The sequence below is a fragment of the Cynocephalus volans genome, chromosome 3 (genome assembly GCF_027409185.1).
Source record: "Cynocephalus volans isolate mCynVol1 chromosome 3, mCynVol1.pri, whole genome shotgun sequence".
Taxonomy (NCBI): domain Eukaryota; kingdom Metazoa; phylum Chordata; class Mammalia; order Dermoptera; family Cynocephalidae; genus Cynocephalus; species Cynocephalus volans.
This window is the reverse complement of record NC_084462.1, coordinates 29,430,802-29,574,980: the sequence shown is the minus strand read 5'-3', so window position 1 is coordinate 29,574,980 and position 144,179 is coordinate 29,430,802. Positions and strand designations below refer to the sequence as shown.

The 144,179-nt window shown below is 41.8% G+C and overlaps 1 protein-coding gene across 1 annotated transcript; it reads left to right on the top strand.

The window, feature by feature from the left end:
* The first annotated feature begins 99,090 nt into the window (after nucleotides 1-99,090).
* On the top strand, nucleotides 99,091-100,823 carry LOC134372035 (DPEP2 neighbor protein-like). Its single transcript, XM_063089096.1, has 4 exons — nucleotides 99,091-99,157; nucleotides 99,470-99,472; nucleotides 100,432-100,459; nucleotides 100,550-100,823. The coding sequence occupies exons 1-4, from the start codon at nucleotides 99,091-99,093 to the stop codon at nucleotides 100,821-100,823; spliced, it is 372 nt and encodes a 123-aa protein (XP_062945166.1).
* Nucleotides 100,824-144,179: the final 43,356 nt, after the last annotated feature.

Genomic DNA, 144,179 nt, shown 5'->3' with positions numbered 1-144,179 from the left:
TGACTTGGTACACGGCATGAGAAGAAGCAGCCCTGCTTGTTTCAACATTATAGCAAATGTCCCCAAATGTCCAGTATAAAAATCACAGGGAATAGTCACAAAAGTCATAACTTAGCTCTTTGAGGCAGGAACAACCAGCCTGGAGTTTATTCCTCTCAAGGTGCTACCTTAAAATAAACAACAGCTAAGGGATCTTCTCTCTCAGGATGCCTTCACTTTAAAAAGTTCTGTTTCAAAGGATATTCGAGTGTGTGCATGCATGTGTGCATGTTTGTCTGTGTGCTGGGGGAGCTTCTAATATCCTTTCCCTCCAAGTCACATAGGCTGCACTCTGGTCTTCTCAGAGAACAGAGCTTTTCAGGTCTTTGCCTGATTTCTAACAGGGCTCTGGTTGTCTCTTCAGAAGCCATCTGACAAAGAAGATCCAAGAAGTATCTACGGCTGTCCCCAGGGACCTCAGCTCCATTTCGCCTTCCCCAGTAAACTGCTAGGAGCCACGTGGTAGTCACTGGTCTTGGCGTTCACCCCAGTGTCCCTGGTGTCTATGCTAGCACCCTGCATGTTGGGTTCTAAGCCACTGGAACAGATTAGATACAAATTGTCCCCCTGAATAAGAGAGTTCTATGCTCAGATGAAAACTATTGATTTCCAATCTACTACCCAAACGACTCTATCATTAGGCCACGTAAGGTAATTTGCTTCAATGTTGACTTTTGCTTTGGGGTCGGAGATTTCATTATCAGGCCATACCATTAAGGGTTGTTTAATTAGTTTTTTTAAAAATGCTGTAAACCAGGGCATTCAGGATTCTATATTACCTTGACTCTGCCGTTGCTACCATGCTTCAGCTCTTATCAAGCATGTGCTAAGGGAGTTAACATCCGACTGTTACTGGTAAATCAGGAAAATCATTACCACTCCATCGTGACTGCTGCTTCCTTCACTCCTACTGAGAATTAACACTTTATCACACTCTGAGAAGACGTCCTGTAACAATCTCTGCCTTCAATATGCCGCTCCACTCCACCACAAAAAAAAATTGTAGCACATTGTAGACAAAGGAAAAATTTCCTAAAAATACAGTTAGCTTTTACAATTCAATAAGAAAAAAAAGTAATCAACTTCAGTTCAGCAAAGGCAGAAATGTTGTCTGTTTCATTGACAGTTATCCTTCCAGTGCCCAGAAATCATACCGAGCATATAACAGGGGCTCAAAAAGTTTAAAGAAAAAATAGGTAAACAATACGAATAAGCCAAAGGACATATAAATATGCTTCACCTAACAAATAAACAAATGCAAACTAAAATAAAATAAAATACACCTTTTTGATTTTTATACTGACGAAAGTGAGGTCAATAACACCCTGAACTGGTAGAGATGTGAAGGAAACAACGTTTGTAAGAGGTTTACAGTAGTGCAGCTCTTAAGGGGAATTGTGTGATGTCTATTGTGGACCCCAAAAGAAACCAAGACCAAATACATGCAGCAAGGATTGATTGAGCCAGTACAACAATTGCCAACCACAGAGACACATAAGTCAGGTCACTCTGAAAATGTATTCCAAAGAGGGCAGCAGAGCTTAGCATTTTATATTCACAAGAAAGGGGAGGGTCAAAGGGGAGAGAGAGAAAGACAGCACCTAATCACTTCATCAGGCTTTCTATTGGTGGTATATGACATATAGATGTGGGATTGTTCCTAGGTTACATCTTACATGCCAGGATCTAGGGTAAGGGTAATAAGAAGTATTCTAGGTTATTTTATGGCTTTCTGGCGCCATGACAGCTGCTTCTAAGTAAAATGGTCTAATGATAATGTTTTCTGGGACATGCAACATGGCTACTGACTTATCCCAGATCTCCCAAGGCACTATAACTTAGCAGAACTGGTCAGAGCAGATTCTTTTGGTCATCAATATTGAAATATTAAACATCCATACTCTTGACCCAGCAACTCTACTTCTCAAATTTCAGTCTAAAGAAAAATCATTGTCATGCAAAAATATGTGTGTAAGGATGGTCACTTCAGAAATGTTTGTAATAGTGAAATATAAAAGAACACCCAACTAACTAGAAATGTTAATAGCTATAGACAATATTTGTTCAGTACTTACCTGGTATTTGTCTCTTAGGTCTGTATCACAGGAATACTTCATTTAATTCATTCAATAAACTTAGAAAACTCATTCTATTAAACTCCTTTAGTCTCAGAAAAAGACACGTTTAAGGGCAGATGCTGAAACAGGAAAAGCTTAGGGATTTTTTTTTCTTCTTTTTTTAACATCTAGTGTGAGATATTGTTCCATGTACTTTACAATTTTTAATGCATTTGATTTAATTTAAGTTAGGCCTGTTATCCTCATCCTAATTTTACAGTTGAGGCAACTGACCCTTAAAACAGCTTAAGCAACTTGCCCAGAATCTCACAGATAGCAATTGGCAAAGACAGGTGCTAAACTCCTATGCTATGCTATTCTAGTTAAAGATAGACTACATAGCTTGTATATTTTTTTTTTACTCATTTAAATGTCCTAAGGCCTAAATTCTTTATCTGTAAACTGAGAATAATACCATTATCTTACAGAATTTTGTAAGTTAACATATCTATATCAAGTTGCACCAGCCACATTTTACTGGAAGTTCTAGCTAGTGCAGTAAGACAAGAAAAGGAAATAAAATACATATAGATTGAAAAGGAAGAAATGACACTGCCTTTATTCACAGATGATGTGACTATCTATGTAGAAAATATGGAAGAATTCACAAAAATCTCCTGGAACTAGTAAGTGAGTATAACAAGGTTGCAGCACACAAGGTTAATATACAAAAACCAATTGCTTTTCTATCTTCCTGAATGAACAACTAGAATTTGAAATTTAAAAAATACTATTTACAACAGCTCCCCCCAAAGTGAAATACTTAGATGTGCATATATAATATTTGGTGTAAATCTAGCAAAATATTTACAAGATATGTGGACATGTCTTTCAACACATGAATCCATGTACACACTGTGGTGCACCAATACAATGCAATATTTCTCAGTGATAAAGAGAAATGAGCTATCAAACCATGAAGAGACATGAATAAATATTAAATGCATATTGCTAAGTGAAAGAAACTAGTCTATCAAAGCTACATAATGTGATTCCAATTGTCTGACATTGCAGAAAAGACAAAACTATAGAGATGATAAACACATCAGTGGTTGCCAGGGGCAAAATTCTGGGGGAGAGAGAAAAGTTGTATCAGGGAAGCACAGAGGATTTTTGAGGGTGGTAAAACCATTCAGCTTAATAGAGTAATGGTGGGGACAAGACACTAATAATTTGTCCAAAACCCATAGAACTTCATAGCACAAAGAATGAACATTAACATATACACAATTTCAAAAAATCATTTAAGAGTTCAAGAAATACCAGGATGAAATGCAGAGTATGAAAAAAAAAACCTAAATGTATTACAAATGTATGAAACAACGTTACTGAAGAGGGTAAGGGTTAAATATGCTGACCTAAATAACCCTGGAATTGAGTGGAGTCTGTAAGACCAAAGGCAATAAAGCTGTACATAAGCACTGTACTCTAGTTGATAAAGTTGTATACTTCAGGGGTTCAGGTTAACAATTCTGATACTGCTATACATTTATACTTGAAATGTACAAAGAATTAAATGAAAGACGGAGGGTGGGAGTCAGATTTCTCATTGTTGGAGCAGAGATGTACAGACCAACAGGGGAGAAGCTACAATGATTGATAATGAATTAGAGTTGTAGATAGCAGTAAGAACTCATGTTTACCTTAATATAGATAAAGATGGTTACATAGAGAAATATGTAACAATATGTGTATATACCTTTGTTATATACATGCATATGAGCATAGTCATATTTCCTTGTCTCGTCCGCTAAGGGGGTCAAGAAGCAACAACCGCCCCATATCAGTGAGCACACCAAGCATCCAAATGTTGGTTTTTAACACCATTCTCCAATAAAAAGAATCAGACTACCTGGAGAAATGGCTGACTTCAGAGCACTTTGGCAGGAAACATAGAAGATGAGCCTGGAGCATTTTGTAGTTCCAGAAAGTAAGGAAGTGCCCCCCTCTGCAAAAAAAGAAAGAAAGAAAGAAAAAAAGACAACACACACACAACGTTGGAGATATGTCAAAAGAACACAGGAGCCAACTGATATATTCCCCACTGGCTGTTGCTGGAAAAATTTGAACAACAAAATAAATAACAGTATTCAATTATAACTCAAAGTATAAAATAAATATCCGTGAGCCCATGTTAATATAAATAATTTTATACGCAGATAAGTGGAGAATAGACAACTCTTCAATGCAGAAGAATTCCAAATAATTCATGTAGATATTCCACCCTCAAGGATGTGGAACAAAACCCTCCCCCGTCCTTAAGCATGGGCTGCACATAGCGACTTCCTTCCAAAGCCTACAATAAATATGTAAAGGAAGGAAAAAAGTAACTTTATAAACGAGAAACTTGAGAAACTCTACCTCAGCAAGGTGGTCAAGGTCAACATCATAAACCGTGTTTATAGTAGGTACGCTTGATATGATGTGATAAAAACAGCACTTTATCTCTGTGAAAAAAACCCATAACATCGGTCTAATCATGAGAAGAACATCATTCAAGTCCCAGTTGGGGGGGGGGGGGGCGCCCTATTACGTATCTGAGCAGAACTCCTCAAAACTGTCAAGGTCATCAAAGACAGAAAAAAGTCTAAGAAACTGCCATAGCTATGAGGACGCTAGGGAGACTTGACAACTAATAAAATGTGGCATCTTGGAATGGGATCCTGGACTGGAAGAAAGACATTAGATAAAAATTATGGAAATCCAAACAAAATATAGACTTTAGTTAATAATAATGTACCTATATTGGTTCATTAATTATAACAAATTTATCACACTAACCTAAAGTATTAATAATAGAGGAAAATGGGGGTAAGGTATATGGGAAGTCTCTGTACTATCTTCTCAACTTTTCTGTAAATATAAAATTCTTTTAAAATAAATAGTTTCAAAAAAAAAATTCATACAAATGTGTTGTTCTGGCTCTTCTCTGACATGATCTGTGAGAAATCCAGCCACCTCAAACTGCCCACAAAATGTCTTGGGAATTCTCAAGAGCCACCCATAACATCCCTCTGTCCACTGTAAGGGGCGTTCCCTTCCCACAGCCTCTTCCTACAGTCACTACTGCAGTGTCTCCTGCTGAGATATTTTCCTCCAATAGCAGCACTGTCAATGTTTGCTGAAGACACGGCAGTGGCTGGAGGAGGCAGCTCTACAGTGATACCCACCGATCTTCCCACCAGAGCTTCAAAGGCAGGCATCGGTATTGTTCTGAGCTACAACCCGTTTGCCCTGTGACTTGAGCAGGAGCCATCAGGACTGGGCTGGACTGCAGGAGCAGAGACCTTTCTACGCTCAGAATCTCCAGCCTTCCCCTTGAGCACAGGCTCACGGGCTTCAGACCAGAACTGCAGTTTCTTATTCTCCAACTGCATAAAATTTTTCTCCAGAAACATTTTGAGAGAACGAGTCAGCATGATGGATTCGTGGCGTAAACTTGGTTTAGGACATGGACCTCCAGTTTAGGAGCTTTGAGGTCACTGTGATAATTGACTGATATGGAAACTCCTAGCACAATTCCCAGTGCATTGTAAGTGCTCAGAAGTCTCTGTGAATGGCCCCAGTTTCCAATATGCATTTGTGTTTACTGTTTCAAGTAGTTCTTCACCATAAAGTGGGGAGGAAAACAGTTAGTGTCTACAGACCAGAGTCAGAAGCCTTTTTAGAGAGGAGGGTATTTCTGCTTAGAAAATGACCTTGATGAGCCACTCAGTGTAGAAGACAAGACTGTAGAGCTGGAAGGAGATGGTGCTACAAAAGAAATAGATAAACTATTCTACAACAGAATGAATAGAAATTAGGGAGAGGACAGAGAGGATCTGGCTTAGTGAAGGTCCAGTGCACTAAGAGAACAAAGATACTGAATTTAAAATTATTTGTATTTGAATAGCTAGTAAAGTTGCCTACCAGTGCAAAGGCCTTGTGTAGGTGGGAAGGTTTTGAAACAAATTAAGGAGAGAATAATTCCCCTGTCCAGATGATGGAAAGCAACACCACAAAGTATCACTGCAAGAGTAAATGCCAAAGCTCGGAGCCAGTGAGAAAATGGAAGACCACCCAGAACCTTCAGAAGTCTTTGGGAAAGATACTGGGCTATCCACAATTTATGGAATAGGATTGCAAACCTATTTTAAAATCTAGAGTTTACGGGGAAGGATACTTCCAGCTGACATCTGAGTTATAACAACATCCCTTCAAGACTGAGTGAACCGAAGTTCAGAGAATGCAAGTGAATTGCTCAGGCTCATCTGGCAGGATCATGTTGGGATTGGGACTAGAATTTGTTCCTCCAAGGCCCCTCTAAGCTGGGAAGTAGGGGACTCCTCTGGGCCCTGCAGTGAAGTGATCTATTGCTTTTCCTGCTCTAAAATCAACTAAGGTCAGCTCTGGTCAAACACATTATCAGAAAGGACCATTTGCAAACTTCAGCTTGAAGTGTTCACAGGTATATCTCAAGAGAGAAGAACAGTCATTAGGACCATTAATAGCTGACGATCAGTGCTGTTTTATGTGCGGTTGAGGTGATATTTTCAGAGCTCTGAAGTGAACAGATGAGGCTTTTATGTAGAAGAAACTTTCTCTTCATTTTTCAATAAGTGAATTATCTGGAAAAGTGTCCACTTGGAAACCACTAAGATGAGCTTTTGTCTTGATAAACCTGCTCCATCTTTTTCCCTTTTAACAAATCCTTTCAGCCTGTCAGGTACCGAATGTTCTTTTAGGACATCAAGAAATAAGAGCTGACGTGCACAGCCTCTTGAGAGCAGTGTGGACCAGGGCAGAAGCCTTTATTTGGTATCTGCATGTCACTTCCACTTTCCTTCTTCCACTACCTTGCCCGGGGTTCTTTGTTCTTGACCTGTGGTTCACATTCAGGGTGATTTCTTCCAGAACCTGCTCCTGCCTGGGCAACCACATCTTGGTTTCCAATGCCCTCGCTGTGTCTGCAGATTCCTGGTACATGGGATTAGGCTGCTTTTCCGGACCGTGGTTCTGGGGTCATGAGCTCCACCTCTCTCCCACTTACTGATTTTTGGAGCTAATTTTTAAATATCAGTTTCCATCTGGTTTCCAGCCCCCTATCATACCAGTACTCAAACCAGAATTATTATAATATGAAACATTTATTGACCGTCTGCCACCATCTCTTGCTGGACCTCCACAAGCACCTACTAAGCAGCCTTCAGAAACCTCTGCTCTTTCTCTCCCCGCTGCCATTCAGCCTATTCTCAATCACCAGTCAGAATCAACTTCAATTGATTTAATTATTTCATATGCTGTTGTTTTCACTTATTTTGAAGTCCCAAATTTTATTTTGTTTTATTTTTTACTTTCTGTTCAATTTAGTAGTAAGCAAACTGGCATATTTAAATTTGGTTTTCTATATTCAATAATCAGTTCCTCTCAAACCCATAATTTTAAAAAGTGGAAATTTTGCAATTAAGTAGTGAGATCATTGTTTACACATTTTTTAAAATTTATATTTTGCCATGACCTTTGATATATAATTTCCTTTGATTAAAGTTTAATAAATGTTCCATTTGAAGAATCTTTAAATAGTATACACTTACTTATTGATTTTATATTTTTGAGTGTCTACTATTAAAAAGCCTATGTTTATTCAAAAGATTAGTTTTTTCCACTAATCAAAAAATAGTTTGCAAAGTTTTAATGTAACCCATGCTACCCTGGTCGTGTAGAAATGCCCCAATATGCTATTGCAATGGATACTTAACAAAGAAGAACAGAAAGGTCAAGACATTTATATTTTTGCCCAAGATTGACTCATTTATAGCTTGGACTACTAGGAGGACATTATTCTTTCTGCCAAAGGAATTTAAAATATCTATTCCTTATTGTTACAGAAAAGGGAAGAAATGATGACTAAGTTCAATATATAGATCCAGTGATGAGAGTTAAAAAGACACCTGCAAAATCACATAGCTGTTTTTGCTAAGATGTAAAATTCTGCCAGCATTTTGCAGAGCACATTGAAGAAGAGAAAGCTTGCACAAGACCTAAGAGTAATGAGTTCATAGGAACTGATTGCATCATTAAGATACTTTAATGCACAAATAAATACATAAACAATAAGAGGCCATGCGTACACCAAAAATGAGTGATCCAGGAACCAAGGCTTATGATTAATCCATTCTGTGCATCTGAGCTCTTTTTTTATTTTTTAATTGGTTAAGAATATTCATAGAGTACAAAGCTGATTGTCACCACTTGTGCCCAAGATGTGATGGCCAGATCCATACTGGCAGCATACCCATTACCACAAATTACGATTATACCCTGTGTCCCCCACCCAATTATCCCTGACCTTCCTCCCCATCCCCCTTTCCACACTCCACTTTGCTTCCCTAGGTTTGCTCTCTCCCTCTGCAATGTCTGTACTGCCCAAAGTGATCTATAAATTCAATGCAATCCCCATCAAAATAGCAATGGCATTCTTCACAGAAATGGAAAAAACAATCTCAACATTCATAGAAAACAACAAAAGACCCTGAATAGGGAAAGAAATCCTGAGCAAAAAAAAATAAAGCTGGAGGCATAACACTGCCTGACTTCAAATTATACTACAAAACTATAGTAACCAAAACAGCATGGTACTGGCATAAAAATAGATAATCAGACCAATGGAGCAGAATAAAACCCAGAAATCACCCCTCAGGATTACAGCCATGATTTTTGACAAAGGCCACAAAAACATACATTGGGGAAAAGACTGCATCTTCAATAAGTGGTACTGGGAAAATTGGATATCTGTATGCAGAAGAATGAAACTAGACATGCACCTCTCACCATATACTAAAATCAACTCAAAATGGATTTAAGACTTACGTATAAGACCTGAAATTGTAAAATTACTAAGGGAAAATATAAGTGAAACACTTCAGGAATTATGAACATGAGCCCAAAAGCACAGGCAATAAAAGAAAAAAATAAACAAATGGGACTATATCAAACTAAAAAGCCTCTGCACAGCACAGGAAACAATCAACACAGTGAAACAACAACCTACAGAGAGTGGGAGAAAATTTTTGCTAACTATGCATCCAATAAGGGATTAATATCCATAATATATAAGGAATTCAAGCAATTACACAGTAAAAAAGAAACCAATAACCCAATTAAAATATGGGCAAAGGAACTGAATAGACATTTTTCAAAGGAAGATTTACAAATGGCCAACAGGTACATGAAAAAATGCTCAACATCACTAATCATCAGGGAAATGCAAATTAAACCACATTGAGATACCACCTTACTTCAGTTAGACTGGCTATAATCAAAAAGATGGAGAATAACAAATGCTGGTGAGGGGGTGGAGAAAAGGGAACACTCCTGCACTGTTACTGGGACTGTAAGTTAGTACAACCACTATGAAAAACAGTATGGAGGTTTCTCAAACAACTACAGATAGATCTTCCATATGATCCAACAATCCCACTTCTGGGTATATACCCAGAGGAATGGAAATCATCATGTCAAAGGGATACCTGCACTCCTGTGTTCATTGCAGTTCTGTTTACAATAGCCAAGATATGGAACCAACCTAAATGTCCATCGATGGATGGTTGGATAAGGAAATTGTGGTATATATACACCATGGAATACTACTGTGCCATAAAAAAGAATGAAATTCTCCCACTTGCAGCAACATGGATGAGCTTGGAGAAACTTATGTTGAGTGTAATAAGCAAAGCACAGAGGGATAAATACCACATGTACTCACTCATATGTGGGAGATAAAAGAGAAAGAAGGAAAGAAAGAAAGACCACAGTGGTGCGTTGGACTTGAAGAGGGAGAGAACACCTGAGCTCTCTTAACACAAAACAAAACAAGGCAAAAACCTCAGTGGTGACAGCCTGTAAGCTGAGCTTAAACAAATGCCAAGACCTTTCTGAGATGCACAAAACAGGTTTTAAAGCTGATGCACAGTCTGGAGGAGTAGACTGTTGAACACATGAGATGTCCCAGAACCAGAAAGAGCAAAAATACACTCTCAACAAGAATTAGACCTTTAGCCATACTGGTTTCATTTTATCATTACCCTTCACTCCGGATGAACTGGAGCTCTGTAACATTCTTTATGGTTCATTGCATATACTTATTTAGAGAAAAGTATTCATAGTTCATCCTATGAAGTATGTGTTTAGTAGTTCTCAAAACATTGTTTTGTTATCAATTTCTTATAGACCTAAATTAAGATCCTTTCACTTTTGGTTCTTTGTTTAAAAATGCAATGGGTAAAAACCCCACCTGGTGATTATAGTCTTGCTATCAGGATTCCATCCACAAACAGAAGCCAGTTTAGGTATTCCAAGTAGGAAGTGCTTTAACGAAGAGTTAAATAATCATCAGAAGGGCTGGAAGAATGATTGTTAGGGAACAAATGAGAGCTAGGACCCAGGTCAAAATCAGTCCTCTAAATGCCAAGCTCTTGTTATAAGTATTGACTAGAATTATTTACAAGATGCCTAGGAAATTACAGTATCCCATAGATAGAGTACCCATCACTTCCTTCCCTTGTTTCCACAGCATCCCCCTGTACCTGGGCTCATCAGCCCTATCATTCCATGTTCTGTCTGGACTTCCCTTCACCTCACCAGCTTTCTAAACTGCTGTATCAACAGTGTTAGGTCATTAAAAGTAAATCATTTTAGATATTAAATAAATAAATAGACTCCATACAGGGAACCAGGGTTTATGAAGCTGTAGGAAGGCTGGAGGAAAAACAGTCAGGGAAATCCACTATCTGATCCCAAGTTTACCACAAGCTTTTAGGAAATCTGATCACCCAGGTCCGAATGATACAGACACCAAAACCGATGTTCACAGTTGTCTGTGGCATGGGAGCTTGTAAATCATGGAAACCTGCCCAGATGTTGCTGCAAAACCTTCACTTCTACATTTAAATCTCACTTTGATGCTATGACTGAATGTTTGGGCTCCCCCACACCTGCCAACTTCATATATTGAAGCACTAATCCCCAGTGGGATGGTATTTGGAGATGGGGTCTTTGGGATGTGATTAGGGCATGAGGATGGAACCCTCGTGAAAGGAATGAGTCTCGCTATAAAAAGGGACATGAGAAAGGTGGTCTATCTCTCTCTGCCATGTGAGGATTCAGCAAGAAGGCAAGAGCCCTTACCAGGAGCAGACTCAGCCAGCACCTTAATCTCATACTTCTCAGCCTCTAGAGCTGTGAGAAATAAATTTGTGTTTTTGAAGCCACTAAGTTTATGGTATTTGTTATAGAAGCCTAAGCAGACCAAGGCAGAGTATGAACTGGCTGCTGACAGGATTGCAGGAAATTCACTTCCCAGGCATACTCACCTGCACTGTAGACAGACTGAATGGCACTGAACCCCGATAGGCAAATACCTAGTACAGTCCACCCCTTTTGACCTCTCCTTTCAGTGCATACATTTCTATTATGTGACTTTCAAATATGAAGAAAGCAACAATGTCATGCTTTTACAACATGATACAGCTCTATGTTGTATAAACAATAATGTACCTACTGTCTACCCACAAAGAAGGCACATCATACACCGTATCCATCTCTGGCTGATGTTGATTCTTCTTCTATTCAGTTCCAATCACTCTTTAACATCCTTTAACCTAAAAAATAAATATTTAGTTTGACCACCATCAATATTCCCCATATAAGAGAGTAAGGAAGATGAGAGAAAATTTAAAAAGTAGTTAATTAAGCAAATATTTAGATAACAAAGCAAGGACGAAATTGTGCTTATATTTTATAATCCTCCTTTTTGTTTGTCTGTAGTTGCTTATGAGGCCACAAGCGGTGTTCAGAACTTCCTCCTTCCATGATCCACTCTACATTTTCTTTGTACTCAGCCTGCATCTCAGCTGCAGTTTGTCTTTAGTGGGTGGCAAACTTACCCTCATGCAATGTCTGAACCTTCATGAAACATGGCCATGCCTGTATTGACTGTAGTTTTGGATTAACTTAAACCATGTAGAATACAATTACTGGATGCCTTCCCCCAAAGAAAAATATAGCCAGGTTTTGGGTAGACTCTTCCCTGATCTCTTGGAATTCATTCCCACCCATATTCCCTGAGTTTCTACCAATTACGCAAATTACAAACTATTGCTATTATTTTTGGTGTGTAAACTGTCTCCTTCCGCTAGATCAGACCTTGCACACTTCTGTCTAGGATAAACTGGAGTCTCATTGAGTTATGGGTCTGGGAAGAATGAGGAGCATCAGGGGTGGCTCTAGAGGGTCTTCCTGAGGAGGGTTCTTTGCAATGTAACTCCGTCAAGTGACATCACTGCAGGGACGTCTTTAGTTAAGGGGAGACGAGCATCCTCAGAGGAGAATGGGCTGCTTCTGCTTTTGGGGAGTCTCAGTAAAATTGAGTGAGTGGTCAAGGGGAAGGCAAGCTATTCACATTTATGAGAATCCCTAATACTCAGAGTCTCAGTCTTCTCCAAGTGATGCTATCAAGGATGCAGCATCAAAAGTCAGGAGAGACCATCCTACCTCGAAGGAAACAAGAAACCGCTGTCACATGACAGTCACAGCCACCCATGACACAGCCAACAGGTGTTGCTGTGCCAAGTCACACATCTTCCCAAACCTTTCATTCTACCTGTCACTGTCAGGGGACTGGAAATGGCTTCTGCTTCTCTTCCTTCTTCCAAATTTTGCATGTGTTCTCCTCAAAACAGAATGTGAACCAGAATCCTATTGGCAAGGTATTGGGGTAAACAGGTCCCCATGCCTTTGGCATCTGAATGCAAGAAGAGCATTTAAGGAGTTGGAAATGGTGCTGAGTGCTGTCAGGGTCCTGTATTCCTTCTACTCATTCACACTTCTCAGCACTTCCCACACGATGGTGTAACTTTCTCCAAGTTCCCCAGTCATTGCTGTAACCTCAGCACCTAGCCCATGGTCTAGCACATAGTAGGATCTTGGTAACACTGAACATGAGAGGATTCTTATCTGGGTTCATGACTGTGAAAGCCAAGCTCCCTGACTCCGCCCCACTCTGCTAAAGAGAAGTAATATTTCCATTTATGTTACTCATCAGATCAGGGAAGACAGAAACTGATTTAGTATTCTTTTGCTACCTGAAGAATTAACTCAATCATGTGCCCCAGACAAATCACACAAAATTAAACACCTAGGTCTATTAAATGGTATTCACTCCACTTGGGGGAGGAGAAAGCTTTATGAAGTAGGTATACAGTAAAGCCAACCTTATCTGCTGCTATAATTTCCCTCCAGTTTTCAAAGCCCTCATTAAAGAGATCTAGGCCATGATTCCATGGGGATTTATGAACTCATCAGGGAAATGCCATTGAATGAGATCATGAAGACAACAGATAATATGCTGAGTTATCGCCAAAGCCACAATGTATTCAGCCATGAGTACTGCACGTCGTGGCTTAATTAGAAACACTGGTTAACCCAGAGTCAGATTGACATTTTATCTTGTGGTCACACTTCTAAATTATTCCTAAAATGAAATATATGGTAGTAGCCAAGAAATCCAACCCTGACATTACATGCATAGACCCAAGAGAAGCCAGGCAAGAGGCCTAAAAGATAACTAGACAGTAGCATCGCTAGGCATTCACTTTTTTATTTATTTAACATGTGTGCTCATTCATTTAATAAGCAGGCATTGTGCTAGGCATTCTGGAGAATCTATTTATAAAAGATGTGGTCTGGGAGTTCTAATAGGCTGACCTCGAAGAAGGAAGAAAGGGGCAATTTGCTTAATCTCTCTGAATCTCAGTTTTCTCTTCTGAAAAACAAGAGTATTAATAGTTCATACCTCAGAGGGTTGTTAGGAGCAGTAACAGGTAAATGACACAAAGGCTTGCTGTGAAGAATAAGTGAGAGAGATGATAGATAGATATATGGATGGATAGACAAATAGACAATGAATGGATGGAAAGATGGATGATGAGTGGATAGACAGATAGATGATGGGTGGATAGATAGATGATGGGTACGTGTGTGTGTGAGCTCTCTATGTATCCCTGGTTGTTGAGACTCAGGAGAGTCCAGCAGAAAGTACAAGCTGAAGCAGACATGAAAACTGCCAGGATTTTTAATGTTTCCCAAAGCACACAGACCCACAGTACATCATGCAACATTTGTCACTCTGAAGCATTTTGAAGCACGTAGAATATGAGAAGTAGGTGCATGGGAAAGGTGTTCCAGGCAAAGGAAACAGCCTGGACTAAGGTGTGGCAGGGTGGAAGTGCCCACTGAGGAGGAGGATAATGACCAGCAAGCCTCACCAGGCTCAAGCAGAAAGTACTGCAGGAACAAGAACTGGATTCAGCTGGCGCGTGGGTCACAAAAAATTGCGAATTCCTAAAGGCAAGCAAGGAATCTTGGTTTCCATCTTATCCGGGAGGTGAGTCGAGCCTGGACAATTTAGGACAGCAGTTTGAAGACACCAGCTGGTAAGTAGAGGCAGTGAACTTGAGTGTCCTGGCCAATGCCACAGGGCCTCTGTACAGTGTGTTGAACCCATATTTAAAAATAAAGCTTTATGACTATTACTCTTTATTAAGTATCGAGGAGCATCATAATGAAGATATCTGAGCATGATATTTCCAAGTTTCATGAGTACTTCTTCTAGGGACTGTATGGGTGCTGCTGGGAGTTGATCTTCAAACCCACAGGTGAACTGAACAAGGCATAGGCCTGGCCAACAAGATGAACTCATGAAAAAAAGTGGCACTTCCTGGAATCTTCCAGCAGAGGCAGCAGAGAGATGTGGGGTAGAAAACTCCCTGAGCAATGCATCTTGGGGTTGTGCAGAGGAAACCCTCTCCTGCAAGAAAGGAGCCCAGGCAGAAATCAGGCTGTGAGCAGCAAGGGCAGAGTCCACAGGGAAGAAGTTTACAGGCACCTTCCCACAGGAGATCCAACATTAGCAACCAGAACAAAAAGGGTTCCTGACAACGGTCAAGGCCAGCCCCAGCTGGATGGAATTTCTGGAGTTGTATGTGTTTTCAGAGCAACATTCGGTAAGAACACAAGCAGGGCCGCCCCAGGTGGCAGGGAGAGCCCCTACCTCAAGGTTACTCAGAGTCCTTCCAGGTGAAAGGTGAGACTCTGGTCCCCCTTATGGCTAAGGAGCATGAAAGGGCTTCTCATAACTTTCAAAACAGAATTAAACACAAAGGCAGATGAGGCATTTCCCCCAGGTATTGTGTTTGAAAAGGAATGCCTATAGGGCTTCTTTCTCCTTGGAACGTAATGTCAATTATCAGTTTATACACTTGATAACATTAAGGAAGTATTCTCCCATTCTGATATTTAAACTTTTTAAATAATAATGGATTGAGTGAATAGACTGCCCATTTATATCCACTCATCTATTGATTTATAGTCTTAACTTTTTGAGATGATAAGATAAGCCACAGTCATATACTGACATTTCTTAATATGGGTCACTTTTATACTTAGGATAAACCATTTGTGGTTTTGTATTATTATTGCAATATGTCATTAAATTTTACTTAATGAGGTTGTTTTTAATAACTTAGTGAGATTATTCTATAATACTTTTTGTTATCTTCATCAGGGTTTGGGATCAGAAACATTTACCTTGTAGGAGAAATTTTATAGCTTTCTGTCTTTCTGTAAAGGGGAGTGCATTTTGTAAAACTTGAATACTATCTGTTCCTTAAAATTTTGGGAAAATGACCACTGAATTGTTCCATTAGTAGCTCCAGGAAGTTGTTGCTGTTGTTTTCTCTTTTAATTGGGTATTGATCACCATCCAAATTAGTGAAAGACAGCACATTAAACTGGGTGGGTGAAGAGTGTTGAATAAAGGGTCTATTTCCAAAGCTGTGGGCAGACCACAGTGGGGAGGCATGGCTACCCTGAGGCATGAAGAGGCAAGAGGAGGAAGTGGCAGCTGGAACCTCCCCAGATCAGCACCAGAGAGGAGAGGACATGGGGACACCAGCATCCCTGGGAGGCCTTGCTAGGAGAGAGCTGGTCCATGCACAATTACCCGCCCACTCTCACCTCCTGACTTTGACCTATCCTTGGTGCCTCCTGCTCAGCACACCCACCTGGAAATAGGTCAAAGGCATCCACTGCCATTGTCCATTGTCCTTACTTACGGGTGAGCCTCCCAGGCACAGAGCAGGGTGGATGGGTGGAAAAGCAAGCAGAAAACACCCACAAAGTGTTTCTCAACTGTTCATCACCTAGCATCATTTCAAATTCTTTCTTGATCTTATATCAACTTACTATTGTAAATTTACGTAGAAACCATCTATTTCTATAAGATTTTCCATTACTAGTAGAATATAATTATGTACAGCTCATAACTGCATTTATAATCATACATTTATAAGTACATACTCTTTTATTTTTTACTCTTTTTTCTAATCTTGAGTGTTTGTTTTATCTCATTTTTTGACATTTGCCAGTGTTTTCATTATTCTATTCATCTTTTCTTTTAAAAAAACCCAAATCTTAGATTTCTTGCTCAGTTTTATGGTTTTCAATTTTATTGTTGCTTTGATAGATACTATAATGATTATTTCCTTTTTTCTTTTAAATTTTAGTTAGAAATTAAATTTTGTTTATTTTCACCTTTTTATCTTATTATATATAACATTCAAAGCTAAGGATGTATTTTGGAGTCCTGCTTTGACCACATCATATATGTTTCTATAGTATTTAAATTAAAAAGAAGTGTTATCATTTTCTGAATAGTATGTGATTTTTATCTTGAGTTTTTGAAACAATTGTTACTTAATAAAATGTTGAAATTCTAATTTCTTATTTATTTAATTGCTTTTTGGAATTTTTGTACTCTTTAGTGTATATCATACAGTCGATTTGTATAAATAATTCATGAACATATGGAAAAAAGATACTTTTCAGTTAAGTAAAAAAAATTTACCCCATTTATTCCACCTAATTGACTTGCAATGTTTGTGCCATGTATATCTGTATTTAATTTCTGTATTCTTAATTTGTCAGTGATCTGTAACAATTAAAATACTTCACTGCAGTTACAATTTTTATATATTCTTAATGGGTTATATTTTATCTGCTATACTGATTCAAAGAATAAAACTCTGATAATTTAAAAATTGTATTATTGTCTATACACTGTGACCTTATGTAATGTTACTGCTTTATCATGGTCAACCTGTTTTGCCTTAGATGCTATGTTACTACTCCTATACTAGCAATCACCTGTTCTCTGTTTTACCTGTCTCAATTTTGCTTTTTAGACCTTTGAGGTCATTTTGCTTCAACTTATGTCTCACAAGCAGAAAATCTTTAAACAAACAGGGTCCTGTAGTCTGAGAGTCTGCTTTTTAGCAGTGGGATTTACTCCATTAGTTACAGCGATTGCAGTAATAACCTCCCTTGATTCCGCCCGTCATCATATTTTATGTTTTCTCTTTATGTTTCTCTTACTGAGACTCTTCTATTTTGCCTTCTGATGTATGGGCAGGGCTCAATGTGTTTTCTTTGTCTCTGATTTGGAAGAACAACATGCAGTGTTTCATTCAAATTACCTTGCAACATTCAAACATGCTCAATACCGAAGTTCTCTACTACAAAATTCTGTGATTCAATTTCCTTTTATGGAAGACAAGGAAATGTGTACTTTCTATGCTTTTTTCTTCTACTCTCCACCCTAAGACATTAAATCTGATAGCCTGCCACTCCTCCAAGCCCTCGCTTTCCCACCCCCAACCCTCCCTCTCCACCCCCAACCCTCACTTACCCCACCCACAGTTAATCTGAGAGTCTGCAAACTACTTCCTTCAACCCCATTAATTTTCTCATTCTTTTTCGAAGGTCTTCTTGACCTTTTGCAAATGACTCTATTCTAAGTGCACCTCAAGTGCTGGCAGACTTCATCAACACTTGAATTAATCAGGAGGTTACATGATCACCAATATCATCAGTAAATCCCCTTCTTCTTCCACTGTGCCCACAAAAAACTTGCTCTCCCTTGTTTAGTGTCACTCCACTCCAAGGAGTTTCTGTTAATCCCTTTGGTAGACAGAATAATGGCCCCCTAAAATGTCCACATCTTAATTCCTGGAACTTGTGACTATGTTATCTTACATGGAAAAAAAGGGACATTGAAGATGTGATTAGAGTTGAGCACCTTGAGTAGGGAGATTGTCCCAGATTATCCAGGTGGGCTCAACCTAATCACATGAATCCTAAAAATTAACTTTCCCAGCTGAGGTCAGAGTCAGAGACTCCATGATTAAGAAAGAATGTGATGGTTTTGAAAATGGAGCAAAGGGCCATGAACTCAGAAAAGTGGACAGCCTCCAGAAGCTGGAAAAGCCAAGGAAGCAGATTCTGCCCTAGAGCCATTCTGTCAATTTGATTTTAGGCCAGTGAGACTCATGTCAGATTTCTGACCTCAGAACTGTAAAATAATAAAATACTATGTTTGCACTGTTTTAAGTCACTAAACTTGTGATACTTGCAGCAATAAAAAACTAACATAGTCCCCACAGGGACTTGTAAGGGTTTGTAAATCCTTACAGGGCTTACAAACCATCCCACAGGACAACACTCCCACCTCCTGCTGCTCTGGCTGCCTGAGTCTGGTCAATTCTGGCTGCTCTGGAAGCCACAGGCATGACTTCAACTTGGCTAGGGTACAGTGGAGAAAGGCAAATGGCCAGGACTAGCTCCAAAGGCAAAGAGGTCCTGGACAGGCTTGGGGTTGTCAGGATCCAAGGAGTTAATATATGCAACATGCAAATGGTAGTATTTCATTCTTTGTTATAGCAGAGTAGAATTCCATTGTGTAGATATACCACATTTTCCATATCCAGTCATCTGGTGATGGACATTTGGGCTGGTTTCAACTCTTGGCTATTGTACATTGGAGTACAGGTGATCCCTTCAACATGATGATTTCCATTCCTCTGGGTATATTCCCAGCAGTGGAATAGCTGGGTCATATGGTAGATCTATCTGTAATTGTTTGGGGATCCTCCAAACCATTTTCTGTAAAGATTGTACCATTTTGCAGTCCCACCAACAGTTTATGAGGGTTCCTTTTTCTCCTCAGCCTTGCCAGCATTTCTCATTCTCAGTCTTTGGATATTAGCCATCCTAACGGGAGTGAGATGGTATCTCAATGTGGTTTTGATTTGCATTTCCCAAATACTGAGTGATGTTTAGCATTTTTCATGTGTCTGTTGTTTATTCATATATCTTTCTTTGAGAAATGGCTATTCAGCTCCTTTGCCAATTTTTTAATTGGATTACTTGGTTTTTTGCTGTAAAGTTGTTTGAGTTCCTTGTATATCCTGCTATTAAAAAGAATGAAATACTACCATTTGCAGCAACATGGATGGACTTAGAAAAAGATATATTAAGTGAAATAAGTCAGGCATAGAAAGAGAAATGCCACATGTTCTCACTTATTTGTGGGATCTAAAAATAAATAAATAAATACACAAACAAACAAGGAGAAGAAGACATAACAATCACAATTCCTTGAACTTGTTAAGACAAGTGAACAGATATGATGTTGATGGGTGGGAGAGGGGAGAGGAAGAGGGAAGGGAGGAATCAGTAAAGGGACATGAAAATCAGCTACATTGTACATTGATAAAATAAAATAAAATAAAATAAATAAATACACACACACACACACACACACACACACACACACACACACACGCAATGCTCTTCAACAGCTCCTGGCACATAGCACTACGTTGTAGCTAATACTTTTTTTATTTTTTACTCCAGCAGATGATGACTGAGTTGTTCATACTCCTCACTTCATGACATATCCTCACCACTGACCTATGAATTACCATCTCCTCCTGTTTTCATTCATTCATTCATTCATTTACTCCCTTTAACCACCGTAACTCACTCCCATTCTCTTCCCTTCCCTAAACCATCACTTAATGTATCGTGTGTGCATCTTACCTATTAAATGTGTCCTTACAAAATGTGTATTTTAGTTTTGTGCATGCGCTACTTTTAATTTACATATATGGCATTGATATAGAACAATTTATTTTTGTAAGAACTAGTCTGTTTTATTTAAGATACAAGCTTGTATCTGCATCCATTGCTTCTAACTACCACCTGGTATTCCATGATGTAAATCCATCTTGTTGGATTTACATGACCTCCCCACAGGGTTAATGTCCAAAACATTTAACCTTGGAACAACACAGGCATAGCCAAATCAGGAAGCTGCCTTAGTGCTGGAGCTGGATCCTAGAGGCCGCTGAAAGGTCAGGTTTTAAGTGTCAGCCACTGCATCATACAAGGGTTAGGTAGGTCTTGGGTGGAAAATGGAGCAGCCTTTAGTGGGCTACTGGAAGCAGCTAGTTGTCAACTGGCACGGGGGTGCTATTGTACTATTTCAACAGCGAGTATGGCGTCCTGTGCCTATCAGCCACATGTCACCCCTGCCTCACACCTCTTCTGGTGTTAAGTGCCCGGTTGCCTCCAGTTTCCTCACCGTAAACTACAGTGCAACAGACTGCCTTGTGCATGTCCCGTGATGGACCCTGAGAGACTTCCTCTGGGGTAGACACCAGGCAAAGGATTGCTGGGTCACATATATGTTGCATTCATGAAATTTGTATGAGTGGCACCACATGGCGCGCCATCACGGCGGAGCAAGTCCACCCTCCCACCAGCAGAGCCTGTGGCCTCCCACAGCCCCCTCTCCCCACCAGCTGGCTGATTTTCACTTTGTCTGGTAGGCATGAATGGGTAGCTCACTGTTGTTTGAATGCACCTTTGTCTGACTTCTGATGACCTGTCGCCTTGGGCTCTCATCTTATGCTCCAAACGTCGGTACCTTCCCTTCCTGCAGATGTCCTTCTCACAGCCTCTGTCCTTTATTCTACAGGTGCTGCTCTTTTTTCTCACTGATGTGCAGGAGTTGCCTATATGAAAAAGTCAATGCGCTTGTCAGGGTGTTATCTCCTAACGCTTCCAAAACCAGACACCCTCCATGTGCCAGCCCTATGCTGGATTCTGTGTCAAGGTGCAGAGATTGACCCTCTTACCGACTCTGCTCCACACTGTCACCTGGACCCTAAAGTAGCAGTGCTTATGCCCAGAGTCTCTAACATCTCTTCACGGAACATTCACGGGGCTTCTGTCCTTCTCCCCCCAGGTGAACAATAGGATTGAAGCAAATACTGCTGAGAAGGGCACACTCGGGGGAGAAGGGGCGTATCGTGGTCTAAAGTGAACCATAGCTCAGCCAACCAAGATGTCCTTGAATCAGTCACATAGATTTATCAACCAAAACAATTCCTCGTTAATGGTTACAGCATTTGCATACCTCTGTAATGTCAGTGATTTTCACTTTTTTTTAATCTCAAATTCCCCATCCGTGACAACTTTCTTGGACTCAGCTCTCTGTGGTCTCCTAATAGGACAACCGGTGAAGAAAGAACTCCATGCTTAAATAAGATGGAGAAATCTAAACTAAGTAAAGTCAACATTTTTTTAATGAAGAATTTCTGATTATGAGCATTATGGATTTTAGGAATATAACTGAAGAAGTATTCATAAGGTAAAACGAGCCACGCTCGAAGACAAGAGTCCTCTCACTTCTTCTCTAGCACGTACGATGCTGCAGTTCATCATTCTGGAGCCTCAGTTTCGGAATCTGTAGAATGGGGACAACAGCACAGTTGTGCATAAAGGCAGAGAGCTTAAAGTGATGTTTGACTGGGCTTCTGCATAAGCCTAGGATTTATTTATCTCTAAACCTTTCTTGCCCTGATCCTTTGACAACCCATCCAGCCCTTGTGGGAAATATTTGATAGGAACAGCCAAGATACCGCAGCAGCTGCGGCCAGTGATGCTTGAAACAGAACCTTCATCGATTTAGTTGTGCTTCTGTAAACCTCGACAGGATGCTGTTGGAAGCCCAGTAGTAATTGTGCATCTGGATTTCCCACCTCCTGCTCCAACAGGCTGTCACTGGCAGAGAAACGTGCTCCATTGGCACAGACCCTGTTTCCAATCACAGCTTATCTGAGCAGTGTTTAACGTCCAAAGCTATTATTTACAGCTCAGTGAGGAAACAGCAGAGAACCAGGAGCTGCAGATGAGATCCACACTGCAAAGCCGCTCACAGAGAGCGACAGGGTTGGAGATATCTAAGGAGAGGAGAGCGGGGTTCTTAGCATCTCCTAAAACCTCAAAGACCTGCCTAAGCCATGCCTCTCACCTTCAGAAGCGCTTTCTGATGAATGCAGCCCACAAGGATCCCCTCCTCCCTAACCAGCCTCATCTCCTTCTATTATGGTGACCAACTCATCCTAGTTTGCCTGAAACTTTCCCAGTTTTTGTACTAAAAGTTCAACATCCCAGGAAACTCCTCAGTGCCTGGCAAATTGAGACAGTGGGTCAACCTACCCATACCATCTGGATTAAACATTTTGTCATGGATTATATTTGCTTTAAGAATTCAACCACATTAGCAACTAACACTTATTGAGTATTAGTGAGTACACTGTGCTAACCTTGGTAGATACATTGCCCTAATCTGATTCCTTTTCTCTCTATTTTTCCATGACATCTTACAAAGTGCTTTTTCCATACCTAGCACCCAGATCTTCTCTTCCATAAACCACTATCCAAGAAAAGAAACTAGCACTCCTTGGAGAAATGATTGATTCCAGGACTTTAGCAAGAAAAATAACAATATCAGCCCAGAACATTTTATGATGCCAGAAAGTAAGGAGGCATTCAGAAAAACGTAGTTTTACAGCATGTCAAAAGCACACAGAAGACAACTTGAAGGAGCCCCTAATGAGCAAGTCTGAGATGACTTGTGCAATAAAATATAATAATAAGGATAATAGTCCATTCTAACCCATAGAATAAAATAAAGGTCCATGAAGCCATACTGACATTAGATAGATAGATACATAGATATGTAGATAGATAGACAGATAAAAAGTAAATCATTACAATAAAATTATAATTAATGAATAATTCAAGCTGAGTCAAGCTGTTCTGGGGTAGTCTCTATTTGGTGGCTGAACAGGCTGGTGCTCCAGCCTGGCCACTGCTGCTCCGAGGGCAGTGTTTGATGGAGCTCCCTATTGAGTCCGTCAGGGCTGCACCCCAGGTGCTCTGAGGCTCTCCTTGCCCTTTGCCTTGCACAGGTGCTCTGAGACTTTCCCCATTCAATACTGCTTCTTCTCATTTGTGTCTCCTGGGCACCATCCACCCATGTACCTCTTGCACCCCTAAGTCTGTCTCAGCACCTGTTTGCCAGAAAACCCAAATGACACATGCTCGCTAAGATAATAACATGAGTGTTGTCTTTTTTTTCCCTAGATACTAGTCCCCTTCTTTTCTGCCTGCAGCACCACCTTAGAATGCTCCTGCAAGACACTTAACTCTTGAGCTTCAATTTCCCTATCTCTAAGAGATCATGTCCATCTTATCTTACTGCCATTAAGATTAAACATATTAATGAACATCGAAGCATTTTATAAAATGCTATGGAAGCACTCAGAGAAAGATCAAGAGTAGGTCCAAGATCATGTGACCCCTTCATGAAATTAGTTTACATTATTTCAACGAGAACCTGCAAAGTACCTGGCACATAGTAAGTGGGACGGGAGAGCAAACAGAAGTGAAAAGCTTCGAGGGCTGACATGTTAGAGAAACACGTATCCACGCCAGATGCAGGCCTCCTACGAGCTTGCAGTGGATGTATGTGTTGGTGCCACCATTTCGGAAAACAGGTTGGCATTATCTCAACTGGAATAATTTGACTAATGATTCGATTTCTTTACAAATTATGTGACTATTCAGACTTTTTAATTTCTCTTCCATTGGTTTGGGTGTTATATTTTTCTAGAAGTTTAAGTTCACTTAATTTCCCCACTAGTATAAAGCAGATGCTATGTATTATCTTATTTTTAATCTCTGATTACATCTGTTATTATGCTCCTTTTTATTCCTGTCATTGCTTGCTTATGTCTTCTCTCTTCTATTCTCGCTTAACCTTGAAAGAGTTTTGTCAGTTTTGCTTGTTTCAATGATCCCTGCTGTGGATTTGTCGATCTCCATTTTAGCTTTGTTTTCTACTTATTGATTTTCATCCTTATTTTATCCTTTCTTTCCACCTTCTTTGAATTTGTCATTTTGTTTTTTCTACCTGCTTGGTTTGAATACTTGCTACATTGATTTTTTACCTTTTCTTCTTTTTGCAATGTTGATATTTAGACTATGAATTTCCCTCAGAGCACTCTTTTTGCTGCATCATATATTATCAAGACTGCAGAAGCTCACAGTCAACAACTCCACTCTCCTCCCCAAAGGTAACTTTTATCCTGATTTCAAACACCATAAGTTACTTTGGTCTCTTTGCAATGCTACATAAATAGAATCATATAGTATACATTCTTCTGTGTCTAGTTTTCATTGCCTATATTTTCTATAATCCTTAATTTTTTATATATTCTGCCTTTATCTTTGCCTTTTTCTGTAAAGAACAATTGCTGAATTTGCTAATCAGTTTCTCAGCTACATTTGCTCTATTCTACCCCAACTATTGCAATCTTTATTTCAATGACTGTACTTTCATACCTAGTATTTTCACTTCATTCTGTGCATGTGTGGTTCATGTTTTTGTTCTGTGTTACTGTTATCTTCACTCACCTCTCGTAGTGCTCTTGTTATTCTTAGTCTGAATTCTCAGTCTATCTGTTCTAATACCTCTGATGCTGATGTAATCTGTACTCTGGTTTGGGATTTTATTTTTTTTAGATAATCGTGCTCCTCAGATGTCTCATTATTCTATTCCATGAGCTCTTCTTTCCCTGGGGTATGGCTACTTCATCATGTCATGCAAATGAGGAAGAGGCAGAGGCCAGACTGTCAGCAGAGGAACTTGAGGGGGACGAAGGGTGGGGGAGCCATGGGGTGAAGAGGCCCATCCCCCGGAAGACCACAATTACCTTTGCACACCCCAAACACCACCGCAGGCTATGGCATCCCTCTCAGTCTACATGGAGAGGACACATATGGCAAAGGCTGTCCTCAGAATGCAGCCCTCCAGCTGTCGGGTCTGGAAGAGGGAGGGATGGGAAGGTTACTACCTGAGGCCCTTCTATCCCACCTGCCCCCACAGCTCCTCACCCACTCAGGCTACGGTGCTGCCCAATGCCACCCCGAGGTTGCCTGCCCATGCAGGTGCAGAGAAGCAAGAACAGAGCTCCAGCCCTGATGCTCTTGCAGCCACTCTGCACCTGGTCTAGAGTGGGCCCCAATCTTCAACCCTCTTCACACATACACGCACAGCCTCTGCCTTCCAGCAGTTTCTGATGGGCTGTCTCCCATCTTGACATTTCCCTGCCATCGACTGTCTAGATTGTTCTTGGGAGAGGAGCTAGCAAGGCTGTTCTGAGTTGGCCGGAGGACCACATTTAAACTCTAATTTGAATAATCAGCTAAGGACTTTGGACAGAATAAACCATAAGGAATGGAGGGCAAACGAAAGGGTTTGAGCAGGGGAAAGCCCTACTACTCCTATGCCTGGGCAGTGGGAACAAGAGCAGGTACCCCACGTCTTAATTCAAATCCTGGTTCTGCTTCTTGGTAGCTTAAGACCCTGGGCAAGTCACTTGGTCATTCTAATGTCAGCTTTCTCATCTCTAAAATGGGAGTAATAAGAAGCCACTAATAGGACTAAACAGATGAATGCACTCAGAATAGTGCCAGGCTCATAGGACGTGCTCAAGGATATTAATTATCTTTATAGTCCAATTAGAGTTTTCTAAAAAGGAATCTCAAGAACCTGCTCTAAATGAGCGAGAAGGGTTGTCTAGAAGCTGGAATCTACCCTGAAAGACACCGGAGCCACGAACTGATCATGGATCTCAGTTCCTTCCTTCCTTCCTTCCTTCCTTCCTTCCTTCCTTCCTTCCTTCCTTCCTTCCTTCCTTCCTTCCTTCCTCCCTTCCTTCCTTCCTTCACTCCCTCCTTCCTTCCTTCCCTTGTATATTCCTCTAAGGTTGCTGGACTTCAATAGTTGCTTAATTCATGTTCTTGACTTGTTGATACCAAAAATGCAGAGTAACATCTTTTAGTTTCAGAGAAAAAAATTGCTTTGTTTCTTTCTGGGAACTATAGAAAAATATTCCAGAAATGGGCTAAAACTCAGCCCTGCATTGGGGTAAATGTGTTATTGGTAGATAATTTTGAAAAATAATAAACATGAACATGAAAAGGCCTGCTGTGTGTAGGAAGGAGTACCTCCTGCTGCTTGGCTGGGCGCAGACAACTCCTCAGCTCGGTACCAGGGTCCTCCGTGGTCTGTGTCAGGTTAGGGAAGGAATGACTTTTCCCCCAGAGCATGTTGTAGTGTGAAACCTGGTACCCAAAGCCCTATTGCCTTCGCCTCTGAGGCAAGGCTAAGAACTAGCACACATAGGGCCTCCAATTCCTTGCTTCCAGCAGTATCCCCCCAGGAAGCCATGCACAGAACACGTCCTGCCTTTAGCCAAGCAAAATTAGCAAATGACTAACACTTCACCCTGCATTGCAACTATAATAAATAAAGAAATGCAGATCAGAGGCACATACCCAGTCTTCACTTTAGGTTCATCCTTTACAAATTGAATTCTTGGAATATTCTTAGCTTCGCTAAAAAGAAAAAAAAGGTAGTTTTTTTATCTTGTTGTTCATTGATCATCTTTTCTTTTTTTGTATGTCTCTTATCTAAATCTACTATTTTTGTTTTTTGTTCGTTTTTTCATCAAACACATTACTACCAGCATTCTGTCAAAACTACAGTTCCTGCCCAATAAGCAGAGCCCCTCCCTGCAGCCACAGCTTCAAAGGCTGTGGCAGGTGGCTGGGTCCTGTCTATGTCATGCCACAAAATGAGATCAATGCAAAGTGCCTGGCATAGGATTTTGGGTGAGAGACCAAATGGATAAATAAATTAACAAGGAGAATCCTTTCAAATGTGTGGGTTGCTTTCCTACAATGTGATTGAACTCATGCCATTCCATGCCACAGACAGATAATATCAGTGGACATTCACGTGCCAAGCACTGTTCTAAAGAATAAATCAATCTCATTTTATAGTCCCCCTGTGGTAGGAACTCTTAGAATAACCACTTCATGGAAGGATGAAAATATGAAGTACCTGGTCCAAAGTGTCCTGAGTGAGTGGCAAAGTTACGATTCAAAATCACTGAGTCCGATTGCCGAGCCCAGGACTGTAACTGCTGTACAGCATAGCGAAGCAAGTGGCAGGTGCCTTAAGCCTTGCTCTTCCTCTGTGCACAACATCCTCCTTAATTAAACCTGTGGTAGGCCTCCCTCATATTTCAAGGGAGACGAAATCATCCTCTTCCACCCCGCAGAGGGAAAAGGGTAATGCCCTGTGTCCAATTTTCTTTTCATTGCTATTTTTATTATGGAAACACAAATGTTCAGTGATTCTAAAATGAAAACAGGGGAAGTTAATTTTGTCATCCTTATCTAATAAAATTCTTAATAGGTTTCTCTCCCATTATCATAAATACTTTTATTGTTCCTAAATTTTTTTCACAATTGCACAGTCGTTTATCTTGATTTCAAAAAAAACCTAAAAATTTAAAAAGAGACATGTTCCTTTGGTGTTTGGCACTCTTAAGTATCATTTTCTGTCTGGGATTTAAATCTATTTCCTCAGTTTAGATCAGAAATGAGTGTTCTAAAGGTAGACTTGGCATTTTTAGTGCCAATTTCAGATAGTGAAAAGTTGATGAACTATCTATTGGCCATGAACTGTGTGACAAGTCTCCTGACTTACCTGGGCAACGTGTCCCCATTTCCACAATTATATCATGGTTTCTTTCTTCTTCCTTAATCTCCCCCTCACCTAATAAGAATAACATGTGGTTGATTTAATTGAAATGATAGTATCCATCTTTATTTTCAAATCTCAAAGAGTAGTTAGTTTTAGATAAACTAATTCTGTATGTGGCTGAGATTGTGGCAATGAGGATAGAGACTTATTTATACAAAAGGGTTCTCAACGTGCAGCCCCTGGACCAGTAGTATCAGTATCACTTGGGAACCTGTTAGAATGTAAATTTGGGGGCCCCACCCATTCCCTGCTGGATTAGAAATGCTGAGGGTGGAAGCCTGCAGCCTGTGTTATAACAAGTTTAAAGGTGATTCTGATGCACATTAAAATTTGAGAGTTACTGTCATAAAATACTTTAAACTCTCTGGTCGGGGTCTCCTTCCTAGCCATACGTATGTTGAGTCTGCTTCCTCTCATTCTTAGACAATGGAGTAATTCTTTTCTTCCACAATTATTAAGGGCTGGGTGTGTGCAAGGCATAGTTCTTGGCATTGATACAATGTTGACCACAAAGGGCAAAGATCCCTGCCATAGAGAGCTGAGTCTAACAGAGGAAGATAGGTAATAAACAAGTGAATATATATGGTATATCAAACAGTGAGAAATGCAACAAAGAAAAACAATGCAGAGAAGTGGAGAGTGAATTCTTACAAAAAACTGATTTGACTCCTTACCCTAATTTGGATGCACTGGGAAGGCCAGACTGTAGAAAACATAAGTACGGCATGAATTCTAGGCTAAATGTAATAACTTTGAGTTTATTCTCTCAATGTTTTAGGTTTTGTTGTTGTTGTTTGTTTGTTTTTTATTTTTGCACCAGCATCCACTATTAGTATTATGTATCATTGGAAATTATGTACAAATTTATAAAACAGGTTCTTATACTTCCACTACCATGGAAACCAAAGATGTTACCTGACATTAAGATCAACTTTCTTTTATCCAGAAGCATCTTGGGTTAGAATCAAAGACGTTGAGAGTACAAGGTATTTAGAGATTATATAGCTCAACTCCATTTTTTTATTTATTTCTGTCCATATCACATGGCCTCTAAGAAATTCTGAGCTCCATAAGGGAGCTGTGTTTTTACATCCCCCAAACAAGTTATTTGAAACTCAAGGGTAAATACTTATATAGTCTTTGCCTCTCTCCACACAATGCCCAACATACACAAAGTGCTTGACAAATGCTATTGACAATGATGCATGTGCCCAGTTTACTGGAATATAGGAAAGTGGACTCAAATACTGAAATATTTCCTGCACCTGAACTTGAAGCAAACATATCTATTCTTTGACTCTGATATAGTCACCAACCTAATAACCACAGGCTTTTTCATTCCAATACTACAACAAAGCTATAATCTTATTGATATAACATTATGCAAATAAAAATTTCAAAAATGTCTCATCTGAGCTGGTATTTTTAAAATATTATCTGACTTCATAGTCACAAAAATCCCATGAAGTTAGATTTAGAAAAGATTATTTTCATGCAAGTAAGAGAAGTACACTTTAAATTATCTTTAGCAAAAAATTCAATATACAATTTGTTGAAATATGTTTATTGGAAAGTTATTTTTTCACTTAACAGAATTCAAGTAAGAATTTTACAATAAGGTCATCAATTTTTCTCTTTAATTTTTGAAAATATAAATGAATATAAAGAAAAAAATACCTGGTGAGTACTTAAAAATTAAACCACTGCTAATATTTGGTGTGTTTATTAACATTATTTTATGGTGATATTGAAAAAAAATAATGTGACAACTATTGTGTAAAGCCATACATCATACCAAACACACACATATACCTTCTAGTACAGGACACCTAAAAATGCTGAAGAATATATTTAAAACATATTGTAAGTATGCTGAGCTTAAATGCAAGTTGGAGGCAAGAAACAATAACAAAGCATGATTTGAGAAAGGTAATCAGCTTTTGAAGCTGGCTTTTTCTCTGAAGATAAATGTCAGTCTATCAAGGGTGTTAGTGAAATACACACTTAAAGAAAGTAATCCAAGTCTGGAGGCCCAACATGATGGAAGGATAGGTCAGAAACCCCTCATAGGAATCAGAACCTGAAGCGGTGAAACTCTCAGTGAATAAATTAAATAAAAATCCTGTTCTATAGAAACAGATGTTGGAAAAATTCCTGTTCTTTTCATCAGCTCTGGGTTGAGTGAATGAAAAAAAGAAAAAAGTCTCTTGAAAATCTCTAACAAAAAATATAAAATGAGGACTTAGGCCAGAATTTATACCACATATGTGACTTGGAAACTTTAATTCAGAATTTTAGGTTAAAGCAAGTTCACATGGGTAAACTTCCCTGGAACCTAGAATAAGCAAACATATCTCTGAAGGAAACAAGTCACTATAAGCAAGAGTCAACAGAAAAAACACACTATAGAATCAGACCTATGAAAACTATAGATACTGGAATCACTAGCAACACTACAAAAACTGAAGCATGTTCAATACATTTAAATGAATAAAAATGTATCAAAAATAACAAAAGAACAAAAAAATGCAAAAATAATGAGGAAGATTTGAAAAATATCTCAATGAACCACTAGAATTTGAGAATATTAAAACTGTAAGGAGAAAAACAACTACACATATGTGGATCTGATGTTAGAACACATACCAAAGGCTTTGAGAACTGAACTAGGTTCTAGAACAATACCCAGATCCTAGACTGGCTCCTGGGTAATATACAGGTAAGACATAACAGAATAACTCTGTAAGGACTTTGAAAGTGGAAATGATACTAGAAAGAACCAATGCATACAGAAGGTGGGTAAGAAATTGTGGCCTGAATCTAACCAGGTTGTGACCTGCTCAAAATAAATAAATAAATAAATAAATAACATTCTTTATAGGATTTAAACAAGACTCAGTGCCACATAACATAATGTTTAAAATTTCCAGAACACAATCCAAAATTACTTAATTAAGAACTAGGAAAATCTGAACATACCACAAAGAAAACGGCAACTAACAGAAACCAATACTGAGATAATAAAGATTTGGGGATTACCAGAGACTTTAAAGCAGCTATTATAACAATGCTTCAAGAAGTAAGATCAAACACTCTTGAAATAGAATGAAATATAGAAAGTCTCAGCAAAGAAACAGAAGATATTTTTAAATAATCAAATGGAAATTTTATATGACAACCAGAATTCCTTAAAAATTACTGGATGGGCTCAGGAGCAGAATGGAGAACAGAGAGGAAAAAGTCGATGACCATGAGAAAAGGTAATGAGAAGGTATCCAATCTAAACAGAATAAAAACAAAAATGATTGAAAAAAATTAACAGAGACTCAGGGACCTGTGGAATAGTAACAAAAGATCTAACATTTTGGAGTTTCAGAAGAAGAGAACAAACAAAGTGTTTCAGGGGAAAAAAAAATGATGAAAATAATGCATAAAAATTTGAGTAAAATGAGCAAATACCTAAAAAAGCTTAACTTAAAAAATCTTTCTCAAGAAGAAATATAAAATCAAAATGATCCAATAACATTTAAAGAAACTGGAATTATAGTTTAAAAGCTTTTACAAAGAGAGCACTAGGCTCAGAAAGTTTTGTTAATGAATTTTACAAAATATTCAAAAGAGAAATAATTCTAATCTTATACAAACTATTTTAGGAAATGAGGGGAAAAGCAGCATTCTACATCACACTTTATGAAGCTAACATAACCTTGATGCAATACCATTCAAGAGGCAAATGAGAAAAGAGTTTATTAACATAGATGCAAAAATTTTAATCAAAATAATAGCAAATTGATACCAGCAATGTATAAGAAAGCTTACATATCTCAATGAAATTAGGTGTATTTTATAAATCCAAGTTAATATTAGAAATTCTAGTAATGATGCTTACCATAATAATAGATTAAAGAAGAAAGAACGGAGAAGCAGAAAAGACATTAAAACTGAAAAATAATTTATTTTAAAAATAACTATGTCTTTTGGCAAGTTAGGAATAGAAGATAACTGCCCTAAATGGAAAATGCATGCACACACACACACACACACACACACACACACACACCTGCGAATATCCTATGCACTCTATGCAAAGTATTCCCTTTAAAATCAGGAACAAAACAAAGATGTCTGCTAGCACCACTTTTAGTTGACATCACATTAAGGATCTAAGGCAATGCAATGAGACAAAAATATATATATAAAGATTATACAGTAGGATAACAAAAACTCTCAGTGGTCACAATTTATAAGATTCTGTAGGTAGAAATCCCAAAGTATCCACTAACAAGTTATTAGTTTTGCAGGCAATTTAGCAGTGCTTCCAGATATAAACACTGCAGAGGTCCGCTAAATTTCTAAATACCAGCAAGGAACAGAAAATAAGATTGAAAAAAAAAATTGTTTACAACAGTGACATAAATTACGAGGGATCTAAGAATAAAACTAGCAAAAATCGCAAGATTTAAAAGCACTTAAAAAGACGTAAAGGAATAGAGACATTGACTATGTTCAGAGATTGGATGACTTAATGTTGTAAAAATTTTAATTCTGCCCCAAACTGATCCACAGATTTAATGCAATGTCAATATTGTGACGTGACAAGCTGTTACCAGTGAGAAAAAGTAAACTGTTCAGTAAATGTTGCTGAACAATTGTTTATCCATGTGGGGGGAATAAAACTGGATTCCCTACCTCATGCCATTTAAAAATATATATCAAATTTATTTAAAAAGTATATGCAAAAAGTTAAAATTTTAGGACTTTTAGGAGAAAGTATGGGAGATTACATAGATAATTTCATAGTGCAGAATAATTTTTCAAGACATAAATGTACAAATCATAAAGTAAAACATTACTGAACTTGACAGCGTTACATTTAATACCTTCTTCATCTGAACACATAAGCAGAATACAAAGAAAAGCCACTAACTAGGAGATGTTATTTTCTACACATATAATCAAAAAAGAATCAGTATTCAGAGTGAATATAGAACTTTTAAGAATTCAAAGAAGAAAAAACAACTCACTGGGAAAAAGGCCAAAAATAAAAACAGGCATTTCACAGGGAAAAAAGCACAAATACCCCATGAAGCCATGACAAGATCCTAAATAATAATCAGAGAAACGTCATATTGTCAAAACACTTGAAGTCAGGGATTGACAATTGGTGAGAATATATGGCATTGGGAATTTCAAAGCTTTGTTTGTGAGCATTTAAATGGCCACAGTGACTTTGGGACACATTTGGCTTGACCCTATTTGGCAGAGACTGCTACCTGTCCTCTAAAATTTACTGTCTCTTTTCCAAGTATTGAATTGCTTCTGAGAAGTGGCTGATAAACCCCAGGGTCATACTTCCCTGTCCCCTTGCAAGTAGGTATGGCCTGATCGTAGATACCAAAGTTTGAATTGAAGCTGGTGAGTGCCTTCCAGACTTTTAAGAAGTGACTGGGCTTCTTCCACATGCTCTTTCCTTCTCCATTGCCAGGATCAGATGAGGAGAACAGCAGCGCCGTAAGGTGGAAGAGGCTTGGGTCCCTAGATCAGCACATGGAGGATAACCTTCCATGAACCAGGCATGCACTGAAGCTATTACATGAATGAGAAAATAAACTTCTCTAGGGGTTAAGCAAATATATCCTAGCCTTCACTAATATGACTAGTACATCCAGAAAAGAATAAGCATGAACATACCCAGAGACTCAGTACTTCCACTTGTGTGGCTCTAGAGAAATGCTTGAATGCGTGACCAGTAGTCATGTATGGGAATATTCATAACAGAAAAAGTAAACTGCAAGTGATTGAAGTGTTCATCAACTGTCGAATGGATGCATAAATTGCAGACTAATCATACAAGTAAATATTTTAGAGCAGGAATAATATAAAAACTGCAGCTACACACACCAATAAATAAATAAATATATATATATATGTATATCAGAAACATAACAACAAGCAAGAAAGAGCAAATCACAGAAGGATATGTACACAATATGATGCCATTTATAAAAAAGTTCAAAACAGACAAAATAAGAAATGTATTATTTAGGGATACATACTTGTATGTATGAGGAATAAAGATAAGATTAAAGACTTCAATGTAAGAATTAAAACTGTGAAACTCCTGGAGGAAAACATACAGGGAGAGCTTCATTATACTGGTCTTGGCAGTTAATTATTTTCTGGATATGACACCAAAAGCACAGGCAACAAAAACAAAAATAGACAGATGGGACCACATGAGACTATAAAGCTTCTACGCAGCAAAGAAAACAATCAACAGATTGAAAAGGTAACCTATGGAATGGGAAAAAATATTTGCAAACCACATATCTGCTAAGAATTAATATGTAAAATATATGAGGAACTCATAAAACTCAATAGCAGGCAATCAAATAACCCAATTAAAAAATAGACAAAAAACTTGGCTGTTTCTCCAGAGAAGACATATGAATGGCCATCAGATATATGAAAACATTCTCACCATCTAACCATGAAGGAAATGCAAATCAAAACCACAATAAGATGCCATCACACACACCTGTTAGGATAGCCATTATTAAAAAAATAGCAACAATGAAAAACAGAAAATCATAAGTGTTGGTGAGGATGTGGAGAAATTGGAACCCATGTGCACTGCTTGTGGAAATGTGAAATGGTGCAGCTGTATGGAAAATATTTGAAAGTTCCTCACGAAATTAAAAATAGAACTAGAAATCCAGAATCTAACTCCAGGTATTATCCAAAAGAATTGAAATCAGGATCTTGAAGAGAGATTTGTACTCCTGTGTTAATTACAACATTATTCACAATAGCCAAGATGTGAAAGCAGCATAAATGTCCACGAAGAGATGAAAGGATAATGAAAATATGGTCTATACATGCAATGGAATATTATTCAGCCTTAAAAATGAAGAAAATCCTGCCATTTGTGGCAGCATGGATGAATGCTGAGGACATTGTGCTAAGTGAAATAAGCCAATCACAAAAAGACAAACGTGGCACGATTCCACTTACATGAGGTATCTAAAGTAGTCAAACTCATAGATGCAGAGAGTAGAATGGTGGTTGACAGGGGCCGAGGGGTGGGGGAAATGGAGAGTTGCTGTTCAATGGGTATAAAGTTTCAGTTATGCAAGATGAAAAAGCTCTAGAGATCTGCTGTATAGATAGCATTGTGCCCACAATTGGCATTACTGTACCATACACTTACACATTTAAGAGGATAGATGCCATGTCATGTGTTTTTTTAACCACAATCAAAACAAACAAACAAACAAAAGAACAATGATAAGCAAGAGAATTATTAATGCAAATTTCAGGATAGCAGTGACTTCCAAAAAATAGGGCAGAACCTGTAATCAGGGAGGGTATAAAGGTCTGGTCTGTGCCGTAGCCTAAGCTGGGAGGTGGGTGCATGGAAGTTCCATTTATTTTCATTGTTAACATTGTACACATGTAACAGCCACTCATACACACACACACACACACACACACACACACACACACACACACACACACACACACACACACACACACACACACACATATATATCTCATATGCATACATCATCTATTTCACATAAAGGAAATTTAAGACTTAAATGACATGTGACATAGAAAGAATTTAGCACAGTACCCAAAATGTATTACTATGCAGCAAGAGTTCAATAACCACTTGCTGTTAATCTTTATTCTTTTATGTAGTTATATTTATACACATATATAAACACATACACATACACATATGTAAACAAAGTAGGAGTACAAGTTATACGTGTATATGTACATATATATATGTATATATAATGCATATTGTACATAGTAGAATATATATGTATTAGTCCATTTTGTGTTGCTATAACAAAATTACCTGAGACTGGGTAATTTTTAAAGAAGAGAGGTTTATTTGGCTTACAATTCTGGGACAGCTGCATCTGGCACGGGCCTCAGGCTGCTTCTACTCATGGCGGAAAAGTGGCAGCACCCGGAGGGTACAAGCAAATCACATGGCGAGAGGAAGCAAGAGAGAGAGAGAGAGGAGGTGCCAGGGTCCTTTAAACAATCAGGTCTCATGGGAACAAATAGAGCGAGAAGTCACTCACTACCCCTCCCCACCATTAAACTATTCATGACAGATCGGCCCCCATGACTCAGTCAGTTTCCAACACTGCCACATCGGAGACCAAATTTCGACATGCGTTTTGGAGAGGACAACACATCCAAACTCCATCAATATATAAAGTGGTGTTCGTACTGTGTAGAATTTTGCATCGTACCTGTCTCACGTAACACTCAATAGTGAGTGAGAGAATAAGCCATATTAAATATTCTTCCAAAACATAGTGTGTAATTGATGCATGATATTCAGTTCTATAGATGAACTATAATATACTCAGTCATTCCCCTGTTGTTGGATGTGTACTTGACAGAACCCATTACACTGCATTGAAATTATTTGATTACCTGTGTGCCCCTACATTAGACTGTGAGGGGCTTAAGGGGACGCCTGTGGATCCCAGGCCCCGTGGCACGGTGGGACTTGGTCATCGTGGGTGGGCTGCATGCACAGCAGCCTCCTGGTGCTGGGTTGTTCCTCCTGACAGTCGGACCACAATGGAAAGAATTCTAAGGTATTTGGAGACCAAAAATAGAAAGAGAACAGTAATTGCCGACTCCAGCAGCTTACACACAGAATCCAAAGACCCAGTCAAGAGGCTTTCTTGGAACAAATAACATTTGCCTTTAGCAACTGTCTAATGTTCAATACCTTTCTGCAAAGGTTATTATTATTCCTGTGTATTTATCTAAGACTCAGAACTGGTAGGAATCTTTTTTCATATCTCCAAATTAATAGAGGGATAATATCATGGGTTTTGCCTATCTTTTAAAAATAACTTAAGCTTAAAGTAAATCTCACGTTTGGGAGGAAATTCTGGTCTGCTTCCCAGAGAGTGAGATAATGAACCCTCACTTATAGGTATCTGATTTACCCACTTAGTGGATTTTCTGACGTGCATTTTTGAGGCTGTCTGTTGCAGGGACTATTTGGGCTTAATTGATCAATTATGATAAAATCACAGAATTTTATAGGTGGAAAGAGCCTCGTTTGACAGATGAAGGGATCGAAGCCCAGAGTCACACGACTAACTCATGGCAGCGGGTAGACTGGAACAGAAATCTAACTGCCTGCTCAGAACTTCTGTTACCAGACTTGATGCCGGGACAAGGTGTCTGGTCACTATTAAGGAGCCACCCCAGGTCTTAGAGGCAGGCCACTGTTGTACCTGGATTCCTTAATTGTGAGGGATGCATAATCATTAGTCATGTTAAGAAAGAGAGGGGTGTAATTGTCAGATCATAGCAGCAGCTCTCTGTGGGGGGTCCCCTCTCCCTCTTATGCCTTAGTATCCCCCCACTGATGGCCCTGTTGAGGCCTTTCCCACAGCCTCTCCCAGCTGCCTTGGGGGGCCTGGGTGGGGACAGCTGGTCAAAAGTTGGGTCCAATGCTGAGACCAGGGCAGGAGTCTGGGCCCTCCAGTAACTAAACTTGCACCCTCTCAGCCTTGCTTTGTGAATTGGCTGTAAGGGGGCTGTTATGAGTTGCTTTGTGTTCCCCCAAAAAATATATATTGAAGTACTAACCCCCAGTACCTCAGAACATGACCTTATTTGCAAATAGGATCTTTACAGACATAATCAAGTTAAAATGAGGTCATTAGTGTAGATAGACCAACATGACTGGTGTGCTGTCCTTATAAAAAGGGACACGTGTAGAGAGAAAATGATGTGAAGACACAGGGAGAAGGCCATCCGTGAGCCAAGGAAAGCCCAAGGCCACCAGAAGCCAGGAGAGAGGCATGGGACAGAGTCAGCCCCCAAAGGAACCATCCCTGCTGACACCTTGAGCTCAGACTTCCATCCTCCCGAACCGAGAGACAACACATTTCTGCTGTTTAAGCCCTTCAGTGTGTGATGCTTCACTACGGCAGCCTGAGGACACTGACACATGGCACATCCTTTCACCTACGGATCTCTCATTGTCAAGCTCCCCTACCAACAATCCTTTTTACCTCGACTTCTCGTATCCTGTTCTTTAGAGAAAGAATCTATTTGTTCTCTTTTTCTCGTACCAGAGGAGTCCAAAGATTGGTGATTCTCAAGTCAGGGAACCATGCCTGGTTCATCAGCTATGATTTAAAACATATTGTGTCCTTCATCTGGGAGGAGTGGGGGTCAGGCAGTGTGTATGCCTCCAGAAGGGGCCGATGCCTTGCGGGGACCAGATTGATACCTCTTGTACCATTATAAGGAAAACCATATGTGATGTATATTGTTAAAAATTTGCAAAGCCATACTGCAAGACAGAGAGTCTCAAGCCAAAACAGTAAGAACAGGCACTAAACTTAAATATGGTTGAACGTCAAAGCAGGTTGTTGCCTAACCAATTGTAGTAAAACATTTGAAGGAAAAAAATATTTCCGCAGAGGGAAGGTATCAGGAAAAGTCTCATAAAACAAGGGCAACACATGACAATACTTTCCCAGCTGTGTTTAAAGAAAAGAAATACTGAAACACTTCCACCACATAAGAGAAGAAGCCAAGTGAGTTGTATGAGTTGTGAGTTCTGTAAGTTGCATGTAAGATTCTTCAAAGCTGTCTCTCAATTACTGTGGTTCTGATATTGTACTTACCAAGCAGGCTTCTTAGTAATTCAACCTATTGGGCTTCTGGCAAGAAGATGGACATAAAAATTCTGGTCATTCCCTTGCAAGGAATGGACTGTTAATCAGACTTATACATCAGTCTCTTGTGAGTTTAGTCAATATGAATCCATTTCTCTGAGACTCACATACCTCCTTGTGACCTAAGACAGTCAGGCAGCAGAACCAAAGCTGAGAACTAAACTCTGAACAGCAGTAACCTGAACAAACACCATCATCAGTGAGACCCTCTGAACACCTGGGTGGCTTTCCTTTCTGTCCTTGCTTGCCCAAGACTATGAGGATATTAGAACTGGAAACAGTCCCATACAGGAGGAAGAGAACTAAACCTGGACTCAGGCAGTTGTGAGGTAAGTCCTGTCCTGCCACATGCATCACATGTGATTCTGAGCAAGTTGTTTAAACTCTGTGGCCTCTATTTTCTCAACTTTAAAATGGGAGCATTAAAACCCACCTCATAGGGTTGGGAGAAAGTAGGCACCCTGCTCACAGCATGGCACAGAATGCGTGAACAGATGACAGGTTCTCACCCCTGCTTGTTGGTGGCCGCCATATGGGATGAATATACCACTCACTCTTCTGAGTTATCTCCTTTTACTGGTGGCTGATGGCTGTTTGGGGAATGGAAATTAATTTTTACATTAGCTTAAGCAAAACATAATTAGGAAGTCAAATCTGTTGCCGTAGCAGCCACAACAATAGGAATGTGCCTCATGGATAACGGTGTAGTTAGCAGCCTGTAGTGTCTTTGCAAGCAAGCCCCTAACACAGATGGCTGAATTCATGGGGGCTGCATGGCACAAAGCAAAGAGCACTGGACTTGGAATTTAAAAACCTTCAGTGTAGTCCTGCTCCTCTCATCTTGTGGGAGACCTTGGGCATACCACCTCTCTGTGTGCTTTAGTCTCCTTTTCTTCACATGGCAGTACTCCCAGCTCGACAGGAAGATGTGCTTATCTTAGGATTCAAGGAAGCTTGGATGTTGAGGGGCTGGCAAAATGGATATCCTCAGGGCTTATGTATGTAAAGGAAAGGAGATGTGGAAGCCATGGAGATGAACAGCTCAGATCTCTCTTCAGTAGAACCTACTGGGAGGAGTGTAGCTGGTGTTACCCCCCCAGCAGCTGCACCTCCAGGTCCTCCACAAATCCTTCATGGCATTCATGGGAGGTCACATTTCCCTCTCAACTGTTCCCATCCAGTGGCTATGCAAAGCAAGTGTTCCAGAGCCAGGCTGTTTCTGTCCAGTGTAGGCTCCTCTAACAGCAATCTTTGCTTGTGGAGCATAGAAGCCAGCCAAGATTGCCCCACTGTGATCCTCACCTCCTGGTATTCACACCCTGTGTAGACTCCTCCTGCAATGGGCCGAGCTATGTAACCAGTAGGATTGCACAAAACTGATGGTTTGTGACTTCTGAAGCTGGATTATAAAAGACATCATGGTTTCCATCTAGCACACTCTTGAATCACTCACTCTGGGGGAAGCCAGCTGCCATGTCATGAGGATACTAGGGCAAGGAACTGAGGCCTCCTGCAAACAGCCAGCATCAATTTGCCAGCCATGTGAGCAAGTCACCTTGGAAGTACGTCTGTCCTCCTTCATAAATCAAGTCTTCAAATGACTGCGGCCAACATCTTGACTACTAGAACCATGAGCTAGAACCACCCAGTTAAGCTGCTCCTAAATTCCTGCACCACAGAAACCATGACATAATGAAAAGCTGTTGTTTTAAGCCATTATGTTTTGGGGTCATTTGTAACACAGTAGGAGATCATTAATTCAGGCACTCCCCATTGACCTAGCTAAGACTCTCACAGAGCTGTGCTCTGATCCAAGGCCCTTCATCCGGTCCCCTTTCCCTCCCTGTCCCACTCTCAGCTGTCAGACTGTGCAGTGATCTGCAGTCTCCGCAATGATGCCTGCTCCTTCTTCCCTTTATCCTTAAGAGGCATTTCCCCTGATGAATCTTGATCCCGTCCAACTCCTTTTCAACTTCTGCTTATCTGGAGATTTGAACTGACACAGGATGTCCCAGTTCTCTAGGGCTGGTATAACAAGAACAGCATATACTGGGTGGCTTAAATTATAAACATTTGTTTCTCACAGTTCTGGAGGCTGGAAAGTCCACGATCAGGATGTCAGCATGGCCAGATTCTGGTGAGATCCCTCCTCCTGATTTCCTCACATGGCTGGAGAGAGAAGGGAAGCAAGCTCTCTCATGTCTCTTCTTATAGGGGCACTAATCCCTTCAGGAGGACTGCACCCTGTGACGTGATCACTTCCCAAAGACCTCAACTCCAAATACCACCCCTCTGGGGATTAGAGTTTCAATATATGAATGAACAGGGATTGCAAGGCTGCCATCCATAACTTGGGGTGGGGGGGAACAGGAAGGGATTGCAGGTGCCTGAGTTTGGCTCAAGAACTACTGCTGTCTAGGGATAGAGTCATTCCAGGGACAGCACAGTGTTTGTTCCTCACCTTGCCCCTTGGTCTAAAATTGGGTAGCGGGATGAAGATACAATGAAATGAAACTAGCACCAGGACCAGTTTTCTATACTCTCTGCAGACATGGAGAGCTTTGGTGGAAACACACTGGCTGCCACCCTGGAGGCAGCACAGGCAGCAGCAGCATCCAGCGGGGTGGCCTTGGAGCTGGGGGCACTGGTGCCATCAACATTGGCCATTGGTGGCATGGTATGAGCAGCCTTCCTGTGCACTGAAGGAGCAGGAATGCCTTGGCAGGGTGCAAGCGTTGAGCTGAGCAAGCACAGAGGGAAACGCAGACAGGAGGGATTCTCAAGAGTAAGGAAATAGACTAAGTGATTCATTTTCAGGAATAGCTTAACAAAGGGTGTTTAACTGACTCAGCCCACTCCCAGAGTGTCCCTGAATGGGCAAAGATCAGAAGCAGCACATCACTCTTGAGGAATGACTGCTCAAGAGAGCAGTTAGTCGCTGTCCCTTTTGGTCCTCTTCATCTCCTGGTTCTTCTCCCTTCGCAGGGCTTTGGTGGGCCTTTTCCACAGGCTTGTCCTGAGCCATCAGAAAAAAGAATTCCTTACAAGGGGATAATAAATCTTAGGTGATGTCCTGGAAGATTGTGTATCCCGCAGTACTCAGCCAGTGAGGAATTGAGGGAGGGGCTTGCACACTAGGGAATAAATTGCTTGCCGTAATGGTTTTGTGTGTGCCTGTCCATCAGATACCCAGTCTTGCAAGACCGTTATTAAAGTCTCGCTTCACTGTACGTCGTGTCTCTGTGTCCATTCTTTAGCATTGGACGGGTGAGGTTATTTCTCACATCCATCCTGGTTCTGCAGACACACATGAAGCAACTTCAGGAGGCCTGAGGAGGAGCCTGGAAGGGACAGAAGGAGGTGTCCAGTCCCAGCAAGAAGGGAACATAGAAACTACAGTCGGGGGTCATTACCTTTGTCTGCAAATGCCAGTTCAGATGAGAAATAACATGTTAAATGCGAAATTAGGGAGCCTGATTGGATGTTTTCCCAGGTTCCTTCTTTTGACAATCTGGAGGGAAAAATAAAGACGAAATATGATAAGCCCCAAAATAAGCGAACAAAATCTAGTTTCTCCCTTCTCTTTTTTTCCTTTCCTGTTCTCATAGCCCAAAGGGTTTCCTTCTAATGACAGAAAGAGCTTCCTCGGTGCTCCAGAGGGAGGAATGCAAAAGGCTTGTTTTGTGTTGTTTTCTTTTCTTTCTCTTTCTTATCAACCTAGAAAGCAGGCATTAATCAGATGCAAAGCCTTGCAGCAGCAGCAGCAGCAGCTGGTTCTCTAAGTGTTCAGAGAACACCAGTTCTGCTTCATTCCACGTGCCGGGGGCGGGGTGGGGGGCACCTGAGACTCCTTGCCCTTGTCCTGGTTTTGCCAGGTCAGTCCCCTATTCAGAGAGTCTCCATTCATACAAGGTGAAGCCTCTGCTCCTTGGTGGGACGTGCTACTCTTCCACGTGGTGCATTGTGTCTACTGGGGTTTGGAGCTGCCTCCCTCTCCCTCTGCTAAACGTGCATCGTCATGTGTAGTGGAGGCACACACAGTCAGGGGCTGAGGTGGCAGAGGGGCTGCCAGCTCTGATACCAGGTGACTGGCACCCCCGGGGCCCAGCCACTGACAGACAGTTCTTGCCTGGGCTGCTTATTCATGGGGTCACTTCCCGTCCACCACTCCTGCCCTCCTCTGCCACCTTCTCCCACGGCAGCGGCCAAAGTGGTCATTTAAAAATGCAAAACCGTTCAGCGCTCTCCACTCCTTCAGAATCATCCTGGTGCTCTCAGGATAAACTCCCATGGCACTCTGTGATGCCACCAGCGGCCACCCTTGCTCAAGAGGCTCTCATCTCTGTGAAGTCCTCATCCATGCTTCCAACTCTGCCTGGAAAATTCCCACATCCTGAACCTCTTCTTACTAGTCCCTTTCACTCTCCAGGTCTCACTGAGTGTCCCCGCCCCAGGGAAGCCTCCCGTGACACTCTGATTGTGGACTTTGTATGGCACGATCCTCACAGCAGCATAAGCGTCTGTGTAATTACTTGCTAAAAGTGTATCTCCCCCTAAGACGGAAAACATTTGCTAGTGAACAAAACAATGAATGAGTGGATGGACGGATGGGTATGTCACCATGTGGGTGGTGTCCACCCTAACCCTGTTCCTTCAAGACAAGCTTTCACTCTGACATATCATAACCCTGACATCAAACAAACAGGAGACACAGAACCCGCACTGACCAAGGGACTGCCCTGGGACCCCTGTCAACCCTTCTCTGTGTCCCTCCTTCTCAATTCCTCATCGCTGGCTTCTCCCCCCCCCCCCCACGCCGCCACCCCCAGTGGCAGATGGGCTTCTAACCACTGGGCTTACTGTCCCTATTGTGTTGCACCCCTTTTTATCTTCAGTGCTTTGGAGGAGCTGGACCTGGATTTCCTCCCTTAGTCAAGACTCTTATCTGACCATGTAGGACCCGAGTCCCAACTCCCAGCCACTCGGCCAACACCCAGCTCCAGCACCTTCTTTGCACACACAGTACAGTCTCACATCCTATGTGACTGCCCAGGGGCCTGTCTTCTGCCAGCCTGAAGTGTGCGAACCTGACGTTTCCACGGTGGTGTCCTTGGTAGGAGAACTGTGCCTGGCATAGAGTAGTCACTTCAATAAACAAATGAAGGGATGTCTCCAGGTAAAGGTGGTGTGGGAGAGGGGCAGCAGTTATTCTCACTGGGGAGACTGGGGCCAGCAGAGCCTGCTCTCCTGAAGTGCTTCCAATATCCAGAGGGCTGCAGATAATTAAATGGAAACCATCTATTCAACTGCTCACCATGACAACTGCCCTTGATTGATGAGCCCTGAGGAACAGCCTGGAAAGATTTCAATCTATCTGAAAGGATCACTACCAACCAGGGATTCTTCTGAGCTGATTTTTCTAAGATCTGCAGATAATGTTGTCACTAAGTTTGACAGAATGACAATTTTCAATTCATCCCACTAGTACCTCATAGTTTTATCTGGCAGCCTGCATGCTGGCTAAATGACATTTTAGTGTTAACACAATGGCGTCACAATCCTGTATATCTCCTTCCTCTTATCGGGTTTAAGGACATCTCTTTAATGGAATGAAACAAAATAAGAAAGTGTTGGATCCTCACATGATAATGTTTGTGCTTGAGAATTGCATAATGGCGATCACGTTATAAAAAGTCCAGTAAAGCATTTGAAGAATGTGGTCTTATTACACATTTGTTGAATAACAACTGTAATAGCGTACTTTACTGCTTGGCTTACTGGCAGTGCTTGGTCTCAAGAGGAACAGAGATATTTGGACCTCTTGCTATAACGCTGAGTACAGTCTCACCCCCCCCCCACCCCTGCCACGGTGGCCTGTGGCCCACCGGCTGGGAATTATTACTCTAGATCATCTTTCTCAAGTTCAAGGTTCAAATTTGAAAGTCCCTCTTGGGTGCAATCAACTCCAAGGACTCCTCTGCAAAGAACTCTGGCATGGTGGGTGAATTAGTCAGGGTTCTCCAGAGAAACAGAACCAATGGGACACACACACACACACACACACACACACACACACACACACACACACACACACACACACACACACACACACACACACACTCACACAATTATGGAAGCTGAGAAGTCCCACAATGTGCTATCTTCAAGTTGGGGACCCAGAAAAGCCAGGATGTAATTTATCATGAGTTCATGGTATAAATCCCAGTCTGAGGGCAAGAGGACATGAGGTGAGATGTTCTACCTCCGGTGAGGCAGAGAAAAGGGACGAATTCCTCCTTCCTCAGCCTTTTGTCCTATTCAGGCCCTCAGCAGATTGGATGATGCAAACCCACAGAGGGGAGGGCCATCTGCTTTACTTACTCCACTGATTCAAATGCTAATCTCTTCTGGAAACACCCTCATGGACACACCAGAAATAATATTTAATCAGATATCTGGGCATCCCACAGCCCAGTGAAATTGACACATAAAATTAGCCATTGCCATGGGCCTGCTGAGTATGTCTGCCTGCCAGGGAGTCAGTGCCTGGGCACTTGTAACTGAACCTCCCGGGTCATTGGTCCTTTCTTTCCTGCAGCCCTCGAATGCTCAGACTGCTAACTGAGGGGCCCAGGGTACCAAGAACCCCTCCAGTGAAGGCATCCGTGCTCTGGATGGTGTTGGCGGATGCCTCCCTCCTAAGTGGACAGTCAGGACCACAGGGTGAAACAGCATCTACACTTAGGCCCGAGGGTGAGACCTGTCTGCACCCCTCATGACTACATAACCATTTTCCCATCCCAAGGCACCCAGCGTTACCCTGCATCGTGGCACTTCTGCCTCGACCTACCCATCTCTGACCCATCTCCAGCCCCGAGAGCAGCCCCAGTGTGGTGGTCTGTTTCCCAGCTGCCTCAATCTTACAGAGCTAGGGTTTTCCAAATTGCTCAGTCACTCTCATAAACTAAAATTCCAATGGCTGCTTTTCGTCCCAAGAGTAATCCCATTTCAATAGTTATATGCCACAGAGATGTCAAGTCCAAACTCCAAACCGCATGTAAAGTTAAACTCTTCCATGGCTAGCTGCACTTGCTGGAAAGGTGGGAGGGGCTGGGACACGGTGGCAGCCGATGAATTCTTCCCCATTTCCCTGCCATGGGCTGCTGTCCTCCCTGTCCCATTTTCAGGCTGCCTTTGGCCCCTCCTGCTTGGGTGAAGGAGTCAGACACCAGGAGAGAGCAGGGGCAGGACTGGCCAGGACTCTTGGGTTACCTGTTGGTCTCCTCTAGCTATGGCAGAAATTTACAGCCACTCCTTCCTCATGGATCATTTTATGGATCCCTCTGAGCTCTCTGGTGACCCACCAGACTGCTGCTCCTTAACTGGCAAGGCCCCCTTCCTCAGGATATTCACAGCCCCACCTGCTCCGGCTACTTTCTACTGAAATCGTCCCCGTATCTTAGCTCTCAGAGCAGGTGCACCAGCTCTCAGCATGGCCGCCTCTGTCTGCTCTCAGTTGTTTTAGTAGCTGTGCTCCAGGAGACCATAAGGAGCTGTCTGAGTGGCCTCCTTAAAGCCACTGTTCCTAAACACCCCACCAGTTCCCCATGGCACTGGGGGATGAACCCACCATCAACAACCCTACTCTGGACTCTCCCACTTCTACCCTGTGAGACCCCCACATGTGGTATGTCAGGCTAAGAGACCCAGGACCTGTGGTCTGCAACCTTTGAAATTCTAGACCATCCCCAAATGGTGCAGAGCCTCTCTTGCAAATGTAAAGCGCTGGCATCTTTGGTTTTGTTCTCTATCTTTTGGGGCTTCCCGGAAACTCAGGCACAAACAGGCCCATTTTAACATCATGTGGCACACAAAAACACAGACTAATTTCTCAGCTCTGCCATGGTCTGGGCCAACCAATTAATCTCTCTAGACTCAGTCTCCCCACCTGTAAAATGGGGATAGCAATAAATAGTAATAAATCACACCTATCTTGCTGGATTAAATGAAATGATGAATGCCAAAATAATAATAATAATTTACAAAAATAATTACAAGTTTGTACTAATTTTTTTAAAAGTTATTTATTTTTTAATTGAAATGTATTGATTGCACATATTTATGGGGTACAGAGTTATACTTCAATATACGTATATAATGTGTGATGATCAAATCAGGGAAGTAAGCATATTCATCATCACAAAAAATTGTCATCTCTTTATGATAATGTATTAGTCTATTTCTGTTACTTATAAAAAAATGCCTGGAACTGGGCAATTTGTAAAAACATGAAATATATTACTTACGGTTTTGGAGGTTGGGGAGTCCAAAGTTCAGGGAACACATCTGGTGAGGGTCTTCTTTGGTGGTGGCTTTACAGCAATGCGGGGTCTCACATGACAGAAAATGGTGGAGCAGAGAGAGAGACTCTCATGTGCTCTCCTTTTAAAGACCTCAGAACCATGCCCACCACCACCATTAAACCATCAACTTCATCACCTCTTCAAGGCCCCACCTTTCAATTACCGTAATAGGATTTCCCACCCTCAACAGTTACAGTGGGGAATGAGATTTGGGGATACAATTCAATCCACTGCATTTCACCCCTGGCACCCGCAAAACTTATGTCCTTCTCACATACAAATGTATGCATTTCATCCCTCAAATCTTAACTTGTTTCAACTCAAAAGTTCAAAGTCCCAACTGTGAAATCAATACAAGTTATCTACTTCCAGGATATAATGGTGGGACAAGCATAGGGTACATATTCCTGTTCAAAAAGGAAGGAATAGGCCAAAAGAAAGGGTAACAGGTCCTAAATAAGTCCAAAACCCAGCAGAGTATGCACTGAATCTTAAAGCTGTTGGATCATGCACCTTGACTCATGTTCGGCATTCTCCACACACTGGTGTGGGGGTTGGGTCCCCAAGTCCTCAGGCAGTTCCACTTCTATGGTTTTACTGATCTTTCATCATGCTTCAGCTCTTGCAGTCTGGTGTTGCATGCTGGTAGCTCCACAATTCTGTGGTCTATGGTGGTCCCACTCCCCACAGCTCCACTAGGCATGGCCTTTGTAGAGTTTTTTTGCTGCAACTCCGACCCCACATTTCTACTCATTGTTGCTCTAATGAAAACTCTATGTGGTGAATCCGCCTCTGCAACAGATCTCTTCCTAGGTCCCCAGGCTTTTCCATACATTCTTTGAAATCAGGGTGGAGGCTCCCAAGCTTCCACAGCTATGGCATTCTATGAATCTGCAGACTTAATACCACACAGAGGCCCTCAAGTCTTCCAGCTTGTATTTCCCAAATCTGCAGGTCCAGCCACACCTGGGGCCAATTTAGCCACTGCTGGAGCAGCCAAAGCAGCTGTGGTGCTGGTGGGGGGAGCAGCATCCCAGAGTGTCCCTGAACAGCAAGCCCAGGGAGGGTGCTTCAGGCCTGTTCCCCAAGACCATTCTGTCTCCCTATACCTCTGGGCCTGTAATGAAGGATGCAGCCTCCAAGATCTCTGAAATGCCTTCATGATCTTTCTTCCCTATTCTTGATAATCCCTTTCTTCTATACTAATCTCCCAAGCAAATAGTTGCTGGGCTCCACCATTGAATTATTCTCCTGAAAATGCTCTCTGCTTCTCTACCACATGGCCAGTCTGCAAATGTTCCAAATCCTTATGCTCTGCTTTCCTTTTAATTATAAATCCTGGCTGTTGTCATGCCTTTGTCATCATAACTCAGTATAGGCTGTTGCAAGCAGCCATGCGGCTTCCTGAATGCTTTGCTATTTAGAAATTTCTTCTGCCAAATACTCTGGTTCAGCATCTTTAAGTTCCACATTCCTTAAAACTTTGGGGAATGAACAGAATGCAGCCAAACTCCTTGCTAGTCATAGCAAGGGTGATCTTTGCTTGTTTCCAATAAGCTCCTTCTCATTTCTATCTGAGACCTCCTTAGAACCATATTTATAGTTCATAGTTCCATAAGCATTGTGGTCACCACCATTTAACCAGTCTCTAAAACATTCCAAACGGTCCCTGGTTTTCTTCTAAACTCCCACCACTGTCAGCTAGGCTTTTTCTAGCTTGCTCTTTCAAATTCTTTCATCCTCTCCCCAACACCCAGTTCCAAAGCTGCTTCTACATTTTTAAGTACTTGTTGTAAGCAAAACACTTCTCTGGTACCAATTTTCTGTATTAGTTCATTTCTGTTGCTTATAACAAAATACCTGGAACTGAGTGATTTGCTAAAAAATGTAATTTATTATTTACAGTTTTAGGGGCTGGGAAATCCCAAGTCCAGCGAACACATCTAGGAGGGTCTTCTTTGGCGGTGGCTTTACAGCAATGCAGGGGTCTCACATAGCAGGAAATAGTGGAGCAGAGAGAGAGAGAGAGAGAGAGAGAGATTCTCATGTGTTCTCCTTTTAAAGTCCTCAGAACCACAACCATGACCACCATTATTAATCCATTCGCTAGTTATGGTCCCCAGAATTTAATCATCCCTTCAAGGCCCCAACTTTCAATTACCATAATTGGACTTCCCACCCTCAACAGTTACAGTGGGGAATTTAACCCACTGCATTCCACCCCAATCCTGGTACCAAAATCTGTATTAGTCAGGGTTCTCCAGAGAGACAAAATCAATAGGATATGTTATAAATATACGAGAGGGGATTTATTAGGGTAATTAGCTTACACGATTTTGAAGAGAAGTCCCACAGTTGGCTGTTGGCAAACTGGATTCTGGAAGCACGGCTCAGTCCAAGTCCGAAGGCCTCAAAACCAGGGAAGCCAATGGTGTCCTTGGTGTAAGTCCTGGAACCCAAAAGCTGACCAGTCTCAAGCTCTGATGTCCACGGACAGGAGAGAAGAGCGTATCCCAGCTCCAAGGGATAGAGGGAGAGTTTTGTATTTTTTCTCCACTTTTTGTTCTCTTTGGGTCCCCAACAGATTGGGCAGTTCCTACCCATATTGAGGGCACATCTTTCCCACCCAGTCTACTTAGCTGCTCATGCTAATCTCTTCTGGAAATGCCCTAAGGAAATGGCTTTACCAGGTTTCTTGGCATTCCTTAATCTAATCAAGTTGACATCTCGAATTAACCTTCATAGATTTGAGCTCCTCTCTTCTAGCCATTTGAGAACATACTATAAATTATTGTTAATTATAGATGCCTGGCACTACTGTAATGTGCACTAATTTACACAAATACAGAGCACAACCCAAAGCATTCAGCATTTTGTCTCTCTGCAGAATCCTGACTAATACAGATTTTGGTACTAGAGCCGAGCAAGAGCATTTCCACGATCCAGCAATTCCACTCCTAGGTTTATATCCCAAAGAAATACGGACAGAAAAATACATAGAAGAATGTTTGTGCTACTGGCATAATTTATAAATAGTCTCAAACAAGAAACTACCCAAATGGACACCAACAATAGAAGAAAAAATGCATTGTGGTTTTTGTATCAATGGCAGTACTATCCAGCGGAGAGAAGGAACAGTCTGCAGTTACACAGAAGATGGGTGAGTCTGACCAACATGTTGCTGAGCAAAAGGAAGACTGAGAAGGGTACATATTTGAGCTTTTTTAAAAATTTATATAAAATTCAAAACCAAGCCAAACTGATATATGATATATGAAAAATCAGGCCAGGGGAAGTGACTGAGGAAAGATACAGCAGGAACCTCTAGTATAAGATTCTATTTTGACCTGGGAGAACGGTGTGCTCACTTCGTAAGACCATATCACGCTGTGCATGCAGGACATGTGCAGTTCTCTATACATATGTTACACATTGATAAAAAAAAAAAAAAATCACTTAGAACAATGAGTCTGCTGCCAGGAAGTGCACACCATTATGTGCTGCAAGACTGGAGGAATGAAGGACCACAGCCAAGCTGAGCCGGGGGTGGCAGCCTAGTCAGAGCCTCGGATGGGGAGGCTCCATGGCCCTGCAAAGCCCATCAACTTCTGATACTTTTATTTCTTCTGCTCCATTTTACCATTTCTGTGTCTGACCAATGTGCATCTTCTTCCATCTTCATAAATGCAATAGCCTTGGTCCTCCCTCAGGGTGGTAACAAGGAGAGAGCGTGGGACGTATTTTTAAAGATTTTATGTTTTTTAGAGCAGTTTTAGTTCACAGCAAAATTGAACAGAAGATACAAAGATTTTCCTTATACGCCCTGGCCCAACATATGCACAGCCTCCCCACTTATCAATATCTTGCACCAGAGGGTACATTTGTTACCACTGATGAACTTACATTGACACATCATTGTCACCCAAAATCCACAGTTTACGTTAGGGTTCACTCTTGGTGTTGTACATTCTATGAGTTTGGACAAATGTATACTCACAGGTATCCGTGACCAGTACCACACAGAGTAGTTTCACTGCCCTAAGAATCCTCTGTTTTCTACCCATTCATTCTTTTCTCCCACTAACCCCTGGAAACCACTGATCTTTCTGCTGTTTCTACAGTTTTGCATTTTTCCAGATGCCATAGAGTTGGAATCATACAGTATGTAGCCTTTTCAGATTGTCTTCTTTCACTTAGTAATATGCATTTAAGCTTTTTCCATGTCTTTTTATGGCTCGATGGCTCATTCGTTTTAGTGCTAAATTACATTCCATTATCTGGATTTACCACTATTTATTTATCCATTCCTCTACGGAGGAATGTCTTGGATGCTTGCACGTTTAGGCAATTATGAATAAAGCTGTTATAAACATCCATGTGTAGGTTCTTATGTGGTTAACATGGATTTTAAAACAGAATATCACACTTTGAGATCCTGTTTTTCCACTTGCGAAGTTGGCTTCTTGACCAAGTTACAGAATTTCTCTAAGCCTCAGTTTCTTTCTCTGTAAAATGGGGATAATATGTACTTCATAGTAGATTAAAAGAGTTAATGGCTCTGAAAGCATAACTCTTTCATAGTAGAGTAAAGAGCATAACAGCTCTTACAGTCTAAGGTGACATACATATTCTAGTTTGTTATTACAGCAGCGCCCCCTTATCCTCGGGAGATATGTTTCAAGACCGCCAGTGGAAGCCTGAAACTCCGAATAGTACAAACCCTGTATATGCTATGTCATTTCCTACACATACATGCCTATGATAAAGTTTAATTTCTAAATCAATCACAGTAAAAGATTGACAACAATAACTAATCATAAGATAAGACGATTATATAAATATGCCAGCATCACTATTCTTGTGCTTTGGGGCCATAATTGCATAAAATAAAGGCCACGTGCATACAAGCACTGCAACAGTCCATCTGATGACCGCCACAGCTTGAGTGGCTGACGGGCAGGAAGCATAGACCGCGTGGATCTGCTGAACAAAGCGGGGACTCTCGTCCTGGGTGGACAGCATGAGAGTTCATCGTGCTGCTCAGAACAGCACACAATTTAAAACTTATAAATTGTTTATTTCTGGGATTTTCCATGTAATATTTTTGGACTGTGGCTGACCACAGGCAACTGAAACCATGGAAAGTGAAATCTCAGATAAAGAGGGACTCCTTTACTAACCTTCACTTTTAGAGGAGGAGTTGGGGTCCAGGGAGGGCCCAGTCACCTGGCAAGAGGAAGGAGGCCTCTGGCCAGCAATCTGTGTCCTCTGTGTCTGCGGTGGCAGAGAGGGTTTGCGTGCTGCAGACAGCTGGTCTGGCTCATCTCTGCACATCCTCTCGGACCCCTCCAGACTGTCTTCACTCTTGGCCTCCCACCCTTCTCCTTCTCTACCCTCCAAGAGAGATGGGGCAAATTGGGGAAATGAATTGCCTTTGCTTGCTTCTCCCAACAGGAAGAAAGGCACGCAGCTCTCTCTCCAGCAGTCCTTGTACTTTCTCCAACTGGTGATTAATAGAGTTCACTTGAGGCACAGTCAAGCCCATGGAACAGTAGATAAATAACAGGCAGAGTTTGAGAAGATGCATGTTCTTTGAGTTAATAATTTTAACAGCCAGAGAAATGCTGTGGTTCTCATGGTAACAGGGACCTGTGATTTGGTCTCTAATTTGAAAGCCTCAGACTAATATGCACAGATAGCTATCCTGCAGTAACTCCTTTCTTTCCCTTAATTGGAGCATTTTTAATGAAAGGACGACATGATGCAATTTGGAGACATGATGCAGAACAGATTAATTTGTTCTAAATATGTCAATGAAATGCACACTTGCAGACATTTTCTAAGATGGCGCGATGGGTTTATCTCATTTGTTGTGTTCCTTAGAAAATTTCCTAAAGCTGCTGTTTGCTCCTGGATTCCCAGACACTTCAAGTGAACGTGATCCACTTTTACGATAAGGATTTAGGAAGCTCTTTTGCAGCAGTTGAGTTAATATCTGGGATGGGATTGGCCCGCCAACATATTTGGTGAAACAGGTAGAATAGAAAAATATTACACTTACTCTAGAAACAGGTGTGCTGGAATCTACTTATGAGAGATTCTTGCTGATCTCCTTCATATAAACCTAGCCAAATAAACAAAGCCTTAAAAGTTGGAAATGTATGGAAAGCCACCCTTTGGGCACAGCCACCAGGAACCCTCATTCCCGATGCCTGTAAGCTGCCTCCTGCTTCGTTGGCTTCTCAGCTATGACTACAAGGAAATCTGTCCTAACTGGGTAGTTTCCTGCGTTTGCACTTGTCACTTCCCTGCAAACGTTCGCAGTGTGCCAAACACTTCTCTCGCTGAACTGATGCCACCGCCGCCCTTTGGCCATGCTGAGAACATCTCCCCTGTTGTCTTACTACTCCCTTCTCAGGTGTTTGGAAGACTGACAACACCTTTGCTAAGTCTGTTCCTTGGTTCACAGCTTTGAAAAGCGGCTGTCAATTCCATGCTCACGCACTTTGCACATCCATGTGCTATGTTTCCTTCATTCCACTGATTGCAACGTCCTGTTGTAGCTGTGGGGGCTGCTGTGGTCAGTTGTATTAGTTTGTTTCTGTTGCTTAGAACAGAATACCTGAAACTGGGTAATTCATAAAGAAACAGAAGTTTTTTCTTACAGCTTCAGAGGCTGGGAAATTCCAAGTCCAGGGAACTCATCTGGTGAGGGCCTTCTACAGTGATGCAGGGGGTCACCTGGAGAGAATAGGCTGATAATCTCCTTTTAAACTCTTCGCTTGCTCTCCTTTTAAAGCTATCAAAACCACACCCATGACCACCCATTAAACCTTCAATGGATCAATCCGTTCACTAGGGTACAGGTGCCACAATCTAATCACCTCTTAAAGGCCCCACCTTTCAATGACTATAATAGGATTCCCCACCATCTTAACACTGTTGCAATGGAGATTAGGTTTCCAGCACATGAACTTTTAGGGGACACATTTCACCCACAACATCGGCCATGGCTGGGTTCTAGACATGAGTTCTGTATAATAGGAGTTTGTTAAGGAGGAAGATTGCAAGTCAAGCCACGTGCACGTGGCAATTCTTTCTATGTTGACATTCTCATTTTTCTTGTGAATCTCTCAATTGTTACCACTGATTGCACCATGCTTGGAAAGTAGGGCGCAGGGACCTCCTTGAATACAAAGTCTCACACCCCACATACAAGCTCTCTGTTGATAACTCATAGTGCAGCTGAGTAAAACCTGAAACCTGAGAACAAGCCTTTACTAATGGTGTTTAATCACAACGAAGAAATAGGTACAGGATCTCATGATGCTAAAGCTTATGAAGTAGTTTGTTCTCTGAGCCTCTCAGATCCTACCCCATTCTTGGAAAATCCCAGGAAAGAAGGGATAAAGCCCAGAACACTCCTGCTTTCATACTTTTTTCTTCACTCTCCTCTTTGGCTCTCTCTACCTTGTCTGGAGAGAAAGCCCCACAATACATCGATCAATCACTGGGTCAAAAGAAACATTTCCACACAGTCAAAGCATAAGTTTAATCTCACACTGGGAGGGCTGCTGTCTCCAACCTTCTCCAGCTGCTGTCCAGCCTAGAGTCTTTCTGGGGAGAACAAGCAATGTTTAAACAGAGCCATGGAAAATCATTTTTCAAAAAATAAAAACAAATTTAAAATTTTTAAAAAATCATAATCAACATGGTTTGGGATCTTTTGCTATATTGCTTTGTCCATAGTCTGTTCTTCTCAGACAATACTGCAGTGTCAATATTCAAGAATTAACTAGGTTTATATGGATAAGAAATTGCTTTTTTCTGGTTTAGACTTATGCCATATATACCCATGTCAGAGTACCATCCATATCTTTTGGACTAGCAAAATAATGACTTTAAATATGATCATTGGAAATGCTAATATGCAAATTTCTAATTCAGATTGATTTTTTAAAAATTAATAATATGGCCAATTGTCACAGATCCTACAAGCATCCTATAGCCAGGAGTACAGACCTGAAATCTTGCTCCATGCAGAGATTTTTCCCTCTCAAGGTTTGCTCCTCCCCTCTCTGTTTTCTGAGTTGAACAGCTGGCTCCATGAGATTCTCTTGAATATTTGACATATCCGGCTGTTGGCCATGTCAGGCTCTTGCTCTTTGATGGTCTTGTCAAATCTTTTTGTAGATGTAATTGGTTATAGTTTCCATGTCCTTAGAGCTGCTAAGCTAGCAGTTTAATTTATCCTAATTCAGAACCTAATTGTCTTGCACTGCTGGCTAATTAAATGTTCAAAGAAGTGATAAATTAGGCAGGTTGATCATTACAGCAGAAATAATTAGCCAGTTGATCTGAAGCCAGCCAGGTTTTTAGGACAGGGCTTGGAAGGGGGCTGTGCACAGTGACAAGGCCTTTGCATCACACTGGTCTGAGATAAGGAGGGTCAGTGGTAATGTCCTGGGCCTGCCACCCTAACCATGTGCAGAAGTCTCTAAAACCAAGGATTTGCCCAAGTCTTAGATAGGCCTAGGTTCTAGTTAAGATATATTATCCACCCAGGGGCCACCCTATGGACATGGCAGCATCCATTGAGTGTGGCCTGGAACAGGGCACAGACCCCTCCACCAGGGTGTCTGTATAGCTGAGGCAGGTGGAGTTGAGTCTAAGATCAGAAGCAGATTCCTGGACAAGAGTTGGGTCATATGCTTGAAGGAAAACCTGACAGGCCTGGCCTAGAGCTTCAGGACCTCAGAAAGTGTCTACTAAAGGAAGCATGACTCAGGTTGAAAGGGAGTTACCACCGACCTCACTGGCTGAGACATCCCGGGATGGACTGGGCTACAGTCAAGGCGAGACAGATCTGACAAGACAGAGATGACCTCCAGGATAGTCCCATTGGGACACACTGTGACAAAATATTTGTTTTGCCATGGGCCATTTGGTAAAGGGGTGACCTACTGTTCTCCACAGTGGCCTGTTTGCAGGATGGACTCCCCTGGCCTTAAAGAAGCAGAGCATTCGTAGGTGCCTGATGAGCAAGAAGGGAAGGCTTTAGTTTTCCTGAAGTCAACCTTGGAGTCTCCTGTAAGATTAGAGTAAAACTGAAAAACAGTTCTATCACACACACACACACACACACACACACGCACGCACGCACGCACGCATGCATGCACACGTGCGGCACTTGGAGTTAGAAAGCCAACGCACTGCTCATCCTGGCTAATCTGGTCCTCACGGCGCCCCCTGCTGTAAGCTGCAGATCCCTTCACTCCCTTCAATACCATCTACTCAATGTTTGGGTACCACAGATTCACCAGCGGTTTGGAACAGAGCTGGCTGTCCAATGGAAATAAAAGATGAGCCACATATGCAACTAAACATTTTCTAGTAGCTACATTAATGAAAAGTAAAAAGAAAAGGAAAGCGAAATCAGTTTTAATAATATATTTTATTTAACCCAATATATCTAAAATACTATTATTTCAGCATGGAATCAATATAAAAATTATTAGTAAGATATTGACTGTACTCATTTCATCCTAAATATTCAAAATCTGGCGTGTTCTGCACTGACATCATATCTCAATTTGGACGATTACCACATCTAGTACTCAATGGCCACATGCAGCCCCCCAAAAGATGTCCATGTCCTAATCCCAGTACCTGTGAATATGTTACATTACATGGCAAAGGGGAATTAAAGTAGCAGATGGAAGTAAGCATTCTAATCAGCTGATCCTGAGAGACGGATGTTATCTTGAATTATCCTGGTGGACCTAATGAAATCACAAGAGTCCTTGAATGTGGAAGAGAGAGGCAGAGGAGTCAGCATCAGCATGATATGATGTGAGATGGACTCAACCAGCCACTGCTGACTTGGGACACGGGCGGGGACCACAAGCCGAGGAATGTGGGCAGCCTCCTTCAGGCCTTAACCTGGAGAAGGCATGGAAACACTCTCCCCTACAGCCTCCAGAAAGAACGCAGCCCTGCAGACACCTTGATTTTAGCCCAGTGAAACTCATGTAGGACTTCTGACTTCCAGAACTATAAGATAATGAATTTGTGTTGTTTTAATTTTCTAAGTTTGTAGTAATTTGTTACAGAAGTAATAGGAAACTAAAACAGGGCAGGACCCTAACCTTGGATATGGGACATGTCCTCCTAAAAACTCTAGGCTTTCGGACCTGCTCTCAGTATTCAGTTCTCTAAGTTAGAATCAGGCTAGGCTTTAAACAGAGAGGCGTTAAAAATAATAGTAAGAGGAATAAATGACAGTCCCTGGCAGGTATTGCTCCAAACTCTCTTCCTGTCTCTACCCTTGACCATCCTCCAGGAATACACCATGCCTTTCTAGAATCCATCGTGCCATAGTCTGGAAGTCTTGTCTCAGAACACATGTACTGCCAACCATCTTTCCACTTATAGGAATATGAAGAAATCTTTAGTCACCAGAATGCTTCTTATGAAGAGTCCTATTTTTTAAATAGGAGTGTTTTAGTAAGCCCACTTTGGGTAAGAGTTAGGGTCCGCCCCAAAAAGGGCAGGGATGCAAGCCAGTCCCCAAATTTCAGGAAAAGAGGTAAAACTGTTTCATGTGCAAACAGGAGCAATTTCTCTTTGCTTTTGTTGCATTGAGCCAGGAAGCTGTTAAGAGCCTGTAATAAATAGTATAGGATAAGAACCCTCTTTATAAGCACAAATATTCAGCAAACCTACTAAACTCAAATACAGCTTGGTGGGAGTGGGTTTGTGACTAAAAGAAGAGAAATAGGTAATGGGGATGAATTAAACTTAGATGGCTGCAGTTTGAAGCAGAGACCATCCAGTAGGACACTCAGCTGTTAACATTAGAACAATTCACTAGGGGAATTCATTAAATATAAAGATACCAGAACCTCACCCCATGACATTCTGACTTGAGCCCAGGAATTTCTATTTTTCGACTCCCAGGTGGCTCTCAAACCCTGCCAGCACCGGGAGCCCCTTCTCTCTCTCATGGGGTCAAACACACGGAGAGCTTCTCAGTAGAATGTCGCCCAGCACTGGGTTTGCTATGTGGATGAACTGTACCACGGAGCTCCAGCCCAACTCCTTTTAAATAAATGAAGTTCCTTTCAAACTCCCAAGGTACTCCATGGCTGGAGTCTTCGGTCATATGCCACCAGCAGGCGGTGACATCGTCCTCCACCTCCACGCTGGATGTGCCTCCCTTTGATTGGCAAAGGAGCCAGTAGGTTCAAAGATCACACTCAGAGGATCAGAAGACCTCAAAACCAATCAGCAATCTCTTTCATTGCCACCTCTTTGGAGATCATTTTATCAGCTGATCTGCTCTGTGCCACAGTGTAAGTCCCCCATGGAAACGTATTTATTGATTTCTGGCTTCTATAGCTGGGAGGGTGTGGACCATGGAGCAGCCTTCCAAGAGGATGGATGGATTTCCAAGCCCTGTAATGAGTTGCATGGCAGAGCAGTTCTCATAGCCCTGGCCTCACAGACCTCACAGCACCTGCAAAGTACCACACTTCTCCCAGCAGGTCTCACTGGCTACAAAAGGAAACAAGGTGTGATCCCCCATGATTACACCCCAACACTGGATCTAGCAAGGCCGAAAAATCACACACCCTTGAAGCCACTCCCCCCTTCGAGGCTGTCCTGGAGCCCACAAGGTACAGAGCCATGCCCTGGAAGCTTCCGCCATGCCTCTGCAGGCCTGATCAGGACTCCCTGGGAGTTCACTGCACCCTCCAGGCTGAGATGGCCACATGGCACAGTGGCATGCAGATTCCTGCCCCTGGGTCTTGGCCAGGAAATGCATTGCAGTGGGATGCTGATGAATTTCAGAGCACCCATACAATGATGATGGGATTGAGGAGGTGATCTAGAAATTAAGCCTAGTAAAAAACATTTGAGGTCCTGTATGTTATCCTTCAATGTTTTAAAATGTTAAAAATGGCTAAAGGTGCTTGGAGTGAGAAGTCTGAGGAATGGGCAGGCTGACTGGGTGTATGAGTTGTCCAGGGCTGCCACAAACTGGGTGGCTTAAATCAACAGAAATGTGTTCTCTAATAGTCCGGAGTCCAGAGATCCCATATCAAACTGTCAACAGGGTCATGTCCCTCCAAAGCCTTTACGGGAGTGTTATGGTTTGAATGTTTGTCCCCTCTAAAGCTCATGTTGAAGCTTAATCCCTTACACGGTATTTGAAAGGTAGGGCCTTTAAGAGATGATTGGATCATGGGGACTGTGCCTTTGTGAATGAATGAATCCATTCACCAATTACCAGGTTAGTGGTTTAATGGGTTATCAAGGAGTAGACTGGGAGCTTTATAAAGAGAGAAAGCAAGCACGTGGAAATGCTCTTTGCCTCCTCACCATGTGAAACTCTGTGTTGCCATGGAACTCTGCAGAGAATCCCTGCCAAGAAGACCCTCACCAGATGCACCACTCAACCTTGGTGAGGGTCTTCTTGGCAGAGATTCTCTGGAAGACTCAGAGAGCTGGGAAAAGACAGGGTTCCTCCTCTCTCTCTCTCTCTCTCTGTCTTTCTCATCACTTCGCATAGTCTCTCCAGTCCAACCTCTTTCATGGCAGCTCAGGACTTCAAAGCAAATATCCCAAGAGAGCAGCACAGAAGATTCTTGCCCTTCTCCAATTCAGCCTTTCAAATGAAGCTGCATCACTCTGCCAGCATTCTGTTCACAGACATGATCACAAAGTCCTGCCCAAGTTCAAGGGGAAGGGACATAAGCCATCCCCTTAATAGGAAGTGCGTCATAGAATTTGTGCACTTGGTTTTCCAACCACCACACCAGGTCTTTTGACTCCAGATATTGAGGTGTTCTACTGGGTTATTTCATCCAAGAGTTAACACCTGCAAGAGGTTAATGCTAATACCTTGGCCTACTTTGTTTACTCCATTAGCCAGACCATTCCTGGGGCCCATGTCTCCCTCGTTGGGGGCCGCAGAGAGACTGCTTTAGGACAGAGTTAAATCTGGAGAAAATGCAGTTGGGAGGCACTGAGATTTGGAGTAGAGGTAAAAACAAGAGAGAGAGAAATGATAGAAGGAGGATCGGCTGGGGCACAGGAGGAAATGTCCGCTCCCCTCCCTCCTTTATTTTCCTTTCTCTCTGCTCCAGTATCCCCCGACACCCCAAGTGTAGGGAGGACCCAGTTTTGCAGGTGTGCCAGACTCTGCTGCACTTTCCTGCTCCTGGCCAGCCACAGCTGAGCTTGGCTTTGCTTTTATAGATTGAAGCAGGGAAAGAATAAAGGTTTAAATTGATGTCACCTTTACAAATCATCGGTGAAATCGATGCTTCCACGTTCATGTATGTCTGTGAGCCTGGGCTCTAAACATTTTATTTGTAGTAGTAAAGTTTTCATCAAACCATCTTTTCTTTTTAATTGAGCTAATAATTTCACTCTTGTCCACTGGGTTGATTCACACCAGCTGTAAACTGACCACGTCTGCCTGGCAAATACCTGAGTAAAGAGTGGTGCTGTCGTGGGAACAGCCCCCAAATTAGCACAGGAGGGTCAGGTTCCTGCTCCGCTGCCTACCTGCTGGGTGTCTCTGAGCAAGCAGCTCAACCTTTCTGAACCTATCATTATCTTACATAAAATGGGAAAATGTTTTCCTTGCAGGTCAGTATGTGAAATGGGTACCTTAGAAAAGAGACTGTAGCCCAGGAAATGATTGATAAATGCAATTTAAATCTACTTAATTAATTTTGTTCTAAATCTGACCCAACAATCTTGCAATCTTCTTTGGTCACTCTTCACATGCTCAAAGACTGTTTGCTTCTGTTAAATAAAAATCATCAGAGGCCATTGTTTTGGACTAGGTTCCTGCACTGGGTCCCAAAAGACCAGACTCAAAATAAAAATGGAGTCCCCCCTGCTAAGTTCCACATCACTTTGGTTGTGGTCTGACCTTCTGAGGAGTCAGGAGAAAGAGATAACAGCAAACACAGGCCAGTTTTAATCTTCAATAGACATGATAATAAAGTTCCCTCTGCTTTAATCACTACACAAAAGAGATGGCCTGAAGTAACCTGAGGTTAATAATCAGCTCTTTTTTCTATTGTTCTGTCTCCTGTCCCCACCTTACAAGGAAAGTAACTTTGAAATAACCAGTATGCTTTTTGTGCTTTGTTTCTGCTTTCTTCAGCCTTTTGTGTTTATAAAATCAGACTCCTCTGCTCAGCTCATTGGAACACTTATTCTATTTTACGGAATGACACGTCGTCCAATTCTGGAATCGCAGTAAAACCAATTGAGATCTTTAAGTAAATTTGCTGTAATTTTGTTCTTTGACATTTCTCTTTCTGATTGTGAAGGTAATTATCTTTATCATATAATATTAGTAAAATACTAAAAAATGCAAAGAAGAAACCAGAGCACTAGCCCCACTTTAAATATTCCGATGTTTGCTTTTCAAGCTGTATGGATGTGTGTGTATGTGTGCCTACATATGTGTGTGTATGAGTCTGTCTTAGTCTGTCCAAGCTGCTGTAACCAAATACTTCAGACTAAGTAACATGAACAACAGAAATTTATTGCTCATGGTTCTGGAGGCTGGAAGTCCAAGATCAAGGCCCCAGCAGGTTCAGTGTCTGGTTAAGGGTGTTACCAAACCCAAGTCTGGCTGCCCACCCCTTGCAGGAGGGAAGAAAACAAACGACTCAGAAGTGACATGGTTGGTGTTATAGGAAGGCACTGTTTCAGCTGGAGGAGGTAGTAAGCTATCCCATATCAAAGACCTAAATTTACAAAGTACTGATTAGCTTCTCAGCCTTGTTTTCTATTTAGCAAGCAAGATAAGAAAGTCAGAGAATGGGAAGAAAAAGAGAAGAGAAAAAAAAATGTCCTTTTAAAAATCCCCCCCTCCTGCAGCCCAGGCAGTTTTGGGTCCCAGCATGTCTTCACTTCTGCTCACTCCAACAAGGGACACTCTGCTTCATAGATGGCCATGCTTGCCACGTCTTCACATGGCCAAAGTAGTGAACAAGCTCCCTCGGGCTTCTTTTATAAGGTGCAGATCCCATTCACGAGGGTGGAGCGCTTGTGACCTGATCATCTCCCAACAGCCCCACCTCTTAATACCATTGCATAGAGGATTAGGTTCCAACATGAATTTTGGGAGCCCGCAGACATTCAAATCGTAGACCTATGTATGTACAAGTATAAGTGTATGTGGGCACATAAGTCAGCATGAACCCTCATTTGCCATTTTATGCCTTGTTTCTGTCATAAACTATCTCATCCTGAACATTTTCCCTTGTCACTACATAGCCATTAAAAACCTGATTTTGGGGGCCGGGCTGTGGCTGACTTGGGAGAGTGTGGTGCTGATAACACCAAGGCCACGGGTTCGGATCCTTTATAGGTAAAGCTGACATTGCATGAAAAAAAAAAAAAAAAAACCTGATTTTTAGTGGCTGTATGAGAATCCGTTGTATAAACGTGCCTCAGTTTAGCCAACCATTCTTCTGTTGTTGAACATTTAGTTTGCCTCTAATTTTCTCTCCTGGTTTATTAATAATAGAGAAATATGAATAACCTTGTTCATACATCTTTGTCCGCCTCTCTGATTATTTTCTCAAGACAGATTCCTCAGCATTAAATCACTGTGTCAAGGACATAAACAATTTAAAAGATCATCAAACATATGGCCAAAAAGCTTTTCAGAACTGCTATCAACTTATATTCCTATCAGCTGTTTGGAGAACTCCAGTCTCCCCACAACACTGTCCAACATCTTTGTCTGCAATTTATTTCTTTATACACTTGATAGGAAAAAAATTATCTTTTGTGTTCCTTTAATTTTTCATTCTTTTGCTTACTAATTAAGTTGAACAATTTTAACACTTTTTTATTTAATTGTCTATGTTTTTATTACATTTCTTCCTTAAGATGTTCTGTTTCTGATAGATTTAAAAGATCTTTTTTAATACAGTAATGATAATAATCCTTTATCCTTAATATTTTTGTTCTTGTTTTTCATGAGGTTTTGGCATGAACAGAAGTTTGGGATGTTTATGATTTGGCCCATAGATTTTTATGATTAGACAGTTTTTTCCTATATAGTAACCAATGAACTTATTTGAATTTACTGTGAATTTGCTTTCTTCTTTGACTCTTTAATACATGTGGCATTTATTTTGGAGTATAAGGTGAGGACTTAGCACGATTTTTTTTCGGAAGGAATTAGTCAAATTTCTAACATCACCATTGATCGCAGCTGTCTTTATCATATGTGCCAGGTCCTGATTAAGTTCTGTTCTATTTCCTTGATCTGTCTGTTGATGCATGAGTCCATAACACAGTTTCATTATGTGGTTTTGTGGTACGTTCTGTATGTGCCAAAGTGCATCACACCAATCTTCTTATTTTAAATTTCACAATTTTCTTAATCTCATAATTCTTCATAGTTCTTACCTTTTTTCCATCTCATTGCTTTAATACTTATTGTTTTTAAATAATTGTATATGCAGATGAAACTACTAATACAGTACGTAGCGTCTTACATAAAATCACCCAGCTTCCCCCCAAAGTGATATTTTATGTACAGTATCAAGCCAGAAAATTGACATTGGTATAATACTGTTAACTGGACTGCCAACATTATTCAGGTTTCACCATTTTTACTTGCATTCATGTGTGTGTGCATGTGCGTGTGTGCAGCTCTATACAGTTTTATCCTGTGTACAGATTCGTGTAAATACCACCATCAACACACAGCACTGCTGCAAAGGAGCTCCATCATGTGTTACCCTTTATTTTTACACCTGGTGGCCACTAATCTTCTCTTCGTCTCTATAGTTTTGACATTTGAAGAATATTCTATGAGTATAGTAAGTATATGACCTTTCAAGACTGGCTTTTCTCACTAAGCGTAATGCCCTTGAGATCCAGCCAGGCTTTTGTGTGTATCAAGAGTTCACTCTTTTTCTCTACTAGATTTTTTCAAATACTACTTTGCTGAGTAGTATTCCATTGTATCAGGGTTTGTTTAACCGTTCATCCATGGAAGGGCATTTGGATTGTTTCTGGTTTGGGGCTGTCACAAATAAACCTGCTATGAACATTCATGTTCAGGTTTTTATTTATTTGGGATAAATTCCCAAGGGTATAATTGCTAGATAGCATAATAAATATATATTTAGTTTTATTTTAAAAACCACCAAACAATTTTCCACAGTGGCTGTGGAAAATTTTACATTGTACATCACCACCAGCAATGTATGAGAAATCCAGTTTTTCTGCCTCCTCCCCAGCAGTTGCTATGATTATTTTTTATTTCAGCTGTCTCAGTAGTGGTATCTCATGGTGCTTTTAATTTGCATGTCCCTAATGGCTAATGATGTTGAATAATCTAATCTTTATATTTTTCCAGATGAACTTTAAAATCATCATCCAAAATTTCCCCCCAAAAAATCCCATTAATATTTTTATTGAATTATGTTTAAAAATACCTTAAGCTGTGATTAATTTACATTTTTAAAATATACAGTCTCCTCATCAAGGAATATATTATCTCTCCATTTATTCATTAATATTTTTCTCAGGAAAGTTTTAAAGTTTTATATTTCCCTTCATATATACGTCTTGCACATTTCTTATTATGTTCCTTACTAGTTTTTGCTTTGCTGGTTTATTTCATTTGCTTTGATTTGATTTTGCTTTATTCTGTTTTGTTTCAGTTTTGAAATTCCCTAGATGGTATTTTCTCACTACATCTTTAAGCATATTGATAGAATGTGGTAAATGTATTTATTTTTGTTTATTTGCCTTTTCTTCAGTCGCTTTACTGAACTCAGTTACTAATTATAATAGCTTTTTAGTTTTTCTATGTACACAACTACATGTCATAGATAAGATGATCAAATGGTTAATATTTATTGGGCATTTGGAACGTGATGGCTAGGCACCGCACTTTACATGAATTATTTCACTCAAACTCATCTGTCATCTTAAGAAAGGCTCATTGGCCAGATGTGCCTCTTTGCTTGAGTTAATTGTGCCTTGCATTAGTGTCTGCAGTTAATTGTAATTATGGGTTGTTCTAGAAAAGAGTATGTATATATGGGCAGTTGGTCAGATTGGTGCCCCCCCTGTGAATAATCACACCTTGTGACATCGTGTCATGTGTGAATGTATGTAATAAGGGAGGCAAAAACAAAGTCCCAGTTGAATAAAGAAGTAGAGGAATGCCAGGGTTTTGTCGGGCAAACCTAAAGGACCTGCGATTTTAGACAAACAGCCTGTGATTCCCCACCTCACCTCCTGCCCCATCTTTGCAGAAACCCCAGGCCAGCCACAGAAGGCAGGTGCATTCTAGCTCCACCCTCCACCCTTTCTTCCTCTCCTCCTCCAGGCCCCTTAGGCCCAGACAGAAGGGGATTTTCTGATCTCTCAAACTGAATGTGTAGTTTGTTTATTTACATCCTTTCTTGTTTAAAAATTTCAGTGCACACAAGTGCACATTCATCTCTCGCTTCGACTTTAACTGCGTCCCTTAGAGTTGACAGGCATTGTTTCATTGACATTGTTTTTCAAGTGGCCTATAATTATGGTTCTGATTTCCACTTTGACTCAAAAACTTATTATAGTTTTTGTTTTAATTTCCAAGCAAGTGGGTATTTTAAGCATTTATAATCATTATTATTATTTGCTTTGTGATCAGAAAATATGAACCCTACAATTTCTGCTTTTTGAAGTTTATTAAGTTTTCCTCAAGGCCTGGTATACAGCCAACTCTTTTATGGATGCTTAATCAGGGAGTGAATTCTCCGTAGATCAAAAAGGTTTGCAGATACATAGAGATGTGGTAGAAGTGGATAGATAGACATAGATATTGATGAATCCAATCTTAATTCTCTCAGTATTCAAATACTTAATCATTAAAACAGAAAGATGATTAAGGAATGTGTCTTCGCTCACACTAATTCCTTTCCTGGCAATTTTCTCTCTATTTCTAATAGCTGTGACTTTTATGCGTTTTGAAGCCATTGGATCTTATGCTTATTAGCAAACTAAGATGTCCCTTACATTGTTCAGTGCATTTGCTTGATCTCTGCTGCTTCTAATGCCCCTTACCTTGAGCTGTGCTGTTTTAAGTTAATTTCCTCACTCTTGCTTTTGTTTTGTTTGCATTCTACATAATGCCTGCTATCTCTTTGCTTGTCCTTTTTTTAAAAAAAAAATTAAAGTAGTAAATGAAATTTATTTATTTATTTATTTATTACTGATAAAGGCTTTTTTTGTTTTTTATTTATTAATATTGTTTTTTACATTCTACGAAGTTGTCATGGAGCAGTTGAGGGGAAGGGAGAGGGAAAGAGGGAAAGAAATAGGGTAGGAGAAGGAGGAAAGAGGAGGGACAGGGTTGAGGCCTGTGGCACCCCCCTCATTCCTGCAGGGGAGACTGAGGGACTACCAGCAGTGTCTTGGTCATCGCTGGGCTGGGTGCAGATGTCAGGGGGTGTGGCTGAAGCCCTCATCCCACACGGCCCCAGCTCAGGAGCTGGGGTGCTTCCTGCAGTGGCTTGGTGGTCATCGCTGGGCTGGTTGTGGATGCCAGTGGGCATGCCCGAGGCCCTTGGCCTCCCACAGTCTTTTGCTCATCCTTTAAAAGATGGGATGAACAAAAAGAGTGGTGATAAAATGAGTCTTATCATTCACAGGCAGATAGAAAGCCCCATTCTAGTATCTTACCTTACCTCCTGGCAGATCTACCCTTGAGACACAGATGTGATGAATATATCCTTCAATATTTTATGGAAAGCAAGAAAGGATATTCACACCTTTCCTTAAGAACTAATCCAGCATGGTGGAGATAGTCTTTCTTTTGTTTTTATGGCAGCAAGTGATGACTAGTTTCCACAACAGCTTCTTGCTTCTGTTTGGTAAGTGCCAACTCAATGTCCAAAAAAAAAAGAAGGTAGCACTCAGGTACGCCCAGATGAACACAAGCTGCCTAACCTTGATTTATCTTTCAAGGCCTCCTCACCCTCTGATTGAGGCCACTCAGACCCTTGACCTGCTGGACACTGCGCTGGACATGGAAGGAAAAGCCAGGGCAAGGCTTTCCATACCCAGCGTGTAGTCATTTTACCAGCAATTATGCAATTACGGCCTCGCCCCTCAAAGCTAAACAAACAGCAGAGCAGCAGTAATTTCTACATGGGAAGAGGAACAATTTGGAATTTCTAGAAATGTAACTATGGCAACAAATTAAGAAAGTTAGCTACAATTTTTCATTCCTTAAAGTCATGCATATTGCATTATCCTAATAATTTACGTAGTAATTACTTAACAAGCCCAAATGAGAGGCGTTAAGTAACCATGTGAGCCTGCAGCTGGATTATGTGTGGCTTCAGGATGAATGGCCTTGGCTTTTTCATTCAACCTTACTACCTCCTGTGCATTACGTGTTTAGCAAAACAGATGACCTCTGCTTTCTCCAATGTCAGGGCTGCACAGGCACAAACTGTCTCTGCAAAGACGGTCACGGGAACTAAGCACCGTGTGCTCAGCTCTTGCATGTACGTAGAGCACGTCACCAGGTAACGCGTGGGATATTTTGGTTAAACTGTTATATTTCAGTGAATCTTTGTTTCCAATCTTGAATGGAATTATATATTGGCCACTAGGTGACTGCAGATTTATTCATGCCTCCAACCAGTTGTTTGGGGTATGGGTGGCTGAGTATTTGGTACAAGTGAGCATTAGAAAGGGCAAATCTAGAGTCAACTAGCTGATTGCCTGCAGAGGAAGTTCCTGTAGAGACCAGAGTTGATCAGGATCAGGGTAGATGAGGGAACTTAACAACGGGTCTAAACCAATGCAAGCAATTTGGCAAAACTCACTTTTCCAATTTTCTCCTAAAGGTACCACAGGATCTGGTCCTTCTGGCCCTTGTGACAGAGGTATTTCCCTTGGCCGTTCAAGGTGTGCTGGTAGAGGTAAGTACAAAACAAAAGCAACACAGTCACTCCACATCTTGTTCTATTCACAGAATGGTTGGAACATTCCCCCCTGCAGGTTCCTGCCTCTGCCGGCTCCTCCCTGTTCTCACATTTGCCCCCAGCTTCCAGGTCTCTGAGTTATTTTCCACTTCAATCCAGTGACGTTCAATGAGTACTTGCCATGTGCTGGGCCCTGTGGTGGGTGCTGGGAAATAATAGTGACCCAGGCTGTCTCATCTTCCATCTTCCAGGAATTTACAGTCTACAGGGGGCACAACTTCATGGGGAACGTTTTACCCATGTCTGCTTCCCGAGACTTCATTCCTTTACTACTTTTGTGGCTGGAGCCAGCAATGTCCTGCCCTGTAGGTACCATCATCCCCAGTGATATGGAAGCCCTTCTTTCTTCCTCAGGAAACTACTGCTACTGTGAGCCCAATCCCATTGTGGCTTCTAGCTCCTGCTTATCTTTCCTTTCCTTGAGGCACCAGCAAGGAGTCATCTAGAGTCATGTTAAAATGTTAATCTCTGGGCCCTTCCCAAACCTACTGATGTGACCCTATGGGTCTCAACAAACTTTGGAGGTGATTCTTAAATGCACTACACCAGAGCGCTAAAAGCCCCTGAATCTAATTCCCAGGTGTTTTAGTCCATTTTGTGTTGCTATAACAGAAATACCTGAGACTGGGTGATTTATAAAGAAGAGAGGTTTTTTTGGCTTACGATTGTGGGACAGCTGCATCTGGCATGGGCCTCAGGCTGTTTCTACTCATGGCAGAAAGTGGCAAGCAGCAGCTGGCAGGTACAAGCAGATCACATGGCGAGAGGAAGCAAGAGAGAGAGAGGAGGTGCCAGGGTCTTTTTAAGCAATGAGATCTCACGGGAACTAATAGAGCGAGAACTCACTCATTAAGCCCCCCTCCCCCAGGGAGAGCATTAATCCATTCATGAGGGATCTGCCCCCATGACTCAATCGGTTTCCAGCACTGCCGCATTGGAGATCAAATTTCCACATGAATTTTGGAGGGGACAACACATCCAAACTCCATCACCAGGCAAGGCCAAGACTCCTGCAAGCCAAGACTTTGTTACTTCAGCATCGACTAGCTCATCCTGACTAATGCATTATGCCAGGCAATATAGGGTAACAGCTTTGTGCTTGTGTAGAGTGACCTTCTCCCCTTCACCTGCCTCCACCTCAGTTACCCACTCACCTGGAGAGCAGTACACTCCCTCTCCCCAGCCACCAGCTCACCTCTCCTTACCTCAAGGCAGCTTTCATTTACCCCATCCAGACACAACTCACCACGCTTAAGAGAGCAAGGCCTAGGCCTCCCTTTTCTCCTTCTCCTATACTTTTGTTTGTTTTGCTACAATTATATATCAGAATGATGCTAACAGAGGGCAGGGAACCCTTGTACAAACAGACTTGGCTTGGCAGTCAGCACCTGGGCAAAATTCCTTCAAGCATTTTTGGAGGAATATAAATTAAATTTCATTTTTAATGACACCTAGGGGAGTTTGTTATTAGAAATGATCACGTTAAATCATTCGTGAAACAAGTCATCTTCTCCTTTTCCTGCTTGTTTAGACTGTTAACCTATTTTTTTTTTTAATCTTTTTATACACACATGCACACACACACACCCCTGTGCTGATGTGTGCTTGTGTACGGATCCAGTTTAGTTTAATAGGGGAGGGGGCATCTGTAAAGTGCCTCACAGAGGGCTGTGTGTGATTAGCTTCTATTTAAAGGGCTTTTTTCCGTTCTACTGATGATGGTGAGAGGGCAAAGAAAATGATTAACAGTTTAGAAGCAGACTGTGAGGAAAGACTAAAGGAATTATGGATATTTGCCTGGAGCCAGAAGGCTGAGAGTAGTTAATTACAGTCTTCAAGTTAATGAAGCAATATTTTATGGGTGATAGTGAGCAACTGCATTTTTTTCGTTCTGAGAACAAGAAGACCTTATGTTACAACAACACAGACTGGGTTTAAAGTAAGAGTTTTGAAAGTAGAAGTTTGGGGATGAAGCAAATCAGCACCTAGGAAGGTCACGGAATTATCCTCTGGATTTTTAACAAGAGATAAGCAACTTCGTGTCAGGGTCTATGAAACTCAACCGCAGTTCCAGCCCGGGAGCCCGCAGCGCACACCAAGTGTGTTACAATCTCTGTGCCTCTGCGCCCACTATTCTAGCTGAAAGTCTCTCCTTCTTCCTGTCTGTCTAAACCTTCTTGTCTTTTGATTCCCTAGCTTATTATAAAATGTTCCCTCTTTATTCTTGGCTTTCACCATCTACTGTCTGGCTAGAGTGCATCAGTCAAGATAAGCCAATCTTTGCTGCAGTAGCAAACAAACCTGGGAATCCCAGTGGCTTAAGAATAAGGGTTTATTCTTTTTTTGTATTCACACAAAGTTTGCTGAGGATTTGTCAGCTCCCCAATACAGCCCACTCTAAGCAGTGACTCGAGAATTTCTGGCTCTTTCTTTTCTGAGGTCCCGCTATCTCAGGGCTTCTGTGATACATGTGGCAGGGGAAGAAGCATCTGCTGGACAGTCATGTTCCTGCTCTTACACACTTTAGCCTGGAAGCGACAACATCACTGCCACTCACCACGTGTTTGCCAAGCCAGCCTTATATAAAACCTCCTAACTGCGAGGAGATTAGGAGAATGTAAGGGCTGGTGGGGGGTGGCCTGCCACGTGGAATCTTCTCTCTGCAGAAGGGTCTGTCTCAAAGGGTGAATAACTGGCCTTACACTTTTCCTATCTGACACCTTGAACTTGGAAAATGCCTGTGGATCTCAATGATGGCACCACTTGTCCTACTTATGAATGTTGGTTTAGATTTGTGAGACAGATTGTTGGAACTTCAAGATGAGTGGAGAAAAGAGGAGAAAGGATACTGAGGACACATACACCTCTAATTTCCTAGTCTTTACTGTGCATCCTCCCTGCTGATCATGGCCTCAGATTCCCGGGACTCACTCTTACTAAGTCTTCATAACTTTTCCTGCTCACCTCATTTCCAGCCTAGGTCTTGGTTCTACCCATCTTAGACCTTGATGATCAGCGATCACCAGCCTGGGAGAAAGCCTGGATTGCAGTGTCGTGAGCCAGTTATGCCTCATGATGCTGTCCAATATTTGACATGAGTTTTATTGTGTTTATTGAAGTACTTTAGAGTCATACAGACCTGGGTTAAACCTCATCTGGAGATAATAGGTAAATGGAGATAATCCCAGCTTTGTTGATGACTGTGAGGAAGAAATGAGGTAATAACATATAAACTGTTTAGCTCAGTGCCTGAAGGATAGTCAGTGCTCAATAATTGTTATTAAGTATTGTTATTAAGCTATTAAAATCAGCAAGTTTGAAGTATTGAGAAAGGAAATGTTCTGATATTTGCAATTCATATTGTAACAAAAATTAAAATAGATTGATGAATGAAAAAAAAAGATAGATTGATGAATGGATAGATGGACAAAAACATGAGTATGCAAGTTTAGTAAAGTCGTAGCAGTAGCTGGTGGGTTTATGGATACTCACCGTATGATTCTTTTAACTTGGTTGTATGTTTGAATGTTTTTATAATAAAATAATGGGGAAGATCAGGTTTATACATTTTCCCTGCTTCTTCCAGACACACATGAGACTAAAACTCAGAACTTGCCTTGTACAGGTTCCTCACAAAGAATTAAAGACTCTTGTGAAGGCCCCTCTTAACTTCTACCTACTGCTGAGAGGCTGCCTGCAAATACTGCACAATTTGACAAGTGAGAGAAAAAGTCAGCATCTAAAGCAACAGGAGCCAGCATGCAGGACTTGCAACTGGGTGCTTTCAGGGTGTCAGCATAAAATACAAAGCTCCTTAGTCCTGTACATTATTTACAGGGGAAGACAGGGGTAAGATATTATTGCAACAGGTCATGTGCATTCTAAGTGGCAACAGCTCTAATTCAATTTAGAGCATAATATGGATTGTATGTGCCGCTAAGAGAGCAGGAATTTTAGGGAAATAGAAAGACTGAGTAAGTAGAGATTATGGAAGTACAGCCCAGCAAGGCACGCTCAGGAAATCTGCCTCAAAGCCACTGCAACAGCCATCCTCTGGCTTCCTGAAGTCTCTGCCGGCAACCATGCAAACCACAAAAATCGGCAAGAGCTCCCAAATTCTTAAAAGAAACAAGTATAAAATCCAGAGACACATAATGTTCAAAGTGACATTGGGGAACATCTGGTCAATTCTTTCATTTTACAGGGGAGAAAGTCTGAGACCTAATTAAGACACACTGAAGGTGATAACAGTTTTAGTTTCAAACACATCATCCTCTCTCCTAGTGAAAGCGCTGAAGTGTGTCGATGGGGTTCTTCACCCTGCCCCTCACTATCTCTCCATCAGCACTACTCCCCCCCACACCACCCCCGCCCTGCTGCCACGCACCCCTGCTGTGAATAGACACAGTGCAATCTGAATTAGAACTCTTAGCTGGCCATGCAAACCCACCTAAGCCAAGTTTCGTAGACCTTCTCACCAAGCTGACTGCAGCCCCGAGTGCCTTCTGCACAGAAAATCTGCGCCTGCTGGCACCCTCCTCCCTGCTCCTCGGCTGCAGCCCTAGTGGAAGGCCTCATGGCCCCTGACCTGGAACTTCAGAGGCTTCCTCACCATCTTCTCCACTCTCAGCATCTCCCCCCAGAATGTCTTCAGGATGCTGCAGATTCATCTTTCTTAGCATCCAGCTGGGGTCTCACCATAGCTGCACTTGGAGGGTTAGGGCTCACTGTGCCTCATTCTTTCATCTCTTAGGAGAAAACCTTCCCCAGGAACTCCTCAGCCCTCAGATGCATTGGCTTCCACCGTCCCTGGCATGCCCAGGCAGTCCGGGATGTCAGTCAGCTGTGGTTGAAACCCCTGCTTTATGAATATAGTCTGCAGTGTGCCACCCATGTTCCCATGCACAGAAATTCGACCCATGCTTCAGCACCCAGGGCAAATGCAGCCTTGGCCATGAGGGGATTCTCATGTAGCCTCCCTTACCTTTGACCTCCCATGATGTATTATTTGGCCCTCTGTTATGGCATTTCCCATATTTTGTCTTATGGCTCAGGTTTTTTCCTGTTATTGTTGTTGTTCTGTATTGTTTTCCCTGGCCTCTTTGTTGGATTGAAATCTTTTTGAGGCTCCTAGAGAGAACAACCTAAGCCATTCCTGATTCTTACTCTGCACGAAGCACTTTCTCCTTGTGGCATGGTTAAACCTCACCCCAGTGAGGCAGGTGACAGTATGAACCTTCCACAGCTGAGCAAGAGGGGATCAAAACAGATGGCATTTTACCCTTTGTAGGATCACAACAAATATTTGAGAAATGAGGAATGAATTAAATTGTGATCCTTTCCAAGGGCTTTGGGTTGTTTATTCAGATATGTCTTCTCAAAGTTTCCCCAAGAACTCAAAGATAAAAACGTGTGGTGTTAGGTTTTCAACTGACATTCATTAGCTATGCTTTATTACATATCCGTTGAAGGGCTTCCTCAACCCCATTTGTAAGTATATCTCCATATTTTTGAAGTAGAAGGCTCTTAAAGAGAGGTCAACCCTGTAAAGAAAAAATGCTGGCAGAGAAGCAATTGACAGATGGTTAGAAAATACCGTTCTGACCTCCTCTGAGAGAAGGCAGTGAGAAGTCAAGTGACAAACGATTGCTCTTCTCCACTGGAAGAGACCCCTCCTGAGTCTGGGTGTGCTTGAGCTGGGACGAGGACACAGTGAGAACTCACCACCCTCTGGTTCTTAAGGAAACAGCCAGCTTAAAGAAGGAGGGAACTGTCTTTAACTCACTCAACTCAACCACAAAGACAGCTGTCTTCTTTTTTGGAGAGTGAGAAGAGGAGGAGCTGTTGGAGGGGAGGGTGAAGGGCCCAGATGGATTCAGGCCAGACAGTGAGGTGATGTGTCCTCTCTCTGTGACCACGTTCAGCCCTGCCAACAGTGCCAAACGGCACCTCCGGTTGCCCCTGGAAAGAAAATCAGACTCAAAATACAAACCCATTTTGGCAACGTTTACTTTTTTCTGAGAGTGTACAATTTGGGGGTCTGAATAATTTAATGACAAAGGATGGTTTTTCATTCATTTGAAATATTAACTGAGAATCCAGAACTGCTCCCTGTTGCAGTGAATATGTGATATGAGATTTTGGAGCTGACTTAACAGCTAGAAAAAGAGAGCAGCCTGGGCCCAAGCCTGAGGGGCCTCGCCGAGACCTTGGGGATCTGTACCCTGCTATCTTCTGAAAATCATTAAAATTCAGTTTCAGGATTTTTTGTTGTTGTTGCTGTTGTCATTGTTACAGTATCCTGAGTTGCCTATAAAGATGTCAGTGGGACAGTTATCCTCCGTGGCTTCCACCCTATTTAAGCCAAGCCTCATACCCTATCCACAATCAGTCTTAGCAAGTCGTGACCCCAGATGGTATCTGCTCTCCCGGATGAGTGTTGACCTCTCAGACCAATGTTAGGATAGGATCCAAGTGCCAGTCCTTGAATAGATAGAATCATTATTTAAAATGGCCAGGGATAAGAAATCCTGGGGCAAAAGAGATCAATCTCTCTGAGAGACAAATGGAGAACACCAATTCTGCCCTCAGGCTCAAGATTGGGGTGAGCAGGACATGGTGACAAGCTGGAGAAAATCAGGGTGTGCAATGACATGCACCTGGAGCATAGAATAATCTGGAAATGGAGCAAAGAGGGTCCAAGAACGGGGGGGAGGGTGCCAGGAGTATTAAGATAGAGCACTAGATAGATGGGTTGGTTTCTGGTGATGTCACAGGGTAAGAGCATGGGGTAAGGATGGACAAATGTACAGTATATTTGGACATGACCTAGAGCAGAACAAGGAGGGAGAAATTTCTGGAGAAAGAGCATCAGAGTGTTTCAATGGGGATGAACTCTGACATCACCTGGGGATTGAAAAGCTTTTCACATCATTCCAAAGGAATCACCACTCCATTCTGGGGAAAGAATAAAACAAAACAAAACAAAACAGTCTTTAATATTGCTTTGGAGAATTTGTAACAAATCCTTTGAAGTCACACCTGAACGTACTGTATTTGCCTTCCATTTATTAATTCACAGGGGTTGTTCTTTCTAATCTCTACATCATAGCACAAATCCTTTTCATGCTCCATTTCCTGCACACTGCAGCCTCCTATATTTTAGATAATTTTTTTTTAATCCCACTATGATTACAAATGAATGGGAAAAAATACACACGTCTCAACCAGCCCCATGTAATAACCTGCCTCCCCCACAACGTGGGTCACTAATCACTTTTTGTTTATTCTTGTTCTCCATTTAAGATGGTTACACGTCAAAGATTTTCACAGTGATAGAGGCTCTTTAGAAGACTAAGTATAGAGTAAGATATGTGACTTTAGAACTCTTGATGGTCACTCAGTTTGTTATCTGTCTCCCCTTGTTTCTCCCAAACTATTTTTTTTCCAATTTTATTGTACCTAAAGCTTTTTTTTTTTTTTAACTTTTTATTAAAGTACAACATTGTAACTATGCATTTTTTTCAAAATTTGCTACAGCAACATATCTGGTCCCAAGTACTGTTTTAGAACCTTGCCATTCCCTATCCAGAGATGGAGTCCACTTTTTCCTCACCTTAAAATTGGATAAGCCTTTGTGGATGTCTTGATGAGCAAAATTCAGAGCTGGTGACACTACAAACTTCAGAGACAAGGTCATAAAAGGCAATACAGCTTCCACCTGACTCTCAGTACTCACCCTCAGAACCCAGGCACCATGATGTGAGGAAGCCCACACGTGCGGAGGCACCATGAGGGTGATCCAGCCAACAGCCTCAGCTAAGATTTCACCCAACACAGCACCAGTTCAATTGCAGCCAGCATCAATTGCCAGACATGGGAGTGAGCAAGCCTCAGATAAACCCAGCCCCTGGCCTTCCAGCTGCCTCAGCTCATGCCAATGGAGCAAAGACAAGTTATCCCCACCAAGCACTGCCCAAATTGCAGATTCATGAGAAAAATTAATGTTGTCGTTGCAGTAAGCCACCAAGTTTCAGGGCAATTTGTTACATAGCACTGGATCACTGGAACAAACACACACAGAAGACACCTGTTGTAACTATACACCATTGATGAATTTTTGCAAACTGATCACAGCCGTGTTACCAGCACCCAGATCAAGAGACAGCTTTTTAGAAGACTTGTTACTCCTGCTGGTGACTACCTCCCAGAGATAACCACTATCCTAATAGCTTAGATTAATTTCACCTATTTTCGTATTGGCCAAAGTTTTCACAAAGCTGCAGTGACCCCATTAGGAGCAACTTCCCAGGATGTGGGATGAGATCCCAGGAACAAGGAGCCCCTATTATACTGGGAGACTTTCCAGATAGAAGAGGGTTGCTGAGTGTTATGGACTGAACTGTGTCCTCACAAAATTAATATCTTGAAGCCCAATATGACTGTATTTGGAAACAGGGCCTTAACGGAGGTAACTAAAGTTAAATGAGGTCATAAGGGTGGGGCCCTATCCAACAGGCCTTATATGAAGTGGAAGAGAACCAGCAGTGTGAGGACACACAGAGAGAAGGCAGCCGTCCACAAGCCAGGAAGTGAGGCCTCTCTGGAAACCAAACCTGCTCACACCCAGATCTGAAACTTCCAGCCTGCAGAACTGTGAGAAAAAGAATTTCTGTTACAGACACCTAGTCTGTGGTATTTTGCTGTGGCAGCCTGAGCTAACTAAAATACTGGGTAATTAACGAAGCTAGATTCCACTACAGTGGAGAGTTTGGCTGAAAACAGAAAAACTGAGGCACAGTCTCCTCTCATCTGTAAGATACAGATGAAAGCATGGCTGAGAGTCAACGATCAGTATAAATATTTAGGATACCTGCCCAATTCATGCCACTTTAGGGATAGTGCCCTGCTATGGTTTGAATGTCCTCCTAAAACTCATATTGAAGCTTGATCCCCATTGTAACAGTGGTAAGAGGGTGGGAAATCCACCTGTGGTATTTGCAAGGTGGGGCTATAGGAGGTGATTGGATTGTGAGGGCTCTGCCATTCATGGATTAATGGGTTAATGGATGAATGGGGTATCGGAGAAGTAGACTGGTGGTTTTATAAGGAGAGCAAGTGAGCACATTAGAGAGCTCTTGCTATCCTTGACATGTGATTGTCTACCTCGCCTAGGGACCCTGCAGAGAGTAGCCACAAAGAAGGTGGCCTCAACCCTGGACTTTCCAGCCTCCAAAACTGCAAGAAATAAACTTTTTTACTTTATAAATTATGCAGTTCTGGGTAATGAGTTATCCCATGCCCCTCCCTGCCACTGATGACGGAGAAAGCCTAAGGGTTCTGGACCGTAGTGACTGAACACTCCCCTGGCCACAGTTGACTGAAGGAGGGGTGGGCAGCTGGTCCAAGTTGAGCCCAGTGAATTTACCATCTCTGTATTAGTCTGTATCTGTTGCTCATAACAGAATACCTGGAACTGGGTAGTTTACAAGAAAACAAAATTTATTTCTTACAGTTCAGAGGCTGGGAAGTCTAAAGTCCAGGGAACACATCTGGTGACAGCCTTTTCCTCGGTGTTGACTCTCCACAGCAGTACACCTGCACCAACTAATTCTTCAGCCATCCCAGCCTTAGCTAGCAGCTCTCAGCACTCTGTACATATCATTTAGCATCGTGGAATTGCTTTTATATTCTGCTTTCTCATCTGTCCTCTCGTTATGTGTTTGTGGGTCTCTTTGCCCAACTGGAAACTTCTTGAAAACAAGCAATGTGCCCTATTCAACTCTTTAGCCCATTGGGCTCAACCCCAGGGACAATGCACATGAAATATTCAATGTCTTTAGAATAAACAAATAATGGAGTGAAAGAGACCTGATTTCTCAACTTATGCTGTTACTAATTAGTTGTGTCACTTAGGCAAATCAATAAACTTCTCCGGGCTTTGTTTTCCTGATAAAGAAAATAAAAAAATTGGACTGTCATATCTTTTATGTCCTTTCAAGCTTTAAGTCCCAATGTACTCTATTTATATTCCAGCAAAGCTATGAACTGCCCATAGAAGAAAAACCGAAACCCTAGTGGCAGTCATCTCAAAGTAGTACAGGATCTAAATTAGGCTGTGATCTGTCCATATGTTTATTTTGGAGATCAGTCATGTTCGCGTTCAGAGCGCTGATTCTGTGCCTGCCTCTTCCCCTTGGAGGCTGCCGGGTGCCCCGTCCGAGTCTTGTCTTGTGTAGCAGGCGGATGTTTGATCTTCAGTTCACATTTGTCCCAGCTCTTATCACTCCTGGGAGGCCATATTACTCTCTTTTAATGCCGTCAAAGGTCTTTAATGCCTACCTTTCAACATATTGTGTCGTCTTGTAGACACTGTTGCATGTTAGCTTAGCATTGCCCAGGGACATCCCAGACCCAGAGAATGACAAATGAGCAATGAACTGAAATTTCTCTCTTTTAACTGGTCTCAAAATAGAACTATCAAATCATAAGGCTGGCTGCCCTTTTGGTTAAGGGATTCCTGAAAATAATTTTTTCACCTCCCGGTCCCTAGAAGCAAGTGCTGCAGGTGCAATGGGAGGAACACTTAGCTAAGAGAAAGGGCACCTAATCTAGTCCCAGTTCTGCCACTAACTGGCTTAAGTCTATATTAATACACTCAACATCATTAATTGTAGGTCTTCTATGCAGATTTTCTTAGCTTACCTCACAGAGACTGTGCCTCAGCTGTGCCTAAATATTACTAAAAGTGCCTACACTGGGTAGACCCATGTAGTATTACAGTTTGCTGTTAGAAGCTCTGAATGGATAAATGTGGTAAGACCCAGGCCTTCTAACTAGTGGTTGTTAATCTCTAAACTGCAACCTCTGGGGCAGCTTTCCCAAAGTGTGTTCCATGAAGCACCAAATTCCCAAGAGGCTGCTCCAAAGCAGGGCTCTGTGTGTAGTGGAGACTGCCATGTGCTGCCTGGATCCTCCTTTCCTGGACTGAAGCACCCAGTCCGCCAGATGCTCCTTCTCCAGAACTTGCCCTTAGCTGGAGAGAGCTGCCTCATTCAAGGCACACTCCCTTCCCAAGACAGCCTACATTTAATGGTCATTATGGGAGGCTCTAGGGGATGGGAGTGGCTGTAACTGAGACACAGCTGCCTCATCCCATTGTGGGACAACTCTGAAGGGCCATCCCACCTCCAGAGCTCCCTGTAGGATAGGCCAAGTTCAGCTTCTCCACTGACCCAGTCTTGCTTCTTCCTTCAACAGGTCTTGATCCCAAGAGCCCACCCCCATAGGCTTCCTGCACACAAACCCCAGAATATCAGAGTCTGCTTCTAGGGGAACTTGATCCCTTATATGTGGCCAAATAAATTTGGGATACACTGCCTGATGTTCCTCCCTGATATATATGGCATATCAGGAAGACATAGAGTCTACAAAGCATGTGAGCCCTGGTGACAGATGGAACTAATCTAAACTATGACATTGATTAGCTGTGCAACGTTGGGCAAGTTCCTCAACTTCTTCAAACCTCAGTTTCTCACGTGAAAACTGCAGGTGTTCAAAGGAGGTACCTCCCAGAGCAGGCTGGGAGCTCAAATGGGCTCACTGATATCATGTCTTCTCACAGTGCCCTGAGTCATCATCAGCTCTGAAAAGGCCTTCAGCAAAGGACTCTGCTTGACTTTGTTTCAACAAGCAAGCTCCCAGCTATCAGTGTCCTGTGGAACTTACTGAGGTAAAGATTTACACTTTGAAAAACTCTATGCAGAGTAAAGGGTGAGAGGGAGGCTGGACTTGGAGGCACCTTTCTTCACCCACTCCTTGGGAAAAGGAATGTTGGCTTACATCAAGGACCCTCAACTGAACATTGGAGAGTTTGGAGGGAGGAATGAAGGAGTTAAAAAGTCTCACTGCCAGGTAAAGGAGTCCGCTTTGGGGTCTGTCCTGCTTGGATTGTGTTCCCTTTTCATGTTTCATGTTTCTCTGTCTTAAAACTCCCTTGTTTTTATTTCTCACTAGTATGCAAAAGGTGGCCTTTTGTTTGAGCAGTTGGGGTGGTTCCTAGCTTGGAAGGCTTGGAAGGATGTGGGCCAGGTTCTGCGACAATAGGCTATGGAGTTGAAGGTGGTGGCAGAAGGTTTGGACTGGCTGCTTCCAGCTTTAGGCTGAAATGTTTTTCCCTTTGTCCCTCTTCCCATGGCTATTCTCACTGTGGGGCTGGTCAAATCCTGACAACCAGAAGCAGATTGATGAGCAGTCAGATTGTGGAGCAGTGGTTTCACTCCAGTTACATATTCTACAGACTCTTAAGTGGCATTTAAAAATAGGTGGGAGGTGATCACAATGACCAGGAAATGATTGCTACTAATTAGTCCCGAGAGGCCAAAGTGCAAAACTTCATGCAATATTTGGGACAATCTCACCCCCCCAAAAAATGTCCCACCCAGAATTCTTATAATACCCCCATTGATTCACACTGATTGGAAAAGAATTAAAGCGCCCACTAGCCTGATTTTCATCGAGCTCTTCCCCAGGAAGGACACAAGGAAGCGTCTAACCACACCAGCTCACCTTAACAGGAGCGAAAACCTCACGAGATCTGAGGACAAGGCATGCAGTCATAGCAGAGGGTTCTGTGTCAGTGTCATCCTTGGAAATCTGCTGGTCAAGAAGTCTCACGTTCCAATGCTGGCCATTCTTCATATCTCTTTCCATCAGGAAAAGACTGTTGTTTGAGTCACCGTTTGCAAACTGCTTAATGGGTCCATCGATGCTTCTCGTGCTGTTTACCCAAAATTGACTGTGCATTTGTAAGGGCATTTTTTAGACAGAGAAGATACTGCTTCCATCATATTTTCAAAGCCATCCCACAATGTTGAAAATGACTGCATTAAATATAAATGAAAACAAATCAGTCTGTTAAATTCTGATAGGATCTCCCTAGCTCACATTCTAGCCCAAACCTATATTTTCCCTTTTTATTTCACTTTGAAGAATGCCATAATCCTCAGGCAATTTCTCTCCACCCCCTGACGCTTTGAAATAACTGGTTTACACTTTCTCTTCTTCACGCATCTGGCTCCTGCTCTCAGGCGCATCTCTTTGCCCGGCGACGATGTGGGCTGTGCTTGTCAATAACGGCACTTAGAGCTCAGAGTAATGATCTCAGCTCGCCTCTCCCATCTGTTATTTCCATACGCCTGACATCTTCATAGTAGCTTTTCAGGGAATAACAAGCTCCTCCTTTATAAACCATCCTTCTTTCTCTGAACACTTAATGTCGAAATTGTTTGAGCTGCTCTTTATGGAGCTCCCGAACCATCATGACTGGAGCTATCATGCCGACTCTTTGTAATAATCACAGCTCAATTTTCTGGCCTAGGCTGATTTCTGGCAGGCCTTTGGTTAGGACCATATATCCATGGCCCTCACTGTCGTCTCTTCCTCTAGATTCCACTCTGGTTGGAACTGCTGATTTCCTTCATTTGCGATGTCTCTTCCACCATCCCGCACAGTGTATTATCCTCATGTGAGCTCAGGGCTGCCCTTCCAAGAGGTCTCAAAGCCTCTCCAGCTCCTCGAGAGTGAGTGGGAGCTGGCATGTAGTGGCATGGGGACACTGGGCCTCTGTCCAGTTGAAAGCTGTGTCAGCTCAGCCTTGAGACTTGCAGGCAGTGCAAACCCAGGGAGGAAGGGGAGGAACTCCAGACTGAGCAGCTGGGAACAGGGGAAATTAGCCTAGACTGCAGGATTGGGTTGTGGAGAATTAGAAGTATAGGGCTGGAGTCTGGAGAGAGTAAATAATATCGACCACTACTGTAATAATAATAATATCCAACATTTATTAAGCACTTCCCATATGTCAGATACTCTTATAAGTACTTTGCATGCATGAAGACATTTAATCCCCATAATAATCCTATGAGGTTGACAATATTGTCTTCCCATATTCCAGATGAATAAACTGAGGCTAGAGATGAGTACCAGGTATGATTCAGCGGGTATATGTACCCAAGGGGTACTGATTCAGTGAGTGGGGCTGACAAAGGAATTTTAATTTTAATTTGACAATACTAAAAATTGCAAAGGCTAGGGAATCAAGATTTGATGCAGAATGTCAGGGGCAAAGATTTAAAACTCTGGGATGAATGGAGAGAAAGAGACAGGTAATGGCTTGGGCTCCAAGCAAACAGGTGGAGCCAGGACTAGTTTCTTCAAGAGCACTGACAGGGTTCAGTGGGGACTGGAGCAACATGCTCTGCAGGCCTTTGGGGCCCAGGCCCCAGCCCAGGCAGGATAGACATGGGTCTCAGAGCCAAAGGAGCCCGAAATATCGCAAAAGGGCTCAAAGCTAACCCACCTGCTCAGGAACCGCAACATGATCCAACTGCCATCGCTGTACTTGGTGCTGCGAATCAAAGCAGATAAGAAGGGTGGTCTGTGGGCCATGGGACTCTGGGAGCTCCTGCTGTCCCGCCAGCTCTGTCTGTTACTTTGCAGGGACCAGTTCTTCCTATGGGACCATTGTGTATTCAATTCCAGGGCTTGTCCTCAGCTTATTGACATCTAATTCCCCTAGCTGCTAAGGGCTGAAGATGGGTCCTATTCCAGGCAATGGTTCCTCTTAAGAAGGGGCCCTTAGGTATTGAGAAGTCTTTAAGCACCAAAGGAATGGAGCTAGAGTAGTGAAATTTCAGTCAGGGAGCAGGGGGCCACTGTAAGGAAATGTCCCAAGGGGCTCCCTGCCCGGCAGAGCACAAGCCTGCTTTCTTGGGTGGGATCTGATTTGAATGTTCTAATAAAGTCAAAGTGTCCACTTAAGGCCTTGCTGACACTTGATAGAAAGTGGGACCATTATAGAGGAAAAGGGCCACCACAGCACTGCAGCACTATCGCAGCAGAGGGAAGCTGTTATCCTTTGTTACCTGGAAAGGAATCAGTAGTGACAGTCAGAGCCATCCAATCAAGACGGTCCTATGGCTTGTTTTCGGGGCCAGCAAGGAAGGCGGGGAGGTAAAGGAGCTGAATTCCCCTCTGTGCCCAAGCTTGGGAGCATTAAGACGTAATCGTAGAGGGACCAGGCTTCCCCCTTAATTCCTGGAGCCCCCCTATCACTCAAGGTCACCTAATGAAGGCAAAGTCCAGTCCAGCTAGCACTGTTTCATTCTTAGGACTCTGGTGCCCTTTGGAAATGTGGGAAGAGACAGTGCAAGATCTCCAGCTCAAATCAGAGAAGGAGAAGTTCACCGAGTTTCTATAGATAATGCTTGTGGTGGTCTGCAAAGTCTTTGATATTCCTCCCATCAAAAAGGATATCCCCAATGAGGTATTCCACTAATTGCCCTCTCCTTGAATATAGGCTGGATATGTCTAACAAATAAAACTCAGCTGAGGTAACACTATGTGACTTCTTCCCAGCCTGGATTCGAAAAGGCAACACAGTTTCCACCTGGCTCTCCCTCATTAGAGGAAAAATGTATCCTTGAAGCCCAGCCCCCATGTCTGAGGAAGCCTGGGCCATAGGTGGAGACCTCGTGTCCCAGGTGTTTGGCCCACAGCCCAAGTAAGGTCTAACAACCATCATCAGCCATTAGCAGTTGAGTGAGGGAGCCTTCAGATGGCCCCAGCCCCCAACCTTCCAGCCACCCAGGGGGACTGGAGTGGAAAGCAGCTGTCCCTGCCAAGCCCTGCACACATAGCAGATTCATAAGCAAAATAAATGTTACTGTTTCGACCACTGAGTTTTGGGGATAGTTGGTTACATAGCAAGAGATAACTAAAAAGAACGTGTTCCATCCCTATCTCGCACCCATGTCACCACATAAGTTCCGTCCTATAACAAAGAGAGAAGGGAAGAAGAACAGGGGGCAGAGGAGCTCTCGATGTTTCTCTTTGGAGTCTCGTCCTGCACTTGACCTTCTTGGGGGCTTTTGGCATCTTACAATCTGCAACATGACTATCATACTCTAAACGCTCATACCCCTTTAAAACTGTATGTGTTTGCCTCTCAAAGATGGCATCCACACGTCCAAATCAAATGAGCATCTAAGTTACAGAAATCTTTCTTATCAAATAGGGAAAGGGGTCATTTCTTTACGGTCCTAATTATATGATGCTGTAAAATATGAAAGCAAATAAACAAGCAGCATTCCTGGAAATGGAGGCGATCTCAGGGTCATCTTCTCTTTAAATTAGGAGAACACAGGAGCGGGGGTTAGTGCACTCTAGTAAAAGACTTTTAACTTAGCCACGGCAGGCTTTTAAGTCTTCTGCTTCTTAATAATTGGAATTAGCCCCATTCTGTTTGACTACAAGGCTTTCCAGAGAGAGGATAGGAAAGGAAGGCTGTCCATTCACAGCCAGGAAAGAAGGAAAAGGAACCCAGACAAGGGTTTTGGCAATTTAAAAGTCCTCAGGGGGTCCCTGAGAGAAAGTTATAAGGAGAAACCTTCCTGCTGTTGCTCTAAACTCCCCTCTAAGGAGCCAGCTCACCTGCTGGGTGACTCAGCCTATCGCTCAGTGTGAAAGAACAGGCGACCCCACAACATCAACATTCAGAACGCGCATTACCAGTTGCACCTCCCCGCACATTAGTGATACCGTCATGATGACCTCTCCCTCGTCTGAACCCTGAAAGCTTTCCCCTTGACCCTTTCTGGAGTAATTAGCACATTGTCATCAAGCTTGTGTTGGGCTCCTAGCAGGGATCACAGCCCTGAGTAAACGGGAAATTAAAGTTTGTAAAAAAAAGAGAATGAATGAATGAACACAAATCAAACTTCGAATCACGTACAGATGGAAAATGTGGTTCTAGTACAATCTTTGAATCTCACAGAAATGGAATTTAATTGGAAGGTTAGTTTGGGGGTTGAATTGAGTTGGGATATAATTCAGTAAGGAACTTTCAGAGAGGAAGAAGGAAGCAATTAGAATAACTGAGATGAAAGTATTCTGCACTATTGTATTAAATTCTACTTTTCTAAAACAAAGGGAAATTTAAAGCACAGATTCATATCAGGTCCTCAAACCCAAAGGTTTTGAAAGGTTCACAATGAGAACAACACTGAAACACACACAGGGAAATACAGCAAGTACAAGATGCCTTCCACGAAGAGCATGAAATAGGGCTGTGTGCCTGGGTGTATGTCTGTGTCTGTGCATTTCTGAGGCTCAAAGAGGCAACTGACAAACTTTCTCTCCTAGACCAAACTTTAGTTAGGCTCGTCTGAGCCCTCTCCTCACCCTTGACCTACCCTCAGCCCTGTTCACAAGAATCATGCTAAGCCAATTAAGTAAGAATCCCCTGCCCTTGTTACCCAGCCAAGTTCCTCTTAGTAATGTTTCATCTGTTGACTCCCTCACCCTGCTCCTTGTCTATGAATCCCCAGCTACCCTTGCTATATTTGGAGTTAAGCTCAATCTCTCCCTGCTATTGCAATTGTCTTGAATGAAGTCTTCCTGTCTAATCTTCTCTGTGTGGTACAATTTTGCTTCAACACAACCCGGAGTGTTAGACAGAACAGAGGTCAGGAAATCATATGTCTTTCGTATCAGGGTGTTAGTCTAGGGTCTTCCAACAGCTCACCAGCACAAAATAATGCCTGGCTTTAATCAACACTGGCTGGTCTGGCTTTAGATGCAGTATGGCATCTCAGCTAAGAGCCTGAGAGATCTCACTGGGATCAGACAAGGATCTGATTCCCTTCTCTTTTCATTACCGCCTATGTGGTTTGGGATGTGTTCCTTAACCTCTGTGAGATTCTGCATTCTCAGCTGTAAAATAGCGACAACAATAGTACTTTCCTCCACAGAATTTTTATGAGGATAAAATGGGTAAATATTTGTAAATGGCTTAGAATGTTGTCTTGCATAGATCAGAGCTATATGTTAAATTCGTCATCTTATAGCACTGGTTATCTCCAAAAGACAGGATGGGAGATGGGGAGAGGAGCAGATTATACTCCTCTGTTTTGTTTGATTGTTATAATGAGCATGTGAAATGTTAGAATAAGGAAGGAAGGAAAAAAAGAAAGAAGGAAGAGAGGGAGGGAGAGAAGGTGGGAGGAAGGGAGGATGCAGGACAATACAAACTTCAATCCTTGCACAGAGGCCGTAGGCTGCTCTTCAGAGACGTATCACTTTCCACGTGCCCTTTTGACCAGAGAGGAAGTCAGTCCCATTTGAATGGATGTTCCAGCCTTTAACTGAATTTGGCAAGTGTCTGAATGATAGTGCCCGGTCTTACTTCCTCATAAATCAAAGCCAAGGAATAATTCTAACAGTGCATAAACAGAAAATATGAAAATTAATGCTTGCAGGAACCTTATTTAATTTTGCTGTAAACCAATTTCCATGACATTTATGCTGTTTGTTTTGTGCAGTTGTGTGTGGGTTCCCCTGCCCCCCTTTATATTTTGTTTTCTGTTTTCTTTTTCCTTTTGGCTCAGTTTCAGAGAGGCTAGTTATCTGCACATTCATCTCTAAAATGACCTTCCTTTCTTGAAATGCATGTCCTTCTGTTTGTAATAAAAGGTCATAAACTTGTCGGGCCCATCAAAACCATTACTATGGCAATACACTACAGGATTGTGATTATTAACCTCTGGATAAACAGGCAGGCAGGGAAGATGGATGGAGAGGGATAAGGCTTGTGTTTATACACATTTATCTTTGGTAATTAGCCATCTGGGGGAAACCGCAAATACAGGCAACAGAAATTGATTTATCTTCAAATAATAAGTTTTGCTTTACAACAAGGTCTAAAAGTGGATCCTCTCAAGTGCTAATTTTGCATGTCACTTGCATGCTTTAAGGATGAAAGTAGTAATTACTAGGGCTTTCATATGCAAAAATAAGGTGCTGAGGAGCTTCTGGCTTCATCCACAAGGAAAAAAGATGTTTCCTAGAGGCCTTCCTAGGTCCTAAAAGCTTGTCACTAGAGGGCTGTATCTCCCTGGAGGTCCAGGGCCGTCTGTAAGGGATTGGCTGTAGACATGTGCAGTCTGGACAGGGAGAGTCACTGACTGTTGAGGGCTCCCGTGGGCTTGAGCAGACTTTCTCCACTGTTGCTAAGTTTCAAGGCCAAGAGAGGAGCCACCTGTACGTTTGAGTGTCACAGCCATGTTAAAACCAGGAGGCAGTGTTCCTTGGAGCTGTGCATCTCATTTCCAGCACCAGCCCACACCTAAAGGGCTACCAGCTACATTTGCAGGTTGGGCAAAGGCCCTTCTGTTCCAGAAGAAACCCAAACCAAGAGGGATTTGTCCAAGTGATTTCACTTCTCCTTTATAGTTACCCCTCAGGGAAGTTCCTGCTTTTAATGAGCTGTGATTCAAAACCATCCATCCAGGCTCGCACGTGGCACCCTCCGAATTTATTCAAAGACAAAGGAAAACAGAGTGAGACACTCTGGAGAGGCCCCGTCGACATCCATCTGGTGCAGCTGAGTGTTCTCTCATTAAGCCCTCCTCATAAATAGCACTGGCTCCCACAGTCTGTTGCCAAATGGTTTTTGAACTGTTTTTATTAATAACAAATTGGAATTAGTCGCTGCCTGAAATAGGCCCTGCACATTTCTACCTGTGAACCCCTTTGGCAGGGGCTGGAGCTGCCCTCACCTAACACCTGCTGACATGCTAAGTGTGATGCCAGACCTAGTCCCGAACCATCCACCCCTTGGAGGCTTTCTGTGACCACAACGGAGCTGACCCAAGTGGTAGCACAGCTAATGGGTGAGAGGGTGGGCTCTACACCTGGGTGCCAGGTGCAAATCCCACCACTGCCACTTACTGGGAGTGTGACCTTAAGCAAGTTAATTAATGTCTCTGGTCCTTATTTGCTAATGTAGAACAGAGATGTTAACAGCACCAGTCCCATAGGGCTGCTGCTCTACTCACCTCTCAAAGTCCTTCCTTCAGTGGGTTCCCAAGGCCTATGGCACACAACACAATCCTCAGCCAGTTAAAGGTCTTTCATCATCTGGTGTGGAACCAGGTCCTAGCACAGGCTCTGTCTGGCACATTGGTTCTGCAACATACTCATTGTGTGAACCAAAGAAGGATCCTTTTTCTGAGCCCCAATTATGAGAATAATAATACGATTTTAATGAGAATAAATAAAATACTTACATAAAGCTCTCAGCTAGTGCTTTGCACATATGAAGTGATAAATAAATGATAGCTTTTTAAATTTTGTGATTGGCCGGTATGCTTATGACTACGTGAATGGAATGTGTTCTCTCTACAGGTAGACTCCTAGCTCTCAATGAATGCCTTCCCAGGTTGCTCCTGACCTTTTCTGTTATGACTCGTCTTGACCAAAACAAGCAGAACTGAGCTGGAACAGAGGATAATTGCCTCTCTTTCCCACTCCACTCTTCCCTTCTTTTAGTAATGGAAATGTTGACACTTTAAGTTATAGCAGGACCCATATAGCTGCCCAGTGCCAAGCCATATTTCCCAGCTTCCACTGGGGCTGTTACTAAATTCTCACCAATGAAATGTGAACACAGACTCTCTCCCTTCCAGGAACGGGACTGTGTTGATCAGCTTTGGTAACCTTTTATGGGACTGCAGAGCACAAGAGAGAGGGAGCCAAGGACCCTGTACAACCCATGGAGCAGAGCTCCCCACACTCCACCACCACTGCCTGCTAAATATAATTTGAGAGGAAAATTAATTTCTATCTTATTTAAGTCATGGTAGTTCGGGGTTTATTTGTTACAGCGGCTTGGTTAGTGTTCTGACTAATACACGGACAAGGACCGTAAGCAGAGGTGACAGTCTGGGTAACCCAGTGTTTCTTCCCTCCCATCGCTGTAATTATTCCCAGATGGAATGTTCCTCCCTTATTCACTTTTTCCATCCTCCAACCATCCCCATCTTTCACTACATCATGTTGTTATGTCAATTAAGCTCAGCTGATTTCACTCAACACATTTTCTGTACAAATTTTTTATTTGTCCTCTTCTTTCTTATTTTTCTCTCTCTTATTCTTTCCTCTCCTGCACTCTCTTCACCCACACTAACCTTGCTCTTTCCCAGCACACTATCTTTTTCTCTCATTCTTTATTTCCTATAAGAAGAAACAGAGCTCATTAAAGACAATAAGGGTAAAACACAATGTAGTGGCATACCTGCAACACGAAAACAGAGAGCCGCGCACACTGTCTACGTCGAGAGTTTGTGACTCTTGCACCTCCAGATGAGACTTTTCAAACAGGACATAAGTGACCTGTCCATAGAGAAGTAAAGATACCAGACCATGATCACAGAACAGTCTAGGTAGGTAAGACCGGAATTAAAAATCCAGGTTTTTTGACTTCTCGTCAAGTCCGGTTTCCACCAACTTTATGCCTCTTTATGCAGACAGCCCAAAGAAACACAGATGACCTCTTCCAGTTCCACATTCTCTGTAATCGAAAATTGTTTCCCCTCAAGACAGACTCAGACTTGCGGCAGGTCTCAAAACTATGCCGGCTGGGCCCACTGTGAATTTGGCAGGGACCCCATTGCTACTCAGACCACTTACTTGTCTCTTTGTGATCCCAGCCCTGTTTTCCAAGCAGGATGTGAATTCTTTGAAAGCTCCTCAGCCATTCACAGCCTTTAGCACAGTGCTGAGAAAATAGTATGAACTCAATAAATGCTTATCGATTGATTTTAAATTACTGGGGAGAGTTTTCCTTGGCTTGTTTTTATAACCTCCCAGCTGCCCACCTTGAGTTGCCCTCCCCCACTGCCCCCACCAAGCACTTTCTAACTCCCATGTCCTGCTGACTACAATGTGTAGCAAGCTCTCCGTGCTCCTGACTGGTGCTCCCCCACTCGCCAGGGCTGCGTGACTCAGCACTTCATCATACAGTTGTGAATCGTTGGCCGGTTTTCTAACTGTGAGCAGCTAGGCTCTCCAAATAGACCACACTGCTGCTTCCTTTTAGGAACTGTCTGTGCAGACATGCTCCGGAGTTAGAACATGACATGACTGGCCAACTGCCCTTAGAGGTGAGGGACCACTTCCCGACTGCGGGGTCTCTTCTCTCACTCCTGTTTGAGGATGCCTGACCTTTGCCATGCAGGTCACACTCTAAGCAGCAGCCACCTGCGAGGGTTCTTACCCACCATATCTGGCCCACAGTGCTGAGCTCAGCTGAGTGCTTTTTAATGCCCTCCTATCCTACCTGCCACGATGGTCTACTCCATGGCTGTCATATTTGCAGCTAAATTTTCCCTCCTTGTAGTGATCCTGTATGGAATGTTCTCAAAGAATATGTCAAAGGCAGGTTTTCATCTCTATGGGGATTCTCTCTCCACCATTTTGAAGGGAACGTGTGCCCTCAAAATGTGCCACGTTGGCCTGAAGATGGATTATTTTGAGCTGAAGGCCACTGAGAAGAAATAGATGCAGGAAAAGCTTTTTGCCCTCCCAATACTGGCCTAAGAGTGGGAACAAAATTTGAAAAGGCTCTCCACTCCCCTCTGTACTGGGAAGGACAGAAGTTAATCACTGGAGACAGCTTCAGACCCTCATCAGCCTAGAACCTGCACCAGAGGATATGTCCCTTGGCATCCACGTCCCATTGGCTTCCCCTCTTCCTGTTCCTGAGTGTTCATTACCCCAGGTGAGCTTCTTCACCCTGGCAGCAGCAAGTCCTTTCTGCAGCAACAACTGAATCCAGTTTTCAGTTTTCCTAACACTTACGGAACCAGTCTCATCACCCCTGACACCCCACAACCCCACCACCAGGATAGTAGCACTCAGGCCCCTCCACAACTTCTCAGTTTGAATAATTCCAACCTCTTCCTTTTGTTGCCAGCACAAGACAGTGGCAATACTCATGTACTTATTCACGTTGCTGTTGCCTGTAATGCTCTTCCTGCCACTTTAGTTGTCTGGTTAACTCTTCATATTCCATGATTTCTGTTCTAATGACTGGTGTGGTTCTTTCTCTTGACTGGCCTCTGACTGATACACTAGCAGAGGCTAGCTAGGCAGCTGGACATGAGACTGGGTTGAAGGGGTTTCCACACATGTAGCTGGGAGCTCGGGGGTGAGCATGACTGTAAAGTCTCTGTTCCTTTTCTGGGCTATACTCAGAGGCTTGCACCTGCCTTAGCCTCTCTGTCATTCACAGTAAGTTCTCAGCTTTCTACCAACAGCTCTTCACAAGGGTAAGGTGAATGGAATTCAGGGCCCTGTTATGGGCCAGCTAAGCCACGAAGGCAGGTGCATCATCTCACTGGGAGTCAGCAGTGTCTTCCTATCCAGTGTTGGCACTCATCCCCATGGCAGGCATGGCCTAATGACCCAGATGGCTTGGTCTGTCTGTCTATCTGTATCTCTATCTATCTGCATCTCCATCTCTATCTCCTCTATACTGCCATTTCTGTAACCTAACAAAACAAAAATGTGAAGCAGCTACTATCTCTTTACTCCTACAGCCTTACAATCTTCCTCTAGTGCCCCTTGGCACAGAACTTAAAAAGAAGCCAGCTCACGGACCAGAAATGTGGTTTGTAGAATCCTATCCCAAGCACCACAAAGCAGAGTTTAGAAGGGAGAGGTTAGAGCTGAGAGATACCAGCTTAATAACTGGCACACTTCAGGGGGCAGGGGTGGATTGAGGGGGTAGTGCCCACACCTGGTGGATTCCTCAAAGTTCCTTGGGATGAGAAAACCAAAAAAGTGGGCGTATTATCTACCTACAGAGGACACCAATGGTGAAAACCAGAAATGCTGAACTTTGCCAAGTCAAAGACATGAGCAGAGAACTAGAAACAAGAGGTGCTGGACTTGGATAGGAACAAAGTGTGACCGTGCAAGGGCATGGCCATGATGGGATGGGAAGGTGAGGGTTCCCTGCTCATGGTGAATAGAAACAAGAGTCAATTTAAGGCAGAGGAGCAGAAGAGACAACTTCCACTAAGGCCTCCAACTATATCCAATCTGGATTTCTGTTTTTCCTCTATCGAATGAAGACTTTAGCCCAAAATATGAGTCCTTTCAGCACTAACATTCTATAACTCCATTTCTCTGTCATTTAGCACCTGACCTGGAAAATAACTGGCAGATGTATATATCTCCCTGAAGTTTCAATTCTTCCTCTAAGCATATAGAAATATATATAAATGAAATCTCTTTATGTATAGAGACAAAGACCAGGAGGATCTCTCTCAGCAATGCCTGGATATGATATCAAGAGGTAGGAAAAAATAAGAAAATAAATTAGGTTACTTTGCATGAGAGTTTGGAGGCTTCAAGAAATTTCAAGGCTTTTGAAGTAAAACTACATGATCTTTAGGGGAAGGAAGCAATCAAGGTGCACAAAAAAAAAAAAGAATTCACATTTCCTTATTTAATCATTTTACCTCAACTTCAGTAAATCAGCATCTATAGAATACTTCCAATGCACCAGGCAGGTAAGGGGATCAAGGAAGTTTAAGACACAATTTCTGACAGGAAGGGCATTAGTATCCATTCGCTCAATTAACAACTGTTCATTGCACACCTGCTGTGACCTAGGAACTGAGTTAGGCACAGAAGGCACAGTGGTAAGAAGGACTGGCAATGTACCTGTCCTCCTGGAGCTGAGGACCAGCAGGAAAGACAGGGGAATACACTCCAAGCAAAGACACTCACAAATAAGTGAATCAAGAGTGGAAAATTCTGATAAGTCATAATAAGAAAACAAATAGGGGGTTAAGGAAAAACACTACGGTGGGGTGAGGCTGGAGAGCTGCTTTCAATAAAGCGAGCAGGGGAGGACCCACGGAGGAGGAGCTCTTAAATCTGAGACCTGCCAGCTGGAGGGGGGAGATGAGGAAGGGGAGAGGGTTACAGGCAGAGGAAACAACACACACTAGAGCCCGTCGGGTGGAAAAAGCTGGCCTGATGGAGGACCTAAAGGAGGCCAGTTTGGCCAGAGCATTGTGACTAAGAGAAGAGAAGGAAATGAGATCTTTTTAAAAGCTGGAGAGGTTGGCAGAGCCCAGATCATTCTGTTCTGCTTTATGTATTAAGGAGATTACTCAGGAGAACAGATGGTGGAGGCAGGGAGATCAGGAAGGAGATTGTGCCAAAAAAGAGATTGTAGTGGCTTAAATTACAACAGAGATGGAGAGAAATGGATGAATTAAAGATGTATTTTGAAACAACCGATCTTGCCCATGGGCAGGACAATAGCACACAATTTATTTCCAGCTGCGTGGTGACTGTAGTAAGTGCTGTCCATTACCAAACACTGAGGTACCCAAGAACTGTCTCCTGGGAGATAGAAGATTCAGCTAGGACTTAGGTGAGGAATAGGGCTGCAGTAACTCAGGAAGAGAGAGGAAGGTGTTGCAGGCATGGACAGAAGTGTAAAGGGAAACAGAGAGGGTGGACAGTGAACAAGTTAGCCAGGAAGGCAGCACTGAGGCACAGGTGATTTTCAGTGCCACCCCAACCTGGAGAACAGTTAACTGCTCCCCCAGCACTGCCCTTTTGGGATTGTGTGTGTCCTGGCTGTTGTAGAGCACGTGGTCTGCACAGGGCCATCCGGGTGGGCTGAGCAACCTCCAGAGGCACAGAGAGGCATCGCTCCTGCTGGACAGTCTGAGTGATGTGTAGGTGTTGATGGATCGTCCCACTAGAGTGCATGAGGATGGCTAGCGTGGCTTTTTGGTGTAGCCAGTGATTAGAGCTCACTTCAGTGGATGGCATTGGCTGGGCTCCTGAGGTCACCTTTTACATTGTGTCTCCTCCCCTGTGTGTGGCTGTTAACAGTCCAGGCATTGGGTATCTGGCTTCCTCTCCATCTTCTAAGGCAGGGGTTCGCAGACCAGCCCTACTCATCCCCTGTTTTCATATGGTCCATGAGCTGAGAAGGCTTTTTGTATCTTCAAATGGTCAAAAAATATCAAAAAAGAATAATATTTTTGACACCTGAAAATTATATAAAATTCAGATTTTTAGTGTCCATAAGTAAAGTTTGTGGGAACACAACTAGAGTCACTCGTTTATGAAGTGCCTATGGCTGTTCTCACAGCACAGTGGTAGAGCTGAGAACCTGCAGCAGAGACCATAAGTCTACAAAGCCTAAAATATTTAACACCTGGCCCTGTACAGAAAAAATGTACCAACCCCTATTTTAAGGCAATGGATAGCCCTGACTGAGTAAGGGGAAGGTACAAAGTGCAAAAAAAAGTACATTAACTCATATTTAAATATTTTCTTCATGCATGTGGAAGGCCTTGAAAACCATGCTAAGGAGTTGGGATGTGATTTTATATTCACAAAATATAAAATGTACTGTACAAAGTCTTGAATTGTTGAGTGGTATGACAAATGATTTTAAATAGGCTAATTTGGGTTTATGTGATACGGTATCAAAAGGAGGAAATTTTTTAAAAAGCCATCTGTTATTGGAAGGATAGATTTAAAATAATATTAAATATTAAAAATAAATATGCAGAATAGTGGTCATCACCAGGAATAAAAAAAATTGAGTGGGTAGGGACACCCACCCGAGAACATTTTGGTTGTTAGAAGTACAGGCATTCTATATTTTGAACTGAATGGTGATTACGGTGGTATTATTGTAGATTAAAGATGGCCACAAATTCTTTGCTGTTTCTCCTACTGCAAGGCTGGGCTTAGTGAGTTGCTCACGCAACAGAATTTGATGGAATTGACATTTTGGGATTTTTGAGACCTTGCAACTTCCACCTGGGTCTCTTGGAAAGTTCATTCTAGTTAAAACCAATGGCAATCAGGTCTGACTAGCCTGAGACTGCCACGCTATGAGGAAGCCCAAGGTAGCCACATGGAGAACTCAAAAGGAGAGAGACACACACAAGAGCCCCCAGCTTTTCCACCATCTCAACCCGGGCACCAGATATGTGAAGAAAGAAGTCTTCAGATGGCTCTAGTCCCAGCCACTACTTGATTGCAACTGAGTGAGAGATTGCAAGAGAGAAACAGTTGGCTATATCCAATCAACCCACAGAAACTTGGGAGAAACTAAGAGGTTGCTGTTTAAGCCACTGAGCTTAGGGGTAGTTTGTTATTTAGCAATAGATAATCAGATAACCAGAACAGGTATTACTTATTTACATTAGGCACTTTCTAAATGTGTGTTATACTTTAATTAAAAATAAATAGATAAATACAGATCATACAAATTCAGGTACAGAGATATACAATCCCTATTGTTTTGTAGTTTGTTGTAGTCAGTAACTTACTAAATGATTAGCAATAGCTATAGATTTTTCTATCAGGAAGAAGATAAATGAACAGGTACTGAATACTTGTGCATATGACACCTATGATCACATCTGATTTTCATGACAGACCAGTGAATGGGTGTTATTACCTTCTTTTGACAATGAGGAAACAGACAAACCTAAGTTCAGGGATTTGCCCAAAGTCACATATATGAGAAGTGACAACTCAGACTGGAAAGTCGTTGCTCTTTCTTTGGTATTATGTGGTCCTCTGGGACTCAAAAATCTTTGCTCTTTCCTTGGTATTTATGTGGTCCTCTGGGAATTTCCTTGAGAATATAACAAGTTTTTGTAATTTCAAATGGTTCTTGTTTCTAATCAAGCCGAAGAACTAATCAAGCCAGGATGAGCATAGAGACACAATACAGTAACCAGTTATGGGACAGTCTGAACTCAAGAAATTACAAATAGGAAGTGACTTTATTCTTTTCTTCAGTTACTACCTTTGCACATAGTCATTGACTCTCCTTCTACAGCCACTGTAAACACGTCAGGTCAATTTCATTGCTTTCTAGTCATTTTCAGGCATGAAACGTCCAGTTGAGTCTTATTTCAAACTTCAATCTCATATCTAATTCAAAGCTTCTCACCTTCCCCCAATTCAGGCTTCTGCTATTTCCCTATTCCTCTACATCTCCCCCCTTCCTCTTTGTGTTTTCCATGGTTTGGGTGGGATTGGAGGTGGGGTAGGTGAAGATTTGTGGAAAAATAGTATAAGTATTTTTACCTGACTCTAGTTCTTGCTTAGTGCAAACTGGCCAGCTTGCAACGTTGTGAAGCAGGAGATCGATCATGGCTTTCTGTAGAGTGCAGGTGTAGTTTCTTTGGAAGGCCTCACGCAGCCTCCACAGTGTGCCGTTCTCTGATGTTGCAATCCTCCTGGCTCATTTCCCTCTCTCTGCTTATCCTGCCCTCACACCTGCCGAGGAAGTGCTATTCCCCCATTCTGGGTACATCCATGGGTCCTACAATAGCCTTGGATGGGGCCTCACTGTCTTCTCTAGCTGAGGCCTCCTCATCTTGGCTCTAGGCTTCTGGTGTCCACTGGCCCTCTGAGCAATTCCATCTCCATCCAGGGACACTCAACAACGTTCTAGACACCTTGCTGGGGGGTGAGGAGTTCCAAGGGCCTGTTCTCAAGCTCCCCATCCTAGAGAGCATCTTTGTCCATTTCAAATGAACCACCTCAGCAGGAGCATGTGGTTCTAGCACCTGCTGGGTGGGGGAAGAGGGAGGGGAGCTTCTCTAAGGGTTTGAAATCCTGTCCAGCTACATTCTGGGAAGTAAGGAGCAAATCTCCTCATTCTGGGATTTCCCCCAAGCTTCTCTGACTGTTTCCTCCTCCCCTCTCCATTCCCACCAGTGTTTCAACTCTCAGAGGGACAGGAGACAAGATACTTTTATAAGAATGTGTGCCTTTTCCTTCCTCTTCCCTCTTTTTCTAGTTCCATAGTAGAACTTTCTACTTCCCTTTCCCGTTTTGCAGAAACTTCCCGTATATCCTATCCTCCTCCTCCTCTTCTGGCATTATGCTAAACTAAACTAAACTAAACAAACTATAGAAAGAGGTAGGTGAGAGCATAAGTGAAACAAGATGAGACATCAATTGATAGTTGCTGAAGCTCAGTGATGGCTATATGGGAGTTAAATATACTCTACTCTCCCTCCTTTTCTATGTTTGAAATTTTTCCTAATAAAAAGTGAAAAACTTTAAAATTCCTCAGGGGCAGCCAGATGTTCAGCCAGATTTGGAATCGGTGAGAGTTTAGACGGCCGGCTTCACTAGCGACTGGGAGCCATGGAAGCCACGCAGAGCAGGGCAGGCTTTCCCCGTCCAAGCAGGAAGCTCCGGGGCAGGGGTGCCATCAGCAGCGTGTTGGTGCAGAAACAGGTGTGACAGGCCTCAGAGATGAGCAGGCGAGGTTGAGCATAAGAGACAGCAGGTCTGAACTTGAGGCTGGATGTGAAATCACACATGCTGTCTAGCAGATGTCTGGTCAGGACAGGCTCCAGAGAACCTGGTGCCCACACAGCCCAGCGTTCTGTGTGCCTAGGCCAGCCACCTCGCTGCACACCCCAGCAGAGGGCCAGCACCAGTGGGTGATCAGTAAAGGAGGTCTGCACAAATGGATGGATGGAAGGAATTTGAGGCCTTTCCTGGTGGCAGAGGCAGCAGCTGGAAGTGGAGTAACTGGAGGAACAGTTACTCCATGTCCTTCAGGTTTGGCCATGAGGGTGCCACTGTGATCATTTGCCTGCCCAGCAGCTCAATTTTCTCACCCAGATAATGAGGCTGGTAAAAACCCTCCCTCATGGGCTATTGTGAGGACTGAATGGGCTAAAGCATGTTAAACAGGTAGCACAGCTCCCCGCACACGGCGACATTGGCTGCTCTCATGTCACTGTTATCACATGCCCATACTCCATGAAGACAGGGGAGGCAGCAGCCTCCTGGGTGCCAAGTCAACTCACTTATCAACAAATGTTAGTAGAGCATTTGCCGTGTGCCAGTGTAGGGCCAAGTGCCAGAATATGGGGGTCGTGGCCTCACCAAGTGCACCTGCCAGCTGCAGCAGCAGACACCACTACAGATGGCTACAGGAGGAAGAGGAGGAGCGAGAGGTCCCAGCAAAACTTGAGCCTGCCAGTACCAAGAGGCATGCCCATGTCCCCACCTTTAGAGAGAGGGTATGTCACCAGAAAGGCTTTGGGTTTGGCAGAGTTCTCCATGCTATGGCCCCTCTCCATGCAACTGATTATCACAGATCAGGGGGTGCCATCTGAACCCCAGGGACACCAGCAAGGGTCTTGCTGGGACCACCTCCTACACCCTGGGCCCCTCTAGCCTCCCTCTATCCTGCCGCCCCCAGCTGGTGGCACTACCTCAGGGATACAGGACAGCATGCATCCCAAACTCAGGACAAAGGCTCCAAGCCTGTAGGTTTCACACTCAAGTTACCAGAACATCTGGTCCCGAGAAGCAGCACAGTCAGACACTTCGAGCCTCTCAGACACCACAGGTTTGGAGCCTCTGACCTTGCTCTAGGGACCTTGTGCTCTAGGGATCCTCCTTGCTGCCTGAAATCAGGCAGAGCACGGCTACAAGAGGAGCTCAACAGTGCACATGGGACCTGAGTCATTAGTCATCTCCATCAAAAAGCAGCCCGGAAATGTTGGTTGTCGAGGGTGCAGAGAAGAAAGATGGGGACTGGGGAGAAGGTGGGGTAGAAGGAGGAGAGGAAGACGAATTTGTGGTTATTGTACGTCTCCAGGCAGAATAAGCACTGGCTGCCTTTTGAGGAAGAAAGGGTTTCTTTTGCCTTCCTCTGGTCACTGGGGCTGTGCCAGCCCACAGCTGTGCTCAGCAGGGAGTGGCTACTTGATCAGGGCATGAGGGGGAGCCCAGTGTGAGGTCCCGGGCAGGGTTTCTCTCTACCTCTGCCCTGCTCGCCACAAAAGCCCAAGGGCCTGAAACCCACCCCTCAAGTTGTCGATGACTCTTGTGACCTCACGGGGCAGTGATGACCTCACAGTCCTCCTCAGTTTCCATGGCAGGGTAACGACACAAACGCGGTGCCCTGTTCTCTACAAGACACACGTCGGTGTGGTTGCTTGCCAGAGAATGTGTGACCGCATCCTGTATATCCAGTGTAACTTGTCCTCTGTCCCTTGGAAGGGCAGCGCAGCAGGTAGGCCTGGGTCAGGCATCTGTACAAGAGGCACTGGTGTACACACGAGCTCACCTGGCTGCCACATGGTCCTTTTGAGCTTCCCGTCCACACCCAGAACTTCCCCAGCCATCACTAGGACCAATGGCCTGGGCCCCTCGGGGACCCACAGTGCTCCTGCTCACCGCTAAGGGCAAGTGTTCAGAGAGGTTCTAATCTATAAATCTAGCTTTCCCCTTTGGGCTACAAGAGGCTTCCATTGACTCTTTCTTGATTGGCCTCTTAGCAAAAGCCAAGTGTGCTTTCGTGGGCAAGTGAGCATTTGAGGAAGAGCTGGTACGGGTTGCTCATGAACCTCACCTTCAGATCCAGGCGCCTTCACCAGGCTGTCATGTAGACACGTGCATGGGCCCCTCAGACACTTCAGACCAGTCTGAGCTGCTGAGTCTGGGGGAGAGGGTGGCGTCACAGCCAGGAAGAGCAGAAGAGCCAGAGGGAGTGATGAAGTGCTGCTGAGACCGGAGGCCTAAGGACGTGGCATCTCGGGGGCTTGGGTTGCTGGGAGAAAGCTCCTTGACCCTAGACTTGGTACCCAGAACCTGGCTCTGAACCTCCTGGTCACTCTGCCTCAGTATTTGACCTTTAGAAAGTATTAGGAAATCTAGATAAAAGTATCAGAGGGCTGGCCTGTAATCTACGTTGGTTAGACACGGTGTAATGGCACCAAAGTCAAGGGTTCAGATCCTTGCACCGCCCAGCTGCCCCCCAAAACAAAACAGGTATCAGAGGACTGGAGTTCAGTGTGGTTAAAGCAGGCAGCACGAACGGGCCTAAGAAGAGCTGCCAAGGTCAGAGGGGTTCTTAACCCTTTTTTCTTTTGCCCCGGAATATTGACTTGAGACTAACCGATTTATATTAGATCGTTTCCGAATCTTGAAAACCATTTCCATTAAAGCCTCTGAAGTGACAGACCTTAAGAAATGTTTTCTCAGTTGTGAAAGGGACAGACTGAGGGGGTCCTGACTGCAATTGTTTTGAGGTTCTACTGTTGTCTCCGGGAACGGGAAACAGATATTCTGATCTCCCGCTGCTGCCATCGGCTCCCCGGAATTGCCTGTGCAGCCAGTGCTCCTTCTCTAGGGGACCCACGGAGGTGACGGGCCGAGGCTGTGCTTGGGGCGCCAAGCAGATGAGAGGGCTTCAGGCAGAAACAGGAAGATATGTGAGAGGGGAGGGCTTGACAGCACAATGTAGAAAGCACAAACGACTGACCAGTTTTGTTTCTCTTTCCACAGCTGTGCCTCCCACTCCTCCTCCTCCACCTACCGTGTCCTCTACCGTGTCCTCTACCGTGTCCTCTACCACATCCTGTACCACATCCTCTACCACGTCCACTACCATGTCCACTTACCGTGCCCACTACCACGTCCTTTACCGAGGCTGTGGAGAAGCCCAGGTGGGCTGGCATGGGGAGACGTACTGCCTGGTTGGCGGCTACCGGCTCTATGGGGATGCTCCTTTGGCCACCCCAGCAAAGGCCGAAGCGGAGAAGCCAGCCCCCAGATGGGCTCCCAAGAGACCTCGAGCTCCAGCTAAGCCAGACATGGACCTAGGTTGTCCTAGCCCCAAAATTGGGCGCTTGTGGCATGGTGGCAAGAGGCTGGCCCCGCAGAAGCTTGCTGGCTGAGCCTCTGTGTAGTTTAACAGCCTCAGACAGCTAATGCCTCTTCTGCCATGACCTCCTCTACCAACCACTGGAAATCCAATCTGCCTGAGCCGTCCTCAGCCTGGAGCCCCTTCCATCCTAACTGACCACGGGCAAGGAGCCTCAGAAACGAGGTCTGAAGAGGCTGTTTTGAAGATCCCAGGACGGAAGCTGGCCTGAAAGAAAACCCTGACTGACGTTCCTCTGCTCAATCCTCTAGAGTCCTCCTTTCTTGAACACAAGAAAGTCTGCACTGCAGAGAGAAGGTTCAGAGTGGCCTAGCAGGGCCACCTCTACCACACAGTCTCCTGCGCTAAGTCATTGGCACCAATCACCAGCACACACCAGGAGGGGCTGGGCTTCCTGCGACTGAAAGCAGCAATCTGCAGCTTCCCAGGGAGCCTCCAGCCTGGGGTCTCAGGAGGCAAAATAAAGACACCCAGGGAGAACTGGAGCAGGAACAGTGTGGAGAAAGCTGACCAACGTCCCTCTGAGGCTCACACGCTGCCTTATTACCAGCCGTTCATGACCCAGTGGGGTTCCTATTGCTTAATAAAATTATTTTCTGGAATAGTGTGTGACTTGACATCCAGTTTTTCCACACAGCCAAGCCCCAAACCTCCCTGTTCCCTTGAAGTACGTTCCCACATGAAGGACCCGGTCCTGTAAGATGTTCTGCCTTCAGAAAGGATACTGGGACGTAGCTTCTAACCGTGTGACTCCTGACAGGACGCCTCTGAGCAGGGGCAGGACCCAGACAGACGGTCCTTTAAGAAACGGGAGAGCCCGATGAGAGTGTGCGCGTGTGTTAGGAGAGGAGGGCCGGACTGGGAAGACGCTGTCTCATCAACCTACCCACCCATCCGTCGACCCATTTATTCAACACATTTATTGAGCACCTGTTATATACCAAGAACTGTGGTCGTCGCTTGGGATATGTTGGTTAATGAGATGATAGAAGCCCCTCTCCTCAAGGCTCCCACAAGCTAGAGGAATAGACAAATAGGAAAAACATAATTGCAGGTAGTTAAAATTGCTATAAGGAAAAATCAAACAGGACACGAGGACAGAGTGATGAAGGGTGCTGTGTGACACAAGGCCATCAGGGAAGGCTTCTTTGAGAAGGTGATATCTCAGCAGAGATGGGAGTGAGGGAGTGCCACGAGGAGCTGGGAGGAGAGCCTTCCTAGAGGAAACATCAAGTGCAAAGACCTGAGCTACGAATGAGCCTGACCTATCCTAGGACCAGCAAAAGGCTAGACTGGCCAGGCAGGAAGGACAGAGAGGGCTGAAAGGTGTGGCTGGAGAAGTAAGCTGGGGCCAGACCACAGCAGGCCTTGTCTGCTGTAGTGAGCAGAGTGGATCTCACTTTAAGTGTGATGGAAAGTCATGAGAAGAACTTGAACAGGGTAGGGAAGAGATCTGACGTAAATGCTAAAAAGATCACTCTGATGAGTGCTGTGTGCCATGGTGCTGGCTGTTACCTGTGGAATGTCTCAGCAGTTGAGGGGACAGTTGGTCCTGGGGAGTGGGGGTGGGCGAGCATTCAGCAGAGAAGAAACAGCACACCTGCCTCAGCAGCCCAGAACAGGAGGTGACACTCTCAGCCACTCATAGCCCTCAGCCCAGGCAAAGCCACCACCCCGTGGACAGCACACACGTCCTTAGGGACTATGGCCGCCCAACTGCTGCTCCTCCCCCTGATACACATACCTTCAAGGCCAGGAAGGGTCCTGATAACTTAAGATGTTCTCCTAACCTGGCTTAGAGGAAAGAGGTACGGTCCCAACTGAGAGTCTCAGTTAACCCACCACAACCTCTCTCGATACTTGGTGTGACTGAGGCAGATTTGTGGCTCTTAAAGGGGCCAGATAGGTTGGTGTTTTCCAAGATGAAGACAGACTCACCTGGGGTTCCTAGGAAAGAGACATCCCAGCACCCACATCAGTCCAAGTAAGGTTTTGGAGTGGGGCCTGGAAATCCACTGTTCGGAAAGCATAACATAACTACCAGGTTGTAGGAACTACAGGAGACAGAGGAAGATGTTAAATGACACCATGGGATGCAATCAACACACTCCAAAACATAGGATACTCTAAAGGGCAAGGACATGTTTTTTTCAACAAGTAAATTGCTAGGAAGAAAAACGAGGGAAGAGGAACCTACAGATTGAGCCATAACAACCACATGCAAGGGGAGGGGGTTGGTGTCTTATCTACATTGTAAATCAAACAAATCAATTATTTCTAAGTTGGGCAATCATGATAGATAATCTATGATATTAAAGAAATGTTGCTAACATTTTTAGGTGCCATAATGGTATGGTAGTTGATAAAGTTCAGATGTGTTGTCCCCACCAAAACTCATGTGGAAATCTGACCCCCAATGTGACAGTGTTGGAAACTGATTCAGTCATGAATGGATTAATGCTCTCCCTGGGGGAGGAGGGGTAGTGAGTGAGTTCTCGCTCTGTTAGTTACCATGAGAGCTGGTTGTTTATAGGACCCTGGCACCTCCTCTCTTTTTCTCTCTTGCTTCCTCTTGCCATGTGATCTTCTTGTACCTGCTGGCTGCCTGCCACTTTTCAACATGAGTAGAAGCAGCCTGAGGCCCATGCTAGATGCAGCTGTCCCAGAATCATAAGCCAAGTAAACCTCTGTTCTTTATAAATTACCTAGTCTCAGTTAACTCTGTTTATAGCAACACAAAAAGGACTAATACAAACTTAGAAAAAATTATAAGTGAAATAAGTCAGGCACAGAAAAAGAAATACTGCATGTCCTCACTCATAAGTGGGAGCTAAAATGATAAGCAAATAAAGAAAAAAATAAAGAGAGATACAATAATCACAATAATTTATTGAACTTTCGAAAGGAGAGAACAGAACTGAGGCCACCAGAGATGGAAAAGAGGGGTGGGGGATTAGCGAGAAACTGGTAGAGAGCCACAAAAATTGATTACATTGTGTAATCTTGAATATACTAATTATCCTGATTTGGGCATCACATATTGCATATGGGTATTGATATTCTACTCTGTACCCCACAAATATGTACAATAAAATATATTTTAATAAAAATAAATAATAAATAAATAGTAAAAAATAAGAAGAATTTACCATAAGTAAAGATTTTTTTAAAATCAACTTAATTTATTATAATTTTTAAAAAAGAGAATGTAGGGAAATGCCTAACACATTTAGGAAGATTTATATTCAAAATGGTTTTTAAAATTTAGACTTTAGTTATCTAATTCGGTTATATGGAATATGCCTTTCTGTGGCTACCTGAGATAAATGAGGTGTCACTAAAGTTGGAAAAAATGTGAACAGGTGTCAAGCATTTGAATAAATTGCAAAGTCATTGGTTTTGCCATGTAAAGGACATTTATTTTCTCTAGGCATTTCTGCTGAGTTTATCCCAAGTGCAAAGAATGACTTAATTTGCAACTAAAAAATGCAGAAAATTTTAGTCAGAAATATCTCTCTCTGTAGCAAAAATCACATTCCATTAAGGATATTAATATACCCCCTCTGGGGACGCTCTCTGATCTCTAGCAGCATCCTCTGATTGCTATCAAATACTTCTTAACCAGGCTTTTTCTTTAAGGGCTATTCTCGGGTATGATTCTTTCCAATTATCTTGAGTAGAGTATTAGATTTGCCTGACTCTTAGTGCTTTTTTCCCTGAGTGGAGATTAGGAACTGTAATGGGAAATAATATTGATTTATCCAAATGGATTTGTTTTGCAAGGTGAAAATAATCCTGTAATATTGTTTTGTAAATATGGATGAGCAATTGACCATATAATTAACTATCCATCCTTTCTGCTGCATCTAGTTTGTCACTTAGCGCATTGTCCAGTAAATCCTCATTACAACTCAGTACATTGTATGATAGGCAATGAATATTCAGCATGTTTCTTTTGCATTTCCTCTAGAATCAGAACGTCATCAGGTGGTAGAAGAGGATATCTCTGTATCCAAGGAGCAAGGACATTATTGTGCCATCTTTCAGATCATGTGACTGCCCCCTTCCCTCCCTGGCATTTCGGTGACTTCTAACTATGTCTCCTCTTGCTTCATTGTCTGTTCTGCCCAGCCACTGTGTAGACATTAGTCACTATGACCAGAAACACCCTTTAGATCCAGGCTGTAGGGGAAAAAAACAGAAATGCCTTCTGTTTTGAAGCCAGACAGATCTGAATTTAAATCTTCTGTTGCTACATTTGAGCTGCGTGACCTCGGACAACTTTAATGTCCCCCAAAGTGAGAGATTAGTTCCCCTAGTAGGTGTCTGGTTCCTAATATCACTGGTGAGGTCAGGTTGTCTCTTTTTTCATGATGTTAACCTTAACCACTTGGCTTATGATGGTGTCCCCAAGTTTCTTCACTGACTATAAAGTTCATTATTTTTCCATTTTAATGACTACTTTGTGAAGGGGTACTTTGAGACTATATAAATATTTCATTCTTCATCCAGCCTTCAGCCTAGTTTTAGCATCCATTTTCAATTTTTAACAAAATCAGTTGTTACTCTGATGATTTTCTACCTGCTTTGTGCTTTCTCCATTTATTACTTGGCTTTCCATTGCAAGAGAGAACTTTATCTTCCTGTCTGTTTGTTTGTTATCATTACAGATTCAAGAATTCTGATTTTACTCCATCTGATGCTCACATTGTTCCAGATTTGGCCAGTGGGAATTCTTTTAAGCTGGCACCTGTGTCTTTCTATGTGTCCCCTCACTTTTTGAGGACTGTTGTATGCTATTGCATAGCACGATGTTGTGAGGTCCTCTTGTACTTTTCTTTCCCCAGCCCTGGAATCAGACACCTCCCCCACATTCTAGCTGAATTAATATTATCAAGTAATGTGCCTGGCAACGCTCAGCCCTTCAATGGTCTCCAGCCCAGCCTTGGCTTCCCTTTTCCTAGGAACTCCCCTCTTCTCTAAGCCCCATACTCTCCCTGACATGACGCTCTCCAAAAAGTCTGATGAACTCAGTCTACTATGACCAAGACAGCTTAGGTCTCATCAAACTCAGCCACCTGTTATCTGCGTGGCTTTAGGCAAATCCCTTCCATGCTCTGTGGTTAAATTCCTCATCAAAGAAATGGAGGTAAGAATAACTTCATGGTGTTGCCAAAGCTAACAAAGTAACATTTTTGAAGCACTGAGTCCCAGCCTTTACTTTAAAAGGGGCTTAGACAGTTTAAGTACTCTGCTCCAAAGAAGAAAATGCCTTGAAGCCAAACTACAGCACAGGTGTGTGGCCACGGATTTAAACGAGGTTTTTATTCTCATAATCAATCTAACCATTTATAAACATGATGTTTTCTTAAGACTTGTAACATACATTCACTACACAAGACATGGCCTTGTAGATAAAGTAGGAGTCAGTTCCCCTGACACGTGAGCCAAAGATGGCTCAGAGGTAATGATGACATCCCCACTCTCTCCCCTCTGGCACTTGTCACTTGATGCTACAGTAGCATAAGCTAAAATTTGCAAGACCCAGTTTTCCTGCTCAAGGACGCTGACATATTTAGCACCCCAAGCACCCCCACACTTCTGGCCTAGCAAAAAAATAAGGTACAACGACTCATTTTTAAAGGCTGCAAGCAGAAAAAACAATACCTACTCTAAGTGACAAGCTGAGCCAGATGCATGCTTATCTTGTGTGATTTCATCTTTGTTATCTGGAATATGTAGAGTATACATTTTCTCCAGAAAATAAAACTGAGACTTACAGTGGAGAAGGATTTTTCCAAAGTCTTTCATTTCATAGGTGGCAAAACCAAGATTTAAACCATATCTGTTTCTGATGCCTATGAACAGTTTTCGTAGTTTTTTAGAAATTTTCTACTTATAATTATTGCATTATATAAATTTTTCCTTTAGAATAATCCTTAAGTATGTTATAATGTGGTTTCTTTTTCACTTTTTCATATTTATTTGAAGCATAACCATAGCCCCTGATTAGAACATTTATTTTAAAATCACCTGACTTACTTTAGCTTAAATTCAAAAAGTCTTTTTCTCACCTGGAGGCCAATTTGACATAGAAATTCCTCCAGCTACTTGGAAGCAGCCGGCTGGAGCAGTGCTAGGCTGGTGTATCTGCACAGGCAGAAAGAACCGCCAGTGAGGAAGAGCAGTGTTATGCCTCCCTGGCCAATTTCCTGTTCTTAGTTCTGGTGTTATTGTTTTTATTTTGTTTTGGATTCTTTATTGTTGTTGTTTGTTTTTTTACCCTGTCACATGCTGTGGAGAAAGAGGGACATTGTAGCTGTACAGGTGTCTGTGGGTTGGGATCATGGGCTGCACACATGGTGTGTCTGAGTTCTTGCTTGGTTCTTCAAAACCATGCAATTGCCGTTTCACCGCCAGCAGAAAGCACTTCTTTTTTTTTTTTTTCTTTTTTTTTTTTATTGTAACAAAGTTGATTGTACATATCTTCGGGGTTCTTATTGCAGGCAAATTCCAGACCTGCTTCCTGCTTTCCATCAACCAGCCCCTCTGTTCACTGTTCTGGTTCCTGCCATTTGCGATCGGCTTGGACCCCTTTAGTTGGACCCCTTTCTGGCTTATCAGCCGACTAGACTCTGCATTTCCTGAGGCAGGAGCCCCTGAAGCTCTCACCTGCAGGTGAGAGTGAGAGAATTTCCTGAGGATCCCCAGATCTTCCCCTGCACCCACGAAGGGCTGCTGTGGATTTGGTCCAGGGCTGGACCACGACCAGCAGGGGCTTTCTGTAAAGACAGCACAGGAGGTTGGAGGAGAGTAACCATTCTTGAGTAACCATTCTCAGTAACCGTGGTGACTGAGGAGGTGGGGAGTAACCATTCTTGTCCTTCAAGAAGGAGTCCCCCCAATAAGAAGCCCAAAGTGCAGCTCTAGACTTTGGGAGCTGAGAACAAAAAGTTCTGGCATCAGCTAGAGATGTCACACAGAGAAAAGGACTAAGATGTAGGTGAAGGTTGGCATCAACGAGACACTCAGAGAAAAGCAATGTCAGAGACAAGAAAATGACTCAGCATAGTCTGTGGACACTGAGCTCTGGTGGGGTCATCCCAGCCTCCTTTCCCAGGTAGACAACAGACTCGTAAAGGAGACGACACTGGGCTGGACACACCTGCTTTCCTCTAAACCATGGGAAGTCAATTCTACCTCACTCTTTCAGATCTTTAGTTAGATGCCAGTTACCTAATTTCTAAGCAACACTTAATTATCTAATGAACAGACTGCCTGATAATTTGCTGGCGCTGTGTTTAGCAGTCTGCTCCATTTACAATTGGCTTCAGTCAGAATGTTCTTCAGAACTCTTTCCTCAACACGCCGATGTCCTTCATGGACATGTCAACCTCACCTTCACCATCATCTGGGCTTCTGACTCTCCAATCCTGTGCCCCATGAGCACGTCCATGCTCTTCAGCATACACAGTCCCGTTTGCTGGTTCAGAAAACACTTGTACAGGTACAGGATATTTTGATCCAAACTACGAAAAAATATCTTTGTCCAGAGATTTGGTCTCAAGAAAATTGCTAAACTCAATTTTTAAAATGAATTATCTTTTTAGTTTGTTTTCTAACAAAGAGGTCTAAGGACTGTAAGAGTCTTTTCTGTCCAGTGTTAAGGGAATTCACACAGATGAGTCAGGACCTCATACAGAAGCTGCATCTCCTCAGCCCCCTCATCTGCAACCTGCCCTATGATCCATTTCCTCTGGGTGGCAAAGGGACTCTGTATTCCGGACACCTGCAGAAGAGCAGGGACCAGATTTCCTTATATAAACGGAGATGGCATTTTCCTAGGGTGGGATCTTAGAAAGGACAGAGCCAGGCAGAGTCAGGGTTAAAGCACACACCCCTCTTCCCAGGGGTTTCCTCCGGAGTCAATCCCTCATTCCCATGGGCCTCCCTTGGTTACCTTATCTATAAAATAGGAATATTTGCTTTGTCAAGTGGCTTTCAGGATTCAAAACAATGCAACGTTTGGAGCACACCGTACAACGAACAAAGCCAACATTATCATCACCTGATGAAGAACAAGTGTCTTTAAGAAAGAAAGCCCTGGGCCGACCCTGTGGCACACTCAGGAGAGTGCGGCGCTGGGAGCGCAGTAGCGCTCCCGTCGTGGGTTCGGATCCTATATAGGGATGACCGGTGCACTCACTGGCTGAGCGTGGTGTGGCTGGTCACAAAAGGTGCGCTCACTGGCTGAGCGTGGTGTGGCTGGTCACAAAAAAAGACAAAAAAAAAAAAAAAAAAGAAAGAAAGCTCTATCCTTTTACATCAATGTATTCAAATTGCTGTTTTATATATAAATGAAAACGAGCAGCTAAGCTTTCTAGAAGGGGTGAAACATGACTCCATTACTCTGGAAACCAGTCTGCTCAACTCTGATATTCTGATGAAGAATCCAGAATAGTCTGGACCCTATAGAGGGAAAGGAGCTTCTCCCACTTTTGCCCATTGATCTTTCTTTTTTTTTTTTTCTTTGAGTGGCTCCCCAGCATGGAGACTTGAACCCCTGACCTTGGTCTAACCAACCGAGCTAACTGGCCAACCCACCACTGGCCTTCTCAAATCACCAGTTTAGGCCCAGACCCTGGTTCCCCTTCACCCCCGGATTTCCCATTCAAGTGTTCTTGAGCTGGTATAAAAAAGTGCAATAAAATCTTCCAGACAAGTTTAGAGAGAAGTTTTCCCAGAAGACAGGATTCTGGCTTTGAGTTACATAAAGTGTGTGCTTTGTCAATAACAAAAGGAGCAAAGGCATGAATGAATTTTATTTTGTTGGACAAGCCATTCAGAATACAGAAAAGGCCAGGCGAGCAGCTAAACTCTTAAATAAATGTTTTAGCACTATCTAGAAGGGAAGACTGCAATTGATTCCAATCTCTTCTGACAGAAAATCCGTTCTTTTTAAACTCCTGGGACAAGAAACAGTAACAAAAAGCTCTTGTTTCTGATAAAAGTCGTAAAGGGCCCCAAAATAAAACATTGTCACCGGGAAGCTACAAACTACAATTAACATGCCTGTAATTTTTCAATGGGCCTCCCTTCTCCATCTCTCCCATCTCAAAAAAAGAAAAAAAAGTTTGCTGTGATTTGTAAATTTACAAAGTGACATTTTCTAACTGTACATAGTGGCTTCCGATATTTCCAAAGACACAGGAAGAGATATTTTAATAGCAAACAAGATTGGATTGAACCGCGAGGAAAGTACTAAAGTCCCAGCCATGACTACTACTGAGTTTGTTAAGATGTGAAGGGATTTTATTTTATTTAAACAGCTTAACGCTTGTCAAGATCTATGCATACTAAATATCTGCTGGGCTTGGAGACATCCTGCTAGCATAAAGGTTCTCAGGCTCAAGCGAGTTTGCATCAGAAATGCTGGAGAACTTATTAAAAAGAGATTGCTGGGCCCCCAGAGTCTCTGAGTCACTAGGTGTGGCTGCGGCCTGGGAATCTGCATTTCTTAGTTCCCAGGTGCTGCTGAGGCTGTTGGTCCAGGGGCCTTGCTCTGAGAGCCACTGTTCCAGCATTAAGAATCACAGGACAATGTGGTGCTGAATTATCAGCATCTACGTTGGATTGTTTGTTTTCTTCTCTGGGATATAGTTTAGCTGTCTCAGAGAATTACTTACCATTCCAGTTAGTTTTGTAACAGTCTCTCAGCCTGCTCCCTATAGTGTTTAGTCCCCGGGACACAGAGCTCTGACCTTCAGGTAGGACCATATCTCAGCACCGTCCAAACAACCTCAATGGCTGGGCATTGCCTGGGCATAAGATGTAGGCTCCCAAGCGTGACACTTCAGGCTGTCCTCCACTGGCCCCATCTGCCTGGCCAGGCTCACCCCGCATCCAAGCTTCTCCGGCTCTGCCTTCCCACCAACTTACACTACTTGTGAGCCTTTTCTAGACCTAGGTTCACTGTCACTGGGCAATTACTTAACCTTTCCAAGCCTCAGTTTCTGAGTGAGTAACAAGAACATGAAGAGCTGTCATGCTGGCAGCTCGGTTGTGAATGGGGAAACTGAGGCTTGAAAGACAAACAACAACGTTCTTCACAACAGATCACTCCAAGACTCACAGAGCAAATAAAACTGTACCCAACCAAAACGAAGATGTTTATCACAACCTATCCAAACTTAAACTCTTTGAACACCTTTTCATTGAGATCTAAATGTTCCAAAAGAAGGCCTCAGACAAACTGACTGACGAGTAACTCCACATGGACTCACATGTTACAAGGATGAAGTGGCTGACTGTCTCCCTTCTGAGCATCCTCCTTTCTGAGATGCCTCATGGTTCCCTGTCGTATGCTGGTTCCTTGCTGTGGCAAGAGATAAATCTGTGTTCACTACAGGGGTGTTTCTGGTGGCCTTTGGCTGTTGGCCAACCGTGGGTAGAGTGATTTTCATGCAGATCGAATAAAATAGTTCAGGAGCATGTTTGTCACAATGGAACGATGATGTGGTTGATGAAAAGAGTCAGTTAACACAGATAGACTTCAAGTGTCTTTCGTGGTAGAGGTATGGGAATGTACAGAGATGGGCACAGAGTGTTCCCAGATGGAAGCACAGCGTCCTGCACCCCCAGCGTTCCCACGGGAACCACTCCCCTCGCTCAGGGTGAGGACTCCCCAGGTGGGAAGAATTTCCCAGGCCTTGGGCACCGGGGCTTATCCCCTCCCAACTCTCTCCCACCTGATCACCTGACCTGGCACCTGCAGGTACCTGATGCACAGCCGCCCCACCCATTCCTGAGGAATTACAGTGAGGATGACTGAGGAGAAGCCAGTCTCACCATCATAACCCCCCAGCATGCCCCAGCTTCAGACCCATATGAGGTCATTTCCTATACTATGCCAAATCCTAGTACAATGCCTGGTGGATAATAGGTGCTCAGCAAATGTTAATGCCCTTCCTTTACATACCTCCTCATCCCAAAATCACACCCAACCTTTAAGAGCCACTCAGCTGTCACTTCACTAAATGAAACCCCCTGTCCCACTGGAACAGCACACAGGGAATTCTCCCTTCGCAAAATCCCCACAACGAGCTGAGCGGGCCACTCCCACCACCCATCTCACTCTCTGCAGACTCAATGTCATTACGACTGCTAGATCCTCAAATTCAAGCCCATATCACTCATGTGTGCACCTCGCACTAAGCCTGGCATGGAACTTGCATCTTATAGGGCTAGTGTTTTGATGGTAGAGACAATTGTTAATTTTAGAACCAAAATGCAATGTCCTTGGGTTGTGTATTCATTTGTCTGGAAGAAGGTTGCTTATTGTTATTGTAAATAGCATCCAGTAAAATCAACAAAAGCAGATTTCATAAAATTAAAAATTGGGCTGGCTTTCTTCTTTTCTCTCAACGGTGTTCTCAAACACTCCCAACTGCATGAGCCTTTTATGCTTTCTATTTTTTGAGTAGAAATAAGCCAGTTGGCTCCTCAAGCCTCGAAAAATAAATTAACTTAAAAATTCACTAGTCCTAATACATTTCTTTTCTCTAAGGAAAGACATTTATAATAGAGATAATTACTGATAACCTTAAGTGATTCACTTTTGTGCAATGTCTAAAAGGTGGTAGTGTGTGATATTTCAAGTTTTGCAATCCCAGTATTAAGATCACAGAAAGGTTTTATTTTAAAATGTTCTGGTGTGTCAGGCCATGCAGTTGGGTCAAATGCCACATTCTGACATTTTGTAGAAATTTTAAATCATATCATTAATTATTGTTACAAGATGCGGATGTTAATTTTCTGAAACATTTTATGGCTTTAGCCTCAGAAAATTTGGAGCTGTGTTATAGAAGACTGAGCTCAACATGTGGTTGCAGGAGACGGCTGTTACCAGCAGCTAAAGGCTGGACAAATCACTTATCTCTCTGTAACTGTAAAACAGAGAGGAGATAATAGGTACCCAACATAGTTCATTAAATGTCCTTAGAATGCTTAGTAAACTGTAGAGTATTTCATAAATGTAAATTACTATTTACTCTAATCATAGAGTTGTCAGATGTCAGAGAAAGAAAGGCACTCAGTGATCATCTCATCCACAATTTGTAGTTACAGGAAAGGAAACTGAGTCCAGAGGGGCAGTTACTTATTAGAAAGCAGAAGGATCAAAAGATCAACCTTCTTTCCATACTAGAAATAACCACAAAGCTAACTTACCAGAAGCCAAGTATTCATACTTTACTAATATTTCTAATTCTGGAAAACTGTCAGAGGATGAATTACAACCTCCTTCCAAAAAACTAACTCCCAGTACCTCAGATTGTTACATTATTTTGTGATAGGGTCTTAAAAGAGGTAATCAAGTTAAAATGAGGTTATTAGGGTGGATTGTAATCCAATGTAACTGATGGCCTTATAAAAAGGGAAAATGTGGACACAGAGACAGACACACTTGCAGGCAGAGCACCAGGCAAATCTGAAAGCAGAGATTGGGTGATGCATCTACAAGCCAAGGAACACCAGCTTGCCAGCAAACCTCCAGAAGCTAGGAGAGAGGGCTGGAGCAGATTCTCCCTCACGGCCCTCAGAAGGAACCAACCCTGCTAATACCTTGAACTCAGACTTCTAGCCTCCAGAACTGCAAGCCAATAAATTTCTATTGTGTAAACCACTAGTTCATGGTACTTTATTATGGCAGCTCTTGCAAGCTAATATAAACACCATGTTCTTCAATTCATTAACTTGATGTAAATGTTAATTGCATTGGGGGCTTTTTCAAAATGAGGTTTATCTCCAAAGCAATTTCAATACTCTTTTTCTTAGTCCATTTGGGCTGCTATAACAGAATACCATAGACGGGGTGGCTTATCAACAACAGAAACTTATTTCTCATAGTTCTGGAGGCTGGAAAGGCCAAGGTCAAGGCACTGGCAGATTCAATGTCTAGTGAGGGCTGCTTCCTGATTGATGGGCAGCTGTCTTCTTGCTGTGTCTTCACATGGCAGGAAGAGGACAAGTTTATAAGGACACTAATTCCATCCATGACATCGGAGATCCACTGTCATGACCTAATAATTTCCCAAAGACCCCACCTCCAAATACCATCACATTGGGAATTAGGTTTCAATATATGAATTTAGGGGGTACACAAACATTCAGTCTATTGGATTCTGCCCTGGACTCCCAAAATGTATATCCTTCTCATATGCAAAATATATTCATTTCATCCCTATAGTCTCCAAAATATTAACTTAGTCCAGTCTCAACATTAAAGCCTAAGTCCAAGGTCTCATCTAAATTTGATCTAAATTAAATATAGTGAGATTCAACATATGATTCCTCCTCAGGCAAATTCCTCCCCAGCTGTGAACCTGTGAAATCAAACATGTTATGTGCTTTCAAAATACAATGATGGGACAGGCATAGGATAAACATTCTCGTTCCAAAATGGAGAAAGAAGGAAGAAGAAAGGGGCAACAGGTCACAAGACAAACACATTGAGATATTAAGGGCTCAAAAAAAAAAATCCTCTTTGGCTTTTTGCTTTGCACTCTGGACCTGCTGGGGTGAAGGTCCAGCCTTCCAGACCTGCAGGGGTGGTGGTCCCACCTTCTAGACACACTGAAGCAGAGGTTCTGGCCTCATGACACTACCCAGCAGAGGTTGCACCCCCAGGGCTCTGTTGGGCAGTCCTGCCCCCATGGCTTTGAGCCAGAGTATTCTTCTTTGTCTTGAAGAATAGTGTACATTTGCAGCCCAATAGCTCTATGGTCCTGTCCTGTCAAATCCAAGGAGTAAACAGGCTTTTCTTCTTCAGTTTAAATTGGCAGTTTTCCTGCTGGAGTGGCTAATCAAGTCAGTGGTTGATACAAACACTAATCTCCTTATCAAAGGGTTGCTTGACCACATACCTTCAGTGTTGTTTCCTAAACAGGTATTCTCATTCTTTTCAATATGGATAGGCTGAGAATTTTCCAAACATTTAAATTCTGGCTCCTTTTTTGCTTAACAATTTTGTCTTCAATTCAATTCTCTCCACTCCTATTTTACCATAAGCAGTCAAGAAAAGCCACTTCTTCAACACTTTACTTAGAGATTTTCTCAGCCAAGTATCCAAATTTCATCACTCCCAAGTTCTACATTCTATAAACACTAGAATATGAGTACAGTTTAGCCAAGTTTTTGCCATTTTATAACAAGTGTCAGATAACATGTTCTTCATTTCTGTTTGAGACCTCATCAGAATGGCCTTATTCCTAACAATATTCTGTTTAGGATTTCTTAGGTATTCTGAGAAGACTAAGGCTTTCTCTGCAAGTTCTCTCTTTTTCTTTTTGGGTCCTCACCAGAATTACCCTTAATGGTGCATTCAGGCAATGCAGACTTTTTCTAGCATGTTTCTCAAAACTCTTCCAGCCCCTAGCCATTACCCAGTTCCAAAGCCACTTTCATATTGTTAGGTATTTGTTACAGCAGTACCCTCACTTCTTGGTACCACTTTTGTCTTAGTCCATTTGGGGTTGCTATAACAGAATACCATAGACTGGGAGTCTTATAAACAACAGAAATTTATTTTTCACAGTTCTGGAGGCCAAGAAATCCAAGAATAAGCTGCTGGCAGATTTAGTGTCTGGTGAAGACCCTCTTCCAGGTTCATAGACAGTCATCTCCTAACTGTCTCCCCACGTGGCAGAAAGAGTGAGGGTCTGGGGTCTCTTTATAAGGGCACTAGTCCCATTCAAGAGGGTTTCAGAGTAAGAAAGAAAGTTCCTAGTGCACCTATCAGGGTCCTGGGGAAGCTAGTCAGAGTGCCAGTAAGTGTGCTCAGGGTCACCCATCCCAACCAAAGAGTGACAGATCACACAGGAACTTACCCCAAGAATTCAATATCTCACCCACATCCTTGACGATACACACAGTGTCAATAACCTCAGCAAGGAATCAGTGACAAGGCCAGTGACAAGGCCACAGAGGCCTTCATCTAACACTTAATATGGCAGAAGTACCTATATGGAGACTACACCACTGCCTCCACCCAGAACCAAAACCAAAACACCCTACTCAACAGTCGATATAAAACACATCTGCAGGAGCCTCTCTCCTCAAAGCCTACTCTAGAGTAGTAGAAAAAGCAACTGCTCTACCAGATGATAAGACATCAACATAGAGATACTAGAAATAAGAAAAAACAAGAAAATATGACACCAACAAAGAATACAGTAACTATCTAGTACCAGACCCCATAGACAGAAGCCCTTGAAATGACTGAAAAGGAATTCCAAGTAAAATCCTTAAGGAAACTGAATGAAATACAAGAAGATTTAGTTAGAGAACACAATGAAGTGAGCAAAACTATCCAGTATATGAAGGGGGAAATTTACAAAGAGATTAGTACTTTAAAAAACAATGTAGCATAACTCCTGGAACTGAAGGAGTCATTCAACAAAACAAAAAAACACAACTGAGAGCTTAAGCAGCAGGCTAGAGCAAACAGAAGAAAGAATTTCTGATCTAGAAGGTAGTCTTTTTGAAATAACCCAGGTGAACAAAAAAAAAAGGAAAAAAGAAGTTTTAAAAATGAAGAAAATCTAAGAGAGCTAGCAGAAAACCTTAAGATTTCCAGAAGGGGAGGAAAAGGAAAAGGCATTAAAAGCCCATACAACAAAATAATAATGGAGAACTTCCCAGATATAGGAAGAGACACAAACCTTCAGATCCAGGAGGCTCAAAGATCCACAAACAGATTCAATCCCAAAATGTCCTCTCTGAGGCACATTAGAATCAAAGTGACAAAACTGAAAAACAAAGAGAGAGTACTAAAAACAGCAAGAGGAAAGGATCAAGTCACCTATAAGAGAGCCCCTGTCAGACTAACAGCATATTTCTCAACAAAAATTCTACCACCCAGAGGAAAATTGAATGATATAATCAAAATACTAAAAGAAAAAAATGTCAGGCAAGAATATTATACTCAGCATGGCTATCCTTCAGAAATGTAGGAGAAATAGTGTATTTACCAGACAAAAACTGTGGGAGTTCACTACCACACAATCAGTCCTAGAAGAAATGCTCAAGGAGGGCCTGGCATCTGGAATCCAAAAAACAATAATCACTACCATAAATACACAAGAAAGAACAAAACCCACTGGTAGAACAAAAATGCAAATGAGAAAGAGAAAGAAACTGTATCTTACCATCTTCAAAAACCAGCAAACACTTAAGGCAAACAATAATGGGAAAGAAAGAAACAAAATGTAATTAAAACATCAAAACAAAAATTGATAAAATGCTAGAAGTAAAACAACACTTTTCAATAATAACCCTAAATGTAAATGGATTAAATTCCCTACTCAAAAGATACACACTGGCTGATTAGATTAAAAAGGTAGGCCCAACTATATGCCTTCTACAATAGATTCACCTCACCTGTAAAGATATACACAGACTAATAGTGAAGGGATGGAAAAAGATATAACACACAAATGTAAATCAAAAGTGAGCCAGACTAGCTATTCTTATATCATATAAAATAGACTTTAAATCAAAAACCATAAAAAGAGACAAACAAGGCCATTATATAACGATAAAGGGATCTATCTATCAAGAAGACATAACAATGTCATAATTATAAAGGGATCTACCTATCAAGACATAACAATCATAAATATGTATGCATCCCAACACCCAGATGTGTAAAGCAAACACCATTAAACCCTGCAAAAGAGATAAACCCAAATATGACAATAGTTGGGGACCTAAACACCTCTCTCTCAACATTGGACAAATTATCTAGTCCACAAATCAACAGAGAAACACAGAATTTAAACCACACTTTAGACCAATTGGACTTGGCAGATATCTACAGAACGTTTCAGCCAACAACCACAAAATATACATTCTTCTCATCAGCACATGGAACATTCTCCAGGATAGACTACATGTTAGGTCACAAATCAAGTCTCAGCAAATTTTTAAAAACTGAAATCACTTCAAGTATCTTTTCAGACCACAACAGATTAAAACTAGAAATCAATAACAAGTGAAACTCTGAAAACTATACCTACTCATGGAAATTAAACATGCTCCTGAATGACCTATGATTCAAGTAAGAAATTAAATAGGAAACTAAAAAATTTCTTGAAACTAACTAATGAAAATAAAAACACAACATATGAAAACCTGTGGAATACTACAAAAGCAGTACTAAGAGTGAAGTTTATTGCAATGAATTCTTACACCAAAAGAATAGAAAGATTTTGAATAAACAACCTAATGCTACACCTCAAAGAACTAGAAAAACAAGAACAATCCAATCCCAAAATTAGTAGACAGAAAGAAACAAGTAAGGTCAGAGCAGAACTAAATGAAATAGAGACCCAAAAAATGATACAAAAGATCAATAAAACAAAAAGTTGGTTTTCTGAGAAGATAAACAAAATAGATAAACCATTAGCTAAGTAAACTAAAAAAAAAAGAAGAAGAAGAGAGGAGACACAAATAATAGAAATCAGAAATGAAAAAGGAGACAGTACAACTGACACCACAGAAATACCAATAATCATTAAAGACTATTACAAACAACTATATGTCAACAAATTTGAAAACCTGGAGGAAATGGATGAATTTCTGGGTGCAAAAAAACTACTGAGACTAAATCAAGAAGAAAAAGAAAATCTGAACAGAACACCAACAGACTGAAGCAATAATTAACAGTCTTCCAACAAAGAAAAGCCCAGGATTCGATGGGTTTACTGCTGAATTATACCAAACATTTAAAGAGGAATTAATACCAATTCTCCAACTATTCCAAAAAGTTGAAGCAGGGGCCATTCCCCCAAACTCATTCTATGAGGCCAGCAACACCCTGATACCAAAACCAGATGAAGATATGACAGAAAAGAAAACTATAGGCCAATATCTCTGATGAACATAAATGCAAAAATCCTCAATAAAATATTAGCAATCAGAATACAGCAACACATCACAAAAAATTATTCACCATGATTAAGTGGGATTCATCCCTGGGATGCAAGGATGGCTCAACATATGCAAGTGAATAAATGTGATACACCACATCAACAAAATCAAGGACAAAAACCATATGATTATCTCTACAGATATAGAAAAAGCATTTGACAAAATTCAACATCCCTTCATGATAAAGACTCTCAGAAAATTAGGCATAGAAGAAAAGTATCTCAACATAATAAAAGCTATATTTGAAAACCCACCACCAATATCATCCTGAATGGGGAAAAACTGAAAGTTTTTTTTTTCTTTTCCCTTAAGAACAGGAACAAGACAAAGATGTCCACACTCAACATTCCTATTTAACATAGTACTGGAAGTTTTAGCCAGATTAATCAGGCAAGAGAAAGAAACAAAGGGCATCCAAATTGGAAAAGACAAAGTCAAATTGTCCCTGTTTGCAGATGACATGATCCTACATATAGAAAAGCCTAAAGACTATACAAAAAAATCTCTTAGAGTTGATAAACAATTTTAGTGAAGTTACAAGATACAAAATCAACATGCAAATATCAGTAGTGTTTCCATATTACAACAATGAACTAAAAGAAAAATAAACCAAGAAAGCTAGGCCATTTACAATAGTCACCAAAAAAATAATATACCTAGGAATAAAGTTAACCAAGGAGATGAAATATCGCTACAATGAGACCTACAAAAGGAGATGAAATATCGCTACAATGAGAACTACAAAACTCTACTGAAAGAAATTAAAAGAGGACACAAAAAGATAGAAAGACATTCCATGCACTTGGGTTGGAAGAATTAACATTGTGAAAATGTCCATACTACCCAAAGCAATCTGCAGATCCAATGCAATCCCATCAAAATACCAATGACATTATTCACAAAAATAGAAAAAACAATCCTAAAATTCATATGGAACAACAAAAGACCCTGAATAGCCAAAGCAATCCTGAGCAAAATAAATCCAGAGGCATAACATTAAAATTATACTACAAAGTTAGAGTAACCAAAACAGCATGGTGCTGGTATAAAAACAAACACTTGGATCAATGGAACAAAACAGAGAATCCAGAAATCAACCCACATAATTACAGCCAACTGATCTCTGACAAAGGCACCTAGAACATACATTGGGGAAAAGATTGCCTCTTCAATAAATGGTGCTGGGAAAACTTCACATCCATATGTAGAGGAAAGAAACTAAACCCATACCTCTTACTGTATACTAAAATCAACTCGAAATGGATTAAAGACTTAAATATAGGACCTGAAACTATAAAACTCTTAAAAGAAAATGTAGCAAAAACATTTCAGGAAGTAGGACAGGGCAAAGATTTTATGAATACAACTGCAAAAGCACAGGCAACAAAAGAAAAAATAAGCAAATGAGATTTTGCCAAGCTAAAAAGCTTCTGTGCAGCAAAAGAAACAAAGAACAGAGCAAAAAGACAACCTACAAAGTGGGAGAAAACATTTACAAATTATGCATCTGACAAAGGATTAATATCCAGAATATAGAAAGAACTCAAACAACAGTAAAAAAAAAAAAAAAAACAAGACAAAAGAGCTGAATAAGTATTACTCAAAGAAAGATATTCAAATGGCCAACAGATACATGAAAAAATCCTCGGCATCACTCAGTATCAGGGAAACACAAATCAAAACCACATTGAGATATCATCTCACCCCAGTTAGACTGGCTATTATCAAAAAAAAAAGAGAATAGCAAATACCAGTGAGGATGTAGAGAAAAGGGATCCCTCTCACACTGTTGGTGGGACTGTAAATTGGTACAGCCATTATGGAAAATGGTGTGGAGTTTCCTCAAATAATTACAGCTAGAACTGTCATATGATCCAGAAATCCCACTATTGGGTGTATACCCAAAGGAATGGAAATCATCATGTCAAAGGGACACCTGCACTCCCATGTTTATGGCAGCTCTATTTACAATAGCCAAGGGTTGGAATCAACCTAAATGTCCATCGTTGGATGACCAGGTAAGGAAAATGTGTTATATTTACACAAAGGGAATAATACTCTGCCATAAAAAAAAAAGAAATCCTGCCATTCTCAGCAGCATAGATGAACTTAGAGGAAATTATAAGTGAAATAAGCCAGGCAAGAAAGAGAAATACTGCATGTCTTCATTCATAAGTGAAAACGAAGGAAGGAAGGAAGGAAGGAAGGAAGGAAGGAAGGAAGGAAGGAAGGAAGGAAGGAAGGAAGGAAGGAAGGAAGGAAGGAAGGAAGGAAGGAAGGAAGGAAGGAAGGAAGGAAGGAAGGAATCACAATAATAAATTGAACTTTCAAAAGGAGAGAACAGAACTGAGGTTACCAGAGGTGGGAAAGAGGGAGGGGGAGGGGAAGTAAGGGAGAAATTGGTGAAAGACCACAAAAAAGGATTACATTGTATTAGGTTGAATGTGCTAATTATCCTGCTTTGCCCATCACATATTACACACAGGTATTGATATTCAACTCTGTTCCCTACAGAAATGTACAACCAACTATGTTTCAATAAAAAATTTTTAAAAAGAGAATTAGGATGTGAACTTTTTTGGAGGGTCATTATTCTACATACCACCCCTGCCACATCTCCCTGGAGTGTGTTTCAGAGAGTTTCCAGTTGCAGAGAGTTTCCAGTTCCAGAGGATTCAAGGCATTTTGCCTTCTATGGAGCACATGCTTTGCTTCTATAGCTGTTAGCTGGCAAATACCACTGAGGTCTTAAAGGAAGCTGCAGATCAGTGTGCTTTTTGGGAAAAAGTTTAAGCTTTCTAAGCCAGCAACTTTTACATGTTGCTAACCATAAGTGAGTCCTGCCAGTTTTGCTGAATGAACAGTTTATTTCAGTGTACAAAGCCATCCCAAAGGTCAGATGATGACCCCAAAGAGACACAGCTTATGGGATCTAAATTCTGATTTGTTTGCCAAGGTCATTGCTCTCCTGCCAAGGTAGAATAGATAAAAAGATCTCCCAGAGATTCTTGCTCATCATCAGATGTCTTCATGTCTAACTCAAGACAATGCTGCCTTTTACTCAGGTAATTTTTTTTTAACTTACTATCAATTCACTTGAGCAGTGTCCATGACTTCCGGGAGAAACATCTGTGATTTAACCATCATTAAGATACCAGTTCCCAACACAAAGAGGTGACAAATGTTTGAGGTGATGGATATGCTAAACACCCTGACACGATCGTTGCACACAGTGTAAATGTAACCAAGCATCATATTGTACTCTATAATTATCATGGGTCCATTAAGAAAAAATAAATTAAAAAGAAAATAAATTTAGAGATAGAGGTAGATTAGAGGTTACCAGAAATGGAGGGGGTGTGTGTGGGAATAATGGAAAGTTATTGCTTAATGGGTACAAAGTTATGTTCAGAATGATGAAAAAGTTTTAGAAAAAGATAGAGGTAGTGGTTACACAACATTGTGAATGTAATTAATTCCATGAAGTTGTGTGTTTGAAAATGCTTAAAATGGAAATTCTTATGTTATATATTTTTTTACCACAAGAAGAGAAGGCATCTGAATGCAGTACTGGATCCCACATGCTTAAGGTTTAAGGAAAATCTATGTGCAGGAAAGTCATGTGATGGTATGAGAAGCGTAGATCAGGAAAGTGGAAACAAATTATTGTCATTTCTAATTGCCTTGGATTCAGCCTTAATTAAAGTAGAACTTGAAATCAGAAGCCATGAGAATTTTTTGGCAAACATTTTATGAGCATTTTTTAAAAATCAAAGTACTGAATTAATAATAACTGCTGTGTGGATACATTAGAGAATTTTTTGCACATTTACCTAACTGTCACCATAAAATTTAACTTAAATCTCTACTTATTTCCTATCTTGTCATTGCAAAGGTACTTCAAAAAGTTCGTGGAAAAATAGAATTAAAACATTATACGAATCTTTCCAGAAACCTTTTGAAGCACCCTCCTATAAAGGAGTATTTAAATCTGTTAGTTAAAAATACCGGTGTTTTCCTGTTGTATTAAAACATCATTGAACAAACGTTTCCAAGGGCTTGACTTATAACCTTCATTAGACTGTAAATGTTTGTTACAGAAAACTCCATTTGTTGGGATCATTGTTTGTTCTCTTCAAGTTGAAAACTGTATTTACCACGAGGGTCAATTAACTCACCAACTTTGGGATAATTAATTTGCCAACCATGACCTCACTGAACTAGCTCTAATTAACTCAACTGGTATGAAAGAATGGAGCAGACTGTCTAAAACCTAGAGAATACCTAAAGGCCATTCTCCTTGAAAATAATTATTTTACAAGTAAAATAAAACTACTGCAGTGATTCTCAAACTTGATTGCATATTAGAATCATCTAAGGAGCATTTAAGAATCCCAATGTCCAGGTCACATCCAGGGAGGGGCCGAGGTATCAGTCTCTTTAAAGCTCCCAGTTGATTCCCATGAGCAGCCCAGTTTAAATGGTCTGTGCGCCAGTAGCGTCAGCCTGGGAGAATGCTAGAAATGCAGAATCCTGAGCCACACCTCAACTCTATTGAATCAAAATCTGTATTTAACCAGATTCCCACATTATTCTGAATCACATTAAAGTTTGAGAGCTGCTTTATGCCCCAATGGCAAATGCCAGTTTGCCACAAACTGACCGAGCAGCTGGAACCTAGCAATAAATCTGACCCTAATCTGTTACTCAGCTTTAACCAATTCATTACTCTTCCTTGAGCCTCAGTTCCTAACTTATTAAATGATGAGATTGGGCAAGATCATATCTAATGTCTTTTACACCCCTGAGATTCTAGATTCTATTACACTACTTGTCTGCTCTGTAATCTACGCATGCATGGACCGTTTTTCCTTTTTGAGATTCCGAACATTAAAATATACCAGCCTGTTCGTCTGATAGTTTGCAAAATTGAGGCAGGATAGAACAAGGACTTGCCCCAGGGAGGCTGCTCATGGATAGTAAGCTCAGCCTGCTCCAGCCGACACCTGCCAGCAGCAAGTCGGCTCACCCTTCCTCAGAACCTTTGTAGTTTTCCAAGCAGGAAACAAAAAACCTCAAAGTACAAAAACCCCATTTTTCTTTGATTCTCAGAAAAGAGCTTGCTCAAGCAAATAGGCATCCAAACCCCTCTTTCTCCCCCTTTCTCTTGAATATTCTTTCCCTTAGTCAAGATAAAGAAACACTTCCAATAACAACATATAAACTCTTCTCTAAGAATTCACAGAGCTCTCCTTATTCATGAGGAGACACCTGCGCACCCCCTGCGGATACTTTCACTTTGCAATAAACTTTGAGTACAAGTGTGATTCAGCTGCGTGAGCTTGAAGTTATTGTGGGTTCCTGACAGGATTCTTCCCTTGGGAAATCGAAGGATCTGCATCTCTGGCATCAAAAGGAGTAATCCATAGACACCCTTGCTAATCAGAAGGCATTCACTTTCGATCGTGGCTGGGCATGCTTTAGTCTTCACGGAGCCACAGGTTACTTGTCGGAACAGGTCCATGGAATTTTCAACATGTGTTTTATTTGCAGAAACTCCTTTCAAATAAAAGTGATAGCCTTCTAATATGACAGCTTGCTTAACGGTATTCTTGCCTCCACAGAGCTTATTCACGCAATCGCTGTCACTCCTTATCATTTCAGTCTTGCTACTTCAGAAGGTGCCTCCTGGAAACTTCCTAGCATGTGGTCTTGGAGGACACAGTCTGCCTCCAGTGGGTAGAAGAGAAAACACGCTCTGTGAGTAAAAACTCCATGGCAGTGAGACTCAAGGGAACCAGACTTTTGCCTTGGCTTGGCCATTTTTCAGTGTGTACCTGGAGTGGTCGATTGATAATGTCTGTGCCTGTCTCCCTCTGCAATGAGACAACTGGACTAGATGCAATCTGTTTCTCACATGGTGAGTCTGCATTTGTTCTCCATGTACAGCCCCCTCCATGACACATGTATATTGAATTCCTGACGATTCCTGTTTTCGGAGTTGGTAGAGGACCAAGATGATTTTCTAGGTAGATTTTAGACTCTTTGGCTATTGCCTGTGTTCTGCAGAACCTCCTGTTTCGCTCCAAGGTTCGAGGAAGGTGAGTATATCTTGGTTGAAAGTAACAGAAATGAACTCTGGCTAGTTTAAGCAGAAAAGGAATTTATTGGAAGGCTATTTAGTGCTCACATAATTAATGTCCCATAAAGCTACAGGAGTGAGGGAGGGAGAGCTGAGAATTTGGCAGGAGTGTCCCACAAGTGTGGACCATTTGCTCATGTAACTCACTGTGCCTTTAGGACAAGCTTGGGCTTGGTCCCATAAATACCACTAGATGGTCAGTGCTATGATTAGTCAGGGTTACTGGTGCTAGCTGCTGTTGCAAGCAGCTCCCAAATCTCAGGAGATTAACACAGTTAAAAATGTACTTATTCACATTCCAGTTTCATGTGGGTTGGATGTCTCTCCTCCAAACAAAGACACAGTGATCTGGGCCTCTTTCGTCGTGTGACACAGTTATGTTGGGGTCTTTATTTATAGCCCCATCACAGAAGAAATACATGCATGGAATATTGTATGTTGGGTGTTATCGTATATATTGCTCTAACCCATCACATGGTTCCAACCTAACAGTGAAAAAGGCTGTCAAATATAATTTTCTTTATGTTTAAAAAGAGGGAATGGGGTAGAGAAGCACCTTGGCAGTCTCGTTCTAGTTCTCCCCAGGTTGCTAGATTTATGGCCAAGTGAATTAGCTAATATTCAGTTCACATGGCGGCTGAGGTCACATGATTACTTGAAGACTTGTGGACAAGAATCATTAACAAGTTAAGAACTATTGTTTTATAGCCAAGAGTTGGAACCAGCCCAAATGTCCATCATCAGATGAGTGGATACGGAAAATGTGGTACATCTACACAATGGAATATTACTCAGCTATAAAAATGAATGAAATACTGCCATTTGCAACAACATGGATGGACCTCGAGAGAATTATATTAAGTGAAAGAAGTCAGGCACAGAAAGAGAAATAACACATGTTCTCACTTATTGGTGGGAGCTAAAAATTAATATATAAATTCACACACACACACACACACACACACAAAACCGGGGGTGGGGGAGAAGATATAACAACCACAATTACTTGAAGTTGATACGACAAGCAAACAGAAAGGACATTGTTGGGGGGGAGGGGGGGAGGGAGAAGGGAGGGAGGTTTTGGTGATGGGGAGCAATAATCAGCCACAATGTATATCGACAAAATAAAATTTTTTTAAAAAAAGAACTATTGTTTTAAAAACGTTAATTGATGAAAGGGGCAAATTTTATCTCAAAATTCCTATGAGCCTCCACTGGTTTCTCTTATGCAATTGCCACAGACTAGATAAGGATCCGCCATGTAATAAGGGAACAGAGACAGAGCTGTTTGCAGTTCAGCCAGTAAAATGGTCTCTTGTTTTAGATCCCATCCAAACCTTGCAACTTTCTGGTGGTCAAGGGTGGGAGGAGCCCACTCAAATGTGGCACAGCCCATTGCGCTGTCTCTCTTGGCAGTAAATAGCTCAATAAGAACAACCCAAAGTTCCTTGCAAGTGACAAGCACCAATATTTTCCACGGAATTATCTCATGCTTTGTGCCATATACGTCCTAACCAAGACATAATAATTTATCATGTGCTTTTATGTGCCAGACACAGCTCCAACAACTTTACATATACTAACTCATTTGAGCATCCCAAAAAGCTCTATGAGGAATTTGCTGTGATTATTACCATTTTACAGATGAGGAAGCTGAGGCTCCAGGATTTTAAGTAACTTGCCAAATTTACACATCAAGGTTTAAGTAGTGGTGTTGAGATTCAAACTAAGTACTCCATATTTCTTTACCTAAAATAGCTAGTGTATTTGCTGTTTTCCATCCTCTAGCCCCATTCATCAGTATAACAGAACAGATAATTTCATTTGGGGAGGATATTTTGTTTGTTTTATTTTTATTATTTTTCAGTCTTGTGTGCTTAAAAGCATGAAATTTTCATTAACTGATATGGGGAAGGAGAGGAGATCAAAAGCTTAATTTTGCAGGTATTAAATTTAGCCTCTTACAAGACATCCAAGTAGAGATACTGAATGGATAGTTGGATATATAAATCTAGATTTTGAGGGAAAATGCTCAGCTAGATTTGGGATGATTAGCATATTGGTAGTATTTAAAATCACGAGACTAGATAAAATGTTGACATAGCTGTGAGGTTAACATGGTGAAGGTATATGGCTGTCACTACCAAATAAATGTAAATTCTACTATGAGAAAAAAATTAAATAAATATATGCAGATCAGTTTCCATGAGCTATATTAATTTATTCCAGCAAAGAAACGAACTCTAAATAGCTGTTTTCATTGGAGATACACCTGATTATGCTTATGATATGTTATTATCATTCTCTAAGGGCCCTCAACAAGACCGCCACACAACCAAGAGCCCACACAGACTGGAAAATTAAACAGATACCTAAAAGGAATTATCTCCTTTGCATCTTACAGACTTTTAATAATGGCACCAAACCCTGTGGTACCCACAACAATGCTTTTGTTTTTCAACTTTTTGAGCATGGAGGGTGAGATTTGGGGACTCCTACCCAGCCCTCTCTACTACAATAGTCTTTTTATTAAAGATTCAGGAGACAGTAAGGAAATTCTGATGACTGCTAAAATATTTATTCTAACGACATATTTAGAAGTGGAAAAATTAACCATGAGGTAATTTTGGGATCCCACCAACTCCTAATGTGAAGTAGATTTGGGTAAACTCTCCATTTATGACATAATTCTGGTCAAGTAAAATGGTATTCTAAGCCCTCAGAAAGTGTCTGGTGATCCCCAAAATAAAAGCAGGCTATGTCCATTTCCCAAGGTCATAGCTGCTCTAGTCCCTTTGCAAAAAGCTAGTGTACAGATTCACAGTATTTACTTGCTAAATTATTGCACAGGCTTCAATGTACCTCCCTATTTCAAGGGACTCCACCTTTCTGAACAGACTGCTGTATGAAAAGTTAGGGAGAGTTTTTATTGTAACTCTATTGTGGTGACTTAAGTCAAGCTTTTGTTCAACATAGTTAGAGGAGTAAGTTTTGGTTTTCAGTCTTTTGGTTAATACAAATCAATTCCCTTAGTTGATATTCTATTCAGTTACCCACTGACAAAGACTTCTGCAAGTCAGACCTTTCTGAGTAGCACATGGCCTTTGTCTTATTCTGTTTGTGCTGCTATAACAAAATACCTTAGACTGGGTGGCTTATAAACATCAGAAATTCATTGCTCACAGTTCTGGAGGCTGAGAAGTCCAAGATCGAGGTGCCAGCAGATTTAGTGTATAGTGAGGGCTGCTCTCTGCTTCAAAGATGGTCCTTTCTAGCTGTATCTTCATGTGGTTGAAGGGCTAAGGAAGCTCTCTTAACCTCCTTTATAAGGGCACTAATCCCATTTATAAGAGTAGAACCTTCCTTCCTTAATCACTTCCTCAAAGGCCTCACCTCTTGATATGATCACATTGGGTGTTAGATTCCACCATGTGAATTTTAGGGGGAAATTAAAATTCAGACCACAGCAGCCCTGTTGTCGAGTGTCTACTCCCACTTAGCCTGGAAGCTAAGGGCTATTCCAATCCTAAACCCTCCCATATTCCCATTCCCTATTGAAATCAGGGAGTTTATTTTAATTATAGCGTCTCACAACAGCATTTTCAACCCACTCACAATTGTTTTTTAAAGCTATTGGGACTCCCTTCACCAACATATGTCCAAAGGTCTTAGTGAAGATATTTTATTATAAATCTTCTTGAAGAATACAGCTGGAGAGTGGAAGAATAAATCTCACATGGTAAATGCATTTCAGCATACATTTCTCTCAAAGTACTTTAATTTCTTCTTCTACATTATGCCAAGTAATTCCTGGCATCTTAACTGTCTAGGATGGGCCAAAGTTAGATTTCAAAGTACTAGATTTACTCTCAACTGCTCAATTCAGTGCTTTGAACATAGAATCTCTGACATGTGCACTTACAAACACTCAGCCCAGTCTAAAATTAAGGCCCCACCTTGGTTGAATACCCTCAGAATTTACAAATTTCCATATCTTTGTCATTATTAATTAGCAAGGTTCTGTTTGATGTATAAGCCTTGTCCTCACAATTTTTATTTATTTTTGTTTTTCAAGGATCCAAAGTGGGTTTTATTTTTTATTTTAAAACATTTAATTGACAAATAAAGATTGAATATATTCAAGGTATGCAATGTGATAATTTGATATACATATATATTATGTAATGATTACCACTGATTTTGATTTTTTAATGGTCCCCCTAGAGGCTATCTAGGAACCGAGGGTATAAGAAAATTGCTTTCCTGTGATGACCAGTCATGGAAAATGTCTACCAATTTTGTAGGGTGCCACATGAGAGTCCTGATGAGGGTATAAATTTAGGATCAAGAACTGAGTGTGGTTTTCTGATACTCCAACCTATGACTGAAAAAGATAAGAGATTACTCGAGAATGTTAATCACAAGAACCAGGCTAACAGCTCACAAATTGAACAGAGAATTTAGAAATCTGAGATTGTCATTTGCTCTTTAAATTATTCTGTGATATTAGAAGCAGCCACACTATGTTGAAATCTTCAAATCTCTCATGCTCTCTATCCTGCTCTGCAGCAGTGACAGTGCACTACCCCAAAACTTTGCCCTTGATGGACACTTGGTCCCAAGTATCTACATGTGATAAATAATCTTTATCAGTTTTATTTATTTATAGTCAACCTATGAAAAATTACACATATCCAAAGTGTGTAATTTAATAAGTCTGGTATATAAATGCAGCCACAAAGCCATCAGCATAATCCAGATAATGAATATATCCATCGTCCTCCAAAATTTCCACATGCCAGTTTACCATCTCTACCCAAAGTCTCTCACCTCTAGGCAACTGCTGATCTGCTTTCATTCACTATAGATTATTTATATTTCCTAGCCTGTATTCTTTTTTGTCTATTTTCTCCCATTCAGCATAATTGTGAGATTCAGCTACATTTTTATTGCTGAGTATTGTTCCATTGCATGGATATAACACAATTTGTTTATTCTTTCACTTGTTGATGGCCATTTGGGTCATTTCCACTTTTTTAGCTATTACAAATAATACTGCTGTGAACATTCACGTAAAGTCTTTGCGTGAACACACGCTTTCATTTCTTTTGGGTAAATTCTTAGAAATGGACTGGCTGGATCCTATGGCATGCGTATGTTGAAATTTTTAAGGAACTGCCTAACCGTTTTCTAAAGTGGTTGCTCCATTTTATAACTTTTCAGCAGAATATGAAAGTTCCAAGACCTGTCCACCCTAACCAACACTTACAGAGTTGAATAATTAACAACCCTAGATGAATAACTCACTATTAATATAGTGCTAAATTCTACACCCACAAAGATTAGAAAACCAGTAATACCAGTAATCTAGTATAGTAATTAGTGGTAAAAAATAAAAGCACAGCAGAGACTAAGTTGTTTATGGAAAAGGAGAGGAGATGGTGAAAAATCTTTCTTGGTCTCGTTTTGCCATCATGTCCTTCAATCTACGCCTGTTCTCTGGAGCCCATACTCTGTGAATACCCAATTGGGCAAAGATCTCCCTTCAAGAGGTTAGTTACTACACTATATTTTGATATACCTGGGAGTAGAGTTCTTATATTTACTGTCTGCCCTTTCAGACAGCGGCATTTAATATATCCCAGGCTTCTTTTTTTATTATGTATACTTAAGGTGTACAGCATGCTGTTTTGACATATACATAGTGAATGGTTACTATAGTCAAGCAAATTAATATATCCATCACTCATACGATTACCTTTTTGTGTTTGTGGAAAGAGAGCTTAAAATCTACTCTTTCAGTAAAAATCCCAAATGCAATAATACGATGTTATTAACTATACTCCTCTTAGCTCTAGGTTTGTTCCTCCTGCATATCAGTAAGGCTTCTTGTAAAGTTTAAAAACTGGTACTGGCAACCATGCTACCCAATCAACAAAACTCACTTTCTTCTCCAGATTTATGTTCAAAACCTCTGATCTCAATCTGCTCTGTAAAACTAATGCTCCAAGTATCTCAGTACTAAAATTAGCATTAGCATTAGCCTTTGTTTAGTGGTTTCTTATGAGCTGGGTTTTTTTTTTTTTTTTTTCTATCCTGTGCTATGCCAGCCATTGTCAGTGCCTCTTAATGTGGAATTGCTTGGGACAAATGAACTTGCCTCTTCAGAAAAGTCTGCCCCGTTCCCACATTTTTTTCCTCACTACAGAATTCCTTTCAACTGGTCTTTTAAGATAAAGTCGATATGTCTGAAGTCTGCACCTCTGAGGGCTTAGTGAGGGTCATTTCTCTTTCTTTGGACTCCTCAAAGAAAAAATACAATAAAATAAAAATTCCCATTTCTCTGTCTTGCAAAAATCAAGGGATTTTTTTTTCCATCTCTTCTCCATCAATCCTTAAGGCTCAGCTGAGTTTCTAATAATGTAACTTTTTTTTAAAGGCAAAATGTATATGCTTTATTTTTTTCTTTTTAGTTTAGTTTTTCTTAACTGACCTATAATTGTATATTTTTATGGAGTACAATGTGATATTTGGGTACATTTATACAGTGTGCAATGATCATATCAGGGTATTTAGCATATCCATCACTGCAAGCATTTGTCACCTCTTTGTGTTGGGAATATTCAAAATCTTCTCAATTAGATACTTGAAGTGATACAGTAATTCATGGTCAACTGCAGTGTCCCTGTATTGCTATAGAACACTACATCTTACTCTTCCTATCTCTCTGCAATCGTGTGTCCATGGAACACCCTCCTCCCATCCACTTCCCTTACCAGTAACCACTATTCTACTCTCTACTTCTGCGAGGTCAACTTTTTTAGCTTCCACATATGAGTGAGAACATGCAGTACAATGTAACGTGTTTCTTATGTTTGCTTTTTCCTGTATTGTACACGGGGTAAGCTCGGTTTAATGGATCCAAGTGCCTGCCTCATTTCTTCTCGACCTTTGCTTTCCTTCCTCATCACTTTCACGTGTGTTTTTAAGTTAATTTATAGTAAATTTGGCATTTTACAGAAAAATTTATGCAGTTCTGTGAATTTTTTAAATGTACAGATTTGTGTAACCACCACCACATGCAAAATATGAAATATTTCCATCAATCCCAAAACCTCCATCATACTACCCCTTTGTAACCACACCCACTTAACACCATTACCCCTGGCAATCATTGATCTGTTCTCTGTGGCTACAGTTTTGCCTTTTCCAGAACATCGTAGAAATGAAATTATACAGTATGGAACATTAGAGACTGATTCCTTTCATTCAGCATAATGCCTTTGAGATTTATATTTTTACACGTATCAATAGCTCATTACTTTTTATTGCTAATCTTCCATTGTATAGATATATCACAGTCTGTTTATCCATAAACCCATTGAAGCTTATTTGGGTTGTTTCCAGCTTCTGGTGATTATGAACACGGCTGCTATGAATATTAGAGTACAAGTTTTTGTGCAAACACACATTTTCATTTCTCTAGGGTAAATAACCTAGAAGTGGGACTGCTGGGTCATATAGGAGGTATATGGCTCTTTATTTAGATCATCTTTGATTTCTTGATAGAATTATTATAGTTTTCAACACACCTAAGCTTTTAATTTTTGGAGCTATCAAAATGATATCTTTTTTATATTGTTGTTCCAACTATTGCTAGAATATAGAAATGTGATTGAGTTTTGTATCTTGACCTTGCATCCTGTGACCTTGCTAGATTCACTTATTAATTCTAGAAGATGTTTTTTATAGATTCCTCAGGATATTCTACATTGATAATCATGTCAGTGGCTAATAGGGGCAATTTTGTTTCTTTCTTTCCAATTCATATGCATTTTTCTTGCTTTATTACATTGGCTTGGACTTCCTGTACAATCTTGAATAGGAGTAGTTATAGATAACATCCTTTCTCTTTCCAGAACATAGGTCTGGAGCTCACAGACCCGTTGAGCCCATTGTCCAGACTAGGTCACAAACCCTTCACACATAGGTCTACAAGCTAGGTAACAGGAGAAAGTCCTTGGAGGCTTGGTTGAAGAAAGGATAGTCTTTATTGAGTACACACACATCTAAGAGCTAGGCAGTCCAAACAGAAACTCTGAAAACCAACTGCTACTGGCAAAGTCCAAAGAAAAACTGAGCAGCTGCCAGCAAAGTAAACATGCTCTATTTTTAGATGTGAGCTCTCTGCTGGCCAGCCACTGCTTCACAAACTCTCAAGAACACACAACGAAAGTGATAAACTAAAAAGATACATGGCTGCACATGCTCACTAACTCCACCCACATACAACTTGTTTACAAAGAATGTCCTGCACCACCCACAACTGGACCTGAGGCAAGGGGGCCTGACTAAACTATTCTATTTTCCCCACAAGTATGCTTTCTCCATCTTGCCTGGAATTAGAATCTGGACTTTTGTCTCACTAACATATTCCTTTAGAATTTGCTGGTGGGGTGCACCTTAGTGAGAGAAGTGGAGACAATTTAACAAATACTGGATTCTCTAGAGGAGCAATTCCAAGACAGGAATTAGCCTTGCCACCATGAGAAATCTCTCTTGGTCCTAAATACCACTTAATATACCTACAGGAGAATAGAATTTAATATAGGTGACAGAGTAATCTCTGTTTGTGCTAGAAAGAAACCCACTAGTTCACAGCCCAATCAGCAGTTTAAAATCCTATCTGATGGATGTCCACTTTCACCACTTCTATTCAACATAGTACTGGAGGTACTAGCTAGAGCAATCAGGCAAGAGAAAGAAATAAAGGGAATCAAGATTGGAAAAGATGAAGTCAAACTTTCCCTATTTGCAGATGACATGATACTATATATAGAAAAAACTAAAGACTATCGAAAAACTCCTAGAGCTGGTTAATAACTTCAGTAATCTTGTAAGATACAAAATAAATGCCTCCAAATAATCAGTAGCATTTACATACTCAAATAATGAATTAACAGAAAGGGAAATAAAGAAAGTAAGCCCATTTACAAATGTCACCAAAAAAATACAATACCTAGGGATCAATTTAACCAAGGAGGTGAAAGAACTCTATAATGAGAATTACAAACCACTTCTAAAAGAAATTAAAGAAGACACAAAAAGATGGAAAGGTATCCCATGCTCTTGGATTAGAAGAATTAACATTGTGAAAATGTCTATACTACCTAAAGCGATCTACAGATTCAATGCAATCCCCATCAAAATACCAATGAAATTCTTCACAGAAATAGAAAAAAACAATCTCACCTTTCATAAGGAAAAACAAAAGACCCTGAATAGCCAAAGCAATCCTGAGCAAAAAAAGCAAAGCCAGAGGCATAACTCTGCTGGACTTCAAATTATACTACAAAGCTGTTATAACCAATATAGCATGGTACTGGTATAAAATAGACATTCAGACCAGTGGAGTAGAATTGAGAACACAGAAACCACTCCTCAGGCTTATAGCCATCTGATATTAGACAAAGGCAACAAAAATCTACATTGGGGAAAAGATTGCCTCTTCAAGAAGTGGTGCTGGGAAAACTGGATATCCATATGCAGAAGAATGAAACTAGATTTGCATCTCTCACCATACACTAAAATCAACTCAAAATGGATTAAAGACCTTGGTATAAGACCTGAAACTGTAAAATTACTAAGGGAAGATATAGGTGAAACACTTCAGCAGTTAAGTCTGGGCACAGGCTTTATGAACATGAGCTCAAAAGCACAAGCAGCAAAAGAAAACATGAACAAATGGGACTATATCAAACTAAAAAGTTTCTGCACAGCAAAAGAAACAATCAACACAGTGAAAAGACAACCTACAGAGTGGGAGAAAATTTTTGCTAACTATGCATCTGACAAGGGACTAATACCCAGAATATACATAGAACTCAAGCAATTATACAATAAAAAAACAAACGACCCAATTAAAAAATGGGCAAAGGAGCTGAATAGACATTTTTTCAAAGGAAGGCATACAAATGGCCAAACAGATACATGAAAAAGTGCTCAACATCACTAGTCATTGGGGAAATGCAAATTAAAACCACATTGAAATACCACCTCACCCCAATTAGACTGGCTATAATCAAAAAGATGGTGAATAACGAATGCTGGCGAGGGTGTGGAGAGAAGGGAACACTACTGCACTGTTGGTGGGACTGTAAATTAATACAACCACTTTGGAAAACAATTTGGAGGTTTCTCAAACAACTACAGATAGATCTTCCATATGATCCAGCAATCCCTCTTCTGGGTATATATCCAGAGGAATGGAAAACATCATGTTGAAGCGATACTTGAACTCCCATGTTTATTGCAGCTCTATTTACAATAGCCAAGATATGGAGCCAACCTAAATATCCATCAATAGATGATTGGATAAGGAAACTGTGGTATATATACACTATGGAATACTACTCTGCCATAAAAAAGAATGAAACATTCCCATTTGCAACATCATGGATGAACCTGGAGAAACTTATGTTGAGTGAAACAAGCAAAGCACGCAGGGATAAATACCACGTGTGCTCACTCATATGTGTGAGCTAAGTGAGGGAAGGCAGAAAAGAAAGAACACAGTAGTGCCATGATCCAATGGAGGGAGGGAACATTCTTAGGGCTACAAATTGGAGTTGAGAGGAGAGGCGGAAGGGGAGGGAGGTTGGGGAATAGTTGGGAGGGAACAAAGGGTATAAAAATAATTTCTGGTAATGGATATGCCCCCAGTATGAATCTGGCCCCAACATCATGGGCAGGAGGGGGGACAATCGGCTTTGTATCTCATGAATATTTGTAATAAATTAATTAATTATTTTTTTTAAATAATAAAAAAAATAAAGTCCTATCTGAGGATAACCACCAGTTATTTTCACCTACCAACTCCTAAAATGAAGTTAATCCTCACCCCAGCCTTGTCTGCAGTTCATCAAAGTGAAGTTACAACATGCACACAACGGCCTGCGTGGACCGGATCGTTGAGATCCCGGAGGTCTGCACTTCATAAGGTCAGCTCTGCCTACACAATATCCTCTCTTTCTTCTGGACACAGCCTGCAGTGAGCTGCATAGGTCTATTCCCCCACCCCCACCACACACACACTAGCCCTGTGTGCTCAAGACTAAAGTGTAAAGCCTTCAACTCTCATCAATCTGTGATACTCCACTTTCCATATGTTATTTTGGTCCCCAGTTTGACTCCTGTTTATTTCACACATTTCTCAGCCCCGTGAATTAAGATATTGAGTTTTTTGGAAGCCCTAAACAATATCTATTTTTTTTTCAATCCAGATTTTGGAACCACTTGAGTGTAAAACCCAAGTTCTAGGCAGCCGAAGATCAAAATATTTTTCTTTATTACTGATAAAGCTGTTGAAATAGACTGGTTTTAGATCTGAGGCCAGATGGTATTGCTCATACTTTGCCCCTAAACCAGATCAACTTACCCACCCGATCACAGACACAGCTGGGCAAGTATAGGCTGTTTCTTCTCCCCCACTCTCCTGCCCACCCACATAGAAGGAAGCCAACTGGCAGAGTCTCTGCAAGCGTTCAGATGCCAAAAAAAGAGAGGAAAGTATTCAGCCAGCCATGCCCAAATTCTGCTTCCAAACTCATCAGTTAGATGAATCATGCTTCCTCCTTTGGTGAGGAGTGAGTGAGGGAGGGTTGGAAAGTGAGGAGATGCAGAGGGGCCAAAACTACTAGCCCATTGGAAACGAAACTGTCTAAAACTAGCTGAAACTGGCTTTATTTCCCCATCCCAAATTGTTTTCCAAGTTACCTTGCAGGGTATTAGCTAAACACGTGAAAAGAGAGAAGGGCCCTCCTCTCCAGATGATCTTGGGCACTGCAGGAACCTGAAAATCCTCCACTGAAAGACTGGAGTCGGCCTCAACCAATCAGCCCTTGTCTGCATTATATGGTCTGACTCAGACCCAACCAACCAGCTCTTGATTCTTAAGCCAATCAGCCTTTGCCAAAGTCTGTGGCCTGACTCAGGCCCTCCAATCACACTTTGACAAGTCGTATGGTCTGAACAGGAGCCAGCCAATCTCTAATCCAGGATCTTTAAAAACCCGTTCAGCCCTAGTTCTAGGAGACAGATCTGAGCCGTGTCTCCTGTCACCTTGCCAACTGACCTTGCAATAAGGCTTTTTCTTCTCACAAAAACCAGTGTCACAGTACTGGCTTCTGTGCACCTCAGGCGGTGAGGCCTTGCTTGATAAGAGAAGTTTACATCACATGAACAGGACAAACAAGTAATGTGCATTTTCCTCTGACAGTCGTGCATCTTGTCCTGGTTTCCACAGAGGAGGAGCAGGGGGATTCTGACCTGCCCTCTTTGGCTTCCACAAAGAGAATCAGAACACTACCTCCACCCCTAAGACAGTAAGAAGGTGGTTAGGGAGTTAGACAGCCAAAAAATTTTTAAAGTGTAAAACTTCAAAAACAAGAAGTCAGTTGTTCACTCCAAGGAGGAACATAGAGGTTTCAAGACCTCACTGAAGCACACTTTCTTCATTCCAGGTGTGCTCTTTTCACAAAATATTCTGTCTTTGTGTATCTTGACTTCTGCTCTGAACAGCTGCTGGACCCAGTTGGCGGTACACAGCCCAATGTGAGTCAGAGTTAGAAAAGAGAATCCTGGAGCTCGTTACAGCAAAAAGAGAGAATTCTTAGGATAAAATCTCCCAAGGTGTGATATTAATCACATGGGGTTCTAATATTGAAATAGAGTTAGCAGTGGATGAAGCAAAAATTTTTAACATTTTTCCATTTCTGTTCACTGATAGAGAGATGACATTATCTTAAGCCTAGATGGCTTTGAGTAGCCAAACATCTGCATAATAGCTTCTTTTTGTCCTTTAATTGCTCCAACTAATTGTCCCCGTTATCTGCAGCATTCTCAAGATAAGACTCTGTGCCATCAATTTACAAACTTCATCATTTAACTACTTCTTTAAGTCACATGACCAAGTTCACCTATGGTTTTCTGCTGTCAGAATTGAGCCAATATTTCTGAATGGGATCAGAAAAGAAAACTCTCTCCAGTGATTTTCCACAAGATGGGATGTAAAGAGAATTAAATTTATATTACTTTAGGTACTAAGAAAACTCTAGGAAAGTTTCTCCTTCTGATTTAAGCTTGAACTGGAGATTTTCTGACTTCCAATAATTAATACCAAGATTTAGAAGGCTAGCAGGCTTTTTCTTAAAGGACTGGGTATGACACAACCATATTGTTTGGTCCCCTACCCTGGACAAAAGGCCTTCCCTGCTGCCATCTTGTTTCCTTGTACTGCCTTCCACATTTGGCTCAAAGAGAGCAGGAAGCCAAGGCTATAGGGCCAATTTAAGATTAAAATAGTACTTGCCGCCACTGCCACGGGGCCCACCCGGGGTCCTGAGGTGTGGAACCAGGGATCAACCCCCCTCCCACAACCAGGCAAAGAGCATGCCAAAAACACCACTTCCGTGTGACCACAGCCACCTCAATAGCCACAGATGATGTGAAAGTGGCTAGACATCACAACCACTGTGCAGATGGCCTGCCAACCACTGGAGTACATTGACAAAAGGAGACCCACCAGTGGAGACCAAAGAAAAGAGGAGGACGTCTTTCTGCCCAAAGCCCATTGTGATAGAAGAAGCACCTATGCTACAACAATAGTGGGGGACCTGAACATAACTCTCTCAGCACTGAACAGATTATCTACGCAACAAATCAACAGAGTAACCATTACTCTTTCAGAAGGAGAAAAGAAGTCAGAGGTGGGAGGGGGAGGGAGAGGGGGATGGGGAGAGATTGGATAAGGGGCATAAAGAAAAAGTAAGATTTGTAATAATATATATGCTAATAATATTGATTTGATTATCATATGTCAGTGTTGAACCCCCAAAATATGTATAATCAACTATGATCCAACAAAACTTTTTAAAACTAAAATTAAATAAATAAAATAGTACTGATATCAAGAATGGTAGACCATTTCCTGCTAAGGAAAATTATAAAAGATAGACAACAATACCTTTTTTGATATACCAGAGAGTTACAATACAGTGAAGAATCCCTTGGCTGTCTTAGTCAGTTTGGGCTACTATAACAAATTACCAAAGACTGGATGGCTTAAATGACAAACATTTATTTCTCACAGTTCTGGAAGTTGGGAAGTCCAAAACCAAGGCACTGGCAGATCCACTGACCAGTGAAGTCACTCTTCCTGGTTTGCAGATGACCATCTCCTAATTGTATCCTCATATTACAAAGTGAGAGAGATCCCATGTCTCCTCTTTTTATAAGAGCACTAATCCCATCACGAAGGCTCTGCCTCATGACCTAATCTAACCCTAATCTAACCCAAAGTTCCCATCTCCAAATACCATCACATTTGAGGGTTAGGATTCCAACATATGAAATGAATTTTGAGGGAACTCAAATATTCAGTCCATAACATTCCGTTCCTGTCTCCAAGTTCATGTCCTTCTTGCATGCAAAATATATTCAGTCCATCCCAACGGCCCCCAAAATCTTACCTCATTGCAGCATCTACTTTAAAGTCTAAGTCTAAAATCTGATCTACATTTTGCATAAATCAGATAAGGGAGAAACTTAAGGTATGTTTCATCCTGAGACAAAATTCCTCCCCAGCCATGAACTTTTAAAACCAAAAAAGTTATGTGCTTCCAAAATACAATGGCAGGACAGGCATAGGATGAACAATTTTCCAAAAAAGAAGAAATCTTCTCCAAAAGGGAGAAACAGAAAAGAAGAAAAAGATGACACTTTCCAAGCAAATCTAAAATCTAGCAAAGGCAAACACTATGAGATCACAGAGCACAAGAATGGTCTTCCTTGGTTTGATGCTGTGCCTTCCATACCCTCTGGAAGAGCCATCCTGCCCCAGGGCTCTTTGGTACAATGGTCCTGCCTCAATGGCTCTGCCCAGCAGGGGTCACACTGGTGGCTCTGCCAATGTGGATTGTGCCCCTGTTGCTCCGGGTGACCCTGCCCTCAATTCTCTGCTGGGCATTGGTCCCATCCTTTGTAACTGAGGAGAAGGCAGTCCTGCCCCCTGGGCCCATGTACCCTGGTCCTGTGCTGAGAGGGACAGCCCTGATCATCTCTGAATTGTCTCTGGGGTCCTTCTCCCTTTGTCTTGAAAAATAGCACGTGTTTGCAGCTGAATAACTCCATGGTAAAGCCTTGTAGGGTCTAAGAAGTCTGATGGTCTTCCTTCATTTTGTCCTATTTTCTGTTTTCTTTAGTCCCAACTAGTTGAGTTCCTGCTGATATAATCCCTTCCCTATTCCTGGCTTCTGTTCAAATGGTCAGTCCACCACATCCCTAGTGTTCCATTTCAAAAATTTTTTCCCATTTTTTGTAATGCAGACAGACCAAGAATTTACCAAATCTTTAAGTTCTGGTTCCTCTTTGCTTAACAATTCTGTTTTCAACTCATTTGTCTTCTTGCATTTTACCGTAAGCAGACAGGAGGAATCAAGCTACTCCATCAACACTACTTAATTGCACTTCTTTTCAGTTAAATATCCAGTTTCAGTGGTGGTAAGTTCTACCTCTCATAATACACTAAAACATAAACACGATACAACTGAATTCTTTGCCATTTTATAAAGAATTGCCTTTCCTCCAGCTTCCAATAACATGTTCCTCATTTCTGTCTGTGACCTCATCAGAAAGACCTTTATTATCCATATTTCTACCAATTCGTGATTATTTAGGTATATTCTAAGAAAATAAAAATTTTCTGTACAGATACCCTCTCTATAGATAGCCTTTCTTTCTGAGCCTTCACCAGAATTGCCTTTAAAGATCCCTTTAAGGCAATATTGACTTTTACTAACATGCACCTCAAAACTCTTCCAGCCTCTACCCATTACCCAGTTCCAAAGCTTGTTTCACATTTTTAGATATTTGTTACAACAGCACCGCCTTCTCAGTACAAATTTCTGTCGTAGTTCAACCTGTAGAGCATAGACTGCATGGCTTAAACAGCAAACATTTCTTTCTCACAGTTCTGGAGACTGGGATGTTCAAGATCAAGGCCCCAGCACCACCAGCATCTGGCAAGAGCCCTCTTCTTGGTTTGCAGATGGCCGTCTTCTTGTTGTTGCTCATGTGGTGAAGAGCAGAAAGAGTGATCTCCTGTCTCCTTCTCCTTTGTAAGGTCACTAACCCCATGACGAAGACCCCACTTTCATGACCTAATCTAACCCTAAGTACATTCCAAAAGTCCCACTTCCAAAGACCATTGTATTAATGGCTAGAATTTTAACATATGAATTTTGGGGGAACACAAAAATGTAGTCCATAACACTGGCCCAGGGGAGGCAGACCCACCATTTGGTGCTACCCTGTCAATTCCTAAAGTAAGTATGAGAAGGTAAGTTGTGCTTTTGAGAGATTCAAGGGTAGGATATAGTGCCCCTCCCCTCAGTACAGGAAGGGAGTAAAAATCCTTAATCTCTAGGGAAACAATTAAAAGAAAGGGAAAAAAGTATATCACTTCTAAGATTATTGGGTATGGATCTAGAAGTGATATAACAAAAAATATTCAGTAAATTCTAAAGAAGGCAAAAAGGAGAATAAAAGGAATAGAACAGATGGGAAAATTAGAAAGCACTTAATAAGATGGTGAATTCAGCCAAATTATAGCATTAATTTCATTAAATGTAAATGGACTAAATGCTTTCAATCAGTCAGAGCCCCAACAGAAAAGAGATGAGACTCAAAAGAGGATATAGGCTGGCTGGATAGTTCAGCTGGTTAAGCACAGTGTTACAGCACTAAGGTCAAGGGTTTGTGTCCCCGTACCAGCCAGACACCAACAAAACAAAAAGAAAGAAAGAGGATACTATGAGGACAGTTTACTTATGAAGCAGAAATTTACAAGTATGTAGTTACAGAAGGTAGGGCAGCAAGCTGGAGCTAGCAGCAGCTCAGCTATCACCACCCCTAGGCCTGAAGGGATGACGGAAGGAAGTGATTATCAGAAATCAGAGAAGGAGAGAGAGCAAACAAGACTTCTGTGGAGGAGTAGTGGCCTTCAGTCAAGGGCTACAGCCTTCCCAAGTCATGCTCATTTTCCTTCCTTGTGCCTCCTACTGGGGCTCCCGATTGGCTAAACACAACCAGAAGCCAGATGCCATGGGAGCCCTAATAATGCTGGGGCAGCAACCTGGGTAAAGAAGAGAGGTGAGGAGGGGTTCTGGAGCAGAAATAAAAACAATCTAGGTAACACATCATTTAAAGAACAAATTTTTTCATACTGGATAATAAGCAGACACCAACAAACTGTGCCAACAAAGGACAACTGAAATCCTAAAGAAACGGAAAGGCTGAAATTACACTAATTTTTAAAAGTACTATGCAAATTCTAACCAATAGAATAACTGTTTAGCTACACGTAAATATCAGAAATGGTAGACTTAAAGGAAAAAAAGCGTTATTAGAGGTAAAGAGTAGTATGTCATAGTGATAAAGGTTAAATTCATTTGAATGACAAATTAATTTTAAGTGGTATTTTTAATCTTCCTCAAATTGCCTCAAAATATATAAAGCAAAAATTGATAAATGCAAAAGGAGAAATATGCAAATTTGCATAGTTAGAAGATTTAAAACACTGCCTTGAGGGAAGGAAAGGACAAAAAATAACAGTAAAGATGTGGAAGACTTGAATAGTGTAATAAAAAATATTGACTCAATATATATACACTGCAACCAATAACTTATCCAATAATTGCAGATTGCATATTATTTTAAGCATGCATAGAACATTTATAAATAATTGTCCAATTCTGGAAAATCCTAAGAAATATCAAATAATTAAAATCATAGAGAAGATAATCTTTAACTACAATGCTGTAATCAATAGCAGAGTGATAGCTAGAAAGGCCTTGTGTATGAAAACCAAGATAAGCACTTCTAAATACCCAAGAGATAAGAACCAAAATGAAAAGGAGAAAATATTTAGAACTGAATGGTAATAAAAATATACTGTCAAACCTTGTCTGATACAACTAAAATCAATTTTTGATGAAATTATACAGCTTTACATGCATAACTTAGAAAAGAAGAATGGAAGAGAATGAAGGCAGCATCTATTTCATGGACTTAGAAAAATAAAAGTGAGTTAATCTAACAATAAAAGAAGGAGGGAAATAATAAGATGGAATTAGAAAGTAATTAAATAGAAGACAAACATGCAATTGAGAATATCAATAAAGTCACATTTTATAATTTGTCATCAAATTTGAAAAACTAATCAAGAAAGAAAAAGTAACTGATATGAGGAATAAAAAGGGGGGTTATCACTACAGTTCCTAAAACACATAATAAGAATATAATATAAATAATTTTATGTCAATGTGTTTGAAATTAAAATAAGTTAGCATATTTCTAGTAAAATAAAACTTACCAAGACTGAACAAATGATGAAATGGAAAATATAAATATTCTGATAATTATTAAAAAATGAAATATGTAATTTAATACCTTCTCAGGCCCAAATGATTTCACTGGTTAACTTTACTAATCATTTAATAAAGATTAGTGCCAATATGACATGTGGTCTTCCATAGACTAGAAAAGGAGGGCTCTCTTTCCAATTGGTTTTAGGTCAGAATAACTTTGAATCCAAAACTTGATAAGGAGCTTGCAAGAGAGGGAAAACACAGGCTAATTTTAGTAATAAATACAGTTTTTTTATAAATCCCTCCAAAAACTATCAATAAATCTTAGGAGAGTATAAAAGGATAATACATTATGACCAAGTTGTGCTTATTCTGAGTCTAAGGTTGTTTTAACATTCAATAATCAATCAGTGGTGATTTATCTTCTGACTAAGGAGGAGTAAAAATGATCAGATTTACCCCCTATATTTGCTCAGGCTGCTATAAGAAAATACCATAGACTGGGTGGCAAAAGCAACAGGCATTTATTTCTCACAGTTCTGGAGGCTGGGAAGTCCAAGGTTAACGTGCTGACAGATTTACTTCCTGATGGGGGCTCTCTTCCCAGCTTGCAGATGGCTGCCTTCTTGCTGTGTCCTTGTATGGAAAGGGGATGTGGAGAAGAAGCAAGCTCTCTGATATCTCTTCATCTAAATCCCATCATGAGATCCCTCATGTTCTCATCTAAACTTAATCAGCTCTCAAAGGCACCATCTCAAAGTACCATTACATTGGGGGTTAGGGCTTCAACATATGAATTTTGGGGAACACAATT

Bases quoted from the DNA above. Each gene is read 5' to 3' on its own strand.
- LOC134372035 (XM_063089096.1), top strand. From the start codon at position 99,091: ATGTGTGACCGCATCCTGTATATCCAGTGTAACTTGTCCTCTGTCCCT. The intron at 100,460-100,549 runs TACCGTGTCCTC...GTCCACTTACCG, and splicing joins CCCACTCCTCCTCCTCCACC to TGCCCACTACCACGTCCTTT.